The 138,406-nt window shown below is 47.0% G+C and overlaps 2 protein-coding genes, 1 long non-coding RNA gene and 1 other non-coding gene across 5 annotated transcripts; 1 reads left to right on the top strand and 3 right to left on the bottom strand.

Annotated features, from left to right (window-relative positions):
- Positions 1-24,440: 24,440 nt before the first annotated feature.
- On the bottom strand, positions 24,441-26,413 carry LOC132832759 (uncharacterized). Its single transcript, XR_009646980.1, has 2 exons — positions 26,067-26,413; positions 24,441-24,536 (listed from the first exon to the last, which is right to left on the bottom strand). It is a non-coding gene; the product is annotated as an uncharacterized LOC132832759 (long non-coding RNA).
- A 26,383-nt stretch (positions 26,414-52,796) lies between these two features.
- On the top strand, positions 52,797-117,648 carry LOC132832552 (uncharacterized). The gene is made up of 16 exons (XM_060850642.1): positions 52,797-53,316; positions 57,618-57,713; positions 59,631-59,864; positions 59,995-60,017; positions 64,556-64,668; positions 65,369-65,906; positions 72,484-72,918; positions 72,960-73,349; positions 74,170-74,465; positions 90,111-90,373; positions 98,228-98,722; positions 102,689-102,784; positions 105,352-105,582; positions 108,434-108,456; positions 110,817-110,932; positions 114,661-117,648. Exons 1-16 carry the CDS (start codon positions 52,915-52,917, stop codon positions 115,185-115,187), a joined length of 4,278 nt encoding a protein of 1,425 aa, XP_060706625.1. The 5' UTR covers positions 52,797-52,914; the 3' UTR covers positions 115,188-117,648.
- LOC132832758 (zinc finger protein RFP-like) lies at positions 78,683-90,437 on the bottom strand. Of its 2 annotated transcripts, none has more exons than XM_060850889.1 (5): positions 90,050-90,437; positions 87,534-87,731; positions 81,163-81,185; positions 80,952-81,067; positions 78,683-79,762 (listed from the first exon to the last, which is right to left on the bottom strand). In XM_060850889.1, exons 1-5 carry the CDS (start codon positions 90,389-90,391, stop codon positions 79,200-79,202), a joined length of 1,242 nt encoding a protein of 413 aa, XP_060706872.1. In that variant the 5' UTR covers positions 90,392-90,437; the 3' UTR covers positions 78,683-79,199. The 2 variants fall into 2 exon arrangements, with proteins under 2 accessions (XP_060706872.1, XP_060706873.1); XM_060850890.1 differs by having other exon boundaries at positions 90,060-90,308.
- Positions 94,969-95,050, bottom strand: trnas-cga (transfer RNA serine (anticodon CGA)). The gene has a single exon. It is a non-coding gene; the product is annotated as a tRNA-Ser (tRNA).
- Positions 117,649-138,406: the final 20,758 nt, after the last annotated feature.

Here is a 138,406-nt window from a genome sequence, read left to right as displayed (position 1 = left end):
TCTGCCACAAAATTAAATGTGTTCACGCGGATTGTGAATGTGGCATTCTAACTTTGAGTCACGTTTTAGTAGTATCAGTTCATCACAGAATCCCGACAGTGGAATGGAAGCAGGTCATTCAACTCCCACACTGATCCTGGGAAGAGCATCCCACCAACACCCAACCCTGCAGCCCAAGGTTAATCCACCCTGACCTGCACATCTTCGGACTGTGGGAGGAAACCGGAGCACCCGGAGAAGCCCATGCAGAATGTGCAAACTCCACACAGGTAGTCATCCAAGACTGGGATCGAACCCAGATCCCTGGTGTGGTGAGGCAGCAGGGCTAACCACTGAGTCACCGTGCTCCCCCAACAGGTCTTGTATTCTGAAGTTGCATTTAGTAATAGATTAACTTAGTGATGGGGGAGAGATGATGGGGGTGGGTGGGATCTGAACTTGTTCTCTTTGTAACCCAGGAAGGTAAGAGGTGTTTTAATAAATGTGTTCACTATAATCAGAGTTTTGACGCAGCAAATAACTGTGGGTGGTACAGTGGTTAGCACTGCTGCCTCGTAGCACCAGAGACTAGGGTTCAATTCCCGCCTCAGGTGACTGTCTGTGTGGAGTTTGCACATTCTCCCCGTGTCTGCGTGGGTTTCCTCCGGGTGCTCTGGTTTCCTCCCACAGTCCAAACATGTGCAGGTTAGGGTGAATTGGCCATGCTAAATTGCCCCTAGTGTTAGGTGAAGGGGTAAATGGAGGGTCAGTGTGGACTTGTTGGGCTGAAGGGCCTGTAAGTAATTAATCAAATAAGGCAAAACTGTTTCAGTTGGCCGATTACTAAAGGGCGCAGATGGAAGATAGTTGCAGATGCTTCAGGGGTAAATGCTGTTAGTTTTTTTAATGCAGTTTGTGCAACTTTGAACAGAGCACTGGGATTTGGGCGAATCATGGAAATCGTAATTACTTTCCATAAATATGATTTTGTTTGTCTTTCATGTATAAAATATAACCGCAGTTTTATATTTAAATTCTAAACTTCGTGGAGAGTTGAGCAGAGGTAAATGCTGCCGTGGGGAGCAGCTGAAGTTAACTCATTACCGAAACTAGCTTAAATAGTTTCTCCTGGGGCTGAGCTACCTCACAACATCTAAATATAGGCTTCTCCGTGTTTCCATTGAACTGTGTGTGACTTTGAACAGAGTGCTGAGAGTTGGGTGAGTAAGAGATTTACATGAAGAGGCAGAGGAGTTGATTGTTTGGTTTATCCAAATCGTTCACTTTGAAGTTTGCTCTTAGTCTATTCCAGGGGATGAGATTAGTTGTTCGATGAATATCTGGTAGGCGGATAAGATCTATTCTATTCCTGACTTCTAAGATAGTACATAAACTGGTCATTGAGTCATACAGCATGGAAACAGACCCTTAGGTCCAATCATTTCATGTCGATCACAATCTCAAACTAAACCAATCCCACCTCCCTGCGCTTGGCCCATATCCCTCCAAATATTTCTTATTCATTTACTTATCTGAATGTCCTTTAAACATTGTAACTGTAGCCACATACACCAGCACTTCTGCAAGTTCATTCCACATGGAAAAAAATTGCTTCTTGTATCTTTTTCAAATATTAAAAAATATGCCCCCAGTCTTGAAATCCCCCCACCCGAGGGGAACGATCCTTGTCATTCACTTTATGTCTGCCCTTCATGATTTTATAAACTTCTATAAAGTCTCCTGTTAACCTCCTACGCGCCGGTGAAAACATTTCCAGCCTGTCCAGCCTCCCTTTATAACTCAAACTAATCCATCCCTGGCAACATGCTGATAAAGCTCGTCCACATCCTCTCCAGTTTAATAATATTCTTTCTCGAATATTGTGACTAGAATCAGACACACTACTCCAGAAGGGGCCTCACCAATGTCCTATACAACCTCAACATAACGTCCCAGGTCCTGTTTTTAAAGGTGGTTTTAAAAAAAAACAAGAATGAATAACAAAGTACTTAATTAAAACACAGTGAGGGGGCCAGGACAGATGAAGTGTCATGGCGGCAGTATGTAGGTGCTGTCGGACACCAGTGTTATCCAGGAACGAGCAGTCTGTGTCTTGAGGAATTTCAGCTTGGAGTCATTGAGGTGCAGACACTGTGACATGTTGGGGTACGCTGAAGTGAGTAGTGGGGTGGTGCAAATGACCAGGGTATCTTGTACCCGATGAGTGGTCACTACCCTTAGAGTAAGATCTTCTGAATTGATCAGTGGTCATGGGGCAGGGGAGAGAAGCTGCAGTTAAGGCGGGGAAAGGAGTCCCAGAGGGTGGGAGTTGCAGTTCTCCCTGCAGGTTTGACATTTTCTCAGCCTCCTGTTTCCAGGAGATTGGTAGGAGGTGGTTGGATGGGGGGGGGCAGGGGGGGAATGCTGCTCATCAGGATGACCTGACTGACCATGCTATTGTGATACAGGAGGCTGTTCCACTGGGGGACACATTGGGGGGTTGCGATGGCATAGGGTAACAGTATTCTGAAGGGGATTGACATTGTTCACTGAGCACGGTGGCTCAGTTGTTAGCACTGCTGCCTCGCAGCGCCAGGGACCCGGGTTCGATTCCAGCCTCGGGCAACTGTCAGAGTGGAGTTTGCACCTTCTCCCTGTGTCCACCTGGGTTTCCTCCTGGTGCTCCGGTTTCCTCCCACAGTTCAAAGTTGGTTTGGTCATGCTAAATTGCCCCATGGTGTTCAGGGATGCGTAGGTTAGGTGCATTAGTCAGGGGTAAATGTAGGATAATAGGGTGAAGGAATAGGTCTGGGTGGGCTATTCTATGGGGAGTTGGTGTGTTCCTGTTGGGCCAAATGGCCTGTTTCCACACAGTTAGGGAGTCTATGACTCAGTAAAGAACAAGAGTCTGGTGACTGTGTTACCTGCGCAGTAACAGGTTCTAAGCTCAGGAGATGAACTTTCATTGGGGTGGTTGGGTGTTCATATAGGAACTAACAACGTAGGCAGAATATGGGATGAGGCCCTGCATAGTCAGCATCAGGAGCAATCAAATTAAGAAGCAGAAACTCAAAGGCCGTCATTGTCGGAAGAGAATTGGCATAACCTAAGTTAAGATTCGAGAAATGAATGCGTGTCTTGCAGATGCATGAAAACGTTGGTGATTCCTGCCCTTGGAGGGCACTGGAGAAAGTGTGGGCTATCCTGGGGGTCTCCACCTGAACTGTACTGGCACCAGTGTCTCAGGGAGCTGCATAACTAGGGATGGAGAAAAGGTTTGAGATCAAAACTGCGGAGGCAAGAGATCAAATTTGTGAAGAATCAAGAGTGGCAACAAGACAAGAGAGAAAGATATTAATGGAGGAAATGATAGTCTGTGGCAGGATGAGATAGAGAGAACCGAGCTAATGGCTAAATCAACAGATAAAGCTAGATGGTAGAAAAATAATAAAAGGGCAAAAGTAAAGGCTTTGTGTCTGAACGCATGTTCAGAAGAAAAGTCATATCAGACTTGAAATGTTAACTCCGTTCCTCTCCCCACACTAATAGTATCACAATGTTTAGTCCAGAGACACAGGTAATGTTCTGGGAACTTGAGTCCAAATTCTACCTTGACGGACAATGAAATTTGGAATCAATAAACTATCTCAAGTTTTGAATCTATTTGTGACTGACAGTTGTCGATTGTCGGAGAGAAAAGAAATATCTGGTTCAATAATATCCGTTTAGGGAGGGACACCGCTCTCCTCGCCTGGCCTTCATGTGACCCCAGATCCCCAGCCATTAGGTTGAGTCTTGACTTCCCTCTGGGCAATGAGAGATGGGCAATAAATGCTGACCTGGCCAACGCCGCCCACCTCCTGTGAGCACATAAAAGAACAGATGCTGTCAGGACCTGTTGCGTTTCCACGGCACTTTGCTGTATAATTTCAGATTTGCAACCTCTGCGGCGCTAATTATTAGAAATAAGCACTGTGAGCAATTATAATCATCACTTCCACCAACTCCCTCGAGCTGCTCAGGGAGAGATGGGCACCGCAGGGAGTGCAGTGATTTATTCCCCCCTCCAACTCATATTTTGACTTAATCCCTGCCCTCCCCTTCACTTTTTTTCAGCCTTGCCCTTTGATGAGAAGCAAACTGCTTGTCACTGGGCAGCTTGGCGTTTCCTTTCTTCCTGGTGGTGGGAATTGAAGAAAGATTTGAGCACCTGTTGTCTTTCACTGCGTCTACACCTGCACACACACACACAACATGGGTGCTAGGGAAAATATAAGCACTACTGCAGTTAGGCGGTCGTGTAGGACTAAGAGACAATTGACCAGGTGATCCAAGAAAAAAAGGTCAGGAGACTTAGGAACCTCTCAATTTAGGGAACTGAGACAATTTAGGGGCAGCACGGTGGCTCAGTGGTTAGCACTGCTGCCTCATGGCGCCAGGGACCTGGGTTCAATTCCCACCTCAGGCAACTGTGTGGAGTTTGCACATTCTCCCCATGTCTGCGTGGGTTTCCTTTGGGTGTTCCGGTTTCCTCCCACGGTCCAAAGATGTGCAGGTCAGGTGGATTGGCCGTGCTAAATTGTCCCATAGTGTTAGGTGCATTAGCTGAAAATGTGTTGCTGGAAAAGCGCAGCAGGTCAGGCAGCATCCAATTGACGTTTCGGGCATAAGCCCTTCTTCAGGTGCATTAGTCAGGGGCAAAATGTAGGGGAATGGGTCTGGGAGGATTGCTCTTCAGAGGGTGGGTGTGGACTTGTTGGGCCTGTTTCCACACTGTAGGGAATCTAATCTAATCTAAAAACTGACTCTGTGCTGGCTGGTTTAAAAAAAAAATATTTATAATCACTTCACAAGTGCAACACCAATGGTATCTTCCGTGTCAAGAATTGCCAGAACTAAAAATCAGGACTTTCTTCGGGAATGCTGGAAAAGACACAGCTAAATGATTCCAACTGACAACAGGAATGGGCACCCGTGTGATGGCCGCACCGAAGCATCTTCTCCGCATTATGTGCTCCAGAGCTCCTCTGACTTCCGCAATCTCAGATACACCGACATCTTGGTTGGATAATCCTTGTACCCTGTTGGAGTCAGGCAATGATTCAATTTCAAAACGCTCTGCCTTGTTTTCAAAGCCTTCCACGGCCATACCCCTTCTTACCTCTACCATTCCAGGTGTTCTACGATAACCTCCTCCAGTCACACAATCCTCTGAGCTGTCTACACATCCATTAAACTGACGCCTTGCTTAATCCTTGGGTTTGATCATTTTGCAGCAACATTTGGCCAACGTTGAGAGCTTAGGCAAGTAACGTGAGCACCACACAGATGCCAGACAGTGACCATCTCCAATAAGAAACAATCTCACAATTGCCCCTTGGCATTCAATGGCATTACCTGGGCTGAATACCCCACTATCAGCATCTTGGAGGTTACCATTGACCAGAAACTGAACTGGTCTAGCCACATAAACACAGTGGCTACAATAGCAGGTCAAGAGGCTAGGAATACTGCGAAAAGTAACTCACCTGTCTCCCAAAAGCCTGCCCTCCAACTAAGGCACAGTTCAAGAGTATGTATGCTGGTGTCTTCTCTAGTTGCCTTAATGAATGCAGCTCCAACAGCACTTAGGAAAATTAATAGCATCCAGGACAAAGCAGATCGCTTGATTGGCACCCACCTTATACTGTCTCCACTAGTCATGCACAAAATGACAGCAAAGTGTATACTTAGAAGACCCACTGCAAAAACTCACCTCGCCCCAGGCACCTTCCGCATCCAAGACCACTTCCATCTGGAAGGACAAGGGGAACACCAGCACTTGCAAGTTCCCTTCCAAATCACTCACCATCTTGATTTGGAAGCATGTCACTGTGGCTGGGTAAAGATCCCCCCCCCCCCCCCCCCCCAGCTGCATTGTGGGTCTATCCCCAGCACAGGGACTGCAGCGGTTCAAGAAGGCAGCTCAACAACGCCTTCTCACGGGCCAACCAGGGACCAGCAATAAACGCTGTCCTTGCCAACACCACCCACGCCCAGTGAATGAATAAAAGGGAACATTTCTCCCCCGTTGATGTTTCCTGTTGCCTGGGGGTGAAAACTTCCTCCTTAAACCTCTTCACCCCTCCTTGACGTCTTTCCCCCCTTTAATTCACTTCTTCAAACCTACTGATGGATTAAGCTTTCAACATCCTCATTAATATCTCCTCGTCTGACTCAGGTGCCATATAAATGCAAGTTTTGCGACTAGGAGCACAACTTAGTTTGCAATGCTGTTTACGATTATAAATAAAGGCATAAAACATAACTGGCCTCCTCAACACATCCTGAAATAGCCTAAGGTTGGAAAGCCTTATGTGGACTGAGCTGAAAATGTGTTGCTGGAAAAGCGCAGCAGGTCAGGCAGCATCCAAGGAACAGGAAATTCGACATTTCGGGCATAAGCCCTTCTTCAGGAATGCTCTGATCTCCAGCATCTGCAGACCTCACTTTCTACTTATGTGGATGGAGACCACTCTGATAGGCCTGTGTTTGGACTGCAGGTACACAATTGCCAGCATGGGTTTGTAGAACTCAAAGCTACTAATGGTTAGACCTTGTTGAATGTGCACTGAGGAAATTATTCTGCTGAATGTATCATATATATATATATGGAGGTGCCGGTGTAACATGTGTACACCAGCTTTCTGTGATATGAAGAGCAACAGCGCCCCACGGTGACTTTAATACGCCATGACTGATGGCACCTACACTTTGAATGAAGTACTTTGTCCTCATATCAAACAACCTTTACTTCAGAGCTTTTGAGTTTTATTTTCAATTGTCTTGATTATAGAGCAGAGCTTCCAAGTGCGTTAGATTGAAAAGGAAATGCACTTCTGTATGATTTTGCCTTCACATGTCCCAGACCTACCCCTTTCAATGGGGCCAGCTGGTTCCTTCTTTTGTGTTGTTCCTTCTAAAGGGATGCCATGCTCTGAAAAAGTAGCCTGATTGTTTATCCCTGTTCTTAGTGCCTCCTTTTCCTCGTGGATTTTCGCTTTCTTTCACTGAGTTCTCATCCTTGTAGAGAACTTTATTCAATATTGAAGCTAAACACCTGTTCTTGTGAATTGAATCAATTCTGTCCATTACATGGACATTAAGTGGAGAGAAACTCCAGTGCGCTTTGTTGCAGAGGGATCTGGGTGTCCTTGTGCATAATTCATAGAAAATTAGGTACTGCAGGCAATAAGGAAAGCAAGTAGAACGTTGGCACTTATCGCTAAAGGAATAGAGTCTAAACGTAGAGAAGTATTGCTACAACTGTACAAGGCATTAGCGAGACCATACCTGGAGTATTGTATATAGTTCTGGTTCCCTTACCTGAGGACAGATGTCATTATATCGGAGGCAGTTCAGAGGAGGTTCACGAGATTGATTCCTGAAGTGAGGGGTTTGTCATATGAAGAGAGATTGAGCAGTTTAGGCCCACATTCTCCGATGTGTAGAATGATGAGGGGAGATCTAATTGAGGTATAGAAGATGCCAGAGAGGATTGGCATAAGCAGACATAGAGTGAATGCTCCCTCATGTGGGGCAGTCTAGACTGAGAGATCATAGTTTAAGGCTAAAGGAGTGGCAGGGTTAAAACAGAGATGAGGAGAAACTACGTTTCTCAAAAGTATCATGAATCTGTGCAGTTCACTACCTCACAGAGCAGTGAATGCCGGGATGTTGGGTAAATTTAAGGAAGAGACAGACAGATGTTTAGTTGGTGAGGAGGTTGAGAGATTATGGAGAGCAGGCAGGAAAGTGAGTTGAGGCCGAGATGAAATCAACATGATCAAATGGTGGAGTAGGTTCACGGACTGAATTACCGACTCCTCCTCCTATTTCCATGTTTGTAAATTCTAACATCTCAGGAGGCCCATATACTGGTTTAATATCATAGTTCTGGAAAGATGAATAAGTTAATTATTAATCCCCTTCATAAAAATAAACCAAAGCACTCATGCCACTAGTTCAAACACCAAAAAAAACACAATTTTACTACATAAGAAAGAATAGAAAAGATTAACAACTTATTGTCACTTTTATTTATGAAAACAGTGAGACCTGTATAAGTCACCCCAATTTGGTGTCATTTTAATTACAGAAGTTATAAAAATAAATCACTGAGACCAAGTTAGGATAAAGTTCAGCTTTTGTCCCTTCCATGGAGTTGCTATGGTGTGCTGCTGCTGATCCCTGAGGGCACCAAAGCAAGGAACTTTGGACCAGATCCACCACACTGCCGCAGCCAAAGCTAACACCACGCTCCGCTGCCGTAGCCAGGGAGGGACAAAGCGAACCCACCAAGTCACCGAAATTGAAGCCGTCGGCGCTTCAGTCACCGCCTGAAGCCGTCACGTTGCCGCCATGAGTGGGATCCACCGTTCCGTCACTGCTGGAACAGCCAGGGGGGAACAGACCAGACCCACTGACGATGAAACGTTCGATAAAGCTGCAGCCATGATGGTCACTTGGAACAGACATCTGGATCCACGACGCAGCCACAGAACTTTGATAAGAAAGAGAAACGGAGAGACGAAAAGAAAATAAAAGAACGCAACTGGCTCAGAGAGGAGCGTACGGGCACAGAACCCAAACATTTCCTACCCTGTCAGTGCTGCCATGTTGGATTCTGTCACATTATTGGATTATATAAATGCACCTTGCTGGTATGCTTAAAAATACTGACATATTGGCACAATGACCTAACCTTTTATTTGTAGACAACCAGAGGGTAAATATGATTTTCTGCAGTGCTGTAAAATGGGGGCTGGTAAAAAGGCACCTGCTTGATATATCTCCTGGCTTTTATTTTCACCAAGTTGAATGGATTGCCAAATCAAGCCAAACCCTGACCTGGGTGGCTAGCTCAAAATTGTCCACAAACTTCATACAGTCACCCAAGCTTCAGTTTATCTCTTTTCTTTCTAAGTCCGAAAGACGTGCACTCTAGGTGGGCTGGCCATTGCTAAGTCGCCCATGGTGTCCAGGGATGTGCAGGCGAGGGATATCCGCTCGGGGGGAGATACAGGGTTACAAGGATAGGGTGGAGGGGTGGGTGTGAGCAGAATGCTGTACGGAGGGTCGGTGTAGACCCGATGGCCTTCCACAGTATGGCCTGGTGGTTGCCGCTGCAGCCTCACGGCGCCAGGGACCTGGGTTCGATTCCAACCTTGTCTGTGTGGAGTTTGCACATTCTCCCCGTGTCTGTGTGGGTCCCCTCTGGGTGCTCTGGCTTCCTCCCACAGTCCAAAGGTGTGCAGGTCAGGTAGGTTTCCTATGCTAAATTGACCTCCGCATTAATCAGAGGGAAATGGGTCTGGGTGGTTTACTCTTCAGAGGGTAGGTGTGGATGTTTTGGGGCTGAAGGGCCTGTTTCCGCACTGTAGGGAATCTAATCTAATACTGTCTGGACCAAATGAAGTATCAGAAACTGTTTTTTAGGATCGACAGCTAACGTTGGAGGTTTGTGGCTACGTTGATGGATATGAGGGCTGGCATTTTTCTCAATGATGATTCGAAGGAGCAAGTCAGAGGCTTGTAGGATCAGGTTTCGTGTTTCAGTACATAGTAGCCGTTAAGTCACCCAGTGAGTCCTGGCGTGAGTGGGTATCTGGGCAGAACCTGCAAATATGTCAGGGTAGTGTTCAACATTCACCTATCAATAATCCATCTGCAGAACAGGAATCTGGTCGAACCAGTTAGAGATGCCAGATATTCGCAGCCTTGAGATTCTTCTCTCGGGAAGTAACTTTTTTTTTATCTAAAATGAAAGAGAGTAACTAAAGCCTTCACCCCACCCCGCACCTTCTCCACTGAAGCAGTGAAACCTGCCGAATTCCTCCTGCATTTTTTCTGTTCTCTTCTGTTTCAGCCTTTGCATGTGGCGTCCACCCATTATGTTGAGCATGTCATTGAATCCAGGCTGGTGTGACACAGAAACACACACACACAGCCAGTGGTTCGGATTTGGAATGCACTGCCTGCAAGTGAGGCATAGGCAATGTCAATCGAGGGGATTTTTTTTCATAATAGAGTGTAGGGTCATGGAGTGAAGGCAAGAGATCCAGCAGTCCCTTGTAGCGCTCATTCAGAGAGCTGGAACCTGGAGGTACCGCAGTTTAGAAAGGCAAATCAGGGCAGGACTTATCCACTTAATGGTAAGAGCCTGGGGAATGTTGCATGATGGCTCAGTGGTTAGCACTGCTGTCTTACAGCACTAGGGGACCTGGGTTCGATTCCAGCCTCGGGTGACTGTCTGTGTGGAGTTTGCACATTCCCCCCGTGTCTGCATGGGTTTCCTCTGGGAATTCTGGTTTCCTCCCACAGTCCAAAGATGTGTAGGCTAGGGTAAATTGGCAGTGCTAAGTGTTAGGTGCTCTAGTCAGAGGGAAATGGGTCTGGGTGGGTTACTCTTTGGAGGGGTCAGTGTTGGGCTGAAGGGCCTGTTTCCACACTGTAGGGAATCTAATCAAACAAAGAGATCTTGGAGTACAGGTTAATAGTTCTTTGAAAGTGGAGTCACAGGTAGACAGGATGATGAAGGTGTTTGATATGTTTTTCCTTTATTAGTCAGTGCATTGAGTCTAACAATTGGGAGGTCGTGTTGTGGCTGTACAGGACATTAGTTGGGCCACTTTTGGAATAATGTGTGTTACTTCATCGTGTATTGGCTTTAATGCGATTGAAGAATCTTGGCCATTATTTGTAGAATGCAATTTTACCTTACCTGTGCTGCCTCGATCATGAGTCTGGCCTCATTGGTTTAAATAGCGCAGCTATTGTGCAACTTTCTTATAATGCAAGATCTCATGAGAATGAAACTATCGCATTATATCAGAATCGACCGGCCTCCCTGCTATGGGAAGGGTGTTGTGAAACTTGAAAAGGTTCAGAAAAGATTTACAAAGATATTGCCAGGGCTGGATTGTTTGAGCTACAGGGAGAGGCTGAACAGGCTGGGGCTGTTTTCCCTGGAGCGTCAGAGGCTGAGGGGTGACCTTATAGAGGTTTACAAAATCTTGAGGGGTATGGATAGGGTGAATAGCCAAGGTCTTTTCCATGAGGTGGGGCAGTCCAGAAGTAGAGGGCATAGGTTTAGGGTGAGAGGGGGAAGATATAAAAGGGACCGAAGGGCAATTTTTTTAAACAGAGGGTGGTGCGTGTATGGAATGAGCTGCCAGAGGAAGTGGTGGAGGCTGGTACAATTACAGCATTTAAAAGGCATCTGGGTGGGTGAATGAATAGAAAGGGTTTGGAGGGATATGGGTCAATTGCTGGCAAATGGGATTAAATATACTTAGGATATCTGGTCAGCGTGGACAGGGTTAGACGGAAAGGTCTGTTTCTGTGCTGTACATCTGTATGACTCCATGCTGCAGAAGAGACAGAAAAATGCCGTCTTTGTGTGGCGTCACAATTCTGTGGTATTGAGGGAACACTGAACCATCAGAGGTGACGGTGCCCTCTCCCAGATCAGAGAGTGTCTCCCAGGCTCTGTGTCTGGCTTCTCCAGGGCACTCGATACCTCAGAGTGGGGGAGGGGCTGATGTTTATTCCTGCTCTGAAACATCCCTGCCCATGCCATCTTGTTGCACACAAAGCTGGCAGTTGCGTTTCCAACACCACACCAGCGATCACCTTTCATCGGCCCGACAGCCTCCTCTTCCCATCGTCGATGTTTCCACATACTTTCTGTGGTCTCTAATAAATCTTAAAGAGTGCTAACCTGTTGTTCTCAGATTCACAGCAGCAAGCTCTTATTGTGTCAGTATTGGAACGAGAGTGACTCAGTGATTAGTGCCGCTGCCTCACAGCGCCAGGGACCTCGGTTCGCTTCCAGCCTCGGGTGACAGCTTGTGTGAAGTTTCCATGTTCTCTCAGTGTCTGTGTGCATTTCCAAAAATGTGCTGGCTACATGGATTGGCCACAGGAAATTCAGAGATTGGATGAGATGCTTTTTGGAGAGTTGAAATGGGCTGTTTGGCCTGCTTTCACAGGGTCTATTTCTCTAAGAGTGGACCATTTGACCCCCTCAAGTCTGCTGTACCAATCATTACACCTGACCATCTTCCTCACTTTCCTGTGCTGTCTCTGCCTTGATGTCATTAATCTCCAGAAATCTATCAATTTCTGTCTTGAACTTGGTCATAGAGATGTACAGCATGGAAACAGACCCTTCAGTCCAACCTGTTCATGCCGACCAGATGATGGATGATGTTATGCAGCTCAATGCAGCAGGGAATTCTAAAGCTTCACAAGCGTTAGCATGAAGGCAGTCTTCCTCATCTAAGGCCTAAACAGCCTGCTCCACGTATCCTGAGATTATTGTGGGCGGCACGGTGGCACAGTGGTTAGCACTGCTGCCTCACAGCGCCAGAGACCCGGTTTCAATTCCCGACTCAGTCTGTGTGGAGTCTGCACGTTCTCCCCGTGTCTGCGTGGATTTCCTCCGGGTGCTCCGGTTTCCTCCCACAGTCCAAAGATGTGCGGGTCAGGTGAATTGGCTGTGCCAAATTGCCCGTAGTGTTAGGTAAGGGGTAAATGTAGGGGAATGGGTGGCGCTTCGGCGGGTCGGTGTGGACTTGTTGGGCCGAAGGGCCTGTTTCCACACTGTAAGTAATCTAATCTAATATCCTCACCTTAAGACTCATCAGCCAAGGATTAGGGCCTGGCTACTTTGCTGAAGAACGTGCGGAGAGTAAATGAAGGGTCAATGATAATGAGACCAGAAGATTTTCCTTTCACAGTATTTTTTAAACAAGGTTTGAAGATGGACGAAAATTAACTCAGAGGTGGTAGTGAAACAGAAACAAATTCAATTTATTTATTATCACAATCACTGCATTTGAAATTAGCATCAAATCAATGTCAACCCCTAAATACCAGGCATGATTAAAAAGGTTATTAGATTTATATAGCATCAAAGGAGGCCATTAGCCCCTCCTTGTCTGTACTTGCCCTTTGAAAGAGCTACCAAATTAGTCCCACTACTCTGTTCTTTCTTGACAATTATCCCTCTTTTATTTCAGCAATTGTGTGTTTAATCACGCCAAAACAGTGCAGGAAAGAAGACGGCCCTTCAGGCTATCATACCAATGCCAGCTGTGCTATCAAAATAGTCCCACTCCCATGATATTTTCTACAGGCTTCCAAATTTTCTAATATATCGAATATATGAATGATCAACCGAGATTTATATATATATAAAAAAAAGGATGTTTCTGTGAAGGGGTCAACAATTGGTAACCCATCACAATTTCTGAGTGAGGCGTACAGAAATGCTTGGATTAACCTGGGGTCATTTTCTCCCTCACCAGGCAAGCCAACCAGCTATCGAGCAGGGCTTGGAGACAAGCTACCGTGCAAACTGCGGAGTCACTACTGCCGGCTTTCTGGCACTCTCATGGGGTACCACTGACCTGTGGGAAGGTCTGTCAAGTGGGCAAAATTGTCTTCGATGGAGGGGAGGGGAGTAGGTGAGAATACCGCCCAGAGGAATGAGTCATCCTCCCCCCACCTCCCCCACATTGAAGTTGAATGATATCGATGTAGCAGAGTGACAGATGGGTGGGGGGGCAAAACCGAATGACCACTTGATGGTCTACCATGGCAGGAACACGGCGAGTGCATGTCCCCCTGGTCACCTTCCCCACCTCCCATGGAAGGTTAGCTCCGGAGACTCCTTTCATAAACTCCAAGATTGCGAGTGAGGGAAACGTTTGCTGTGGAGGTTACTCCACGCCACACTCTCCTCTTCCTCCGCAATTATCCCTCTTAATCTCAGCAACAGTGAGTTCAATCACGCCAAAACAGTGCAGGAAAGAAGACGGCCCTTCAGCCCATCTCCCTTGCTGTGATTTCCACCGCAATTGCAATTGTCATGAGGGGCAGCCGAGCGCAGGTGGGAATCAGATCACTCTCCTTTTGCTTTAGTCCCACCGTGTGGTGGACAAGAGGGAGGCTGCTGGGAGGAAGTGTGGACCGCCAATGCTGGAGATCAGAGAGTCGAAACGTGCGGCGCAGCAGGTCAGTCAGCGTCCGAGCATCGGGAGAGTCGAGGGTTCGAGCGTGAGTTCCATCAGGAAGGTGGAGGAGGAGGACTCCTTCGAGGTAGGCATCCTTGGAAGAGGTTTCGCAGTCAGGTTACGCTCACTAGGAGAAGGTGAGGACCGCAGGAAGCCTGACCCCTACCACCTCTCACAGTTGTAAGGAGATGACTCTCAGGGGGTTGGCTTTGCAGCTGGTGCTGAAGTAAGGATACAGCTTCTCCCGGAATGTGTCCCTGAAGGTGTAGAGGTGGGACATGTCGCCTGCATCATAAAATGCCACCCAGCCCGCCTCGTAGTCCAGGTAGATTCCCACCCTCTTGGGTTTGACGGTGGGGGCCAGGTAGGTGGGGGGCGAGCTCAGCGCCTTGTAGCCATCCTGCCACCTCAGCTCCAGGGCCCACACCCCGGCCTGGGGGTCCAGCTGCAGCTTCCCGCACCGCGGGACGGACTCCCTCGCCACGCCCAGCACCCAGAAGGTGCAGCTGCCCACGTCCACCTCCCAGTAGTGGCAGCCGCTGGTGTACCCCTGTGATGCCAGGGCACAGCGTCGGTCGCTGAACCTCTGCGGGTAGGAGGGAACCATCTGTGCGGTCTCGCACCGCCTCACGCAGCTCAGGTCGTCGGAGACTCTGAGGCTCGGGTGTGCCGTCGCTGGGTCCAGAGTCACGGTCTCGGGGGCTTCGAGAAAACCAAAGAAAAACAAGAGCAAATCAACACATGAGGTAGGTGTGTGAGAGAGTGTGTGTGTATGTGTGAGTGTGTGTGCGTGTGTGTGTGTGTATGCGTGTGTGTGTGTGAGTTTGTGTGTGTGTATGTGTGTGTGTGTCTATGTGTATGTGTGCGAGTGAGTGTGTGTATGTGAGTGTATGTGAATGTGTATGTGTGAGTGTGTGTGTATTTATGTGTATATGTGTGTGAGTGTGAATGTGTGTGTGTGTGTGAAAGTGTGTGTATGTGCGTGTTTGTGTGAGAGAGTGTGTATGTGTGTGTGTGTGAGTGTGTATGTGTGTGTGAGAGAGTGTGAGAGTGTGTCTGTGTGAGAGGTTGTGTGTGATAGTGAGTATGTGAGTGAGTGTGTGTATGAGTGTGTATGTGAGTGTGAGTTAGTGTGTGTGTGAGTGTGAGTATGTGTGCATATGTGTGAGTGTGTGTGTGTATGTATGTGTTTGTGTGTGTATGTGCGTGAGTTAGTGAGTGTGAGAATGTGAGAGTGTGAGTGTATGTGTGTATGTATGAGTGTGTGTGTGTGTGAATGTATGTGTGTGAGAGTGTGTATGCGTGTGTGTGCGTGTATGTGTGCATGTATGTATGTGTGTGAGTGTGTGTGTATACATATGCGCGAGTGACTGGTTGTGGGCTGTGTGGGTGTGAGCGACAGGAATCTAGGTTCGATTCCAGCCTCGGGCGACTGTCTGTGTGGAGTTTGCACATTCTCCCCGTGCCTGTGTGGGTTTCCTCCGGGTGCTCCAGTTTCCTCCCACAGTCCAAAGATGTGCAGGTCAGGTGAACTGGACATACTAAATTGCCCATAGTGTTAGGTGCATTAGTCAGGGGTAAATGTAGGGAAATGGGTCTAGGTGGGTTACTCTTCGGAGGGTCAGTGAGGACTTGTTGGGCTGAATAGCCTGTTTCCACACTGTAGGGAATCTAATCTAAATAACATGCCAGGATAAACGGTTGCTGCTGGATGTCCTGTCGCAGCCATAAGCTGTGCGCTATCCCAGGACTGATGGAGGCCTTTGTAATGTACACGAAGCACTGGACCCTGCTTCACAGCACCAGGCTCCCATGTTCAAATCCAGCCTTGGGTGATTGTGCAAACTCCACACAGACATTCTCCCCGTGTCTGCACGGGTTTCCTCCGGGTGCTCCGGTTTCCTCCCACAGTCCAAAGATGTGCGGGTCAGGTGAATTGGCCATGTTAAGTTGCCCATAGTGTTCGGTGCATTACTCAGAGAGAGGTGGGTCTGGGTGGGTTGCTCTTCGGAGGGTCAGTGTGGACATTTGGGCGTGTTTCCACACTGTAGGGAATCTAATCTAATCCAATCACATCAGGCTGTTGCAAACACAAATTTGTGATTTTTGAGAAGATTTGTAGCTCAGGTTGTGGTTCAGGTTATGAGTTTGCTCACTGAGCTGGTAGATTTGTTCTCAGACGTTTCGTCACCATGCTCGGTAACATCATCAGTGAGTCCTGCTTTCTATTTGTGTGACTAGGTCATTTACAAAATACAATGGGAAGGACTGTAGCAAACACTACATCAGACAGACAGGCAGGAAACTAGCCACCAGGATATACAAACACCAACTAGCCACCAAAAGACCTGACCCACTATCACTAGTATCCTTACACACAGATGAACAGGGACACCAGTTTGACTGGGATAACGCATCCATCCTGGGACAGGCGCGCACGGGAATTCCTAGAGGCCTGGCATTCAAACCATCAATAAACCCATCTATTTGGACCCCATTTACCAACCACTGAGGAAAAGAACCAGAAATGATATCACCCAACACAACAGACCAAGACACACAAATAGAAAGCGGAACACTAACACCAGCGCTTCACCGGAGGCTCACTGATGACGTTAAGGAGCATGGTGGCGAAACGTCTGAAAACAAACCTTCCAGCTCAGTGAGCAAACTTACAACCTGAATGCGCCCAAATGTATGAACCTGGCTGCTGCAGAGCACAGTCACAGTTGCTTCTGTGACTGGTCAGTGTCGCACACACCCATGGTCTGTCCATACCCCGAGGTGGTGGGGAGGGTGGGGAAGGGTGCTTTGGAGAGCCACTCTGGAATATAAAGCCAGCCTCAATGACGGTTATCACTTCAAAAAAAAAATAAGACCCACCTCACCAAGTCACAGAGTCCCGACAGCGTGGGATTGGGCCACTTGGCCCATTGAGTCTGCACTAACCCTCCGAAGAGCAACTCACTCAGATCAGCGGCGCCAACCACTGAGTTGCTGTGCTGCCCTGGGGACTGATGTCCCTTCGGGGAAGATAATCTGCTGCCCTGACCTGGTCTGGCCTAATGTGACTCTAGACCGCCAACCCCTCTGCTTCACACCGTCGCAGCATCATTGTGATGCTGATGGAGGTCTTTCATTCCATCGAGCCTGTACTGGCTCTTCCAGCAAGCATCACCAGGCGGTGCCAATCTTTTGTACTTTCCTCCCCCACAGCCTTGCACACCGTTTCTATCTGAAAGTATCACCCAGTGCCTGCTCCTGGGCCGTATCCCTCCTAATCATGGACTTATCCCGATGCCTTTTGAAATGCTGTAATTGTATCTGCATCACCGCTTCCTCTGGCAGTTCATTCCTCACTCTGTGTTAAAAAAAAAGCTCCCTCTCATGTCCTTTTTAAATCTTTCTCCTCTCACCTTGAAAATATGCCCCCTGGCCAAAAGGTACCTGCCATTCATCTTACCGCTACCTCTCACGGTGTTAAAAAATAAGGTCACCCCCTCAACTTTCTATGTCCTGGTGAAAAAGGTCCCAGCCTCTCCTTATAAACTGAACCCACCATTCCTGGGAACTTCCTGCTTTATCTCTTCTGGACCCCCTCCAATTTGATAAAATCCTTCCTATAGCTCCTCACGGATTAGAATTGCTTGACACAAGTGCTAAACTAGTGGCTGTTTACAGTTCCCTATAGAGACAGCTGTGACTCCAGCACCCATTCTCAGCGATCCCATTATCAGCTCGACTCTTTACATTATTCAGTATCTGTTTTACCTTAAGCAGGCACAGAGGACGTAGCGTTACCTGGATTGATGTTCCTCAGCAAACGCCTCCACGTGATATACTGTACTGGCCCAATGAGCTCAGCCAGGTTTAGGTCGACAGAAACTCTGGTGGGTTTCTTGAAGTTATCGTCAGTCCTGTACAGGGAAGGAACCAGCTGTTTATTTCTTGCTGTTGACTATGAGCTGAGTTTTAAATCCACTGCTTACAATTGCCATTGAATGCTGGTGATTCCCACTCGCCATGCCTCCCACTTCCATTTGTAGAAACAACTTAAAATCTTGTAACAGATATATCGTCCCTCCAGGGGGCTCAGTGGTTAGCAATGCTGCCTCACGGCGCCAGGGACCCGGGTTCGATTTTACTCTTGGGAGTTTGCACATTCCTCCCTTGTCTGAGTGGGTTTCCTTTGGTCAGTCCAGTTTCCTCCCACAGTCCTAAGATGTGCACAGAGTCAGAGAGATGTACAGCACGGAAACAGACCCTTCGGTCCAACCTGTCCATGCTGACCCAGATATCCCAACCCAATCTAGTCCTACCTGCCAGCACCCGGCCCATATCCCTCCAAACCCCTTCCTATTCATATACCCATTGAAATGCCTCTTAAATGTTGCAATTGTACCAGCCTCCACCACATCCTCTGGCAGCTCATTCCATACACGTATCACTCTCTGTATGAAAAAGTTGCCCCTTAGGTCTCTTTTATATCTTTCCCCTCTCACCCTAAACCTATGCCCTCTAGTTCTGGACTCCCCTGGATGGATTGACCATGCTAAATTGTCCAGGGTTGTGCAGGCTAAGTGGATAAGCCATGTGAAATGCAGGGTTAGGGTGGGGGTGTGTATCTGGCTGGGATGCTTTTCAGAGGGTCGGTGTGGACTTGATGGGCTGAATGGCCTGCTCCCACACTGTCGGGATTCTGTATCCTGGCTGATTCTCTAACCTCGAGGTCATTTTCCTGCATTATCCCCTATTGATAGATTCTTGATGTCTCGAGGAATTAAGGGCTACGGGGAGAATGCGGGTAAGTGGAGTTGAAATGCCCATGAGCCATGATTGAATGGCGGAGTGGACTAGATGGGCCGAATGGCCTTACTTCCACTCCTATATCTTATGGTCTTATGGTCCTTTAATGCTTTAATATTGAGATAGGTGTAGAATCTTTGCTTTGAATGTATTCAGTGACTGAGTCTTGGCAGCTCTTTGGAAGGTTCCTAAGATCCACCAGCCTCTGAGTGAAGAGATTCCCTCTTCACTTCTGTCCTTAAGAGTGCCTCATTTGAAGACTTTGTCCCCTGGCTGTGGACTCCTCACCTCAGTGGTGAGGTTCCAATCAAGGAGCTGAACCCTAGTCTCCTGTATACCAAGGCATGAATCCTAATGAGACAGTAATAAGGAGCTGGTGCTCCACGTTGCTTGTATCTGTGCCATCGAGCAAAGCAAGCTATTCTAAGTAACTCCCCACTCTTCATTTTGAAGACAAGGGATAATGGTTAAAGTATTCTCACCACACGTTTTGAATCACAGTTGAGGGAAATACAAAGCAAGTACGAACCTTAAAGGACCATACGGAAAGCAACAGATTTCCTGTAAAATTGTACGTTGCTGGAGGCTGACTTAATATTTCATATCCAAATGCAAAAAAAGATCATAAGAAATATCATACCTGTCGATTATCTGTTTAGCAGTCTGCAAAAGAAGTGAAATGTAGTCAACAAAACGTGCAAATTGTTTTGTAGAAGTTTGTAGAAATCTGGTGAACGCCACATCATTGTCTTCCCATGAACCTACTGCCTGCTACCTGGTGGTGGAGGGTTGGTTTTCCGACTGGTGGCCTGTGACCAACTGTGTTTTGCAGGGATCGGTGCTGGGTCCGCTTTCGTTCGTCAGTTACATAAATGATTTGGATGAGAATTTGGGAGGCGTGGTTAGTAAGTTAGCAGAACACTTCGTGGTATAGTGCACCGTGAAGAAGGGTTATGGAAGGTTATCGAAGGTTACAAAAGAGATCTTGATCAATTGGGTCAAAGGGCTGAAAAATGGCAGAGGGAGTTCAATTTGGATATTGCATTTTGATGAAACAAACAAGGACAGGATTTGTACAATTACTGGTCGGGCCTTGGGTTGTGTTGTAGACCAGAGAGACCTAGCTGTTCAAGACTGAAGGCTGGGAGTATAGGAGGTTGAGGGGTTACCTTATAGGGGTTTATAAAATCATGAGGGGCATAGATAAGGTGAAATTTAGATGGATGTGGGCCAAATGCAGGCAAATTGGGACTAATTTAATTTGGGAAACGTGGACGAGTTGAACTGCAGGGTCTGTTTCTGTCCTGTATGACTCTATGTGTCAAGCATTTCAATGAATGTTCCCAATCATAAATACTGCCCAATGGAGTGCCATGATGTGAGACTCTGGCCATTAAATGACTCTGTATTACCTAGTATCTACCTACAAGGAATCTTTGTCAATGGGCAAAGCACTGAATGTAAATATGAGTCACTTTACTCAGTTGGCTGGATGACTGGCTCATAGTACAGAAGGATGCCAATAAAAAAAAGGGTTCAATTCCCACATTGCCTGAGCTTACAGTGACAAATATCCCCTCACCCAAAACATGGTGATCCTCAGGTTAAACCATCACCAGTCATCTCTCGCTAATGAGAGAGCAGCCCCTGGTCTGAAAGGACTGTAGCAACTTTCCCTCCACTCCTACACTGGCCTCCTCCTATATTTTCTTAATCATTAAATTTAGTGCAGAATATGATCCTGTAGTGTTATTACAAACAATGCATATATTGCAATTAAAGTTACATCTTTCTTAGACTCTACGATTCTGAACCCTGCATCGACTGCCCCAGGATTACTACAGTAGACAGAACCCCCGAAGAATCACACTGGAGAGGTTAACTCTGTTTTTCTCTCTCTGCAGATGCTACCAGACATGCTGAGTTTCTCCAGCGTGTTTGTCTCTCTGTCTTCATCAACGAATCAAATGCTTCCTGTTCTCTCTGGAGCAGTTTCATGGTTTAGCGCGGATTGTCGTTTCCCGAAGTTTTGTTCTTTGAGGGGGACTGTGGGTGTTGTTGGTGAGACCACCATTTATTTCCCACCCGTACCTTGTGAAGGAAGTTAAAAAATCACACAACACCAGGTTATAGTCCAACAGGTTTAACTGGAAACACACTAGCTTTCGGAGCGACGCTCCTTCATCAGGTGATTGTGGAGGGCTTGATCGTAACACAGAATTTATAGCAAAAATTTGCAGTGTGATGTAACTGAAATTATACATTGAAATACATAAATCGAGCCCTCCACAATTACCTGATGAAGGAGCGTCGCTTCGAAAGCTAGTGTGCTTCCAATTAAACCTGTTGGACTATAACCTGGTGTTGTGTGATTTTTAACTTTGTACACCCCAGTCCAACACCGGCACCTCCAAATTGTGAAGGAAGCAGTGAGCTGCATTTCCTGAATTGTCGCATGGTTGCAGCACAGTGGGATGGGATGACACTAACTCGCAGCTGTTTACGCTTGACTTCTGATGTTCACCTTGATCTTGCTTCCCAACCTACCCGCTCACCTTAAGTAATTCCTCCTCTTGCAGTTTCAGCACTTCTTGGATGTCTGTTATGAATTTTCGGATTGCACCGCTTTCCTCAGAGTTTCTCTTCATGTTGTCCTCTAACTGCACAATCAGCTTCTCCTTCTCTTTAAGCTTCATCATGAATCTTCGTTCTTCGTCTATTAAAAAGCCGTGCAATTTGGTAAACTCTGCCTGGATGTCTTCTCGCAAACCGCTGATTTGTTTCTGTTCAAATACATGGAAACCTTATTTAGGAAGCAGCAGAATTGCAATCTCTTTGACCGTTGGTTTGAAATTTAAATACAAGTATAGAAGGATAGAGCTGTAAAATATACAGCCTTGATCTTTGGGGATATTGAGCTGGTCCTACCCTGATATAAATTTGCCCAAAGCCAGCATGCAACAAGGTTCCTGGGTTATGTTTAGACAGGAAAAGCTTTTGTCAAGTTGCAGATCGCAGCATTTCCTGCACAATTCTCTTCTCACCCTGACCTTCACAAAGACACAAAATTGAGTGCTGACAGGGAGAGCAGCCAGCTCAACTTCCAATGGGATTTGAACCATGCCAGCCCTTGAACAGCCTTGAGATCTCCAATACAGCTGAAAAGAGTGACGTTTCTCCTTCGTTCGCACTCTTCAAAGACACAAGGAAGAAGCCTAAACATGACAGCAATTTATGTTGTGGGATATCTGGCATCTTCCATAACAACACCTCACCAATCAGAGTCAACTCCCTGACCAATCAGTCGCCTTTTCTCCTGCAGTATATGCTGTCCTGATGTTTTGGCATTCCTGCATTTGTCCTGAAGAGCTCAACATGTTGGAGTCCATTAAAATCTTACCCAGCCATTGGCAAAGGAAGAGGTGCTCTGGACATTCCGCACTCGAGTCTGTGCATTTTCACAGAATATTAGATGTTCAATCTAACTAACTGCTTACACATCATATGGACAATTGCTCCTGACACTTGTCCTTCCCTGAAATGACACTGGATAATCCTGGTAAGTTGGGAGTGCCAAGCTGCCATGTTCCCAGGTCCTAATGGGCTTCTTCCTAGGATTAGATTAGAGTAGATTCCCTACAGTGTGGAAACAGGCCCTTCGGCCCAACAAGTCCACACTGACCCGCTGAAGAGTAACCCACCCAGACCCATTTCCCTCTGACTAATGTACCTAACACAATGGACAATTTAGCACGGCCAATCCACCTGACCTGCACATCTTTGTGATGATGATCACAAAGTCACAGTCATCTTTGTGACTGAGAGAGGAAACCGGAGCACCTGGAGGAAACTCACACAGACACGGGGAGAGTGTGTAAACTCCACACAGACAGTCACCAAAGGCTGGAATCGAACCTGGAACCCTGGTGCTGTGAGGCAACAGTGATAACCACTGAACCACCCGTTAAAAGAAGTGGCTAGTGTGATAGTTGGTGCATAGTTTTCATTTTCCAAAACCGCCTGGATTCAGGGACAGTCCCATTAGATTGGGAGTGAATGTACTCTTTTATTCAAAGGAAGCAGAAAGCAGCAAACTATAGGCCAGTTAGCTCAACATCTCTCAGAGAGAAACTGTTGCAACCTATCGTTAAAGATGTTGTATCAGGGCCCTTGGATAAGTTCAAGGTAATTGGGCAGGGTCACCATGGTTTTATGAAAGGGAAATTGTGTTGGAGTCCTTTGAGAAGGTAGTACATGTTATGGATAAAGGTGAACTATTGTAGTTACTGGTATCTGATAAGATAAAACATGATTGTGGCAAGTGGTGCAGGGGTAACAAATTAACATGGATAGAAGACTGGCTGGCTAACAGGAAGAGACGACTAGGTATAAATAGCTCTTTATCAGATTAGGAAGATGTAATGAGAGGTGTGTCACAGAGATTGGTGTTGTGGCCTCTTGTTTACAATTTGTATAAATGACTCAAGAAGAGATGGAAGATATGGCTGTCATATTTGCAGACGGCACAAAGGTAGGCAGGAAGGTATTCTGTGACAAGGATACAAAGAGATTTCAAAATGTTTATTGATGTGTTCAGTGAATAGGCATAAACTGTGGCAAATGGGGTACAGTGTGGGAAAATGTGAAATTGCCCATTTTGGCAGGAAGAGTAAAAAGATGCATGTTTTCTGATGGTGAGAGGTTGCACAGCTGACACATAGAGGGATCTGGGTGGCCTAGTGCATGAATCGCAAAAAGATTAGTACACAGATCCAGGGAGCAATTCGGAATGATAACAGAACACTATCGTTTGGGATGAGGGTAATTGAAATCAGAAGTTGGGAAATTACCCTTCGGTTATAGAGGGTATCGGTGAGACCACACGTGGAGAAGTGTGCAGAGTGTTTGCCATCCTATGGAAGGAAGGATATAAATACATTGAAGAGAAGATTTACTTGGAATGGGTGGACCTTTGTTATGACAAACGATCGGACAGGGCAAGGCTCATATCTGCTGGAGTTTAAAAGTGTAATGCATGGCCTGATTGAAAACGGGTTGATCCTGATACAGGGGACACATGGAAAGGATACTTCCTCTAATGAGAGAATGTAGAACTGGGAGTTACATGCCAAAAGATAACTATTCACATTGAATTCAAGTCCACACTTTTATGTGAGAGCTTTATTACAGTTCGTCATACTCTATAAAAGTCTCACTCCATTGATTAACTCCCCCTACTAATGCAACTGGCTCCCACCCAAGTAACTCCAGATTAATAAAGATCATCAGCCCCCATTGTCTTAGGTCCCAGACAATCCTATAGACCATATTAACGGGATACTGCAAACATCAAGGGTCACCCATTTTAATAAGTACCTTTCTCTGTGAAGGTCATGAGCATTTGAAACTCTCTTCCTGGACACCCAGTCCTTGAAGGTAGATAGATTCTTGTTAAAGCAGGAAGGGTTCTCAGGGGTCAGAGGGAATGTGGATCTGAGGTTACAATCAGGCCAGCCATGACCTTATCAAACGGTGGGGCAGTCCTGAATAGCCTGCTGCTGCTTCTGATCTGAGTGTCTGTATGTAATACCTCACCTTTAGCTTCACCTGATCGGCCGTGTCTTCCCTCTGACTTTTGCAATACTCTTCCAGTTTCGATTCAAGGGATCCTTTCAGTGCCGTCAGTTCCTCCTGCAGCAAAGATGAACCAAACCACAGTGCGTAATTGCAGAGGCTGCTCTGCATCGTTCATTCCACCGCGAGTTAACGGGCTACTTACCCCCTCCCCACCACTGGAGCCCAGATCACCGAGGGCAATCCGATCCCTCTTGCCACACAGCGGTGACTCTCTCTGAAGGGATTGGTTTGGATCACCCAATCATCTGCTATAAATGGGGTGGCACTGTGGCTCAGTGGTTAGCACTGCTGCCTCACAGTGCCAGGGACCTAGGTTCGATTCCGCACTTGGATGACTGTCTGTCTGTGTGGAGTTTGCACATTCTCCCCGTGTCTGCATGGGTCTCCTCCCGCAGTCCAAGGATGTGCTGGTTAGGGTGAATTGGCTGTGCTAAATTGCCCACAGTGTTTATGGGCATTAGTCAGGTGTAAATATATGGGAGGGGAATGTGTCTGGGTGGGTTACTCTTTGGGGGGGGGGGGGTGTAAAAACAATGACTGCAGATTCTGGATTAGTGGTGCTGGAAGAGCACAGCAGCTCAGGCAGCATCCAAGGAGCAGCGAAATCGCCGTTTCGGGCAAAAGCCCTTCATCAGGAATAAAGACAGAGAGCCTGAAGCGTGGAGAGATAAGCTAGAGGAGGGTGGGGGTGGGGAGAAAGCAGCAAAGAGCACAATGGGTGAGTTCTGTCCTTGTTACGGTTGGAGGGGTGGGGTCTGAGGGCGGAGGTGCGGGATGTGGACGAAATGCGATGGAGGGCATCTTTAACCACGTGGGAAGAGAAATTGCGGTCTCTAAAGAAGGAGGCCATCTGGTGTGTTCTATGGTGGCACTGGTCCTCCTGGGAGGTAGGGTGGGAAGAGATGCACTCCTGCAAAAATGCCATCCCGTACTCCCAATTCCTCCAGCTCCACCATATCTGTTCCCAGGACGACCAGTTCCTCATTTCCCCTTCCCCCACCTCACCCTAGTTCCAAACTTCCAGCTCAGCACTGTCCCCATGACTTGTCCGGACTTGCCCTACCTGCCTAGCTCCTTTTCCACCTATTCACTCCACCCTCTCCTCCCTGACCTATCACCTTCATCCCCTCCCCCACTCACCCATTGTACTCTATGCTATTCTCTCCCCACCCCCACCCTCCTCTAGCTTATCTCTCCACGCTTCAGGCTCTCTGCCTTTATTCCTGATGAAGGGCTTTTGCCTGAAATGCTGATTTCGCTGCACTTTGGATGCTGCCTGAACTGCTGTGCTCTTCTATCACCGCTGATCCATACTCTTTGGGGGGGGGGGGGGTCAGTGTGGACTTGTTGGGCTGAAGGGCCTGTTTCCACACTGTAGGGAATTGAATGTAATCTTGACTACACCATGGGCTGATATGGAAGATGGCAACCAGGCTTCATTAGAATTTCTCTTCTGTTTGGAATGGGCTGAGGCCGTTCACCCCTTCTGGCCTAGCCTACCAAGCCATTATACCCATGTCTGACCTCTGGCTCTGCTCCACACCCCTTCCAATAACCACCTCACTCCAGTGTCCCCATCCGTACCCCTCACATTCTCCTCCAGCCCCATCCAAAGTTGTTTTCCGAAGGGCAGAAATGTACGACCGATTCCACTTGCGATGAGAGTGCTTCCTCACTCCGGCCTCCATGGCCCGAATCTTCCGATCTGGCTCAGAATCCCAATTTCCGATTCAGAGCAGATGAAAGATTGCCCCCATTACCTACAGGGCGGGGGGGGTAACACAATACCAGGCTCAGAGCCCGACTCCCAATCGAAGGAGTGCAGCCCGGTTGAGGAATCCTCGAAGCCAGCCTTGGAGTGGATCGGAACTGAAACCAGGTCCCCTATGCCTTCAGGAGGAGCCACAGAGTAGCTCACAGACAGCGGCTGAGTTACGTGCCGAGGGTAAGTGAGGGGCTAGGTTGGAAGAGTGGGTGTTAGGGTTGGAATACAGTTGAGTGAGGGGGTGGGTGGAAGTTGGGCGGGAGTGTAGACTGGGCAAAGTTATAGAGTGGTTGAAGAGGATTAGTGTGGGCGAGGGTGGAGAGTGGGTGAAGGTCCGGAGTGACAGGTGGGTGAGGGATTGATTTTATTATTGTCACACGTACAAAGATACAGTCAGTAGCATTGTTCTGTGCGCTAACCAGACAACTCACAGCTTTTATAAGCACATCAGGGTGAGAGAATAGTGTTGCAGCTACAGAGAAGGAGCATCTCTAATGGGCCGTGACTGAGCGGGGGAGGGGGGAATGGTCAGTGATTGTGAGGGGGATGGGTGGGGGAATGGTCAGTGATTGGGGGGGAGGGGTGGGGGAATGGTCAGTGATTGGGGGGGAGGGGTGGGGGAATGGTCAGTGATTGAGAGGGGAAGAGGAGAGGAGAATGGTCAGGGATTGAGTGAATGGATGGAGATGGAGTGGGGATGGGGAGAATAGTCAGTGAATGAGTGCAGGGGGCCGGGGGGAGGGAATGGTTAGAGATGGAGTGGGAGAGGGAGAATTGTTGGTGACTGAGTTGGAAAAGGAGGAATTGTCAGTGGTTGAGTGGGGAGTGGGGCAATGGGAGGAGGAGGGTCAATAGTCAGTGACTGAGTGAGGGAGGAGGGAGTGGTCAATGATTGAGTGGGGGAGGGGGAATGGTCAGTGTTGAAGGGGGGAGAATGGTCAGTGATTGAGTGGGGGAGAGGGAGGGGGAATGGTCCGTGATTGAAAGGGGGACAGGGTCAGTGATTGTGTGGAGGAGAGGGAGGGGGGAATGGAGAGTGGTTGAGTGGGTGTGGGGAGGTGGAAGAGGAATGGTCAGTGATTGAGCGGGGAGAGGGAGGGGGGAATGGTCAGTGATTGAGAGGGGGAGGGGGTTTGGTCAGTGCTTGAGTGGGGCTGGTGAGGCGGGGGAATGGTTAGAAATGGAGTGGGGGAAGAGGGAATGCTCAGTGATTGAGTGGGGAGCAGTCAGTGACTGAGATGGGGGAGTGGGAGTGGGGAGCTGAGTGACTGAGGTGGGGGAGTGGGAGTGGGGAGCTGAGTGACTGAGGTGGGGGAGTGGGAGTGGGAGTGGGGAGCTGAGTGACTGAGGTGGGGGAGTGGGAGTGGGGAGCTGAGTGACTGAGGTGGGGGAGTGGGAGTGGGAGTGGGGAGCTGAGTGACTGAGGTGGGGAGTGGGAGTGGGGAGCTGAGTGACTGAGGTGGGGAGTGGGAGTGGGAGTGGGGAGCTGAGTGACTGAGGTGGGGAGTGGGAGTGGGGAGCTGAGTGACTGAGGTGGGGAGTGGGGAGCTGAGTGACTGAGGTGGGGGAGTGGGGGTAATGGTCATTGAGTGAGCGAGGAGCCTCGGGGGAACTGGAGTGTTCCAGAGTGAGTGTCCCTGACCTCCAAGGGCAGGAGGAGGAGTGAATCCCGCAACATCCCTGCTCAGCCCCCACCCCCTCACCCCTTCCCACCCTACCCCAGACAGCCCACACACCCCCCTTCCTCAATCCTTGCGGCCAAGGCAATGGCAAGTGAGTGAGGGTCGGTGGGGGGAGAGGTGCCGTCCCTGGTTCGAGACCTGAGCCTGGGGGGTTGGGGGGATATTTTGCACAAATTTGCAAAAGTTGCAAAGATTTGGGAGGGCTGACCTTGTAGATCGCAGAGGCGTCTTCCAAGCGCAGGAAGGTGTGATCGCGGTGTTCCCGGGAGGTGCAGCAGATCACGCAGATCGCCCGGTGCTCGTCCCAGCAGAACATGCTGGCGCTCTCGCCGTGCTTGGGGCAGCGGCCGCTCGTCCCGCTGCCGCTGCTGTCCCCGCTGGCGCTCTCGCCGTGCTTGGGGCAGCGGCCGCTCGTCCCGCTGCCGCTGCTGTCCCGGCTGGCGCTCTGGCCGCAGCGGGGGCACCTGGCCCCCCCGCCCGCCCTCAGGCAGCCCCGGCACAGGTCCTGGCCGCACTGCCACGTCGCCGGGTCCCGGGAGCAGCCCCCGCAGCGCGGGCAGCTCACTTGGGACCTCACCTTCTCCTGGCCGTCCGCACTCGCCATCCCCTCTCCACACCACCCCTCCCCAGCTCCCTGCACCCAGGCACCAGCGGGAGGGAGGTGTCCCAGCTGCAAAGGGGGAGTGTCCTGGGAGTCCAACCCAGAAATGGGGCCGTTCCCTCCAGGCAACATCTGCTGGCACAGCACCTTGCAGAAGGGCAATGGCACCTGGGTCTGCAAAGCCAGAGGATCCCCCCCCCAGGACGTTCAGCTCTCCATCAGTAAGGGGGAAGGCTGAGAGATAAGTGGGAGGGGGGGGGTGGAAGGGTGTGGGGCTGGAGGGAAGGTAGCTCAGCCCCCTGCAGGTAGGGCAAAACCTGCCCCTGCACCTCCCCATCCAAGGCCCCAAAGGATCCTTCCCTTCCCCGGGCAGAGGTTGACCTGTGTCATCAGCTGAGTGCGTTGCGGTCCCCTCTGCGTCAGGGGAGACAGGGAGGCCAACCTGCGGATCGCTTGGGAGAACGTCTCCAGGATATGGGTACCCTGACCAACCCCACCGCACCATGGCCGAACACTTTAACTCTCCCCCCTCCCTCCACCAAAGACATGCAGCTGCTCCACTGCCAAACCCTAACCACCCGACACCTGGAGGAAGAACGCCTCGTCTTCCCTCTTGGGACCACCTGGGATCAACGCGGATCTCACCAGTTTCCCCATTTTCCCCCCCCACCTTATCCCAGTCCCAAACCTCCCAACTCAACCCTACCCTCTTCCTTCCCACCCAGATGCTCCGCCCTCCTCTCCGACCTATCACTTTCACCCCCACATTCATCTACCTGTTGCATTCCCAGCTCCCTTCCCCCCTAGCCTCACCCCCACCTCCCATTTACCTCTCAGCCCCATTGGTCCCACCAGCCTCATTCCTGATGAAGGGCTTATGGCCGAAACATCGATTCTCCTGCTCCTGGGATGCTGCCTGAACCTGCTGTGCTTCTCCAGCACCAAACACTTCGACCCTGATCTCCAGCATCTGCAGACCTCAGTTTTTCCTCGTTGTTTGAGACCACATCTGGAGGAGCTAGTTATCGTTTTGAGGACTAATGGGATCGAAGGGTGTGGGGAGAAAGCGAGAACAGAGTTCGATGATTAAATGGTGGGGCAGGCTCGATGAAGTTGTGGTCTATTCCTGCTTCTGTGTTTCTATAATGATTTGATTTGTCAATGTGTGGTTGGACAACTGCCGGGTATAGTCCACACACCCACTCATCCTTTTTTTATTTTGGCTACATATATTCACATATAGAAGACCCCGTTACTTGTAGATAATACGTTTATGTCCAATGAGGAAAAGTGTAATGTCGGGAGCAACACTCCTTCAGTCAGGGTTCTGCCTGGTCTGATTTTTAATCAACCAACAAAGATTGATAGCTCACGGTCCCTCTTGAATCCCCTACAGTCTCACCATAATCCCAAGCAGCACCCTGTTCTCTCGCTGCATATAAATTCCCATTATTTTCATGCAACCTAGTCCTCATGAAAATCTTTAACTCTTTTATCCTTTCAGTTTATTCACCCACTTAACAAAACCAACTAGTTGGATAATTGGGTGTGTTATTAATCATATCCCTCAGGACAGGCTGTCTGCAAGCACAATGAAGATCAATGGCTGATATTATCCAATGTAAGCGTCCGTCAATAATTTGGGAATTACTTTCAGATTTGGGCAGCTATGGCCAGTGATCACCTGCTGGGTCTCATCACTGTTCCCCGGTCAAGGGAGTGTGGGCGGAGAGTTCACGATCTTCCAATTAGAGCGAGACCATAGAGGGAGGGAATTGGGCCACGCTGATCACACAGAGCACTGAAATGTGGGAACACCCTCTGGAAGGTCATTGGTGCTTTCAACAATGTGATGGACTCGTGTTAAAAACTCTGCAAAGAAATGTGGTGTTACGATTTGAGACACCAAGCCGGCCATGACATGACTGTGTTGCAGAAGAAGATCTTGAGGCTTGTATCCCCCTGTGTTGTCAAATGTGTAAAATGAAGAATGAGAGTCTCCTCTACATTGGGGAGACTGGACGCCTCCTAGCAGAGCGCTTTAGGGAACATCTCCGGGACACCCGCACCAATCAACCGCACCGCCCCGTGGCCCAACATTTCAACTCCCCCTCCCACTCTGCCGAGGACATGGAGGTCCTGGGCCTCCTTCACCGCCGCTCCCTCACCACCAGACGCCTGGAGGAAGAACGGCACATCATCCGCCTCGGAACACTTCAACCCCAGGGCATCAATGTGGACTTCAACAGCTTCCTCATTTCCCCTTCCCCCACCTCATCCTAGTTTCAAACTTCCAGCTCAGCACTGTCCCCATGACTTGCCCGGACTGGTCCAACCTGCCTATCTTCTTTTCCACCTATCCTCTCCTCCCTGACCTATCACCTTCATCCCCTCCCCCTCTCACCCATTGTACTCTATGCTACTCTCTCCCCACCCCACCCCCCTCTAGCTTATCTCTCCATGCTTCCAGCTCACTGCCTTTATTCCTGATGAAGGGCTTTTGCCCAAAACGTCGATTTCGCTGCTCTCGGATGCTGCCTGAACTGCTGAGCTCTTCCAGCACCACTGATTCAAAATGAAGAATGAGGTGACCCGATGGGTTATGTCTCTCAGTATTCCCTCTTTTTATGGTTCAGATGCATTGAAATTGCACATACCCTTCCCCACCGACCCGAATGCACTCAGTGCTGTAACCCTTTCTGATTAAGACTCACGAAGAGGTCAGAGTATTATGAAAGATTGCTGCACGCAGTTGATTGCAGTGAGTTCACGACCTTTGATCAATGAGACCCAAGATGCTTATCTGGAATTTTCCTTGGCTTTCTTCCATTTTGTGTCTGGAAGCTTGCTCATCAGTTTATCCAGTTAAATGTTCTACGTCTCTGTTGCTGATATTGTCGCCACATTCCAGAGCAGTCAATGAGGTGGGCCTCATTCTATAACCTCCCAGTCTCTTCCTTGTCTCAGAGACACTGTCCATCATCCACATTGCCAAACTGTAGCTTATGCCATGAGTTTGGCTCAGTACAGCATGGGAATCATAGAATTCCTACAGTGTGGAAGCAGGCCACTCAGCCTATTGCATCAACACCGACCCTCCAAAAAGCATCCCATCCAACCCTTATAACTCTGCATTTCCCGTGGCTCACCTACCTAGCCTGCACATCCCGTGGACACTATGGGCAGTTTAGCATGGTGAACCCACCAATCTACACATCTCTGGGCTGTGGGAGGAAACCCACACATACAAGGGGAGAATGTGCAAACTCCACACAGAAAGCCACCCAAGGGTGGAATCGAACCCGGGGCCTTGGAACTGTGAGGCAGCAGTGCTAACCACTGAACCATGTATAGGCAAGAAAATGGGTTACCACGTTATGGGCAGCACAGTGGCACAGTGGTCAGCACTGCTGCCTCACAGCGCCTGAGACCCGGGTTCAATTCCCGACTCAGGCGACTGACTGTGTGGAGTTTGCACGTTCTCCCTGTGTCTGCGTGGGTTTCCTCCGGGTGCTCCGGTTTCCTCCCACAGTCCAAAGATGTGTAGGTCAGGTAGGTTTCCTATGCTAAATTGCCCGTAGTGTTAGGTAAGGGGTAAATGTATGGGTGGGTTGCGCTTCGGCGGGTCGGTGTGGACTTGTTGGGCTGAAGGGCCTGTTTCCACACTGTAAGTAATCTAGTCTACCACAGTCAGGGCAGGAATTGAACCTCAGACTTTTGACATTATGCTGACTGCAGGCTAGCCACTTGAAACATCCAAATCTCCTTCAATTGATTAAAAATCCTCTTTGGAAGCTTCCCCCTCTGCCAGCCAAACTGTCATTGGGATTTTTCAGTTTTGTTGGGCCACACTCTCACCTCTTAAGTCAGATCATTGTGAGGTTCACCTTCCACTTCTCAGAGTTGCATCCAAAATGCAGACTGATGTGGCAGTGCATTACTGAGGGAGTGCTGTGGTGTTGTTGGTGCCCTCTTTTAGCCGAGGTCTCAGAATGAAGTGCTGTCTACCCTCTCCGATGGAAATAAGAGACCCCCTAAGGTGGTATTTCGAGAAGAGCAAATGAGTTGGTCAGGCTGTCCTATCCTAACATTTATCCCTCAATCAACATTATCAAAAAAAAGGGTGTCTGGTCTTCACCTCATAGCTGTTTCTGCTGTTACCTACAATACACCAGTGACTACACTTCAGAGGCACCTCTATCACTGTAAAATATTTTAATGCCAGCTGGGATTGTGGGGCGTTCTACATAAATGTAAGGTTTTAATTCTACTTTATTTCTGCACCTTTGTCACAATCAAAATTCCACCAGGTGTCTTGGGACATTTGTTCATATTAATTGAGTTGATGTTACAGATGGTGCATTGTTGAGTAGAAATTGTTGCAGTTTATTCTGGTTTATTCACTTATTAAATTGCTGCAGGTGAGTGTTCAAAATACCTACTGTTATTGAAGTTTAAAAGTATACACTGGCATTTTCTGTAGGAAGTGAGGACTGCAGATGCTGGAGATCAGAGCTGAAAAATGTGTTGCTGGAAAAGCACAGCAGGTCAGGCAGCATCCAAGGAACAGGAGATTCTTCAGGAATCTTGAAGAAGGGCTTATGCCCGAAGCGTTGATTCTCCTGTTCCTTGGATGCTGCCTGACCTGCTGCGCTTTTCCAGCAACACATTTTCAGCTCATTTTCTGCAGGCGTTAACCTTGAATAGTGGATGCATCACGTCATCTGCTTGATTTGATTTTCAATTCTATCGAGTAGGACAGGGGTGTGAAAAGGTTTTTTAGTTTAAGTATGCTCGGACATTGTTTGATATGGTCGTGAAATGATGGCTCTGTGGTTAGCACTGCTACTTCACGGTAGCAGGGAGCTGGGTTGGATTCCAGCCTGAGGTAACTGTGTGGATGGATTCTGCACCTTCTACCTGCAGCTACATGGGCTTTCTCCAGGGGCTTCGGTTTGCACCCACAGTCCCAGATCTGGGGGTTAGGTGGATTGACCATGCTAAATGGTCCCATGAGGTCCAGGGATTTGCAAGCGAGGTGGGTTAGTCATGTTTAACGTGGGGTTACGGAGATAGGGTGTCAGTCTGGGTCGGATGTTCTTCAGAAGCTTGGCGCAGACGTGATGGGCCGGATGGCCTCTCTCTCTGCTCTGTAGGGATTCTATGAAATAAAGGCTGATCTGCACCCCAGATTCATTGAAGGCAGTGGAACTACACTTTGGATGGGGGGGGGGAAGAGGATTGTAACTGGTGGTCTAAAGGCTGCTGCCCATTTTGTAGGGAGGTGGTGGTAATGTCACTCGACTAGTAACCCCCAGGCTAATGTTCTGCGGACATGGGTTCAAATACCATTGTGACAAATGGTGAAATTTGAACTCAGTAAAGATCCGAAATAAAGTGCAAGGCTATTGTCATCAAAAATCCATCTGGTTTGCTAATGTCCTTTATGGAGGGATCTTTACTGGGTCTGGCCTACATGTGACCAACAGCAATGTGTTTGACTCTTAGCTTCGTTCTGGACAAATAGGGATGGGAAATAAATGCTGGCCTAACCAATGACACTCACATCCTATGAATGAACAAGAAAACCTCACACCTAGTCCATTACCTTTGCACGAATTACAGCTTTAAGGCACTGGGACATAAGTAAAACACTGCAGATGGAAAGCTGAAACAAGCACAGAGGAATACTGAAGAAACTCAGCAGGTCGGCGAAGAGAGAAACAGAGTTAATATTTTGAGTCAAGTGTGACTCTTTTTCAGAAGTGGACCAGCAATAGGACTCTGACTGATTGCAATGGAAGGTCAACTCAAAGTAGCAGTGAGAATTTTTCCAACTGAATGTTGCTGGACTTTCAGAATCACCTGAAAATTATTAGTCATCGTGTTGCCACATAGTGCAAAGTTCATTTCGCTTCATTGACAAACAAACAAGTTGCCAGCACGTAGGACATGATTTTTTTTTCTCTGAAGAGTTTAAAAACATTTTTGTGACATGATTCAGAGAGAGAGAGAGAGATGAGATTAATATCAGTCATAGAGATGTACAGCACAGAAACAGAACCTTCAGTTCAACCCGTCCATGCCAATCAGATATCCTCAATTACTCTCGTCCCATTTGCCTGCGGATGGTTACAGTTTCATGAGCAGGGAGAGAGAATAATCAAAGGTCTCCATTGGGATGTTAACTTTTGTATGTCAAAGAGTTTCTTAAAAGTGGAGTCCCAGGTAGACAGCACAGTGAAGAAGGCATTTGGTATGCTTGCCTTTATTGGTCAGTGCAAGTGTAGGAGTTGGGAGGTCATGTTGTGGCTGCACAGGACATTGGCTAGGCCACTGTTGGAATACTGTGTGCATTTCTGGTCTCCCTGTTATAGGAAGGATATTGTGAAACTTGAAAGCTTTACAAGGACATTGCTAGGGCTGAAGGGTTTAAGCTACAGGGAGAGGCTGAACAGGCTGGGGCTGTTTTCCCTGGAGCGTCGGAGGCTGAGGGGTGACCTTATAGAGGTTTATAAAATCATGAGGGGCATGGATAGGGTAAATAGGCAAGGTCTCTTCTCTGGGGTGGGGGAGTCCAGAACAAGAGGGCAATGATTTAAGGTGAGAGGGGCAAGATTTAAAGGGACCTAAGGGGCAACATTTTCACAGAGAAGGTGGTGCACATATGGAATGAGGAAGTGGCGGAGGCTGGTACAGTAACAAGATTTAAAAGACATCTAGATGGGTATATGAATCAGAATGATTTAGAGGGATATGGGCCAAATGGTGGCAATTGGGACTAGATTTATTAGGATATCAGGTTGGCATGGATGAGTTGAACCTAAGGGTCTGTTTCCATACTGTACAACTCTATGGCTATGACCAGAACACGAGAATGCAGAGTCACGCTTCAGCTATGCTGAGCTGTAGACCTGCCCACTTGGATTGATTTGTGCACCACTATGTTGGAAGATTTGTTCATCTCAGAGGGGGTATGGCTGCAAGCCATTCCTCTGGGGGAAGGTGAACAGCCAGAGAGGTGGTCCATATTAGCACCAGTGATTTGGTCTGGGGTTATGGATATACAGTCAGTATTTAGGGAGCTGGGTAAAAAGTTAGCGAGCAGTCCCCTCAAATGTAATCACCTCCAGATTCCTCCCAGTGCCACATGCAAGTGTATATAGAAATGGGAGGATGAATTGGAAGGGTTTAGAGGGATATGAGCCATGTGCTGGCAAATGGGACTAGATTGGATTGGGATATCTAGTTGGCATGGATGAGGTGGACCAAAGAGTCTGTTTCCATGCTGTACCTCTCTATGACTGTACGTATGTGTGGCTGGAAAAATGGTATAGGAGGGAGGTGGTTGGCTTCCTGGGAAATTGGAGCAGGCTTTGGCAGCTGAATGGCTTTCACCTGAACTGAACTGGGACTGAGCTCCTTGTGGGTTGCTTTGCTAGTGTTGCTGGAGGGTTTTATGGCTATGGAAAACAAGAGAAAATAATATAGGGAAATCCCAGTGTTCGCAAAATCCTTAGAGACAGGTAGCGCTACCACAGAAAATAGAAAGTCAATAGGTGAAGTCAGAGTAAGGGAGCATGTAATACAGGTGAAATCATGTGCTACCTCAGATGTGTGCACAGAGTGTGGGCAAAACGGTTGGGGAGTTACAGGCGAAGATTGGCTTCTGGAATTACAATGTTGTGGCGGTGACAAAGACTGGACTCAAGGGCTGGATGTTAAATATTCCTGGATACAAGATGGTCAGAAAAGGAAGGAAAAGGTGAGGGGTAGCTGTGTTGGTTAAGGAGGGAATTGTAGTTCTGGAGAAAGGAGGTCACAGAATTAATTCTGGTTAGATCCAAGGAACAAAATAAGGTACAATTACATTGGGCTGTATAGTCTATAGACCACTCACTAGTGATAAGGGTGTGGAGGAACAACGCTGCAGGGAAGTTACCGAGACCGTGCCAATGTTATGGAGCAATTAAAATGGGGAACTTTAATTATCCAAATACAGACTGGGACGCTGAATCATAAAGTACCTACAGTTTGGGAAGAGGCTTTTTGGCCTATCAAGTCCACACTGACCCTCCAGAGAGCATCCCGCTCAGACCCAGCCCCGACCCTATCCTTATAACCTTTGTAACTCTGCTAACCCACACATCTTTGGACTGTGGGAGGAGATCCCAGTAAAAACCCACACAGACACGGGGAGAACATACAAACTCCACCCAGGAGACAGTGAGGACTGCAGATGCTGGAGGGGTCAGAGTAAGTAAGTAAAATGTGGCGCTGGAACAAGTGCAGCAGGTCAGGCAGCATCTGAGGAGCAAGAGAGTCAATGTTTCAGGCGTGGCCCCTTCATCAGGACCGATGGTTATGGAGTGGTTATAATGGGGGACGTTAAATATCCAAATACCGACTGAGATACTGAATCAATGTGGGGAGAGGCAATTTGGCCCATAGGAAAACATTTTAAAGAAGCAAAGAGGAATTATGAGAAAAGATTGACAGCAAATATAAAAGGGTATCCCAAAGTCTTTTTAGGCATATAAATAGTAAAGGAGTGATGAAAGGAGGAGAATGGCCAATGCGGTGATTGGAATGAGGTCAGTGAGATGGACATCATGGAATATGAGTTCCCTGATTCGGGCTGTTAACCTGGTTCAATCAGGGAGTCCTGGCTGACAGATATAACCAGGAGTGTTTCCCCCTCCAACTCTATTTTGATTTAGTCCCTGCCCTCCCCTTCACTGTTTGATCACACAGCATTGCCCTTTGATGTGAAGGGCACTGCTTTGTCACAGGCCACTCGGGTGTTTTCCTATTTTTCTGGTGGTGGAAATTAAATAAAGATTTGTGCACTTTGTATCTCTCACTGTGTCTCACACCTGCACACACACTAAGAAAAAAAAAGGAAAAAATAACCAGGAGTGTCAGGGGCTCTGTTCAGTCTGGAAGCCTACTCTGGGCCAGCTGGGTCAGTGTCACGCACTATACACATTTAAATACAGGGTGACTTGGAGATGGGATACCAGCCTTTGTGGAGTTACTTCAGCCAACTTAGACCAAAACAGGGATTTACCGGGGGAGGAAGGGAATGCGGCTGTGGAATTAGCTGAATATTTTTGCAGAGGATTTCCTTTGCAGAAGAGGACACTGAGTCACTAGAATGGTTCAAAACTAATAAGGCAGTGTTGGACAGAGTGTTGATATTGACGAGGCTCTGGGCCTGGATGAGATGCTTCCAAGGATTTTGAAGGACGTGAGAAGGGAAAATGCAGGCACGTGGCTGACAAGCTTTCAGTCTCCCCCAGACTCAGGGGAGGTGCCAGAAGACTGTCAAATGGCAAATGCCGTACCCTTGTTCAAAAAATGCATTTGTAAAGAAAATACCAGCGATTACAGACCAGTTTTTAGAATGTTTTAGAGTAAGGTTAATTGTCATGTGTACTCAAATTGCAAAAGAACAGGTGTACAGTGAATAGTGTACAACACAAGGCACTATCCCAGGTACAAAATACCAAGGTACAAACCTAAGGTACAAAGATGTACAGAAAATAAAGAAAAAAAGTTACACTGCATTACAGATATACATAGCGTAAGTTGGAAAATTAAACAATAAAGCTGAAAAGATAGACAATACAGTTTCTCTATAAGGGCTTCCATGGGGTCTGACCGGACTCCACCAGTTCCTGACCAGTCGCCATCTTGACTCCACCAAGCTGGCCATTCCACTTCTCTCCAGGACCCAGCTTAACTTCAGCAGTGGGGGAAGGTTCTGGAAACACTGCTTCAGGATAGAGTTAGTCATCACACAAGAAAAAGGTGGATTGATTAGGAGGAGCCGGCGCGGATTTGTGAAGGGGGCGAACTTGCTGGAGATTTCTCAACAGGGACCGGAAAGGGTCAATGAGGAAACGTTAGCGTTGATGCGGTGTACATGGGTTGAAGTGGTTTAATGCAGTGCCACACAACACTGTGAGAAAAGTTGTTGCTCAAGGAATGAACGGTAGCTACATGGATATGAAACTGGCCGAGGGTTGGAAATGGAGAGTAATGGTCGGGTTGGAGCAAGGTTAGTCGTGGAGTTTCCTAGGGGTCGGTATTGGGATCCTTGCTCTTCCTCATATAAACTGGTTATCTAGATCTAAGTGAGCAGGGGACAATTTCAAAGTCTAGGGATGGTACAAAGACTTGTAAACTGTCAGAAGGACAGTGTGAACTGCAGAAGCTCATAGACACATAGGTCAGAGAGGAGACAGGTGAGGTTCAATGCAGGGAAGCATGAGTGATCCACTTTGGTAAGAAGAAGATTGAGAGACCACATAAAGTAGGGGGTGTAATTCTAATGGGGATGCAGGATCAGAGGGCCCTGGGTGGATGTGTGCTCAGGTCGTTGATGGTGGCAGGACAGGTGGAGAGAACAGTTCATGTGCCGTACAGAGTCCTTGGCTAGTCCTTGTTATGTATCACTGATTGTGTTGGGCAATTTGGGAAGTACCCTTAAGGGGACGGTTGATGGGAAGGGCGGGGAATTCCTGTAGAAACTGTCAGTAAAATTGGAGAAATGTTTCCACATTGCCTGGCGCCAAGTTATACGCCTCTGTGACATCCTGAATCTGACAACCTCACCTGGCTTTGCTGGACTTGGTGCCAATGGGTGGGGCTTGGTGACAATGGAAGGTTCATTTAGTAAATCACAGCTGACCCACTAACTGACATTCATGGAGGGGCGCATTGAACAGAAATACAAGCTGGAGGCTACAATTTCAAAAGGGGTGCAGGGGAGCAATGCAAACACATCGCTGGAGGTGGCAGGGCAAGTTGGGAAAGTGGTTAAAGGCTCCTGTAAATAGAATGCAAAATCAAGGAAGTAATACTGAAGACTTACTCAAAACTGGCTCAGTTACAACTTCCTTGTAATTTCTTCACGGGACACAGGTTTCACTTGCCCATCCCTAATTGTCCAGTGACGATATGACTGATACTATCCTTGCCTCCTCCCAGCACCCAATGTTTTTTTTTCTCTCTATTCAATCAGAGTCAAACTTTGTCTGCTGTTAACACCACTTCAATTTTTTTTAACGTTCTGGAAGGTAACTTCAGACGGACGGGAAATGAATCAGGAGTTCTTGGTTAGGGTGTAGAACAGTGCATGAGTAAATGAGCCACCATCTGCATTTCCCACTGGCCCCTTTGTTTTTGTAAATACCTTTCCAATTATGATAGGAATTTGTCAACTCAAATATTTCATTTATTTTTCATTTGCATGTTTCTACGGTTGAATGCTCCTCGCCGATGCTGGTCCCTGTCTGTGAGCAAGATTTTCAGGTTTAGGTTTTATTGTTATGTGTACAAAGTACAAAGTGCAGGAGTACAGTGAAAAGTAGCTAGGTACGAAACTGAACAACAAGGTAAAAAGAAATAAGTAAGAACGTTATTCTTAGTACTGAGTCCTTCTTAGTATTAAGTCAAAAGAAATAAAGAAGTAAAGTTGAAACATTTCTTCAGCACTGAGGCATGTTTGGACCTCACTTCCTACAAAGGCTCAATCTCCTCCATTTTGGTACACTTTCCCCACGCTGGCTTCTTCGCCCCTGCTCTTGTTGTCACTGCAGATGTCGGGGGAACCTCCCTCAGCATTGGGCTCACTCCCGGGATATCAGACCGCCGAGGTCCCAATCCAGGCACTGTCCAGATTGACAAAGGAGAGGTTGCTAATCTTACCTAATGGATGGGGCAGAGCAACAGGGGATTTCTAGCCTCCCAACTGTTATAGCACTTGAAATGAATTCTCCTTTGAAACCACAGTGAGCAAAATGCCTTCTGATGTACGACAGTGCTCTGTCCTGATTGAGGTATCCAGCTGCTGAGGTGGCCAAGTTCAAATTAGTCTACATTGCTGATGCGTGATTTAATTTCAGAACTGTGCAGCCCACCTTGCATCTGTTCCTGACTGGTTTTTGATGCAAGTGCATAGGTCTTGATGATAGTTAACCAGCTTTTGTCAGGCTGTTTGAAAGTGCTGTTGAAACTGCATGCCTCAGTTTTGAGAGACTTTGATCTATTTGGTACAGTCCAGGTGCTCCCAGGGCTCAGGAAACCCAGCAGCTGAAGGGAGGAGAGAGAAGTCAGATCCAGCACATATAACGCCTGATCCACGTTGGCCTTGAGAAAGTGAGGGTAAGCTGCCTTCTTGAACCACTACAGTCAATGTGTTGTAGATTGACCCACAATGCCTTTAGGGAGGTAATTCCAGGATTTTGACCCAGCGACAGTGAAGGAATGGCAATATATTTCCAAGCCAGGGTGTTGAGTGACTTGGAGGGGTTCCCATGTGTCTGCTGTCCTTCTAGATAGGAATGGTCATGCATTTGGAAGGATATTTGGTGAACTTCTGTGGTGCATTTTGTAGGTAGTACACACTGCTATTACTGAGCGCCAGTAGTGGAGGGAGTGGATGCTCATGAAGGTGGTGCCAGTTAAATGCTCTGCTTTCTCCTGGATGGTGTCAAGGCTTCTTGCGCGTTGTTGGAGTTGCACTCATCCAGGCAAGTGGGGAGTATTCCATCACACTCCTGACTTGTGCCTTGCAGATGTGGACATTCTTTGAGGAATCAGGAGGTGGGTTGCTTGCTGCAGCATTCCTAGCCTCTGACCTACCCCTTTGTAGACATTGTATTTAAAGGGCCTTTCCAAGAATGCTTGTGGGGCTGGAGTTGTAAGAGTTCAAAGCCTCAAGTCCAACACCTTCCATCTCCTTATTCTATGAAACATCCTGATTCATCCCTATCCAAGGCACAGGCACACATGCTGGTCTGTTCAATACTCTGTCCTGTTTCCTGATGAAGGGCTCTGGCCCGAAACGTCGAATTTCCTGTTCCTTGGATGCTGCCTAACCTGCTGTGCTTTAACCAACAGCACATTTTCAGCTCTGATCTCCAGCATCTGCAGACCTCACTTTTTACTCCCTGGTGTAACATCAACATAATATCCTTTTGAGTATTGGGACTCAAAAGGTGACTTGCAACAATACACTAATTTAGTCTCTGTAGGCCCAAATGAATGAATCTCCTCAGGTACCTCTTCAATCCTGTCCAGCCATCCCGAGATAATGATCCTTTGCAAACCTTGTGGTCACTTCTCTTGGGCAGTTGCTGATGGGCTCTGGTCAAAAGAAAATAGATCAAATTTGAGAACGTCTTCTTCGAATCAAGGAAAGAAATCTGCCATCCTTACCTGGTCTGGCCCAGTTGACTCTCCACTGTCCTCTGGGCCAATTAGAGATGGGTAATAAATGCTGGTCTACCCAGTGATGCTCACAACCCATGAGGTCAATGGAATAGATTTTAATAACTGATTCGATTTTATCACATTTCATGACCTGGACCCTAACCCATCACACAGTGTATGTGGTTTGTCTCTGATGAATTGTGACTATAATAAAGCCTGTGCTTACCGCTAGTCCTGCAACCTGGCACCATTGGAGTGTGACGTGTCAAAGATTTTGAAAGACCAATATTGTTTTTCTCGGCACTGCGGTGTGATTCTGTCTGTGCGTGAGTTTGGTGATCCGTTATACACAGTGAGATGGTCACCTGTTGGCTGTGCTACAGTGTGCCACTTGCTGTGGTACATGTCTTTCAGAATGGCTAGTGCTAAGATGGTGACACTAATTCCTGTACCCATTTTCGCTGTGAGTGTACTTGTTCTGCCTCATCAGGGCATGTGTCACGTCAATTTTCGTAAAAGGACGATAGGATGTAGGAGCAGAATTAGGCCGTTCGGCCCTTCAAGTTGGCTCCACCATTCAATCATGGCTGATATGTCTCTCAACTCCATTCTCCTGCCTTCTCCCCGTAACCTTTGATCCCCAACAAATCAATAACCTTTTTACTTCTGTCTGAAATACACTTGATGTCCTGGCCTCCACAGCCCTCTGCATCAATGAGTTCCACAGATTCGCCACCTTCTGGCTGAAGAAATACCTCCTCATCTCAATTCTAAAGGGTCGTCCTTTCACTCTGAGGCTGTGCCCTCAGGTCCCAGCCTCTCCTACATCTTCTGCTCATCCACTCTCTCCAGGCCTCTCAGTACTCTGTTTGTTTTCAATGAGATTATCCGCATCCTTCTAAACTCCATTGAATACAGACCCAGACTCCTCAACTGCTCCTCATATGATAAGCTCTTCATCCCTGGGATCATTCTTGTAAACCTTCTCTGGATTCCCTGCAAGGTCAGCTCACCCTTCCTTAGATACTAGACTGAAAGCTGCTCACAATATTCTGACCACAGCCTTGTATAGCATCAGCTGGCAACATTTTTGAACCCTTTCAAGTTTCACAACATCTTTCCCACAGGAAGGAGACCAGAATTGCATGCAATATTCCAATAGTGGCCTAACCAATGTCCTGTACTCAATACTCTGACCAATGAAGGAAAGCATACCAAACGCCTTCTTCACTATCCTATCTACCTGCGACTCCGCTTTCAAGGAGCTATGAATCTGCATTCCAAGGTCTCTTTGTTCAGCAACGCTCCCTAGGACCTTACCATTAAGTGTATAGGTCCTGCTAAGATTTACTTTCCCAAAATACAGCACCTCACATTTATCTGAATTAAACTCCATCTGCCACTTCTCAGCCCATTGGCCCATCTGGTCCCGCTCTTGTATTCTTATTCTCTTGAAATGAATGCTGAGATTGCATTGCCTTCCTAACTGCCAACTGAATGTTAACCTTCAGAGAATCCTGAGCTAGGACTCATAAAGTCCCTTTGTGCTTTAGATTTTGGAAGCCTTTCCCCAGTTAGAAAATACAAAGCTTCTGATCATATTGTACCATCGACTTGGTGTGCGGAGTTAACAATACCGGAAGATTGGTCACCTTCTGAGATTTGCCTTTCACTTGTTTGGGTTGTGGCCCTCATTGACATGTTTGTGTATGGTCTGGGCACTCTCTGTTCTCAGCACTGTGGTGCTGTGCCACTTTCCTGCTCCCCTGTGTTTCATTCCAAGGCCTGACTTAGTCTTTGGAGCCTGACTTCCGACATGCGTGCACATGTCCAATGTTCCTTGGTGCCACATACTGCGCAGATATGAACAAAAGCTGGCACACACGTTTGGGGGAGGTGAGACAAACTGCAACGATTTCCGACTTTAAATCCATGAGTCATAGAGTCATAGAGATGTACAGCATGGAAACAGACCCTTCCGTCCAACCTGTCCATGCTGACCAGATATCCCAACCCAATCTAGTCCTGCCTGCCAGCACCTGGCCCATATCCCTCCAAACCCTTCCTATTCATATACCCATCTAAATGCCTCTTAAATGTTGCAATTGTACCAGCCTCCACCATATCGTCTGGCAGCTCATTCCATACACGTACCACCCTCTGTGTGAAAATGTTGCACCTTTGGCCTGTTTTATATCTTTCCCCTCTCACCCTAAACCTATGCCCTCTAGTTCTGGACTCCCCGACCCCAGAAAAAAGACTTTGCCTATTTACCCTATCCATGCCCCTTATAATTTTGTAAACCTCTATAAGATTACCTCTCAGTCTCTGATGCTCCAGGGAAAACAGCCCCAGCCTGTTCAGCCTCTCCCTGTAGCTCAAATCCTCCAACCCTGGCAACATCCTTGTAAATCTTTTCTGAACCCTTTCAAGTTTCACAACATCTTTCTAATAGGAAGGAGACCAGATGGCCTAACCAATGTCCTGTACAGCTGCAACATGACCTCCAAACTCCTGTACTCAATACTCTGACCAATAAAGGAAAGCATACCAAACGCCTTCTTCACTATCCTATCTACCTGCGACTCCACTTTCAAGGAGCTATGAACCTGCACTCCAAGGTCTCTTCATTCAGCAACTCTCCCTAGGACCTTACCATTAAGTGTATAAGTCCTACGAAGATTTGCTTTCCCAAAATGCAGCACCTCGCATTTATCTGAATTAAACTGCCACTTCTCAGCCCATTGGGCCATCTGGTTCAGATCCTGTTGTAATCTGAGGTAACCCTCTTCGCTGTCCACTACACCTCCAATTTTGGTGTCATCTGCAAACTTACTAACTGTACCTCTTATGCTCGCATCCAAATCATTTATGTAAATGATAAAAAGTAGAAGGCCCAGCACCGATCCTTGTGGCACTCCACTGGTCACAGGCCTCCAGTCTGAAAAACAACCCTCCACCATCACCCTCTGTCTACTCCCTTTGAGCCAGTTCTGTATCCAAATGGCTAGTTCTCCCTGTATTCCACAGTTAGCAAATTTTGACAACAGAAATTTTCTACAATAAAAGAAGAATGAACTTGCATTTAGGTAGCAACCATGAGATATCACAAAGCACGGCACACCCAATGAAGTTCATTTTCAGGAAGTTAAAACTTTCAGAATTAGAAATGAAAAGTGTGTGTGCGTGCGCTGCATGTGTATCTGTGTAAATAACCAAACTTTCAACTTTTCCTGCAACCATTTCCCTTTGACATTACCATTTTGTGTGTGTGTGTGTGTGTGTGTGTGTGTGTGTCTGAGTAAATAATGAAACCTTCAACTTTGCCTGCAACCATTTCCCTATGACATGGTAGGTGCAGAGTTGCTGATAACAATTTTACTGGAGCTGTAAACTGCTGGACTGACTCCATGCAAACTACAACATAAAGTCAAGAACTGCTCTGTGAGATAACAAATCCAGACCTCACTTTTAATGCAACATATTTCTTCCATTTCTTTTCAGGACAGCACTCACTTGAGGGCAGGAAAAAACTTTCCAAAGAAAATACTGTGATCTTTGAAGTTAAATTGCAAAGAGTGTACAGCACAGAAGAAAAAAGCCACTTCACCCAGCAACTCTGTGTTGGTCTTTATCCTTCACTTCAGCTTCACCTTTCTGACCAAGCCTACCATCAGCTTATTATTCCATTCTCTCTCATAAACTCAGCTAATGCCCTTTCAATTTATCTCTGCACTTCCAATTGCACGCTCAATGTGGAAATGATTTTCCCCATTCTGGGGGGATTCTCTGAGCAAGAGCTTACATAGAAATTAGATTAGATTACTTACAGTGTGGAAACAGACCCTTCGGCCCAACAAGTCCACACCGACCCGCCGAAGCGCAACCCACCCAGACCCCTACATTTACCCCTAGCACTACGGGCAATTTAGCATGGCCAATTCACCTGACCTGCACATCTTTGGACTGTGGGAGGAAACCGGAGCACCCGGAGGAAACCCACGCAGACACATGGAGAATGTGCAAACTCCACACAGTCAGTCGCCTGAGGCGGGAATTGAACCCGGGTCTCTGGCGCTGTGAGGCTGCAGTGCTAACCACTGTGCCACCGTGCCACCCACAAATGTACAGCGCAGAACAGGCCCTTCGGCCCACGATCTTGTGCCGAGAATTATTCCTAATCTAAAATAAAATAACCTAACCTATGCACCCCTCAAATCACTGCTATCCATGTGCTTGTCCAGCAGTCACTTAAAGGTCCCTAATGATTCTGCATCCACCACCACCGCTGGTAACACATTCCATGCATTCACAACTCTCTGTGTAAAGAACGTACCTCTGATGTCCCCTCTACACCTTCCTCCTAATATCTTAAAACGATGACCCCTTGTGCCAGTCAATCCTACCCTGGGGGAAGTCTCTGGCCATTGACTCTATCCATGCCTCTCATGACCTTGTACACCTCGATCAGGTCACCTCGCTTCCTCCTTCTCTCCAGAAAGAAAAGTCCGAGCTTAGTCACCCTCTTTTCAAAAGACAAGCTAGACCCTTTCTTCGATCTGATATGAGAACACCTCAGTCTTCTGCAATTTGTAACAAAGTGAAGCGGATTTAAGATGACTGGCCCTGTCTGTGGAGTGTAGGGGCCCAGTGATATTCTCACTAGACTATTAATCTAGACACTAGGAGTAAGTGAGGACTCTCCTGCTCCTCAGATGCTGTCTGACCTGCTGTGCTTTTCCAGCGCCACACTGCTCGACTATTAATCCAGAGACCCAGGTCATATTCTAGGGGGAGGTCTCCTGTTCGAATCCTGTCAGGGTAGATGATGGAATTTGCATTCAGTGAAAATCTGGAATTAAGGGTCTAATGATGATTGTGAAATTGTTGTAAAAACCCACCTGTTTCCTTTAGGGAATGAAATCTGCCGTCCTGACCCGGTCTGGTTGACATGTGACTCCAGACTGCACAGTGATGTGGTTTAGTCTGAACTGCTGCCTGGGTAGTAGGTGGTGGCCTAGACAGTGACATGCACATCGAATGATTATTCCTACTCTCTTACTGGAAGAGTTTCAGTAATCTGGAGTATTGTGTGCAGTTTTGGTCGCCATACTATAGGAAGGATGTGGAGGCACTGGAACGGGTGCAGAGGAGGTTTACCAGGATGTTGCCTGGTATGGTAGGAAGATCATATGAGGAAAGGCTGAGGCACTTGGGGCTGTTTTCATTGGAGAAAAGAAGGTTTAGGGGTGACTTGATAGAGGTGTACAAGATGACTAGGGGTTTAGATAGGGTTGACCATGAAAACCTTTTTCCACGTATGGAGTCAGCTATTACGAGGGGGCATAGCTTTAAATTAAGGGGTGGTAGGTATAGGACAGATGTTAGGGGTAGATTCTTTACTCAGCGAGTCGTGAGTTCATGGAATGCCCTGCCAGTAGCAGTGGTGGCCTCTCCCTCTTTATGGGCATTTAAACGGGCATTGGATAGGCATATGGAGGAAAGTGGGCTGGCGTAGGTTAGGTGGGCTTGGATCGGCGCAACATCGAGGGCCAAAGGGCCTGTACTGCGCTGTATTTTTCTATATTCTATGTTCTATTGCAGATGTAAGGAAGCCCAAGGCTTGTCCAATATTAATCTCAATTCTCCATGTTGACCAACAGCAGCTGATAGCTGTCCCAGAAGACCAATGTGGATTAAGTGTGATGCCTGAAGTGAGGCCTTGTTGGGAGGGATCTCGATTGGCCCTTTGAGGTATGCTGGCCAGATAGTACCACAATGGCTCAGTGGTTAGCACCACTGCCTCACAGTGCCAGAGACCCAGGTTTCATTCCAGCCTCTAGTGACTGTCTGTGTGGAGTTTACATTCTCTTCATGGGTTTTGCCAGGTACTGCTGCAGTCCACAGATGTGCAGGTTAGGTGGATAGGCCGTACTAAATGCGAGGTTATGGGATAAGGTTGGGCTGGGTCAGGGTGAGATACTGTTCAGAGAGTCGGTGTGGACTCAATGGGCTGAATGGCCTCTTTCTGCACTGCAGGGATTCGATGAAGAAACAGCAGCAAAGGTTTCCATCGGTTCGGTTCTGAGGAATTTCTGAGACAGGCAACTATGGGCAACCTCTCTTGAACTTACTATGGACAAATGAATAACAGCAAACTGAATATGACCACAGGATGAATTCCAGGTGCTTTGCAAATGTGGGGAGACTGCTCTGGAACTTTGTTTATTAAAATTGATGGGTTGGATTAAGGGGAAAACAACTTGTTTCTCTGGTCAGGTTATCCAGACAAAGGGGCATGATATTCATGTTGGAATCAGGATTTTCATCACTTTTGTCAGGAAAGAATGTTCAAACGAAAGGAAGGTGGAAATCTGGATTTATTTCCCACTAAAAGCTGCAATTAAATATATTAAGAATGAGATTAATGTTTTTATTTTCATTTGTTTAGCGTCCGTAAGCATAACCCTAGGATTTTGTTCACCTGTCACTTTCCTTCGCCACTCCACTTTCACACTGACCTCTCAGTCCTTCACCCACTACGCTATCCCAGTGAAGCACACTGAGTTGGTGGAAGAGCTCACTTTTCCATCCATCCAGGTGTGACATCAAGCTCAGCATTTTCAAATGATGGCTGTGGCCTCCAATTTTTTCTGTCGCAGCAAAATTCTTTGCGATGATTCTGGTATCAATTTACACCTCACCCGAACACATTTTCACCACATTCTCTTCCTCAACCCTGATCTCCTGTCCCCTGACACCATCAGCTGTGTAGTCCTTCAACTGCTCCTGCTTTCCACACTACCACAGAATCTTGAAGTGAGAGATGGCACGGGACAGGGTGACACTAGGCATACTAAGATGGCCGCTGAGCCATAAGTTGATCACTTGACACATAAAATGGCTGCCAGCTATAAGTAGGCCACTTGACACACAATATGGAGAGACAGCAGAGCCGACACAGACACTGCCTGGGGCCACTAGAATGTCAGCACAATGCACTCACAACTTAGTTAAATAGTTTAAGACAGGTGGGGGAAGAGAATACACATGAGTAGCGTATACTGCCCGCCGAAATGTCTGGGTCCAGCCAACACCTTTGATAGAAATGCTAACAGTTTGATATGGGCTGAATGCAAAGTGCTAATAACCAGGGCTGTAGTAATCATCCCTTTCAGGAAGGGCGATTAACGCCCATTACTGCAGTCATGGACTTCTGCGCAGACATTGAAACTGACAATGACCGCGCTGAAATTAGCAAAGGCAGTGCTGTAACTGACAATGACTGAACCAAAACTATTAACGATTCTGTAATGTTTACAATAAACAAACTATGCTACCGAGACAAACACCTCATCACTGACCTATTATATCACAACATGTATAAAAGTATCTTGACATGTGCTCCGGGTCGAGAGAAGACCCGCAGCTGACCACTGTGCTGATGGTGCCTTTCTCTCCCTGGAGCTCTGGTATTTCCTTCTACAATAAACTCTGTCATTGAACCCCAACTCTGACTCTGAGCCTGGTGATTTTCCCCACAACAACCTCTAATTTGATCTTTCCAACTACTTCTCCCATTTCTTGAAGCTTGTCACATTACTAACCATTTCTAGTCCTGATGTAGGCACCATGAGTTGGATTGGTAATCCCACCTTTGGACTTTTCAGTTTACGTCAAATGAAAACATGATTAAAAAGGTCCTAAAGTTGAGACAATTTGAGAATAATTCTAATTCTGCTTCTGTGTGAGTCTCAATATGTGAATCTGAATACACAATGCGTGATTGGTAGTACACTCTAGTGTATTGCTGGAAAATGACACATTTTGTCAGAGTTTTTCATAGGAACAAGAGGAGACCATTCAGTCCACTGAGCCTACCCCACCATTCAATTCAATTGAATCCCTCAGTATCTATTATTCAACCTATCTCCTTTATGGTGCTGGTAATCAGAAAGCTATCAATCTCTTTCTTAAACACACTCAAAAACTAATCATCCACTGCCCTCTGAGGTAGGGAATTTCTAAGGTTCACAATCCTCTCAGTAAAACAAAACTTCTCATCTCTACCTAAGTGGCATCCCCCTTATTTTTAGATTGTGGCCCCAAGTTCTGGACTCCCCAACATGGTACCTGCATCTACCCTGTTTCTTGCTTAAAATATTTTATGGATGTCAATGAGATCACCGTTCCTTCTTCTGGAGAATACAGGCTCGGTTTATCCAATCTCCCTTCATAGGACAGGCCCACCACTCCAGGATGTACCTTTGTTGCACTCCCTATATGGCAATAATATTCTTCAGAGATAGAGACCAAAACTGCACGCAGTACTCCAAGTGTGGTGTGATTGATATCTTATATAATTCAAGCAAGACTTTACTCCTCCTGTGCTCAAATCATCTTGCATTAAAGATGATGATGCCATCTGCATTCCTAAATGCTTGCTGGACCCTCATACTAACCTGTCAAAGCTCTGGTTAGGCCCCATTTGGAGTACTGTGTCCAGTTTTGGTCCCCACACCTCAGGAAGGACATACTGGCACTGGAACGTGTCCGGCGGAGATTCACACGGATGATCCCTGGAATGGTTAGTCTAACATATGAGGAACGGCTGAGGATCCTGGGATTGTATTCATTGGAGTTTAGAAGATTAAGGGGAGACTTAATAGAGACGTACAAGATAATGCATGGCTTGGAAAGTGTGGACGTTAGGAAATTGTTTCCGTTAGGCGAGGAGACTAGGACCCATGGACACAACCTTAGAATTAGAGGGGGTCAATTCAGAACAGAAATGCGGAGACATTTCTTCAGCCAGAGAGTGGTGGGCCTGTGGAATTCATTCATTGCTGCAGAGTGCAGTGGAGGCCAGGACGCTAAATGTCTTCAAGGCAGAGATTGATAGATTCTTGTTGTCTCGAGGAATTAAGGGCTACGGGGAGAATGCGGGTAAGTGGAGTTGAAATGCCCATCAGCCATGATTGAATGGCGTAGTAGACTCAATGGGCCAAATGGCCTTAATTCCACTCCTATGTCTTATGGACCCCTTGGTCCTTTTATACATCTGCAATTTCCAACCTCTCACCATTTGTGAAATACTCCTTGCATTTGTTCTCATTGCTGAAATGGATAAATTCACATGTTTCCACACCATATTGTGTCTGCCATGGTATTGCATGGTGGCTCAGTGGTTAGCACTGCTGCCTGGCTTCAGTTCCACCATTGGGTGGTGTCTGTGTGGAGTTTGCACATTCTCTCTGTGTGTTTCCTCCCATAGGATGAAGGTGTGCAAGCCATGCTAAATTACCCGTAGTGTGCAGGCAAAGTGGGTTAGCCATGGGAAATATAGGGGTTCATAGAATCACCACAGTGTGGAAACAGGCCATTTGGCCCAACAAGTCCATACTGACTCTCCAGAGTAATCCACCCAGACCCATGCCCCCACCCTATTCCTCGACATTTCCCCTGATTAATGCCCCTAACCAACACATCCCTGAACACTATGGACAATCAGAACACCTGGGTGAAACCCACATAGAGACAAGGAGAATGCACAAACTCCACACAGACAATCTCCCAAGGCTGGAATTGAACCTGGGACCCTGGTGCTATGAGGCAGCAGTGCTGACCACGCAGGCTCCCTGCTCTTGGAGGAGGGATCTGGGTGGAGTGCTCTTCAGAGTGTGTGGTCCATTGGGCTGAATGGCCTGTTTCCACACTGTTGGGATTTTGTTTTTATATACTTACCCTATCCAAATCCTCTTGAACACACTTTACATCTTCCTCCCAAGACTCAGCATGAGTACTCAGTGTGGGAGCATAGTACGAATATAGGGGTTGCCCCTGAATTGGCATTCTTGTGGACAGTCCTGATGCATACAAGCTGCAAACCTTCGACAAAACGCGTCTTTCTTTCACCGTGCATGGTGTATTGATATTAGCTGTCCACATCACTTCATAAAATAGACAATAGACAATAGGTGCAGGAGTAGGCCATTCTGCCCTTCGAGCCTGCACCACCATTCAATATGATCATGGCTGATCATTCCTAATCAGTATCCTGTTCCTGCCTTATCTCGATAACCCTTGATTCCACGATCCTTGAGAGCTCTATCCAACTCTTTCTTAAATGAATCCAGAGACTGGGCCTCCGCTGCCCTCTGGGGCAGAGCATTCCACACAGCCACCACTCTCTGGGTGAAGAAGTTTCTCCTCATCTCTGTCCTAAATGCTCTACCCCGTATTTTTAAGCTGTGTCCTCTGGTTCGGCACTCACCCATCAGCGGAAACATGTTTCCTGCCTCCAGAGTGTCCAATCCTTTCATAATCTTATATGTCTCAATCAGATCCCCTCTCAGTCTTCTAAACTCAAGGGTATACAAGGCCAGTCGCTCCAGTCTTTCAGTGTAAGGTAATCCCTCCATTCCAGAAATTGACCTCGTGAACCTACGCTGCACTCCCTCAATAGCCAGAATGTCTTTCCTCAAATTTGGAGACCAGAACTGCACACAGTACTCCAGGTGTGGTCTCACCAGTGCCCTGTACAGCTGCAGAAGCACCTCTTTGCTTCTATACTCAATCCCTCTTGTTATGAAGGCCAGCATGCTATTAGCCTTCTTCACTACCTGCTGTACCTGCATGCTTGCCTTCATTGACTGGTGTACAAGAACACCCAGATCTCTCTGTACTGCCCCTTTACCTAAATTAATTCCATTTAGGTAGTAATCTGTCTTCCTGTTCTTGCCACCGAAGTGGATAACCATACATTTATCAACATTAAACTACATCTGACCACTCACCTAACTTGTCCAGGTCACCCTGCAATCTCCTAACATCCTCCTCACATTTCACCCTGCCCCCCAGCTTTGTATCATCAGCAAATTTGCTAATGTTATTGCTGATACCATCTTCTATATCATTAACATCTTCTATATCATTAAAATGAGCCGCTGAAAACCACATTTTTTAATAAAAGAAAACACAGCGTCCCAAAAGCTCAAAGGTGAGGCTTCGGAAAACACACACATCTCACTTTAACATTTACGACCTTGAGTTTACTGAGTCCAGGAAGGCGCCTTGTCGGGGATAATCCTTCTGAGGAAACCGGAAGAAAGGCATCAGTCTCCAATTGCCTCCAAAAGGCGTGGACGGTCCGGGAGCAAGGGAATGGCTGCCAATTTGGAGGTAGATTTGTCCTGCCCGGTTTGCCTGGAGGTCTACCGAGAGCCGGTGCTGCTGAGGTGCGGCCACAACTTCTGTAAAGGCTGCATCGAGAGGTGCACCCGGGAGAGTGAGGGGTCTCTGGTCTGTCCCCTCTGCCGAGCGGAGTTCGACCGGGACTCGTTCTACTGCAACCGGCAACTGGCCAACGTGATAGCCGGAGTGCTGGACCTGCGGGGCAGCAGCGGGGAGGGGCAGGAGGGCAGCCCGCAGTGCCAGGAACACGGCAGAGCCCTGGAGCTCTTCTGCCGGGACGACGGGCGGCTGGTCTGCCTGGTCTGTGCACTCTCCCAGGGCCACAAGGGCCACGACTGCGTGCTGAAAGACCAGGCGTACAAGGAGTGCAAGGTAACACCAGTCTGGGTACACCAGCATGGTAAACACCAGCTTGTTCCTAAACCCCCCTGGTGGGGTGGGGTGGGGATGCCTGTTTAGTGTGTGTGTGTGTGAGTGAGTGTGAGTGTCTGGGGAGGCTGGAGAACTTGGGACCATCTCCTTCTCCCAGTTTTGTCATTAACCTTCAGTCCCTTGTCCACTTGCCCTTGGCTGGGTCACATTTATTGCCCTGTCCCCAGTTGCCCCTGGAGAAAGTAGTGGCGAGCAGCCCTTCTTGGGCTGTAGGCACTACACCCCGCTTCCCTTTAGGGAGGGAATTCCCAAGGTTTTGACCCTGGAAGGGCGATTATGTTTCCAAGTCAGGATGGCGGGACCTGGCTTGGCGTGGGACCTGGTTCATGCCTTGTGTGAAGGAGAAGGGGGGTAGGTGAGTGGAGTGGGGCAAGGCCTTGTCTGTGTCTGTGCACTGACTAGGGCTGGTTGGCTTGATGCAGTGACTCGGAACGCGGGAGGTTCAGTTCCCACACCAGCTGGGATTACAATGAAAGGCCTACCTTCTCAGACACCCCTGAGTTGTGGTGCCTGTCAGGTGAAACCACCAGCAGCCATCTCTCTCACTCTAATGAAAGAGCATTCTCTGGGACTATGAATGGTCATTTTTGAATTGATTAAATCTGTGTCCTCTTCAATCTTGACCTTTGCTCCCCCCCCCCCTCAATAGGGAACACCTTCCCTCGATCTGATCTCACTGCGTCCCTCGTTTGCCTTGCTTGGGGAGCGATGTAGTTGAATCACTGGGTTGATTCTCGAGATGCGGGGTTTGTCGTATAAAGGGAGATTGAGCAGTTTAGGCCCATACTCTCTGGAGTTTAGAAGGATGAGGGGAGATCTAATTGAGGCAGTTAGAGTCATAGGGCAATCGAAATGTACAGCATGGAAACAGACTCTACAGTCCAACCCGTCCATGCCAACCAGATATCGAACCGAGTTGAGAGTGTTTGCTGGAAAAGCACAGCAGGTCAGGCAGCATCCGAGGAGCAGGAAAATCGATGTTTCCAGCCGGAGCCCTTCATCAGGAGTGAGGCTGGGAGCCTCGGGGGGTGGAGAGATAAATGAAAGGGGAGGGGGTGGTGGTGTTGGGGAGAAGGTAGCTGAGAGTACAATAGGTGAATGGAGGTGGGGGTAAATGTGATAGGTCAGAGGGGAGGGCGGAGTTTAGATCTCCCCTCATCCTTCTAAACTCCGGAGAGTATGGGCCTAAACTGCTCGATCTCGCTTTATACGACAAACCCCGCATCTCGAGAATTAACCCAGTGATTCAACTACATCGCTCCTCAAGCAAGAAAACCAAGGGACGCAGTGAGATCAGATCAAGGGAAGGTGTTCCCAATAGTGGGGGGGGGGTGGGGGTGAGCACGGGAAGGTGCCAGGAGGGGAGGGTGGGTTTTCGGGGGGGGGGCGTGGACCTGACCAGGTAGTCACGGAGGGAACGGTCTTTGAGGAAAGCGGAAAAGGGTGGGGAGGGAAATATATCCCTGGTGGTGGGGTCCGTTTGTAGGTGGCGGAAATGTCAGCGGATGGTGCGGTTTATGCGGAGGTTGGTGGGGTGGAAGGTGAGGACCAGGGGTGTTCTGTCCTTGTTGTGGTTGGAGGGGTGGGGTGCGAGGGCAGAGGTGTAGGATGCGGATGAGATGCGTTGGAAGGCATATTCAACCACGTGGGAGGGGAAATTTTGGTCTTCAGAGAAGGAGGCCATCTGGTGTGTCCTGTGGTGGTACTGGTCCTCCTGGGAGCAGATGCAGTGGAGGCAGAGGATTTGGGAATAAGGGATGGCATTTTTGCATTTTAGAGTGGGAGGAGGTGTAATCCAGGCTGTGGGTGTCGATGGGTTTGTAAAAAATGTCAGTGTTGAGTCAGTTCTCGTGGATGGAGGTGGAGAAGTCTAGGAAAGGGAGGGAGGTGTCAGAGATGGTCCAGGTGAATTTAAGGTCGGGCTGGAATGTGTTGGTGAAGTTGATGAGCTGTTTGACTTCCTTGTGGGGGCACGAGGTGGCACCGACGCAGTCATCAGTGTAGCAGAGGAAGACTTAGGGAGTGGTGCCGGTATAACTGCAGAAGATGGCCTGTGCTACGTAGCCGACAAAGAGACAGGCATAGCTGGGGCCCATAGGGTGCCCATGGCTAGCCCTTTTGTCTGGAGGAAGTGGGAGGATTGTAAGGAGAAATTTTTGAGGGCAATGACTAGTTCAGCCAAACAAATAAGAGTGTCAGTGGAAGGGTACTGGTGGGATGTCGGGAGAGGAAGAAACGGAGGGCTTGGAGGCCCTGGTCATGGCGGATGGAGGTGTAGAGGGACTTCACCTTCACTGCTGGAATTGCATAACCTACACCAACACCTCCCTCCTTACCTCTGTCCAAGGCTCCATAGGAGCCTTCTACATCCATCAAAGTTTCACCTGCACATCCACACACGTAACTTATTGTATCTGTTGCTCCCAATGTGGGCTCGTCTACACTGGGGAGACTGAACGCCTCCTCACACAGCGCTTCAGAGAACATCTCTGGGACACCCGCACCAATCAACCCCACTGCCCCGTGGCCCAACATTTCAAACCCCCGTCCAACTTTGCCAAGGACATGCAGGTCCTGGGCCTCCTCCATGGCTACTCCCTCACCACCTGATGCCGGAGGAATAACACATTATCTTCCGCCTTGGGACCCTTCAACCCCAGGCGCATCAATGTGGACTTCATTAGTTTCCTCATTTCCCCTCACCCCACCTTACTCCAGTTCCAACCTTCCAGCTCAGCACCACCTTCATGACCTGACCCACCTGTCAGTCGTCCTTCCCACCTATTCATTCCACTCTGCTCTCTGACCTATCACCTTTACCTGCACCTCCATCCACCTATTGCACTCTCAGCTACCATCCCCTGAGCCCCACCCCCTCCCATTTATCTCTTCACCCCCAAGGCTCCCAGCCTCATTCCTGATGAAGGGCTCCAGCCCGAAATGTCGATTTTTCTGCTCCTTGGATACTGTGCTTTTCCAGCAGCACACTCTCAACTCTGATCTTCAGCATCTGCAGACCTCACTGTAGATATCCAGCTATCCTAACCTAATCTAGTTCCATTTCCCAGCACTTGGCCCATATCCCTTCCTACTCATGTCCCCATCCAGATGCCTTTTAAATGGTGCTAAATGTGGTTGACAATTAAGTGGAGAGAAACTGCAGAGTGCTTCGGTGCAGATGGATCTGAGTGTCCTTGTGCATAATCAGTAGAAAACTAGTACGCAGGTACCGCCAGTAATAAGGAAGATAAATAGAATGTTGACAGCTATTGCTAAAGGAATGGAGTATAAAAGTAGGGAGGTATTGCAACAACTGTAGAAGCATTAGCGAGACCGCAGCTGGAGTATTGTGTATAACTTTGGTCCTGGTACCTGAGGAGAGATGTCAATGTATTGGAGGCAGTTCAGAGGAGGTTTACTCGATTAGAGGTTCCTGAGATGGGAGGTTCATCATACGAAGAGAGATTGAGCAGTTTAGGCCTATACTCGCTGGTGTTTAGGATGCTGAGGGGAGATCTAATGAGGTCCAGGTGATTTGCAAAGTCGACGTAGAGAGTATGTCTCCCCGTACGGGGCAATCTCGCATGAGACGTGATGGTTTTAGGATCCTGGGTAGCAGGTCTAAAACAGAGATGAGGAGAAAATTACTTCTCTAAAAGGTTTGTGAATCTGTGCAATTCACTACCCAAGAATGCGGTGGAGTCCAGGGCATAGCGTAAATTTCAGGAGGAGGTAGACAGATTTTTAATTAGAGCTGAAAATGTGTTGCTGGTTAAAGTGCAGCAGGTCAGGCAGCATCCAGGGAGTAGGAAATTCGACGTTTCGGGCATAAGCCCTTCATCAGGAATCCTGAAATCAGGAATTTTGTGCCCGAAACGTCGAATTTCCTGCTCCTTGGATGCTGCCTGACCTGCTGCGCTTTAACCAGCAACACATTTTCAGCTCTGATCTCCAGCATCTGCAGACCTCACTTTTTACTCGAAGATTTTTAATTAGTCATGGGTTGAAAGATTATAAAGAGCAAATAGGAAACAGGCAGTGACATTGAGATGAGGTCAGCCACGATAGTATTAAATGGCAGAGCCCGCACAATGGGCTGAATGGCCTACTCCTGCTTCTAGTTCCTATGTTTGTGATTGAATCCCCCAGCAACGTTCCATATCTATGAATGTTGCCCAATTGCCAACTTGTGAATAGGAAGAGATCTTTTGACTATTTGTTCTGACTTGTGTATTTTAAAGGATACACTGGAATGTGAAATTGCATCACTGGAAGAGATGATTAATAACAATACCACAATGCAAACGTCACAGGGGCAAGACATCACAGAACTATTGGTGAGTTTCTGAACAGTGCATTTGAATGTTGTGCCTTGCAAGTTATTTCCCATTGTGCCTTGTGACTGTTTTCTGGCACTTCTTTGACATGGGGAGGATAACGAAAAGTGGAAATTGATGCGGGGCAGAGGTTTAAGTTGGGACTTATTGCTATGCCCCTCGCCAAGTATTCAGTTCCATCTAAAGTCAATGGAATGGACTATTGGACTGCAGAATGGTGAGGAGGATGAATGGGAGGTTGAGGATGGTGTAAGTGAGACAGCTTTAATACTGTCTGAACATTTCAGCTCCAGTCTCTGGAAGTAAAATTCAACTTTGGGTGTGGGGCTAAGCGACAGGGACTAATGATTGAGACATTAACTATAGCTTTAAGTTTAGGGCAAATGAAGGGGATTATGTGGCCTGTTTTGCAACTCTGTATTTTTCGAGACATAAAGTGTGACGATACTATGGCTTAAAGAGGTATATTTTGTTCTGGGACTTCATATGAAGAAAGGTTGAAACAGAAGTGCCAATGGTCTGCTTCAAAGCCCATAAAGTAGACAACTTGTGAGACCTTTTTTTATAAGGTTGAAACAATAGAAGCAGCCTGACTGGGTGGGGATCAAGCTCCCATAGAACTAGCACTTTTAGTTCTAGTTTTTCAGTAGCAGTTGTTGCTAGGGTCCTTGAAGCTGGGTTTGGAATCTGTAATACATCTTTCCCTGCTACTCTGTCTCTCTGAGAGTTTTCTCTTGATGGTTGTTCTCCTGGACTGGTGACTTGCATGTGAGACAGTCTATTTCACTGAATTTGCCAAGAGTGTGTTTGTGGGATGTTACTATTTTGCAACAGTCAATTGGGGTAATAGTTAATATACCGATTAGTTTGTTAAGCATTTCAGTAGGGTTGTAGTTAAGCCAATACTTTTTATTTTTATCTTGTCTGTATTTTAACTGTAGTGTAAAAATAACGTGGAGTAGTTTGACCAATCGAATTGCAACATTTTACACTTACCTTTAAAATAAGGAAAAGCTAGGATCAGGACTATCTTCTGAATATATTTTGAGGGGTTTGGTCAGGTCCATAGATTGTTTTGTGGGGAAGGTATAAAGTATTTAATGAGATATTTGGAGGCAATGGCACCAGTCTCTACATTTCCAATGGATTCTGTGTCTCTTCAACCACCCAGATGCTATTATAGTTTGAGTTGAAGACAAAGGTGGTGTACGTTGTCTACCTAGTTCTAAGATGGAAGGGAGTTGGAAAAAAGGACTGCTGACTATAAGTTCTACCTGGATGTGTTTTGTGTTGCCAAGGATGGAGAGATCAGGCCAAACAATGAATATCACAGACAAACAGCAGAAATTCAGCATAGTAGAGAGAAAAGACTGTGTGACTTTGTACAATATCACTGCTGGCTATGTGTAAGGGGTTCAGTCATCAGTTGTCGAGATGTACCCAGTAGCCACCTCAGGAGATTTGACTTAGCATTGCTGGCAGAAGAGAAGTCATTGAAACAGGTTTTCCTGTTGGTAATGGGATTTGAGAAATTCTCCAAAAACCAGTGAAAGTGCCTGTGGCTGATCACTCAAAATTGGCACTCGGTAAAATAGGGATACAGGAACATATTAGAAACTGTCAATTATTTGCCACAAGGACTGTGATTCAGTGCAGAGTGCAACAGATGAGAAATATAAAATACGAACACCTTTTTCTATCTTTAAAGTACCTCACTTACAAAAAAAAAGGGGTTTAGCCAATAGTATATTTTAATCATTTGTTACAGTAAAAGTTTTAAAATGTGAAGCCTTGGTGGGTCATTCCTGGACCTAATGATTGGAAGTTGAAATCTCTTTTTTAAAAATGATCAGTTACGTATGGACATCATAACAGAATCCATGAAAATGTTGATGCGTTCTTACCAACTCTCTGTAGGACATGACAGAAAGGCTAAGAGACGATATTGCAGTGAAATTTGAAACCTTGCATGAGTTTCTGAATATGAAGGAACGTGCAATCACACAGAACCTCACAGAAAAAGAAGAATGTATTCTGAAACAGCTGGAGGGCAATGTCTTGATACTTTCAAGAGAGCGTGACAACGTGGAAGCAATAATACAAGATATGTCAGCCATGGTAAATTCAGAAGACAGCAACCAGTTACTGAAGGTGCGTTAGTCTTCAGAGTCTGCAACAGAAACAATTTAGCTTTACAGTCCAGGACTTGTCTTCCACTGTTGTGCAGTGGCTGACAAAAAGACGATGCTGTAAAATAACAGTCTTTATTTTTCATTCTCAGGAATTTGCCAGTCTTAAGGAAAGGTATGTACACTATATACTTTTGTGTTGAATACATTGTGTCAGAACTGCTATATTTACATTTCCAGCTATCTCCTGCCTTAACGGCACACGGAGGATCTCAGAAATGATGTAATTAACTAAATGAGCTAAACGTGCATGTTATCCACCTTCTAATTGATGTTGCACTGACAGGTAGGAGGAAACACTCAGTTAAAGTACGATTCAATTTCTTTAACTTGTGTTCAATTGAAATTGGACCTCATATCCTACCTGAGGCTAAACCAAAGATCTATAAAGATTCATCACAACATCATGGCTTTTGTACTTCATGTAGTATAAGATGATCAATGCTTTATTCCAGTGTTTCACAACCTGCTCCAACACCTTCAATCATTTTTGCACTTTTGACAGGGGCTCATCCTTTTAAGTTGTACTCTGTAGTTTAGATTGGCTCACCTCATTCTTCTGACCAAAGGGAGCCACCTGTGCATTAAACTTTACCCTCTCTTACCTGCCCATTCCACCAGCTTACCTACGTGTATCTTCCTGAATTTGATCACTATCCTTCACTTATGTTCACATTGACTGATCTTCTGCAGAAACTCCAGTTTCAGCTGCTGCCTGTCAGCCCCTGGATTGGTTTTGGAGTTGCCTGAGGCATGGTGACCTTCAGGTCAGGTTTGTCTTTAACGGGAGAGTGGGGACCACGGTGACTTTACTCAACAGTTTGGCAATGCAGACTTGAAGGACTGTTTGATTCTACTAGGGTTTTTGGATGGGGAGTATTCAAAAATTGACAACCATCGGTTTGCTGTATCCTGAGACCATGCTCACTGGTCCTAGACTGTCTAGGCAGCAGAAGCAACCTCTTAGCATCTGATTTATCAATGCCTTGTTTGCTGTCCTATGTATTGTACATAAAGCTGAATGTGGCCTTGTATTCCACAAGCATTCAATGATGTAATGACATATCATGTAATTAAATATATACAATTATATAATATCTCCTTGAATCCAATAATAGGCACCAGTACAACTCACTGCTTTGCGGGAGTGTATTGATGCAGAGTACCTATCTCTTTCACGATTATCATTCATTATCCTAAAGCGTTCAGTCAGGGACCTTGTTATTATCAATCACCTGTGACTGATCAGGACTTCTGTTCTTTGTTTTTGAGAAGTACATTTTTATTAGCATTTTGACCTGTTTAATTGGTGAGTTTGTGAAACTATTTGTTCTCTGAATTTGTTTGTTTTGAATGATCAGAATTTATCAACGTCTTTCAGCATCAGCTGGTTCTCCGTGACCAGGCGTATTTTAATATTTCCCTCTGAGAAAAAGAACAGGAAGTGACATCACCAACCCATGGAAACCTGAGCACATGAATCGAAAGTGGGACATAACACCAGCGCTTCACCAGAGGCTCACTGATGATGTTACCTCTGGAAACGAACCTTCCAGCTCCGGGAACAAACTTACACCCAGAACCTTGTATTTTAATATAACTTGCAAATAATTCTTAATTTTTTCTGCCTGTAAAGACCTTGGAGTGCAGGTTCGTAGCTCCTTGAAAGTGGAATCGCAGATAGATAGGCGTTTGGTATGCTTTCTTTTATTGGTATGCTTTCTTTTAGGAGTTGGGAGGTAATGTTGTGGCTGTACAGGACATTGGTTAGGCCACTGCTGGAATATTGTATGCAGTTCTGGTTTCCTTCCTATCGGAAAGATGTTGTGAAACTTGAAAGGGTTCAGAAAAGATTTACAAGGATGTTGTCAGGGTTGGAGGATTTGAGCTACAGGGAGAGGCTGAACAGTCTGGGGCTGTTTTCCCTGGAGCATCAGAGACTGACAGGTGATCTTATAGAGGTTACAAAATTATGAGGGGCATGGATAGGATAAATAGGTAAGTTCTTTTCCCTGGGGTTGGGGAGTCCAGAACTAAAGGGCATAGGTTTAGGATGAGAGGGGAAAGATATAAAAGAAACCTAAGGGACATTTTCACGCAGAGGGTGGAATGAGCTGCCAGAGGATGTGGTGGAGGCTGGTAAAATTACAACATTTAAGAGGCATCTGGATGGGTATATGAATAGGAAGGGTTTGGAGGGATATGGGCTGGGCGCTGGCAGGTGGGACTAGATCGAGTTGGGATATCTGGTCGGCACGGACGGGTTGGGCCGAAGGGTCTGTTTCTGTGCTGTACATCTCTATGACTCTATGAACTGACAGGGGATGCAAGATGCCTTGTTTCGAAATGTTTTGCCTCCTGCCAAGGCCCCATTGATACCAAAGGGCTTGGTGTGTTGCCTTTCAGGACAAGATCCACAGCTGTAGCTGATTGACAGCATTTACACCTGTGGACTTTGAAGTCAATGGCGGAGAAAATGGGCTGAGATGCAGAATCATCCATTCTCCACTAGCATCCAAAGTTAGTTTCATCCCTCAGACTGCTCGTGTGCCAGAAGCATCCCCTGACTTTGTGCTCTCGCCAACTCTTTTGCTCCCATATTTTTGGAAGGCTCGGCTACCCAATTTGCCTGAATTCAGTTGCTTGCTGTACGTCGACGGAGAAATTTGGAACATGTATGAAACGGGGTGGTGAATTTCTTCTCTCCCTTTGTCCTATTCTCCAAATTTCCGTTCCATGTTAATTTCCTGCAGGGACCCGAATCGAGAAGTCTGATTATTCAGTATTTGCTGTCCTGTTTAACAGATCAAAATGCATCTGTTATATTAAGGCAGCAAGTGACTTGTAAGGCTTTTATCGTAAGTCAGCAGTTTAGCACAAACACCAGTTTCCATCTCTCCCTTCCTGGGAAAGAACCATTCTCTTTTTTGTCTTAATTTTGTGAAACCTACCAAATGTAACAATAAAATAAGAATTGGGGGAAAAAGAGAGGGAGCTGAGTCAAAATAACATTGGTGGGGGGAAGAATAATGCTGCAGCTTCACCGGTGCCCACCTCCCTCTAAAGGCTTCAAGAATACTGATGGGCAATGCAATGAAGAATCCAAGTCTTTTCTTTAATTAACATGATATTGCACACCTCTGGAGCTGATGGGATTTGAACCCAGCCCTCCTGGCTCAGATGTAAGGACGCTACAACTGTGCCCACAAAAGAGCCCCAGGACCCAACTCCTAAATACACGTCCAATGAGCGTTACCAAATCTCAATCACTATTCTGCTTGTCCTTTCAAGGGACCCACATTTCTAACACTGATAGAGTAGTGTTGTAGAACAGAGAAGCCTAGGGGTTCAAGTACATAATTCTTTGAAGTTTGCATCACAAATAGACAGGGCGGTTATGAAGGCGTTTAGCACGTTTGCCTTCATTGCTCAGAGCTTTGAGTATAGGAGTTGGGACGTCATGTTGAGGTTGGTGAGACCTCTTCTGGTGAACTGTGTGTGGTTCTGGTTGCCTGCTATGGAAGGGTATTATTAAACTGAAGAGGGTTCAGAAAAGATTTACGAGGACATTGCCAGGAATGGAGTGTTTGAGATGTCAAAAAACAGACTGGAAAGACTGCATTTTTTTTTCACCAGAGCATAGGAAGTTGAGGGCTGATGTTATTGAGGTTTAGATAATAATGAGGGGTATAGATAAAGTGGGTCATTTCCATAGGGTAGGGAAGTTCAAAACTAGGGGGCATATTCAAAGTTTGTGAGAAGATTTGTAGCTTGGGTGCTCGTTGTTGTGGTTCTGTTCGCCGAGCTGGGAGTTTTTGTTGCAAACGTTTCATCCCCTTCCTAGGTGACATCTTCAGTGCTTGGGAGCCTCCTGTGAAGCACTTCTGTGCTGATTCCTCCGGCATTTATAGTGGTTTGAATCTGCCACTTCCGGTTGTCAGTTGCTGTCCGCTGCAGTGGCCGGTATATAGGGTCTAGGTCGATGTGTCTGTTGATAGAATTTGTGGATGAGTGCCATGCCTCTAGGAATTCCCTGGTTGTTCTCTGTTTGGCCTGCCCTATAATAGTGATGTTGTCCCAATCGAATTCCCAATAGGGGGCATATTTTTAAGGTGAGAGGAGAAAGATTTGACAATAACATTTTTACACAGAGTGTGGTTTGTGTGTGGAATGAAGAGCCAGAGAAAGTGGTGGATGCAGGTACAGTTGCAACATTTAAAAGACATTTGGATGAGTACATGAAGAGGTAAGGTCTGGAGGAATGTGGGCCAAGTGCAGGCTGTTGGGATTAGTTTAGTTTGGGAACACGGTTGGTGTGAAGCGAAGAGTCTGTTTCCCTTCTATATGATAGCTGCAGGGTACTAAAGCTAATTAAAATCCGAATCACTTGAGTTCAGCTCCTGTCTGGGCAGGGTGGAGAATACAGTCAATCACAGTATCTTTGAGAGACTGTCAATGAATCCAGTTCCACATTCCCCTCAATTATTTAATTCTTCGTGCCGTTTTGTTAAGGAGATGAAAACCTGGGATGGTTAGATCCCAACGTACATAACCACTTTGGCATCCCCTTTTCCCAAATTATTCCACAAACACAATAACACAAGAAAGTATACTTTTTTGAAGAAATCAACTCATTATGTTTGCATGTTACAGGTCTGAATCAATTTACAGTTCGGTACTGAACAGACCAGACATCAAATTGGATGAATTTTATGGTCCTCTACTCTATGGAGTGTGGAAACAGATGAAGAACGTCATTAAAATAGGTTAATTTAACATTAACATTTTTCTTTGTATTTGATTATGGTGCTTCTTATGTTTGGAATGTGATTCACAATTTAACTTGGAACTTTCTTAGTTCAGAACATAACAGGAGCAGGAGTAAAGCCTGTGTAAACAGTCTCTGACCATCTATTCCAACAATCTGTTTGATAATTTATAACCTGCTTTGAACCTCTTCTTAACTTCCTCTGATCTGATCTAAGGAGAACTATGCCAGCTTTTCTGGTTTCTGTGCTCAATCCTTGGTACCAAGGAAGCAACCAGCGGCACAGTGGCCTCACAGCGCCAGAGACCTGGGTTCAATTCCCGCCTCGGGCAACTGTCTGTGTGGAGTTTGCACATTCTCCCCGTGTCTGCTGGGTTTCCTCCGGGTGCTCCGGTTTCCTCCCACAGTCCAAATATGTGCAGGTTAGGTGAATTGGCCATGCTAAATTGCCCGTAGTGTTAGGTGCAAGGATAAATGTTGGGGAATGGGTCTAGGTGGGTTGCTCTTTGGAGGGTCGGTGTGGACTTGTTGGGCCGAAGGGCCTGTTTCTGCACTGTAAGTAATCTAATTGCATCCAAAACATGTATAATGAACACTGATAGGCATGAGAACAAAGTTTTTTTCCTCTCTCTATTCCATGTTTGCTACAGTGAACTAAAGAGAAGTTAACGGGCTGCTTATATCTAATTCCCTTCCAGTTCCGAGTCCACTTCGGTTTGACCCCAAGACAGCCAATCCCCGCCTTCGCATATCAAATCTTGGACGTAAACTGATTTACTGCGAGATACAATCAGAGCCGCCAGAAACTCCTGAGAGATTTACGAACCACCTGAGTGTTATTGCTTCGACCGGTTTATCCTCCGGAACTCATTACTGGGAGGTGAATGTCAGCGATGGCTCTGACTGGTTTCTCGGAGTGGCCGCAGCATCCGTCAACAGGAAGGTGTGCGTTGGAACCAAGCCCGAGAACGGCTATTGGACCATCGCCCGTGGATGTGGGGTAAATTACTTTGCTTACGGCAAAGAAAGAGTGATCATCAATCCTGACGTTAATCTAGAAACGGTCGGCGTTCACCTTGATTACGAGAGGGGGAAGCTATCGTTCTATGACGCCGAGGACATGTCCCATATCTATACGTTCAGTGACACGTTCACAGAGGAACTTTACCCCTATTTTAGCATCAATTGTAATGAGCAATCTGTAGCGCCAACGTTAGAACTGTTTCATCTGGAGCTGTGATCACCTCCTTTGATTAGGAGCTTCTCACACAGTAATATATTTACAAGTCGTGGTAATGGTCACCAAAAAAAATGCTGCTAAATTTAACATTTTCCAACATCATCCTCGCTCTTAATCATCCGGTGTGGTTTGCTTGGATAGCCAGGGGCCTTTTTAAAAATACATAGTTACATGGTCATTAACACTGAGACAAGGTTTATATCCCAACTCCATTAATTGTGTTTAAATTCCACTCATGGATGTAGCAGGGCTTGAACCCAGATCAAGGGCGATTAAGCTGGTTTAGAAGCCGAGTAACATTATCATTAAACAGTGCCTACTCATTGACCTCTGCTTCACACGGCTTTGGTACATGCTATGGTTCATTTAATGTATATCGTTCCTGGGCCATGGGCGAAGCTATTGGTACGTATTATTTAAGATGTTCTAGAAAGGACACAAATTAAGAAGAGTTCAGTAAACAAGCTGCCAGTTTAAACAATGTTGTGTTCCAAACAAAGTTTAATTGATACCATTCCATTATATTTCATCAGCCCACTACAATAAAGGCAGATTTGAATGATTGACAGAACTCTTTGTTGTTCCCATCAGACACGAATATTTTTTTTGGCAGCACACATAAAATATCATTTGATTCTTGAAATATAACATGGACGCTGCATTCAATACCACAAATTTTAACCAAGTGATGTACGAGTTTAGCTGCATTCCAACTCAAAGCAGAAATGAGTTTAAAAGTGATGAGAATTCATGCGGCAGCAACCGAGACAGTTTCCTTTCTTATGTTCTTCGTTGCATTCTTACATTAGCAGTGACCCTTGAACCGACTGTTACCTGGGAGAACAGGTATAGACCACTCTGTCCTGCTGGCCAGTTTTGAACCGCCAGCCTCCTCAACATGGTTCCTCAATTAGGTCAGTGCACTGGGGTTGTCGGTCACATGCCCACAGCTCTCCGCGCAGACGGAGACCAGAATCAGCACCGTTACAGATGGTGCGGCAGAATTGAGAGGAGAGGCGAGCTCTGTGCAGGCTCTGTGCTGAAAGTTACATCGGGACTGAGGGCAACTGAGCTGTGCCCGGGAGGTGGGAATGGGAAGGTGGGGGGTGATCTGGATTTACAGGCCGGACGGGTGACCTGAAGTGAGCCAGGTCCAGTTTCCAAGCTGGATACTTTGCCAATGCTGTTGGGGAAGATTAAGACAAAGTTGGCATGGGTGTAGGAACCCAGAGACAACATTACAGAGAATGGCTGAGGTGCAGAGAGGATTGGCAGAGCCAGTTGCTTCTAATAGTAAGCCCACGGGAATCAGGTAAGCTGATATTGAGACCAGATAACTGAGCACAGGATATGAATCAATATCAGAATCTCTGGTCTGTTGCTTGCTTCACCAGTTGTTACAAAGCACTGAGCTCTATAATTATAAAACTCATAGAGGTCTATGGCACAGAGAAAGGCCATTCAGCCAATCACACCTCTACCAGAGACAACCCCCTAACTGTCCCGACCCCATTTTTCAACAATTGGCCTACAGCTTTGTATGACTTGACATCATCCAGTGTACGTCAAAGCACTTTCGAAATGCCATGAGGATTTTGTCAATTCCAGCATAGGAATTGTTCAGGAAAGGTGGGGAAGAAATGAAAGGAAGGGAAGACAGGGTGGCACAGTGTGATGAAGAAAATTGCTCTTTTCCTAGACAGAAAGGAAGAGAGAGAGAGAGAGAAAATGTTTCAGAGGGTCAAGAACAGAATCTATTTGACCCAAGCTTAAAAACAACATCGCATTGCTCGGTGGAGCCTTACCACCCTCTTCTTAACTTCCTGATCTCTTCCCTTGCCTGAGGCATGGTAACTCTTAGGTTTAACCACCATCAGTCATCTCCCTCTACCTCATGAGAAAGCGGCCCCATGTGCCTGTAGGACGATGGCGAATCTACCTTTGCCCTATGGCTACTGATGAGTGGGAAAGATGTGGACCAATAGATTTGCAAGAAACCTCCAAAGAGGTGGGAGAGAATTTATAATGGGGAGAGAGATTGGGATGGCAATAAGCTAAGAGGGGCAGGAATTCATCCAGTCTGTTTCTACTGGAGGTTCTTCCACAATGGAGAAGTATCACTGGGACCGACATTTGGGGAACTGTGGTGAGTCATGGAGTGTCAAACAAAAACAGAAATCACTGGAGAAACTCAACAAGTCTGGCAGCATCTATGGAGAGAGAGAGAAGAATTGATGTCTCGAGCCAGGTGAAACATCTTCAGAAAAGACCGGAGCTTGGAAAAGGTGGTATGCAAGCTGAAGGCGGAGTGGCTGGGGGTGGGTGGGAATTAAGCAGAAAGGTGGAGCCTAACAAAATGAGAGTTAAGGAGATAAAGGGATGGATGATGGTAAGCCAGGGAGAAGGAAAAACTGCTTAGTGGGAAATGGGTTGACTAAATCAAGGGTCAGGAAGATTCAGGGGGCGGTCTGCCACTGTATCTTACAATTTAGATTGGCCACGAAAATTGTTAAGGAGCAATTTGCCTTACAGCGCCAGGGACTTGAGTTTGATTCCACCCTCGGGTGACTTGTCTGTGTGGAGTTTGCAAGTTCTCCCCGTGTCTGCGTGGGGTTTCCTCCGGGTGCTCCAATTTCCTCCCACAATCCAAAGATGTGCAGGTTAGGTGGATTGGCCATGCTAAGTTTCCCATAATGTCCAGGGGCGTGCAGGCTGGGTGGGTTAGCCAAATGAAATAGGGTTGGCTACAGAGATGGGGTTTGGTCTTAGTGGAAACCTCTCTGGAGGGTTGGTGTAGACTCGATGGGCTGAATAGCCTCTCCCTGCATGGTAGGGATTCATTGATTCCATGAACTCAGGGAAAGAATAATGAATTGGGAGAGGAAAGACCATATGGACAGACAAATGGGCTGCCTTTAAGAGGGAATACCTTGGAACCCATTGATTATTCGCTCATTTTCTGACGTCAGGCAGCAACACCCCTCTCCCATTTGCTTCTTTGCCTCACCTCTCACCTCCAGCATCCATCTCTTTCCGACCTACGATCTCTCCTGCCTTGCTCCAGGTCTTTCACACCTCTTTAACCTTTCCCCAATTCTGATGGAGGGTAATGGGCCTGAAACCTGGAACTCTCTCTCTCTTGCTCTCTCTCACACTCTGAAGAAAGAGAAGTGATTTACTTGAAATGTACAAAAATGCCAAAAGAGATAGCCAGAGTAGATGCAGGTAAGATGTTTCCCCAAGTTCAGGATTCTAGAGTCAGGGCCCTCGATTTAAAAAATAAGGGGTAATACCGCTTAGGTACAAGATAAGGAGAACCTTTTATTACTCAGAAAGTTGTGAAAATATGGAATTATCTACCACAAAGGGGATATGGAGGTTGAGTCTTTGAGTATGCTTGAACCAGCTTGCTAGCAGTGGACAGGGTTGTAGGCATGGATTGAGTGAAGGCATTAAGGTCCTCGATCAGCCAGACTCTAACTGACTGGCCTACCCCTGTTCCAAAGTGCCTATAGTTTGTGGCAAAATTAGTGAGGGGAACAGTGTAGAAGTTCAAAAAGAATGAAGATGGGTGAATGATGTGCCCCTGTCCAAAAAAGGGAATAGGGATAATCCCGGGAATTACAGGCCAGTTAGTCTTACTTCGGTGGTAGGCAAAGTAATGGAAAGGGTACTGAGGGATAGGATTTATGAGTATCCAGAAAGACACTGCTTGATTAGGGACAGCCAGCACGGATTTGTGAGGGGTAGGTCTTGCCTTACAAGTCTTATTGAATTCTTTGAGGAGGTGACCAAGCAGGTGGATGAGGGTAGAGCAGTGGATGTAGTGTACATGGATTTTAGTAAGGCATTTCATAAGGTTTCCCCATGGTAGGCTTATGCGGAAAGTCAGGAGGCATGGGATAGTGGGAAATTTGGCCAGTTGGATAGAGAACTGGCTAACCGGTCGAAGTCAGAGAGTGGTGGTAGGTGATAAATATTCAGCTTGGAGCCCAGTTACAAGTGGAGTTCTGCAGGGATCAGTTCTGGGTCCTCTGCTGTTTGTAATTTTTATTAATGACTTGGAAGAGGGGGTCGAAGGGTGGGTCAGTAAATTTGTAGATGACACGAAGATTGGTGGAGTTGTGGATAGTGAGGAGGGTTGTCGGCTGCAAAGGGACTTAGATATGATGCAGAACTGGGCTGAGGAGTGGCAGATGGAGTTCAACCCTGTCAAGTGTGAGGTTGTCCATTTTAGGAAGGACAAACAAGAATGCGGAATACAGGGTTAATGGTAGGGTTCTTAGTAAGGTGGAGGAGCAGAGGAATCTTGGGGTCTATGTTCATCGCTCTTTGAAAGTTTCCACTCAGGTGGATAGAGCTTGTAAGAAGGCCTATGGTGTATTAGCGTTCATTAGCAGAGGGATTGAATTCAAGAGTCATGAGGTGATATTGCAGCTGTACAGGACCTTGGTAAGGCCACATTTGGAGTACTGTGTGCAGTTCTGGTCGCCTCACTTTAGGAAAGATGTGGAAGCTTTGGAGAGGATGCAGAGGAGATTTACCAGGATGTTGCCTGGAATGGAGAATAGGTCGTACGAGGATAGGTTGAGAGTGCTAGGCCTTTTCTCATTGGAACGGCGAAGGATGAGGGGTGACTTGATCGAGATTTATAAGATGATCAGGGGAATAGCTAGAGTAGACAGTCAGAGACTTTTTCCCCGGGTACAACAGAGTGTTACAAGGGTTCATAAATTTAAGGTGAAGGGTGGAAGGTATAGGGGGGATGTCAGGGGTAGGTTCTTTACCCAGAGAGTGGTGGGGGCATGGAATGCGCTGCCTGTGGGAGTGGCAGAGTCAGAATCATTGGTGACCTTTAAGCGGCAATTGGATAGGTACATGGATAGGTGCTTCAGCTAGGACAAATGTTCAGCACAACATCGTGGGCCGAAGGGCCTGTTCTGTGCTGTATTGTTCTATGTTCTAAGATATTGACAAGTTGATGGAGTGGCAGATGATGCCAAAACATCAGTACAAAGCAAAGGGTCCTATTCTAAAGGGAGTACAGAGGCAAAGAAAATTGGGTATATGTATACAAAAGTCATTAAAGAGAGAACTGTTATTAAAGCATACAATATTCTGGACGTCCTTTATGGGGACATCAAGTACAAGAGCAGAGAGGTCATGCAGAATTTATGCAGGACACCGGTGGGTCCACAGCTGTTGGATAATATAGTTCTGAGCACTACATTTTAGGAAGAATGTGAAAGTATTGGATAGAGTGCAGATGAGGCTTATGAGTATGGCTCCAAAGACGAGAAACATCAGTGAGAAGGACAGATTGGAGAAGTTAGGACTGTATTCCTTCGACAAAAGAAAGCCAAGCGGAGATTTGGTAGAAGTTTCCAAAATTATGAGTAATCTGAACAGAGTTGATGAAGAGGAACTGGTCTAACAGAGTGTGCCCAGCCGGGTGGACTTGAGTAGACTCAGCAATATGGACTCAAGTGGGCCCATTAGCGTGCACTCCAGTGGACCCAGCAATGTGGACTAGAGTAGGCCCAGCAATGTGGACTTGGGTAGGCTCAGCAGTGTGGACTGAGTGGAACCAGCAATGTGTACTTGAGTGGGCCTAGCAGCATGGAGTCAGGTGGGCCCAGCAACATAGACTCAAGTGGGCCCAGCAACATGGGCACGATTGGGCCCAGCAACATGGACACGAGTGGGCCCAGCAACATGGAGTCAGGTGGGACCAGCAGCCTGGAACAGGTGGGACCAGCAACGTGGACTGAGTGGGCCCAGTAATGTGCACTCGAGTTGGCCCAGCAACGTGGGCACGAGTGGCCCACCAACATGGACTCAAGTGGGGCCAGCAATGTGGACTTGAATGGGCCCAGCAACGTGGACACGAGTGGGCCCAGCAACATGGAGTCAGGTGGGACCAGCAGGCTGGAACGGGTGGGCCCAGCAACGTGGACTGAGTGGGACCAGCAGTGTGGACACGAGTGTGGCCAGCAACGTGAACTCAAGTAGGGTCAGCAGTGTGGACATGAGTGGGGCCAGCAGTGTGGACTCGAGTGGCCCAGCAGTGTGGACACGAGTGGGCCCATCAGTGTGGACTCGAGTGGGGCATGCATTGTGGACTCGGGTGGGGCCAGCAGTGTGGACTCGAGTGGGCCCAGCAGTGTGGACATGAGTGGGGCCAGCAGTGTGGACTTGAGTGGGCCCAGCAGTGTGGACATGAGTGGGGCCAGCAGTGTGGAGTCGAGTGGGCCCAGCAGTGTGGACATGAGTGGTGCCAGCAGTGTGGAGTCGAGTGGGCCCAGCAGTGCAGACACGAGGGAGCCCAGCAGTGTGGACTCGAATGTGGCCAGCATTATGGATTCGAGTGGGCCCAGCAGTGTGGACCCGAGTGGGCCCAGCAGTGTGGACATGAGTGGGGCCAGCAGTGTGGAGTCGAGTCGGCCCAGCAGTGTGGACATGAGTGGGGCCAGCAGTGTGGAGTCGAGTGGGCCCAGCAGTGTGGACCCGAGTGGGCCCAGCAGTGTGGACACGAGTGGGCCCAGCAGTGTGGACTCGAGTGGGGCGCAACAGTGTGGACCCGAGTGGGGCCAGCAGTGTGGACTCCAGTGGGGCCAGCAGTGTGGACACGGGTGGGCCCAGCAGTGTGGACGCGAGTGTGGACCCGAATGGGCCCAGCAGTGTGGACTCAAGTGGGCCCAGCGGTGTGGACCCGTGTGGGCCCAGCAGTGTGGACACGAGTGGGCCCAGCAGTGTGGACCCGAATAGGCCCACCAGTGTGGACACGAGTGGGACCAGCATTGTGGACTCCAGTGGGGCCAGCGGTGTGGACTCGAGTGTGGACCCGAATGGGCACAGTAGTGTGGACACGAGTGTGGACCCGAATGGGCACAGCAGTGTGGACACGAGTGGGGCCAGCAGTGTGGACGCAAGTGTGGACCCGAATGGGCACAGCAGTGTGGACGCGAGTGTGGACCCGAATGGGCACAGCAGTGTGGACACGGGTGGGCCAGCAGTGTGGACGCAAGTGTGGACCCGAATGGGCACAGCAGTGTGGACGCGAGTGTGGACCCGAATGGGCACAGCAGTGTGGACTCCAGTGGGGCCAGCAGTGTGGACACGAGTGGGGCCAGCAGTGTGGACACGGGTGGGGCCAGCAGTGTGGACGCGAGTGTGGACCCGAATGGGCCCAGCAGTGTGGACGCAAGTGTGGACCCGAATGGGCCCAGCAGTGTGGACACGAGTGGGGCCAGCAGTGTGGACACGGGTGGGGCCAGCAGTGTGGACACGGGTGGGGCCAGCAGTGTGGACGCGAGTGTGGACCCGAATGGGCCCAGCAGTGTGGACGCAAGTGTGGACACGAGTGGGCCCAGCAGTGTGGACGCAAGTGTGGACCTGAATGGGCCCAGCAGTGTGGACGCGAGTGTGGACCCGAATAGGCCCAGCAGTGTGGACTCAAGTGGGCCCAGCAGTGTGGACCCGAGTGGGCCCAACAGTGTGGACCCGAGTGGGACCAGCAATGTGGACACGAGTGGGACCAGCAACGTGGACTTGAGTGGGCTCAGCAGTGTGGACTCGAGTGGGCCCAGCAGTGTGAACACGAGTGGGGCCAGCAGTGTGGACTCGAGTGGGCCCAGCAGTGTGGACACGAGTGGGCCCAGCAGTGTGGACTAGATTGGGGCCAGCAGTGTGGATTTGAGTGAGCCCAGCAGTGTGGACACGAGTGGGCCCAGCAGTGTGGACTCGAGTGGGGCCCAGCAGTGTGGACTCGAGTGGCCCAGCAGTGTGGACACGAGTGCGCCCAGCAGTGTGGACTCGAGAGTGGGGCTGGCAGTGTGGACCCGAATAGGCCCAGCAGTGTGGACCCGAGTGGGACCAGCAATGTGGACACGAGTGGGACCAGCAACGTGGACTCGAGTGGGCCCAGCAGTGTGGACTCGAGTGGGCCCAGCAGTGTGAACACGAGTGGGGCCAGCAGTGTGGACTCGAGTGGGCCCAGCAGTGTGGACACGAGTGGGCCCAGCAGTGTGGACTAGATTGGGGCCAGCAGTGTGGATTTGAGTGAGCCCAGCAGTGTGGACACGAGTGGGCCCAGCAGTGTGGACTCGAGTGGGGCCCAGCAGTGTGGACTCGAGTGTCCCAGCAGTGTGGACACGAGTGGGACCAGCATTGTGGACTCGAGTGGGCCCAGCAGTGTGGACACGAGTGGGCCCAGCAGTGTGGACTCGAGAGTGGGGCTGGCAGTGTGGACCCGAATAGGCCCAGCAGTGTGGACACGAGTGGGACCAGCATTGTGGACTCCAGTGGGGCCAGCAGTGTCGACACGAGTGGGGCCAGCAGTGTGGACGTGAGTGGGGCCAGCAGTGTGGACACGGGTGGGCCCAGCAGTGTGGACGCGAGTGTGGACCCGAATGGGCCCAGCAGTGTGGATGCGAGTGTGGACCCGAATGGGCCCAGCAGTGTGGACACGAGTGTGAACCCGAGTGGGGCCAGCAGTGTGGACTCAAGTGGGCCCAGCAGTGTGGACACGAGTGGGGCCAGCAGTGTGGACCCGAGTGGGCCCAGCAGTGTGGACACGAGTGGGCCCAGCAGTGTGGCCACGAGTGGGCCCAGCAGTGTGGACACGAGTGGGCCCAGCAGTTTGGACTAGATTGGGGTCAGCAGTGTGGATTTGAGTGGGCCCAGCAGTGTGGACTCGAGTGGGCCCAGCAGTGTGTTCACGAGTTGGGCCAGCAGTCTGGACACGAGTGGGCCCAGCAGTGTGGATTAGAGTGGGCCCAGCAGTGTGGACACGAGTGGGGCCAGCAGTCTGGACACGAGTGGGCCCAGCAGTGTGTTCACGAGTGGGGCCAGCAGTCTGGACACGAGTGGGGCCAGCAGTGTGGACACGAGTGGGGCCAGCAGTGTGGACACGAGTGGGGCCAGCAGTGTGGACTCACGTGGGCCCAACTGTGTGTGGACTCAAGTGGGACCAGCAAGGCAGACTTGAGTAGGCCCAGCAGCGCATATTCATGGTGACAGAGGTAAGTGTGAGCCCTTGGTCTCTGTGGGGACTCAGTAGCAAGGGCGTTAGTGGAAGCAAGATGTCGACAAAGAGTGGGCGACGTTTGTTCCAGCAGCAGTGCAGTGATGGGGGCCTGTTCCTGGCCACCAGGCCCATGGCAGAGCACTTCACAAGAAGAACTAGAACGTTTGACCCTTGCTATTTCTACGTTTTTCTCCCATCATTTTCTATGCTTGGTTTATCGATTTCACGTTTTAAGATGGCGCTGGAGACTGGCGACACTGTGCAACCTTTTCAAGTGGCAATAAATAAATAAATCACTGCCAAACAATTTGCCACACTGCAGTGAAGTTATTGCAAACTATTATGGATGTTGGAAATCTAAAATAAAGTCAGAAAACTCTGGGCAACTTAAGTGAGAAAAAGCGTGTTAACACCTCAGGTCCATGACCTTTCACTAGAACTTGCTGGAATCCTGAGACGAATATTTAATAGCTGAATCAGCGTCATGAACTTATCTGCTCATGATCACAATACAGTGTATGGGAGCTGGCTCTATGTAAATTAGCTGTGAATTGGTGAGGTAACAGAGTGACTACAAAACTGTGGTTTGTAATACTGCAATTGTTTGTAACGAGTCTCAGGACAGCCCAAGGTTGTGAAAGTCACTATAGAATTATGAGTCTTCCTTTATTTTTACCTTCCTTCTTATTTCTCATGCCGTCTGTCTTCTGTCTAAAAACATTTTATGATCACTATTGACTCCCAGTAATCTGTTGTTATATCGTTATGTTTTAAGCCTTCTTGCTGAGCCATTGCAGTAATGAAATAAAAGCTCTGGATTTTCTATTTCTTCCAATTATTTACAAATATGTCCACTAGAAGGTGAACTTTTAAATATTCCTCTCAGTGGCCAGTTCTTTCAGTAACTTACTTGTTAATCTTTGCCCATTGTAACATATAGGACAGTCAGTAATATAATATAAATGATAGTCACTAGGTATAAATGAGAAACACCAGCCAAAGGGTCATGGAGATGGACAGCACGGAAACAGACATTTCAGTCCAACTTGTCCATGCCGACCAGATATCCTAACCTAATCTAGTCCCATTTGCCAGCACTTGGCCCATATCCATCTCAACCCTTCCTATTCATATACCCATCCAGATGCCTTTTAAATGCTATAATTGTAGCAGCCTCCACCACTTTCTCTGGCAGCTCATTCCATATACGCACCATCCTCTGTGTGAAAACGTTGCCCCTTTTATATTTCCCTTCTCACTCTAAACCCGTGCCTTCTAGTTCTGGACTCTCCACCCCAAGGAAAAAGACCTGTCTATTTATCATATCCATGCCTCTCATAATTTTATAAACCTCTATAAGGTCACCCCTCAGCCTCTGACGCTCCAGAGAAAATAACTCCAGCCTGTTCAGCCACTCCCTGTAGCTCAAAACCTCCAACCTTGGGCACATCCTTGTAAATCTTTTCTGAACCCTTTCAAGTTTCACAACATCTTTCCGATAGGAGGGAGACCAGAACTGTATGCAATATTCCAAAAGTGGCCTAACCAATTTAACCAATTAGCTGTAAAACCACACCATGATCTCCCAACTCCTGTAATCAATGCTCTGATCAGGAAAGGAAAGCATACCAAACGCCTTCTTCACTATCCTATCTACCTGCGACTCCACTTTCAAGGTACTATGAACCTGCACTCCAAGGTCTCTTTGTTCAGCAACACTCCCCAGGACCTTACCATTAAGTGTATAAGTCCTGCTAAAATTTGATCTTTCAAAATGCAGCACCTCCCATTTATCTAAATTAAACTCCATCTGCCACTTCTCAGCCCATTGGCCCATCTGATCAAGATCCTGTTGTAATCTGAGGAAACCTTCTTCGCTGTCCACTACACCTCCAATTTTGGTGTCATCACCAAATTTACTAACTATACCTTCTATGTTCACATCCAAATCATTTATATAAATGATGAAAAGTAGTAGACACAGTACCCAGCACATAGACTGTAATGTGTCTGATAAGGAATTCATTACTCAATCAGTGTTTAGGATGTGGAGCTCATTACTCAAAATAGTGACTCAGACAAATAGCAGTTAACAAACAACCATATCAATATATGCTGACAGGTTTAGACAAAGTGGGTCGAAAAGGGGACAGTGTGGTGTATAACATCGTAACACTCTCTCATTAGAGAGAGAGAGATGATTGGTAGCAAGTTTAACCTGAGAGTCAACATGCTTTAAGCGAGGAGTGAGATTGAGAAGGCCAGTCCTTAGCTAGGTGTGGGAATTGAACCTGTGTTATTAACTTTATTCTACATTACAAGCCAGTCATTCAGCCAACAGAGCTAACCAACTCCCAACTATGATGCATATAATAACATTTGAAATTGCTGGAAAAAATTCAGAAGGGCCTTAGGAATCAGAAATGTTAACTCTGTCTTCTCTCCACAGATGCTGCCTAACCTGCTGAGATTTTCCAGCAATTTTAGGTTTTGTTTCTGATTTTCAGCATCCAAAGTTCCTTGGGTTTTTTAAAAATGTGTACATAAGCCTCATAACTGGTTTCTACATTGTAAGTTCTGTACATATCACCTGCTGACATGTATACCACCTTTAAATAGTTTTGCATTGTTGAATTTACCCAGACTATTCCCCTGTTGACAGAGTGTTCAATGTACGTCAATGACCACTGGCACTGGAAACATTGCGGAACAGCACTTGTAACAAACTAAAAATTTGGTATGTGAATAGGAAGGGATTAGAGGGATATGGGCAAAATCCTGGCAAATGGGAGTAGATTGATTTAGGATATCTGGTCAGCATGGATGAGTTGGACTGAAGAGTCTGTTTCCATGCTTCACATCTCTATGACTATTTATATGGTGGATAACTGAGAGAATAGTTAATCATTTTTGTCAGGTCCAGCATCTGGATCTGATCTAGACTTGTAGAGTTCACAAACCTTCTGGAATATACGATCTGGAAACAAATGTTGAAGTGCAAACACCCAGGTAAAGATGCTGGAGGAACTGGATTGCTGATTTTAAGTTGAAATCAGAGGGATTACATGGGCCATTCATGATAACCCCTGTCTGCAATCCACCTTCAATCAGGTCTGTGAGGCTGGAGATGGGGTGTAGTGTAAGCTCATGACCCATGGCATATCTCTGTTCTGTGATACTGCCTGAGGTCAACCTCTGTGCACAGCATCTTTAGTGAGCAGATGACGACTTTGTGGAATCGAATAGATTAAAAATGATATCTAGTTTCGATACATACAGACAAAGAAGGACTTTGACTGGGACAACACAGACATCCTTGGACAGGCAAAACAAAGGCACACACGAGAATTCTTAGAGTCATGGCAATCTAACCAGAACTCCATCAATAAAGACATCGATTTAGATCCTATCTACCTTCCCTTGAAAAAAAAAGAACTAGAAATGACATCACCCACCTTAAGAAACCAACACCTAAAAATAGAGAGGTGCAACATACCACCAGTGCTTTACTGGAGACTCTCATTGATGATGTTACCTAGTCATGGTGACGAAACGTCTGAAAACAAACCTTCTAGTTCAGCGTACAGACTTATTATCAACCTGAGCTATAAACCTTCTCAAAGATCCTATCTATGTCAGAATTCAGGTTAGACACAGAGCAGTGGTCAAAACATTCAAGGAGCAGTAGTGATAATACCACTCGACCTACTAACCATGATGTGTTTTGTTTTTATTATTGTCACATGTGCCAAGAAACAGTGAAAAATATTGTTTTGCACGCTAGCCAGGCAAATCATACCCGACATAAGTACATCAGGGTAATAGAACAGATGCAGCATATAATGTTACAGCTACAGACCAGGTGTGTAGAGAGATCAACTTTAAAATATGAGAGGCCCATTGAAAAGTCTGGGAAGAAGCTGTTCTTGAATCTGTTGCTGCATGTTTTCAGACTTTCGTATCTTCTGACCGATGGAAGAGGGTGGAAGAGAGTACATCCAAGTTGGGGGAGGGTCTTTGATTATGCTGGATGCTTTCCTGAGGCACCACGAATTACAAGCGGCAGAGTCAGTGGAATAAAGGTTGGTCGTCATGATGGACATGTCATCCCTTCGAGCAGCAGCAGAGGAATGGTCATCGTGGTTCGTGATGCTTTTTTTTAAGAAGAGATGTAGGATGCGACTGGCAGAATGAGAACAGTTTCTGTTCTGTGTTTGTCTGAGGTGACTACCGCCGTGGTGAAGCCCAGGACAAGCTGGATTTATAGGGAGAGCTGGAGGAGCGACATTTGATTGTTCGAGGCCGTCCCGGGTGAGAAGAATGGAAACAGTTTGCCGATCATTGCCCAGCTGTGGGTGTACAAGTGAGACATGTCCTCGGCGTTGTAAAATGAGACCTGCCCTCCCTCATAGTCCAGATAAACACCAACCCTCTTCGGATTCACCTCGAGTGTGAGGTGGTCAGGCTGTGGTGAGGTCCTTTCCTTCTGTGAAATGGTGTCCACCAGCCACTGCAGCCAGTTGGTCGTGTGCGGACTTATGACCCAGTAGCCGTTGGGCGTGGTCATATCATCGAGCTCTTTTCGGCGAACTGACCCTCGCACGACCCCGAGGATCCATTTGGCCCCTTGGTGCACCTCGACCTCCCAGTAGTGTCTGCCCGACGTAAATCCTCTCGATCCCAGCACGCAGATACGACGTAGGAATCTCTTCGAATTGTCCGTGTGGCGCTGTTGCACGTAACCAACATTTACTCGGGTCATGTTTTCAGACAAGAAGAGACTGGGGTGAGCGGACTGAGGGCACAGAGTCAAACTGGCCAATGCTGAAAAGAAACAAACACATTAGCGCTGATAGAGCTACAGAGTCATAGAGATGTACAGCACATAAGCAGTTCCTTCTGTCCAACCCATCCATGCCGACCAGATATCCTAACCTAATCTCGTCCCATTTGCCAGCACTTGGCCGATGTCCCTCCAAACCCTTCCTACTCATATACCCATCCAAATGCCTTTCAAATGCTGTAATTGTACCAGCCTCCACCACTTCCTCTGGCAGCTCATTCAAAACACACACCACTCACTGCATGGAAAGGTTTCCCCTTAGGTCCCTTTTATATCTTTCCCTTCTCAACCTAAACCTATGCTCTTCAGTATTAGATGCCCCCACCCCAGGGAAAAATATCTTGTCTACTTAACCTATTCATGCACCCCATGATTTTATAAACCTCTGTAAGGTCACCCCTCAGCCTCTGATGCTCCAGGGAAAAAGTCCTGTCCTACTGATGCTGCAACTTACGAAAGCCTGTGGTACATTGAATTTGGAGTACACTGACATCTAAATATCATGTTTTACTCACATTTCACTCCTACTTCCTCAACAGATGAACAATAAATCAGCCATTCAAAGCATTTCAACCTGTCTCAACCTTGGTCATTTACACAGTTTGACTTAAACGTGGTTTCATCGGCACTTAAAGGATCCCGGCTCTCTCTAAGTGTGACTGCGGTGTGTCAGCCTGATTGCCTTAATACCTTATCTTAACAAATCAATGCATCTCCCAATTCTGGCAGGCCCCCTTGAATTTTGGCTGGTTTTAACTTAACTCGCCGTGTCGGAATCCCACGGGATTTGATGCGATATTAGAGTTATACCCGTCCCAAGACTGGAGTGTGCAAAACCAAGCATTTCAGTTCCCAGATGTGGGTGGACATAAATTAAATTGCCCCCACGTAGGATTAAATGTTTTACCATTTCTGATCCAAAAAGCCAATTTGTAAGGTATCCATATCAAAGATCATGACAGAATTCCCCACCTAATTCAATCATGGTAGAGGAATGTCACATTCCAAAGTACATTTGTGCTTCTTGCGAGCTGAGAGCGTTCCTAAATTTGTTCTGAACTAAATTAATAATATTTTAATGTGGCCATCCAAGATTTTAAAATCCTGTGGTCCAGAGTACTCTCTAAATTGAAATCAGTAGGAAGATGTGCAGACTGTGATCAGGTCTACCTGGTTTGATGGATTTTCTCATCTGCTTCCACATGGTATACTGAACGGGGCCTCCAAATTCACCCTTCAGCATATTGACAGGAACTTGGTCATCCTGTCTGACATCTTCACTGGGTCTTCAAAAACAATGAGAAACCGTATTGACAATTGGGAGTTCAACACCGCACAGCCGTTACTGCATGAAATGCAAGTCAAATAACAAATAACTTACCCACTAAGAACTGTTTTCAAGTCCTGAAATAAAAGAAGCAAGAATTAGGATTTTATGGAGTCAATATTACAAACATCAAAGGGTAACCTGTTCAGTTAAGTGTGGTTCACTATTTTGATACTTCACTAATTTCATACTCAACCACTGAACATGGTCTTGGAGTTTTGTTTCCCTATTATAACCCCCAACAAGAAATATTTCACTTGGCCTGGGGATATATTTTCACTCCACCCTGATTGATAACACAAATGAGGCATTTCCTCTCTTGGTTTGGAGACACCTCCCCTTCTCACACATTGAGTTGAGTGAAGCCATTACGAATTGAATTGTGAGATAAAGTGCGCAACGCAGACTAAGGCTGGATTCTAAATTGCGATTACGAGAAAACTCTAACCTGAATTAACAAAGTTACCAACAACAATGCTCTGCCACATCAACATACTTGTCGAGAACTAGATTGGAGCAACTTAATTTGCTTAGTTTCAGCTTGTAAAGAGAGGCAAACCTTTAGTCTGAGGTTAAATTCAGTGAAGTCCTTTAAATAGTTCCCTCAGATGCCTCATACAATGGGAGTTAATTTTTCCCTTGGCCAATATAGAATAAGCTGAAAATGTGTTGCTGGAAAAGCGCAGCAGGCCAGGCAGCATCCAAGGAGCAGGAGAATCGACGTTTCGGGCATGAGCCCTTCCTCAGGAATTCATTAGTCGATTCTCCTCATTCCTGATGAAGGGCTCATGCCCGAAACGTCGATTCTCCTGTTCCTCGGTTGCTGCTGCGCTTTTCCAGCAACACATTTTCAGCTCTGATCTCCAGCATCTGCAGCCCTCACTTTCTCCTCCAATATAAAATAAGGAGAAAGGTATACTTTATATGGACTAGCCACATAGACACTGTGGCAACAAAAGCAGGTCTGTGCAGCTGACTGACCTCCTGTCTCCATATGCATCAGCTAGAAGGTACAAGTCAGGAACGAAAGTGTGGTACTGGAAAAGCACAGCAGGTCAGGCAGCATCCGAGGAGCAGGAGAATCGATGTTTCGAGCATAAACCCTCCATCAGGAATTCATCAGTTGATGCTTCCTGATGAAGGGCTTATGCCCAAAATGTTGATTCTCCTGCTCCTCAGATGCTGCTTGACTTGCTGTGCTTTTCCAGCACCACACACTCGACTCTGATCTCCAGCATTTGCAGGCCTCACTTGCTACAAGTCAGGAATGTGGCGGGACACTCCCCACTTGCCTGGACGAGTGCAGCTCCAGTAACACTCAAGAAGCTCAAAGCAGCTCGCTTTACTGGCACCCTGCTCTCAGCAGTGTGTCACATGTACAAGATTGACAGCAGAAACTTACCAAGCCTCCTTACTTAGACAGCACCTTCCAAACCAACAACCACCACTGTCTAGAAGGACAAGGGCAGCAGATCCATGGGAACACTAGCTCCTGCACGTTCCCTTCCAAGGCACTCACATCCTGACTTGGAAATATATCGTAGTTACTTCATCAAAGGTGGATCAACATTCTGGAATTCCCTTCCTGATGGCACTGCGAATATACCTACGCCTGACTAATTGCCCTGCTTCAAGACAAGGGGTCATCACTACCTTCTCAAGGGTCATTAGGGATGTCATATTCCATGGAAAGATAAACAAAAAGCATTGATTGGTTGCAATATCACCCACTTTATGTTCCATTCAGTGACGAGGGAAAAGAACAGGAAGTGTTTATAATGGATGGTCCTATTCAGTATTAGCCGGGGACACCATTTTTTATTTACGTGTTATTATTAGTTATTATCTACCAAATAGCTAACGGAAACGTAGTTCCATGGTGAAAACTCCGTAGTGACTAAATAAGTTAAAGCCCCACTCCTGGCAGACCTGACTAAACATCACAACCATCAAACAAAGCAGGGCAAAGCTACAACCTGGACACACATCATGTACTAATACATCACGTACAAGTGCGTTTACAGTGTCATAGAGCTGTGCAGCATGGAAATAGACCCTTCGCTCCGACTAGTCCATGCTGACCAGTGATCCTGAATTAATGTAGTCTCATTTCCCGGCACTGGGCACATATCTCTCTAAACCTTTCCTATTCATGTAGCCATCCAGATGCCTTTTAAATGCTGTAATTGTACCAGCCTCCACCACTTCCTCTGACAGCTCATTCCATACACGCACCACCCTCTGTGGGAAAAAGTTGCCCCTTAGGTCCCTTATAAATCTTTCCCCTCTCACCTTAAACCTATATCCTCTTGTTTAGGACTCCCCTACCCTGAGAAAAAGACTTTAGCTCTTGACCCTATCCATGCCCCTCACGATTTTATAAACCTCTGTAAGGTCACTCCTCACCCTCCAATGCTCCAGGGAAAACAGCCTCAGCCTATAGCTCAAACCCTCCAACTCTGGCCACATCCTTGTAAGTCTTTTCTGAACCCTTTCAAGTTTCACAACATCCGTCCTATAGCAGAGAGACCAGAACTGAATGCAATTTTTCAAAGACGGCCTAACCAATGTCCTGTTCAGCCACAACATAATGTCCCAGCTACCAGTTGCCTGTCACTCTGACACACCACCTCGCCAACATCTCCGTCTCAGGCTTGCGGCAGTGCTCCAGTGGAGCTTAGTGCAAGCTGCAACAACAGCATCTCATTTGCCAGTTGGGGACCCTGCAGCCTTCAGGTCTTAATCTTGAGTTCAATAACTTTAGGACCTGAATACCTTCTTCCATATCCTTACCCCACCTCCACACCCCAGGCCCTGTCGTGACATGGGCTGTTTTCAGCACAGCCAGTCCATTATCACCCCCTTATGATCCCCATTATCAGCTTTATCCCTCTGTGGGTTGCTATCAACTACTCCATTGTCTGCCTGAATATCATTTTTTTTCTCTCTCTCTCTCTCTCTGCACTCTATCTCTGCCTATCCCCTCACTCTCTTCCCCTCCCTCCACTGTCTTTAGCAGATCTATCACCTTGCATCAGCTGCTGTCAGTTCTGAAGAAGGGTCACTGGACTCAAAATTTAAGTCTGCTTTCTCTCTCCACAGATCTGCTTTTGCTCTCTCTTCAGCAAGAACAGAGGAGATGGTAAAAGAGGCAGGGGTGTGGCATTGTTAATCAAGGTTAGTGGTACGGCAGCTGAGATAACGTTTGAGGACTCATTCACTGAGGTAGCTTGGGCTGAGGTTAGAAACAGGGAAGGAGAGGTCACCCTGTTGGAAGTTTCTATAGACCTCCAAATTGTTCTGGGAATGTAGAGGAAAGGATAGCAAAGATAATTCTCGATAGGAGTGAGAGTAACAGGGTAGTTGTTATGGGGAACTATAACTTCCCCAATATTGACTGGGAATTCTATAGTTCAAATAGTTTAGATGGGTCAGTCTTGTTCAATGTGTGCAGGAGGGTTTTCTGACACAGTATGTAGACAGGCCAACAAGGGGCGAGGCCACATTGGATTTGGTACTGGGGAATGAACCCAGCCAGGTGTTAGATTTGGAGGTAGGTGAGCACTGTGGCGATAGTGACCATATTTCGGTTATGTTTACAATAGCAATGAGTAGGGATAGGTATATACCGCAGGGAAAGAGGTATAACTGGGGGAAAGGCAGTTATGATGCGATAGGCAAGATTTAGGATGCATAGGATGGAGAAGGAAACTGCAGAGGATAGACACTTTCGAAATGTGGAGTTTATTCAAGGAACAGCTACTGCGGGTCCTTGATAAGTATATACCTATCAGGCAGGGAGGTAGTTGTTGAGAGAGAGAGAGCCACGGTTTACTAAAGATGGTGAAGCTCCTGTCAAGAGGAAGCATATGAGGCGTCAGCGCTCAGTTAGGGGGCTTGAGAGTTATCGGTTAGCCAGAAAAAACCTAAAGAGAGAGCTAAGAAGAGCCAAGAGGGGAAATGAGAAGTTGTTGGCGGATAGAATCAAGGAAAACCCTAAGGCCTTCTATAGGTATATCAGGAATAAAAGACTGACTAGAGTAAGATTAGGAGCAATTAAAGACAGTCATGGAAAGTTGTGTGTGGAATCTGAGGATGTAGGGGAAGTGCTTAATGAATACTTCAGTATTCACATTGGACAAGGACAATGTCAGTGAGAATACAGAGATACAGGATACAAGATTACAAGAGGAGGTTTTAGCAATTTTGGAAGATCTGGAAATATATAAGATCCCGTGGCTGGATGGGATTTATCCTCAGATTCTCTGGAAAATCTGGAAGGAGATTGCAGAGTGTTTGGCTTCGATCTTGATGTCATTATTGTCGACAGGAGTGGTGCCAGAAGATTGGAGGATAGCAAATTTGTTTAAGAAGGGGAGTCAGGACAACTCTGGTAATTATAGGCCAGTGAGCCTTACTTCGGTTGTGTGTAATGTGTTGGAACAGGTTATAAGAGATAGGATTTATAATCATCTGGAATTGAATAAATTGATCATGGATAATCAACACAGTTTTGTGAAGGGTAGATCATGCCACACTAACCTTACTGAGTTCTTCGAGAAGGTAACAAAACAGGTGGATGAAGGTAAGGCGGTTGATGTGTATATGGACTTCAGTAAGGCGTTTGATAAGGTTCCCCACGGTAGGCTATTGCACAAAATAAGGAGTTTCGGGATTGAAGGTGATTTAACGGTTTGGATCAGAAATTGGCTAGCTGAGAGAAGACAGAAGATGGTGTTTGATGGGAAATGTTCATCCTGGAGCTCAGTTACCAGTGGTGTGCTGCAACGATCTGTTTTGGGGACACTGCTGTTTGTCATTTTTATAAATGATCTGCAGGTGGGCGTAGAAGGATGGGTTAGTAAATTTGCAGATGACATTAAGATAGGCAGAGTTGTGGACAGTGCTGAAGGATGTTGTGGGTTACAGAGAGACATACATAAGATGCAGAGCTGGGCTGAGAGGTGGCAAATGGAGTTTAATGCGAAAAGTGTGAGGTAGTTCACTTTGGAAGAAGTAACAGGAATGCAGAGTATTGAGCTAATGGTAAAATTTTTGACAGTGTAGATGAACAGAGATCTTGGTATCCAGGTGCATAAATTCCTGAAAGTTGGCACCCAGGTTGATAGGGTTGTTAAGAAGGCATGTGGTGTGTTGGTGTTTATTGGAAGGGGAATTGCATTTCAGAGCCACGAGGTCATGCTTTAGCTGTACAGGACACTGGTAAGGCCCCACCTGGAGTATTGCATGCAGTTCTGGCATTATAGGAAGAATGTGGAAGCTTTGGAAATGGTGCAGAGGAGATTTACTAGGATATTGCCTAGTATGGAAGGAAGGTCTAACGAGGAAAGGCTGAGGGAACTGAGGCTGTTTTCGTTGGAGAGAAGAAAGTTAAGAGGTGACTTAATCAAGATGAATAAGATAATCAGAGGGTTAGATAGGGTGGACAGTAAGAGCCGTTTTCCTCGGATGATGATGGCTAACAGGAGGGGACATAGCTTTAAATTGAAGGATGATAGATTTAGGACAGATATCGGGGGTGGTTTCTTTACTCAGAGAGTAGTAGGGGCATGGAATGGCCTGCCTGCAACAGTAGTAGACTCGCCGACGTTAAGGGCATTTGAATGGGTATTGGACATACATATGGATAATAATGGAACGATGTAGATTAGATGGTCATCAGATTAATTTTACAGGTAGGTGCAGAGGGCTGAAGGGCCTGTAGTGTGCTGAAGTGTTCTGTAGTGTACTGTAGTGTGCTGTAGTGTTAAGTAGTTTGCTGTAGTGTGCTGTAGTGTGCTGTAGTGTACTGTAGTGTGCTGTAGTGTTAAGTAGTTTGCTGTAGTGTGCTGTAGTGTGCTGTAGTGTTCTGTAGTGTGCTGTAGTGTGCTGTAGTGTGCTGTGTTCTATGATGCTGCCATACTTGCTGAGTTTCTCCATCAATTTTGTTTTACTGAATAACATAATTGCTGCATATCAGACACAACATAATTCCAAAGCTAACTCAGTGGCCATCACTGGATCAAAACAGTTACCGGATTAAAAACTTGTAAAGCAAGGTCACTCTTTCTCCCTCTGTACATGTCTCCTTTGTCTAAAATTGTTTTGATGCCTTACATCCTCACTTTGTCCCACTCTATGCTATCGACCTCTAATTATGTGAAAATCACCTTGTTCTGAATAAAACACCCAGCTCCACTGGGAATTAAACAAACATTTCTTCAGCGTTACTGACGTTAAACTGAAGTCAAAAAGCACACATGTCTTTCTAAAGTCTTTATTTTCAAATTTTCCAAGGCTCGGACAAGATTGGCTTCTTAAAAAAAATGAACTAAATCTCCATTTTCTACATATTTCTGTTTCACTGCCTTGTCCAGTAAGAGTGTTACCCGCATGATGCTTTAAGCAAATGGTTATGCAAGTACCTGCAGAAAATGCCACATCACTTGTAGGAAGGAAGGATTCACTTGAGCCATTGCTCTGCTGTCGCTTCCAGTCCTGTGCAATACTTCCTGCTGTCTCTGCTGGAGTTGTCTTTTCACCTCCTGCTCTTCCCGGTGGAGAATTTTGTGCAGCTCAGCAAATTCAGCTTCCAGATGTTTTGTAAGCCCCTTCACCTTGCCCTGCAACAATAACAATGAGGCATTAAACTTATCTTCAGTAAGGGGTAGCATCTAAAGCAGACGACTCACTCCAATTATGAAGGGGATTGAGTGCAGCAAAAAACAGCTCTTAATTTCCCACCTCGAAGTATTGAGGCAGAGTGCCTTAGAGTTAAACAAAGCATATTCGAGAATACAATTGACCAATTCGTTTTATTCATTCATTGAATCTGACCGTTGCTAGAAAGCTGAGCATTTGCTGTCTGTTCCTAATTGCCCTTGCAAATGGGGTGATGAGCTGCCTCCTTGAACCACAGCAGTCCATCTAGTGTAGGTGCACCTGCAGTCCTGTTGAGAAGGGAGTTACTGAATTTTGATGTTGTGATGGTGAAGAAACAGCAACATAGCTCCTCTTGTGACATGTTCTGGATGGGGATAATCTGTCTCTGAGGTCTCGTCAGCTGAATTACAGAATCATCGGTAACACGTTGTTTTAGGGTTTATTATATTGCTGCAAATCAGGTTGACAGAACTAGCTTAGATTGAAATCCATGCTCGAAGCCCTTCCTTTTGATCTCTGACCTGGTCACACATTCTTACAAACATTAACTCTTTCAGAATCGTATATGCCTCTCCCCAAGTCTTTGGCGCAGTTGTTATGTTGTTATGTCTATTCTTTTTATTTATATTTACACTCTACCCTGTCCCTCCCTGAGTCTCTGACTTCCCCAGATGTAGCCTGCTTGGGGGCTCCCCTGGACATCTATACCGTGTTCTTATCTGACCTGGAAGAATGGCTGCCTCTCATACTTGATTCTTACCTTAATGACTTGACAGTTTTTGTAAAGCTCTGAGGTTTTTTTTGTTCATCTCAGATTTCAGACTCAACACCTTATTTATCCAAATATGTGACTGATTGATTGGTTTCTGTTTATTGGGGTAAGACTCATCCCCTTTTCTCCTACAGTATTTATTTTCCCTGAGGTAGGGGAGTCCAGAACTAGAGGACATAGGTTTAGGGTGAGAGAGGAAAGATATAAAAGAGACCGAAGGAGTAACTTTTTCATGCAGAGGGTGGTACGTGTATGGAATGAGCTGCCAGAGGAAGTGGTGGAGGCTGGTACAATTGCAACATTTAAGAGGCATTTGGATGGGTATATGAATAGGAAGGGTTTGGAGGGATACGGGCTGGCTGTTGGCAGGTGGGACTAGATTGGGTTGGGATATCTGGTCGGCATGGACAAGTTGGACCCCTCGTATAAGATCACCCCTCTGTCTCCAACGCTCCAGGGAAAACAGCCCCAGCCTGTTCAACCTCTCCCTATAGCTCAAATCCTCCAACCCTGGCAACATCCTTGTAAATCTTTTCTGAACCCTTTCAAGTTTCACAACATCTTTCCGATAGGAAGGAGACCAGAATTGCACGCAATATTCCAACAGTGGCCTAACCAATGTCCTGTACAGCCGCAACATGACCTCCCAACTCCTGTACACAGTACTCTGACCAATAAAGGATAGCATACCAAACGCCTTCTTCACTATCCCATCTACCTGCAACTCCACTTTCAAGGAGCTATGAACCTGCACTCCAAGGTCTCTTCGTTTAGCAACACTCCCTAGGACCTTACCATTAAGTCCTGCTAAAATTTGATTTTCCAAAATGCAGCACCTCCCACTTATTTAAATTAAACTCCATCTGCAACACCTCAGCCCATTGGCCCATCTGGTCCAGATCCTGTTGTAATCTGACAGAACTCTTTTCTGAATGAATGCATATTTTATCTGTGTTTGACCATGTTCAGGATGTATAAATAAACCAGTCTCTGACAACCATCTGGCTGTTCTCAAACTTCCTTACTGTGAGAACACTCTGTTTTGACAGTAGGATGTTAAGTTCCTAGACCTATGAGATTCTCTTTTGGTGGGACATCAATCGTAGGGACTTGTACTTGACCTTTTCCCTCCCAATGTCCAGGGAATGAATCCGTAAGAAATGGTGATCACTGGAATTTGGAGGGTGGGTAATGCCGTGGGGAGATGGTTAGATTCTCTTTTCCTGATGATGGTAAAAAAACTAACAGCCTGGTGTTCTGGAATAATTTATGTCTCAGACAGATTTGTTCAAAGTCTGTTATTGGAACCATACTGTTTCAAGCTTTTTTTTAAAGTATATAAAATGTTGGTGTGCCCCATGATAGAGGTAAAGGCTGACTGCCCCATTCCCAGGAATATGATATAGAAAGAAGAGTCATCCCCTAGCTCAGCTAATTCTTTGGCGTTTACAGAAACTGTCACATTAAAAGAAAAATCAACAATCCCTCCCTCCCCTCCGAACCCACCTCGGCGTGCCCAGCTCTGGGGTTCAAGTGCTGAGGTTCTTCCGGGCTGGTCCTGCACCAGGAGCCGAGTCCCTGACACTGCCCTCCATCGCCCAGGGCAGCCGCCAGAGAGCGGACAGTGCCCACGATGTTGGCCATCCGTCTGTCCGGTCTGAGTGCCCTCCCCGGCAGCCGGCGTCGGCATTCAGGGCAGGAAGGGTGCCCGACCTTCCAGAAGACCACAATGCAGCCCCTGCAGAAAACGTGCCCACAATCCAGGGAGACCGGCTCTTCAAAATATTCCAGGCAGATGGAGCAGGAAACGTCTTTTCTCAAGTCTTCCAGGTGCTTTCTCGCCTCCATTGCTAAGATTTGTTTTCTCTCTCTCTCTCTCTGAACAATACTTTCGCTTTCCCGAGGAAGAAAGGGTGTGGGGGGGAAGAGGCGGTCTCATGGTTGGAGATGCAAAACAAATTTAAAGTCCTAGATACTCAGAGAGGCTGCTCAGCACTTAGCCAGTTTTGAGAAGCACTTATTTGGCACTTGTCTGATTTAGTTGTGCGTCTGTGTCTATTGATGGGTTTTATGCTGAGACTCCCAGATGCAGTGTCGTCCCGGGGTTCACCCCCAATTATAACTCCGTGGTATCAACACATTTCGAGTTCCGTACGAGCAACCCCCAGGGGGGCTGGGCATATTCATTAGGCAAAAAGTGAGGACTGCAGATCAGAGTGGTGCTGGAAAAGCACAGCAGGTCAGGCAGCATCCGAGGAGCAGGAGATTCGATGTTTCAGGCAAAAGCACTTCATCAGATTCATTGCACAGAGTATCATGGTCTGGAGGTGATGGCTGAGTAGCCCATCTTTCAGGCAGTGTAATGTTATAGGGAGGCGAGTTCGAACCCTAGGGTGTTTTTTTTCAAATTCAAAGGAATAAAGCCTGCACTGAAAGTAAGCCATCGTCTTCATTATCCATTGTCATGACAAAACAAAATAATTCCCATTTTGATCTGAAGAATTCATATTGGACTCTGTTTCTGCCTCTCGCCAGAAGGATGACTCAGTATCACTACAACTGACTGATATGGTTAATGTAATTTCTGCAGTTTCACACACACACACACATATTTCTTTATTCACACATATATACACACACACACACACACACACCCAATTCACGCGCATACACACACACAGATACACACTAGACCCACACACACATACAAAGACACACACACATATACACACTAGACCCACACTACCTTCACACACACACACATATACATTCACACACCACACACACATATTACACACACACACACCCAATTCACTCACTTACACACACACACTCTCTTGGTATGAGTGGGGTAATTTCTGTACTAAAACTGAGGTTTAATGAATAGAAGCTAAATTATGAAACTAATGATTGACTAGGCCATAATGAAGCATGAACTAGAAGTTACCTCTGTAAAGCCAGGAACATGGTAACCTTGGGCAAGAAACCAAGGAATGCTTCGATTAGACACAGAGGGCAAAATACAATGAAAGCTCTTTTCATGACATACACAAAAATCAACAAATGTTATAACTAATAGAACATGAAGATACCAAATAGCAGAAATTGTAAAATAATATAACATCTTAATTAAAGAAATTGGCAGAGAAAAGCGTGAAATGCTTTAACCAATGGAATTGTCATTAATGATTTTTAATGTAAGAAAAATCCATAGCGTGAGATGTTTAAACCAATGAAATTATCACCAATGTATTTGAATGGAAAAATAATGTATAAGTATTAGTGCTGTAAAATCTCCCGTTGCGATTTCCGAAGTCCTTTTTGGAACTCGCCCAATCTTCGAAGATTGAATAAACATCTGTTGCTCCGTCTGTGTGTGTCTCGCAGTATTTCGATTTGCCACGGGAGAAGTGATAGCCGGTGGGGATAAGGGCTGATACCAGTCAACTTGGAGTTCGCCTTTTTGAACTTAACCTTGCGGACAGTCTCCCTTGATACAAGGGTCAAAGGACAGTCCGCGGTTGGCAGAGTTCGGAGGCAGGACCCGGTTGTTCTGAATCAGATCCCTAGAGTTAGAATAGTTAGCCAAGTGTCAGGAACTATTCTCCGGAGATTCAGAAAGCCTAGACAGAAATCACTTATAACACTGACCAAATTACCTCAGAGCTAAAGGGTACAGTGGTAGGGATTGAGGGTTAAAGTCAATACTGCAGATATTCCAACAACTCACCATGGGAGGAGACTCGTTCCTCAATGGTACTACTGGCTAGACATGTGGATGGCACTGTGGTTAGCTCGACTACCCCACAGCATTAGGGGGTGGGTTTGATTCCAGCCTTGGGTAACTAACTGTTCTTCCTGTGCCATAGTGAGTTTCTCCTACATGTTCTATTTTCCTTTCACAGCCCCCAAAAAAGTGCAGATTAGATGGATTTGCCATGCTGAATTACCCATCGTGTCCTGGGATGTGCATGCTGGGTGGATTAGCTATAGGGAGTTGGGTCAATGTGGACTTGATGTGCTGAATAAACCGTAGAATCCTGACACTGTGGGAACAGGCCCTTCAGCCAATCAAGTCCACAGTGACCCTGCGAAGAGTAACCGTTCAGACCCATTTCCCCTACCTTACATTCACCCCTGACTATTGCACCTAACCTTCACATCCCTACACACTATGGGCAACTTAGCACAGCCAATTCACCCTAACCTGCACATCGACAATGTGCAGACTCCACAAGACAGTCGCCCAGGGCCAGAACTGAACCTGGGTCCCTGGCACTGTGAGGAAGCAGTGCTGACCACTGAGCCACCGTGCCACCCACAAAATAGAACACATAGCAGAAAAAGGGAGAACATATAAACTACACACATGATTTGGAGATGCCGGTGTTGGACTGGGGTGTACAAAGTTAAAAATCACACAACACCAGGTTATAGTCCAACAGGTTTAATTGGAAGCACTAGCTTTTGGAGCAACTTGATTTATATATTTCAATGTATAATTTCAGTTACATTACACTGTAAATTTTTGCTATAAATTCTGTGTTACGATCGAGCCCTCCACAATCACCTGATGAAGGAGCGTCTCTCCGATAGCTAGTGTGCTTCCAATTAAACCTGTTGGACTATAACCTGGTGTTGTGTGATTTTTTAACTTTGTAAACTCCACACAGTTAGTCACCCAAGGCTAGAATTTAACCCACACCCCTGACACTGTGAGGCAGTAGTGCTAACCATAGTGTCATCCACATGTTTCATGTGAGGCAGTTTGGGTCAGTGTGCTGGGTCTCTTTCTGCACTGTGGGGACTCTATCCTATGATTGGCACAAAAACCGAGGCTGAACAATTTGCAGCCACCTTTAGTCAGGTGAACCAATGAGTGATCCATTTGGCCTTGTTCTGAGTACAACAGCATTACAGGTACCAGTCTTCTGCCAATTTGATTCACTCCACTTGATGTCCAGAAATAGGTGAAGGTACTGGATGCTGCAAAGACTGTGGGCCATGATGACATTGGGGCCATAACATTGAAGGCTTTGGTCCAGAACTTTCCAGTCCCCTAGCTGGGCTGTTCCAGTACAGTTACAACACTAACAACTGCCTTGCAATGTGAAAACTCCCTAGGTATATTCTGTAAACAAGTTAAGATTACTTACAGCGTGGAAACAGGCCCTTCGGCCCAACAAGTCCACACCGACTCTCCAAAGAGCAACCCACCCAGACACTTTCACCTAACACTATGGGAATTTAGCATGGCCAATTCGCCTAACCTGCACATTTTTGGACTGTGGGAGGAAACCGGATCACCCAGAGGAAACCCACGCAGACACGGGGAGAAACTCCACACAGACAGTCGCCTGAGGTGGGAATTGAACCCGGGTCTCTGGCGCTGTGAGGCAGCAGTACTCACTGCCCACAATGCCAGGTAATGGTCCAACAATTTTACTTGGAAATATTAGCTTTCAGGGTGCTGCTCCTTCATCAGATAACTAGTGAGGCAGGATCATATGACACAGAATTTATAGTAAAAGATCACAGTATCATGCAATTAAAACAATATATTCAACTAGTCTAGACTGTTGTTAAGTCTTTCATCTTCTAGACTGGGTTACAGGTTTTGGTTCATTAATATGTAAATCCCAGAACTTATTTTACTCAAGACAACTTAAGGTTTCATGAAAAGAGATGACATCTCAGCTCAGATAATGTATTAAAAATGTGAGGCTAGATTCTGTCTGTATCCCCGTCCTGAGTCAGACTGGTTCTATTTCCAAAGTAGGAATTTATAAAATGTGATATGGATTGACTGCCTGCAGATTGTGTGCCTTTTGAGCAAAAAATAGAATGTATCTGCAAATAAAATTCTGTTATATATACATATATGCATGTGTGTGTGAGACGGAGAGTGTCAGTGTGCGTGAGGGAGTGTGTTTGGTAGAATGTGTGCATGAGTGTGATGGAGTATAAGCCTGTGAGAGGATGTGTGCAAAGGTGTGAGTGTGGGGTGTGTAAGTGTGTGTGTCTAAGAGAGAGGGTCTATGTGAGTGTGTGAGTATGTAAGAGTGTGTGTGTGTGTGTGTCCAATGTATTGGAGTCACCTGTAGTGTGACATGGGCCCAAGGTCCCAGTTGAGGCCATCCCCATCTGTACCAAACTTGGTTATCAGCCTCTGCTTGGCCACTCTGCATTGCCGCATATCCCAGAGTCTGCCTTGGAGGATGGTCACCCGAAGATCGAGACCGAATGTCCCTGACTGCTGAAGTGTTCCCCGACTGGGAGGGAAAATCCCTGTCTGGCAATTTTTAATTCCATGACACTGTGATCTTTTGCTATAAATTCTGTGTCTTATGATCTTAAGACGTAGGAGTGGAAGTAAGGCCATTCGGCCCACTCTGAAAATTCAAAGCATGAAGCAGAGACTATATCGCTGTGAGCAGGATTCTAACCTGTGCAGGGTACCCCTATTGGATTTCGAATCCAACGCCTTAACCTCTCGGCCATCACAGTTGCACATCTTGTCCCATTAGTTACCTGATGAAGGTGTAAGTGCTCTGAAAGCTAGTACTTCCAAATAAGTCTGTTGGTCTATAGCCTGGTGTTGCAGGATTCTTAACTTTGTCCACCCCAATCCAACACCGACATCTCCACATCCCGTAAACAAAATACAGGACAAATCCAAGCTGGTCAATTACCACCTCATCAGACTCCCTTCGATTATCGGTGAAGTGATGGAGGGAGTCACCAACAGCAGCTATTAAGTGTCACCTGTGTGGCAATAACCTGCTCAGTTTAGGTTCTATCAGGGCCACTCCTCCATTTGAACCACATGGTCCTGAGGTGACCATTGTCCAGAAACTCAATCAGATTTGCCATATGAATACAGTGACTAGGAAGACTGCTGCATGTAACTCAACCCCGACTCTCAAACCTGGTACACCACAGACAAGGCACAAGTCAGAAGTGTGATGGAAAACTCCCCATTTTCCTGGATGAGTGCAGCTTCAACAACACTCAAGAAGCTTGACACCATCTGGGACAAAGTAGCCAACTTGATTTGCATCCACTCCCTCCACCCCCTGATGCTCAGTAGCAGTAATGCACCAAAGATCCTGAGACAGGTCCTTCAAAACCCACAACCTATACTATCTAGAAGGACAAGGGCAACAGATACATGGGAACACCACCACCTACAAGTTTCCTTCCAAGCCACTCACCCTCCTGACTAGGAAATATATCACTGTTCCTTCAGTGTTACTGGGTCAAAATCTTCCCTTCTGGCAGTGGGTGACATGATGCCAATGGGTGACATGATGCCAATGGGTGACATGATGCCAATGGGTGACATTACGCCAATGGGTGACATTATGCCAATGGGTGACAGCAGTTCAAGAAGGCAGATCACTACCACTGTCTTCACCTCGGCTAGGGACAGGTAATAAATGCTGACCCAGCCATTGGACACATAACAGTGAAAACAAAAACACAATTGACTATGATTCAAAATAAGTTTTCCCTGGCCTGCAATACTCAGTAACATTTTAGAAGAATACCTCCAACCTTTTAATAGTATTTTGACACACACTTGCAGTGCCAAGCCTTAGAAAGCTGAGTGAAAATAAGTTTGAAAAACAGGAGTGGTTGAGTTGCATGGTTCTTTTTGACAGACTCAGACTGGGTGAGCCCAATGGGTAAAAAATGAGGTCTGCAGATGCTGGAGATCACAGTTGAAAATGTGTTGCTGGTTAAAGCACAGCAGGTCAGGCAGCATCCAAGGAATAGGAAATTCGACATTTCGGGCATAAGCCCTTCATCAGGAATGGGTGAGCCCAATGCCCATTTCTATTTTTTTTCTAATTTCCTGGATTTATTTTTCTTTTTTGTTATTTTACTAGTGCTTATGTTTCCCCAGCACCATGTTGTGTGTGTACAGGTGTGAGACACAGTGAAAGACAACAGGCGCACAAATTTTTATTCATTTTCCATCACCAGGAAGAAAGGAAATCCAGAGTGCTGGGGGGAACGAGACTGTCACACACCTCCTTCTGGAATGTGCCTATGCAGAGGAAGTCTGGAGAGGAATGCAGTGGTATTTGTCGAGGTTCGTCCCGAGCAGCGCTGTGACGCGGGATTCCGTGCTCTACGGCCTGTTCCCCGGGATGCACACCGAGACGGACATCAACTGCGCCTGGAGGATCATCAACTCGGTGAAGGACGCTCTCTGGGCGGTCCGAAACCTGTTGATCTTCCAGCTGAAGGAGTTGACCCTGACTGAGTGTTGCAGACTGGCACATTCCAAGGTCGAGGACTACGTGCTGAGGGACGCGCTGAAGCTTGGGGCAGCTGCCGCCAAGGCGCGGTGGGGAAAGACCACCGTGTTACATCTGCCTGCCTAAAGAAGAACAGGGGGCCCATGCAGTCGTTTGGGCTCTGCTGACACCTCAGCTCAACATATGGGCATATGAGTGAGAAATGCACAGACCTGTATATAACAATGATAAATTCTGAGCTGTGCATGTAAATGTTGACATGTTTAGATTAGATTACTTACAGTGTGGAAACAGGCCCTTCGGCCCAACAAGTCCACACCGACCCGCCGAAGCGTAACCCACCCATACCCCTACATTTACCCCCTGCCTAACACTACGGACAATTTAGCATGGCCAATTCACCTGACCCGCACATCTTTGGAATGTGGGAGGAAACCGGAGCACCCGGAGGAAACCCACGCAGACACGGGGAGAACGTGCAAACTCCACACAGTCAGTCGCCTGAGGCGGGAATTGAACCCGGATCTCTGGCGCTGTGAGGCAGCAGTGCTAACCACTGTGCCACCGTGCCGCCCAAATGTGTATGGCATTACCTAATGTACAGTCCATCAAATTATTTTATGATTATTTTACGAATAAAGTATATTTTTGAAATAAAAAAAATCCAGAGTGGCCAGTGACAAGCATCATAGGGCAATGCTGCAGTGATCAAAAAACATGGAGGGGAGGGCAGGGATTAAGTCAAAATAGAGTTGGAGGGGGAAATAAAACGCTTCACTCCCTGGGGTGCCCACCTCTCCCTGAACAGCTCAAGGGTGTTGGTAGACAGCATGTGCTCCATCTCCAGAGACACCCTGGGCTCTGATGTAACCGCGGGAGAGGGGCAGGCAGTCGGCCCTATCGACCCCCCTCACCACTGCCCGCTGCCTGGACCTGTTTATGGCCAGTTCGGCCAGGCCCAGGAGCGGTTCTTTTTTGCTACGCAATGGATAGCTCTGACTCCGGGTAACACACAATGACTCGGAGTCTGGACTGGAGTGGTGCGGCAGGGGGGGGGAAAAGAAAAAACAACACTCCTGACTCCGGGACCGAGTGAGTTCGCAGAAGGCGCTAGGGCAACGCAGCTACTCATTTTCCGGATGGTACGCCCCCTTTTTTTACTGAATGCACTCGTTACGTTTGCAAACGAAAGTGTGGCGAGGTTCAGAAGAAATCCAGGCGTGGGCAGGGATTGCATTTTGTGAGCGGGGGGTATTTTTTGGGGGGGGGGATAAAAAAGGGAGAGACAACGTTGTTGCTTTTTTTTCCTCTCTCTCTCTCTCTCTCCTCTCCCTTTGCGAGTGTGAGCCAGCTCAGGGCACAACCTCTGGTCTGTTCCTGCCCAGTGATGTTTGCAATTCAATACCCAACCAAACAGAGGCGGGTTCCTCACACACACCCCCCCCCCCACCCTCACTCCAACCCCGCAGTGACTTCCTGGTCTGCTGTGAAACTGAAAGTTGCGATGGCGTCCTCACAAGTGCTGGAGAGTATGAGGGGCGAGGCGGTCTGCTCGATCTGCCTGGACTTCTACCAGGACCCGGTGACCATCGACTGCGGCCACAACTTCTGCCGGGAGTGCATCCAGGGCTACTGGGCGCCGGTGCGGGGCAAGGTGGCGTGCCCGGAGTGCCGCAGCCAGTTCGCCCAGAGGAACCTCCGGCCCAACTACTTCGTCTCCAACATGGTGGAGGGGGTGAGGATGCTGAGCCTGGGCCACGGGGAGCCGGCCTCCCGGTGCCCCGAGCACGACGAGAGCCTCAAGATGTTCTGCCGGGCGGAGCAGCGGCCGATCTGCGTGGTGTGCTCGGTCTCCCGGGAACACCAGGGCCACCCCGTCTGCCCCATCGCCGAGGCGGCGGAACTCTACAAGGTAAACACAGAGAGAGAGAGAGAGAGCAGAGGTGCATCCAGGAGCCAGGGAGTTTCCCCATAGGGGAGTTCACAGGGGGTTCTGGGTGGTCTCAGTCTCTCATAGTGCAGGGCTAGAGCTACCTAGGGATGAGACCAGGAGCAATGTCTTCACTAAGAGTTAACAACAACAACAAAACCATCACACCACACCGGGTTCTGGTCCACACCGGGTTATGGTCCAACAGGTTTATTTGGAAGTTGTGGTCTCAAGACTCTCAATCATGTTCACCAAGAGTCTTAGAGATATGCAGCAAAGATACAGACCCTACTGTCCAACCTGTCCATAGAATCTTAGAGATATACAGCACGGATACAGACCCTTTGGTCCAACCTAGAGATATACAGCACGGATACAGACCCTTTGGTCCAACCTAGAGATATACAGCACGGATACAGACCCTTTGGTCCAACCTAGAGATATACAGCACGGATACAGACCCTTTGGTCCAACCTAGAGATATACAGCACGGATACAGACCCTTCAGTCCAACCTGTCCATAGAGTTATAGAGATATGCAGCATGGATACGGACCACACCGGGTTATGGTCCAACAGGTTGTGGGATATTAATGGTAAATTAATGTTACTTCTGCAATTCTCAATTATTAGCTAAAAGTTGAAAATGTGTTGCTGGTTAAAGCGCAGCAGGTCAGGCAGCATCCAAGGAGCAGGAGAATCGACGTTTTGCGCATAAGCCCTTCATCAGGAATGAGGGAAGTGTGTCCAGCAGGCTAAGATAAAAGGTAGGGAGGAGGGGCGATGGAGATGTGATAGGTGGAAGGAGGTCAAGGTGAGGGTGATAGGCCGGAGTGGGGGTGGGGGCGGAGAGGTCAGGAAGAAGATTGCAGGTTAGGAAGGCGGTGCTGAGTTCAAGGGATTTGACTGAGACAAGGTGGGGGGAGGGGAAATGAGGAAACTGGAGAAATCTGAGTTCATCCCTTGTGGTTGGAGGGTTCCTAGGTGGAAGATGAGGCGCTCTTCCTCCAGGCGTCATGTTGTTATGGTCTGGCATGGAGGAGTCCAAGGACCTGCATGTCCTTGGTGGAGTGGGAGTGGGAGGGGGAGTTGAAGTGTTGAGCCACGGGGTGATTGGGTTGGTTGGTCCGGGCGTCCCAGAGGTGTTCTCTGAAACGTTCTGCAAGTAGGCGGCCTGTCTCCCCAATATAGAGGAGGCCACATCGGGTGCAGCGGATGCAATAGATGATGTGTGTGGAGGTGCAGGTGAATTTGTGGCGGATATGGAAGGATCCCTTGGGGCCTTGGAGAGAAGTAAGGGAGGAGGTGTGGGCGCAAGTTTTGCATTTCTTGCTGTTGCAGGGGAAGGTGCCGGGAGTGGAGGTTGGGTCGGTGGGGGGTGTGGACCTGACGAGGGAGTCACGGAGAGAGTGGTCTTTTCGGAATGCTGATAGCGTCCTATTAGCTAAAAAGTGTATGCAAGAAAGAAATGGGACTGTAAGACAGACATTTGAACTCAATATGCCTGTATAAACAGGAGGTCTAAACATCTGCTTCCCACTTTTACAGAAACACAGGAACAAACCCCAATTAAAAGGGCTTAGTGATAAGATGCTGTGAAAAGGCAAGGATGTGCCCACAGCAGGATGAGGGCAAATAGCCTTGAGAACAGAAATGAGCATTTTGTTCCACAGACAAAGCCGGATAAGACACGAGATAAGCAGGAGTACTGGTCTTAGGGAAGTGGAGGGTGTAAACAGGGGAGGGAAACAATGAAATAAGAAAAAAACATATAGGAACCAAATTATATAAATATCGAGTATTTGTTGAATTCAGTGTGTTTTGTCCCTGCCTTGTGGACATCACACCCACTTGCAAGTGTGAAATAAAGGGCACTACTGATTCAGATCTTGTCTCGGACTGAAATTATTAAAGTGATGGGGCTTTGTTTCTCACAAGGTTTATTTGGAAGTACCAGCTTTTGGAGCTTCACCAGGTGGTTGTGGAGTATGGGAAGTTGCAAGACTCTAAATCATGTTCACCAAGAGTCATAGAGATATAGAACATAGAACATAGAAAAATACAGCGCAGTACAGGCCCTTCGGCCCTCAATGTTGCGCCGACCGAATCCTACCTAACCTACACTAGCCCAATAACTTCCAAATGCCTATCCAATGCCCGCTTAAATGACGATAAAGAGGGAGAGTTCACCACTGCTACTGGCAGGGCATTCCATGAACTCACAACCCGCTGTGTAAAGAATCTACCCCTAACATCTGTCCTATACCTTCCACCCCTTAATTTAAAGCTGTGTCCCCTTGTAACAGCTGACTCCATTAGCGGTAAAAGGTTCTCAGTGTCTACCCTATCTAAACCCCTAATCATCTTGTACACCTCTATCAAATCTCCCCTAAACCTTCTTTTCTCCAATGAGAACAGCCCCAAGTGCCTCAGTCTTTCCTCATACGATTTTCCTACCATACCAGGCAACATCCTGGTAAACCTCCTCTGCACTCGTTCCAATGCCTCCACATCCTTCCTATAGTATGGCGACCAAAACTGCACACAATACTGCAGATGAGGCCGCACCAGAGTCTTATACAACTGCAACATGACCTCAGGACTCCGGAACTCAATTCCTCTGCCAATAAAGCCCAGTACACCATATGCCTTCCTCACAGCACTATTTACCTGGGTGGCATGGATACAGACTCTTCGGTCCAACCTGTCCGTAGAGTCATAGAGATGTACAGCACGGAGACAGACCCTTCGGTCCAACTTGTCCATGCCGGCCAGATACCCCAACCTAATCTAGTCCCACTTGGCCCATATCCCTCCCAACCCTTCCTATTCACATACCCACTAACCAAATATCCTACATTAATCTAGAGTTGGTGAGTTTGGGGAATTTTGCACCACAGTTGAGGCCACAATGTCTTCAAGGAGGAGGAGTCGAGAAAGGATGTGGGGAGGATGTTCGCCTGGTTAATTCCAGGGTTGAGAGGGTTGGCTGACGAGGAGAGATTGAGTGGCCTGGGACTATATTCATTGGAGTTTAGAAGAATGAATGGGGGAGGTCTTACAGATACACATAAAATGATGGATGGAATTGATAAGATGGAAGCAGGGAGGTTGTTTCCACTGTTGGGTTAACATAGGGGATATAGGGTTAAAATAAGATCAAGATTCAAACTTCAATTCCCCGAATATTGTCCAAGTCTCTGGATTAACAGTCCAGTAAAAATATCACTAGGTCATCACCTCACTTGTACTCCTGTGCTCACCTCCATATGTGCCAAATTCAGCATAGGAAAGAAACAAAACAATTATTGAAGATATACCACATAACTAGCTGTAATAGAGTCAGGCAGTAAATCTGACAGAACTGCGGATGCTGTAAATCAGAAACAAAAACAGAAGTTGCTGGAAAAGCTCAGCAGGTCTGGCAGCATCTGTGAAGAGAAATCTGAGAGTCAACGTTTCAGAACTGTACTGAGAAAGTGTCGTTGGAGCCGAGACATTAACTCTGATTTCTCTTCACAGACGCTAAAGTTTCAGGTCCAGTGATCCTTTCTCAGAACAGTTCTGAAACATAGCCTCTGAGAAAACAAATCAGAGTCAGCTGAGATTTTCCAGTGAGTTTTGTTCTTGTGACTGTAATAACATTGCTTCCTCTTTCCAGATAAAACAGTGCAGCTGTCGGGGGAGGGAATAAAAAAGAAACCAAAGACCCAATTCTGTCCCCTGCAGACTTGCACCTTCCTTTCCTTCAGTGATATACCCCTTTCCTTGGAAAGATGGCAAAGACATGGAGCTTAAATGTGCTGTTGACGAAGCATCCCATCCTGTAAGATGGCACTTAACAGACTGTTTTTTAGCCACAAATTATTCTTTTCTGCACATACTATGATCCGTCCGGAAAATGTACTTCCCGACTACTGAAAGCTAATTGTTCCTTCCTTTGTTCCAGGGCATGCTGCAGAAAAAACTGGATTCGCTGCAGAAGCAGCTGGCAGAGATCAGCACGAGCCAGAAGGCGGAAGAGGCTAATATAAACACCGTGAAGGTAGATCTTTTCCTAATCAACCTGCTCAGCAATGTTATTGCGCACCTCTGGGACCTGAACCAGGCCCCTTGTCTGGCTCAGGGACGCCACCATTGCCCCACAGATGCCAAAGTAAGCCAGTGCTGTATTGATATCAGGAGGAAGTGAGGACTGGAGATACTGGAGATCAGAGTCGAGAGTGTAGTGCTGGAAAAGCGCAGCAGGTCAGGCAGCACTGCACTCTGAATTGATATCAGGCTGAGAGGTCAGCCAAGGAAATGAGCTGCCAGAGAGAGTGGTGGAGGCTAGCACAATTGCAACATTTAAAAGGCATCTGGGTAAGTATACAAACAGGAAGGGTTTAGAGAGGTATGGGCCAAATGCTGGCAAATGGGACTGTATCAGATTGAGATGTCTGGTTGGTGCAGTTAGTTAATCTAAATGGTCTGTTCCTGTGCTGTATGACTATGAGTCTATAAGTGACAAAGATGATTGATGAGGCCAGCACAGTAAATGTTGTCAAAATGGACTTTAGCAAGGCCTCTGACAAAGTCCCTCATAGTAGGCTGATACAAAAATGAAGTCAGATGGGAATCACGTTGAGCTGATTAAAATATACAGACCTGACTTGGTATTAGAAAACAGAGAGTCATGTTGGAAGGGTGTTGGAGGAGAGTGTAGGTGATTAGTAAGTTTGACACAAAGATTGTGTGGTGCTGTGAATAGTAAGGAGGATTGTCAGAGGATAAAGCAGGATATAAGTGGGCTGGAGACCTGGGTAGAGAAGTGGCAGATGCAACGTAATCATGACAAATGCATGTTGGTGCAGTGAAAGGTTTATTACGGGAGGGAAGTATACAGTAAACGGTAGATGCATTTGTATTCAGAGAGATTCAAGCATACAGGTCCACGTTCCCCTGAAAGCAACAACAAGTGGATAAGGTGATCAAACAGACATACTGTATGCTTTCCTTCATTGGCTGGGGTATTGTATATAAAAATTGACAAGTCATGTTGCAACTAGATAGAACTTCAGTTCAGCCATGTTTGGGATACTGTGTGCAGTTCTGGTCACCACACTACTACAAGGACGTGGAGATTTTGGAGAGGCCGCATAAATGTTTGAGCAGGATTTTACCTGGTTTGGAGGGTATTCACTGTGAGGAGAGATTGGGAAAACTTGCTTTTATTGGCACCTGAACATCAGAGCCTGAAGGGTGATCCAGCAGAGGTTTACACAGTTATAGAAGGCCATGGATAAAATGGATAGTCGGGGTCTTTTTTTCTCAGGGTGGAAATGTCAATTCCCAGGGAACGTAGGTTTAAGGTAGAACATAGAAACATAGAACATAGAAAAAATACAGTGCAGTACAGGCCCTTCGGCACTCGATGTTGCACCGATCCAAGCCCACCTAACCTGCACTAGCCCACTATCCTCCATATGCCTATCCAATGCCCGTTTAAATGCCCATAAAGAGGGAGAGTCCACCACTGTTACTGGCAGGGCATTCCATGAACTCCCGACTCGCTGAGTGAAGAATCCACCCCTAACATCTGTCCTATACCTACCACCCCTTAATTGAAAGCTATGCCCCCTTGTAATATCTGACTCCATACGTGGAAAAAGGTTCTCATGGTCAACCCTATCTAAACCCCTAATCATCTTGTACACCTCTATCAAGTCACCCCTAAACCTTTTTTTCTCCAATGAAAACAGCCCCAAGTGCCTCAGCCTTTCCTCATACGATCTTCCTACCATACCAGGCAACATCCTGGTAAACCTCCTCTGCACCCATTCCAGTGCCTCCACATCCTTCCTATAGTATGGCGATCAAAACTGCACACAGTACTCCAGATGCGGCCGCACCAGGTAAATGGACCTAAGTTTAAAGGAGATGTGGGTGCAAATTTTTTTTTAAGACGGTGGGTCGTAAATGCTTGGAATGTGCTGTCAGAGGAGGTGGTGGAGGCAGATTCAACAGTAATGTTTAAGACACATCTTGACAGATATATGAATAGGTGAGGAATAGAGGGAAAAGGACACGTAGTGGAAATAGGTTTTATTAGTTTCGAAAGGCATCATGTGTTGGCGCAGGCTTGGTGGGCCGAATGGCCTGATACTGTGCTGTCCTGTTCTTTGAGAGTTCAGTTGAGAGCTGGGCAATTGATGCAAATCCGTCAGTGGGGACTGAAAGCCTGAAGACACGGCTTGACTTTAGAGAGAGGGAGAGAGAGAGAGGGGAGGGGCTGTGGCATCCAGAGGGTTATGAGGAGATTTTTCTTTTCCAAAACACATGCAGGGTCCACTATCCTTACTGCTGCAGGAGACAGACTGAGTGGGTTTAAAATGAAATGCAAGGGACTTAAGCTATCACGGAGGGTTTGAGATTAGATTGCCCTCCAACTTTGGGCGATCTTACATTACGCAGGGGAACTTCACCCCAGTATCTGGACTCGCCGTCCTCACGTCGCCCCCCCCCCCCCCCCCACAATCTGCCTTGGCAATAGATGTCATGCAGTAGCTACACACGTAGGTAGCCTTTGCTTCCAGAGTTTTGTGAACTTGTGTTGCTGTTTTCCTTCAACAGCAGCAGGCTGGCAATCTGCAGAACAACATTGCGGCGAAGTTTGACCAGCTGCACCAGTTACTGCACCAGCAGGAGCAGAGCCTTCGGACAAAGCTGCAGCAAAAGGAGGCGGACACCCTGCAGAAGCTGGAACAGAACCTGGACAAGATCTCCGAACAGCGGCTCGCTGTCGAACGGACGGTGGAAGAAATACAGAAGAGGCTGACTCTGCAGGAGGCTGACTTCCTGAAGGTAAGAGCGGACAAACATTTGGAACAAACGGAGCGAGGAGCACGCCACTGAGCCCTTCCACCCAATCTGATCATGGCTGATCGTCCAACTCTGATCTGTCCCCAGTTCCCGTTTTGTCCCCACTGCCTTTTGATTAGTCCCTAAGGACTGAAGGGCAGTGCAGTGGTTAGCACTGCTGCCTCACAGCATCTAGGATTAAGGTGCAATTCCACCCTCAGGGCGACTGTCTGTTTGTGTTTGCAAATTCTCCTCCTGTCTGCGTGGGTTTCCTCCAGGTGTTCTGGCTTCCTCCCACAGCCCGAAGATGTGCAGGTCAGGTGAGTTGACCGTGCTATACCGTCCACAGTGTACAGGGATGTGCTGGCTAGGTGGATTACCATGGGAAATGCAAGGTGTAGGGTAGGGGGGGTTGGATTTTGGAGGGTTGGTATGGATTTGATGAACTGATTGGCCTGCCTCACGCTGTGGAGATTCTATATCCAACACGGTCTTGAAAACCATTCAGCGTTTTGCGGTCAAATCCATTTCTGTAGCAGAGAGTTACACAGGCTCACTGCTTGTTCTCTCTTCATATGTTGCCTTTGCTACCTGGTGAATGATCAGCTGGTTAAAAAAGCAAGCAGTTTCTAGTATCAATCAATCGAGAAGAAGATCAAATTGCTATAACGTTTTGCCTGATGTTATTGCTGAGTGTGTGAGTGAGTGACTTTGAATGGAATGAAGCCAGGTACTGCCAAATTTTAAGTTCATTCATTCAACTGTGTGGATTTGATCCTCGTAAGTTTCCCTTTCCATTAAAAACCAATGTAGGGAATGAAATCCATATCATCCTACATTGCAAATCTAAACAACTGGCTTCTTTCAAACAGGCCAGACCCCCTCAAAATGTTTTAAGAAGGTAGCCTGGACCCTAACGTTTTCTTACTTTAAAGGCGGGTGTGAAGTGGCTATTCCAGGTGTGATGCAGCTGGCCAATCCACTCGGCTTTAAGCAAAACAGAATTTATTTAAACACTACAGTTGAAGCATGAGCAAAAGAAAGCAGAATTTAGAATAAGTTAACTATCGGAAAACATAAACAACCCGATATAGTAACTATTACTAATTAGCTGCTCCAATACCATAACATCCCACAAACACACCCCTTGGCAAAATGGTAAATTCAATCACAGATTCTTACAGGCAGGAGGGAGCAACATCCAGAGAGAGATTTCAGAAGAAGGTCAGAGGAGTTCTTTACTGAAGCTTGCAACTTCCCTGGACTCTCGCATCTTATGACTGCTACAGCTAAAAACAAACTATGAAAAGCCCTGAACAGGGAGAACCGACCACTCTCCTTCCATTGTTAAACAAGACACTTCCTAGACTCTTCTAAATTTACAGCTTCTCTTTTTAAAAACAAACGAAGTATAAAATCACCTTGTTAAAGTGACAGCTTTGTCACGCATGTCCAAGCTGTGTCCTCTGTCCACTAGCCCACTAATACCAGAACTTGCTTGACTTTCACTTACACGATCAAAATCCTCCTAATTATCTAGTTGTCTTATACCTGTCCAACTATCTTCTGCCTTCTCCATTGTAAGGTCAGAAATGGGAGTGTTCGTAACTCCTCAAGCACTGAAGCAGTCACACCAATGTGCAGCAAGTAAATGGTGTATTGGCTATTGAGTGGCAAGTTGCAATCACACCATGATCCCTCAAGATACTGTTGGTCTTCACGAAAAAGGAATCTAACAATATTCCAACATTCAAAGGTTGAATGTTAAATCCTGCACCTTGAACCCTGACGATTACTGTTGACCAGACACTGAACTGGACCAACTGTATTACAATCCTGAGGCAAAATCTCTTGTGGTGTAATGGTAGTATCAATACCTGTGGACCAGGAGGCCTGAGTTCAAATCCTACTCCTACTCATGTCTGAACAGATTGATTAAAAATGTCTGTAACGCTGAAGCTACAAGACCAGGTCAGAGGCTAGGAATACTGTAGTGAGTAATGCACTTCCTGACTCCCCAACATTCATCGACAAGGCACAAGTGAGGAGTGTGATAGAGTGCTCCCCATTGGCCTGGATGGGTGCAGCTCCGAAAGCACTCAGGAAGCTCCACACCATCCAGGACAAAGCAACCCACTCAATTGGGACCACATCCAGTCCCTCCACCACCAGCCATCTGCAAGGTGCAGTGCATCAACATGCCAGCGTTTCTTGGACAGCCTCAAAGCCTCTAGCACCTAGGAGGTCAGCAGACCTGCCCGTGCATGTTCATTCCCAGTCACTAAGCATCCTGAAATAGAAGAGATTGCCCTCACTGTCGAAATGTAGGAGCCACTCCTCCACAGCTCTGTGTGAAGTTTAAGAAGGGGCTTCTCACCATCTTCTCCAGGATAATTAGCCAAAAGCAATGAATGCTGGCAAATAGAGCTGTCAAGGTTCAGGACAGTGTATGGGTCTGAAATGTGCCAGATAAGAAAACCGAAGGTCCTGTATCAGAACTGGGAGGTTGCAGAATTCATACTGTATTTATTTTTGTTTACAAAACGCATTCACCAGAGGTGGGTGTGACTGGTTAGGCCAGCATTTAATACCCGTCCCTGGGATATGAAGGTGGTCAGATGAAAAAGCTACAGCTTGAATTCGTGCGCTGTGTACAGAGTCAGAATGGATTCAGCGTTCATTGGGAAATCCCACACATGCAGCAACCTGACCTGATGCCAATAAGGAGTTACTTTTTGTCCAGACACTAATTAAATCTTAATTTAAGGACACTTAATAGAATTGATTGCTAAAGATGGTTTTTACCCTCTCTCTTGAAAAGCCTGAGATAAACTTATCTTTCCTTTTTCTTTAGGATGTCATTGATGTTCTCGACAGGTATGTGTTCTGTTCGTGTATATGTTCGGGTAGCGCTTGTGGGTGAAGGTGCCCGGTCTCTGGTGGTGTCCCATTGACATTGCAAGTTGCTGCAGTCCCATTGGGCTGCCGTCTCATTAGAGCGAGGGGGAGAAATGGCTGACGGTGGTTTAAGTTGCGGCTCATTGTGCTTCAGGTGAGGGGTGAGGTTGAGAGTCCTGCATGGTAATCTCAGCCGGTGCAGGAACCGAAACCGCAGCTGTGACATAAGACCAACTAAGTGACACTCTCTCTCTGCCGCCGCCGCCACCCCCCCCCCCGCCCCGTTGTGTGTCTGACCATCTTGGTTAGTTCTGGCCTCCCCTTACAGGCTAGAGCAGGGGTGGGGAACCTGCAGCCTTAAGGCCATCGTGTGTGGCCTTTTGAACGAATCCAAATTTCACAGAACAAATCTTTTATATTTTGTTAATATGTCTTTTTCCGTCCTTTATTATTTTTATTTTAATCTTAAAATGAATGTATTTAAAATACCAGAGAGTAAAAGAAAATTCAATGAAATAATCCTCACAGACTGACCACCACAATTAAAAGATTGGTAAGTCATAAGGACTAAAACTGCAATCAAATATTCAAATGTTTTCCTACAAGAAGCAGTCACAACAAAGTCATTAAATGTTAGTTAACTTTAGAATTAACATTTTTTTTTCAGTTAGTACATAGTAATTAGATTTTTTACAAAATTTTGAAGAATATCATATTGAAGTTTGTAGTGGTTCTGTTCGCCGAGCTGGAAGTTTTTGTTGCAAACGTTTCGTCCCCTGGCTAGGAGACATCATCAGTGCTGTGGAGCCTCCTGCGAAGCGCTTCTTTGATGTTTCTTCCGGCATTTATAGTGGTCTGTCCTTGCCGCTTCCGGGTGTCAGTTTCAGCTGTCCGCTGTAGTGATTGGTATATTGGGTCCAGGTCGATGTGTCTGTTGATGGAATTTGTGGATGAATGCCATGCCTCTAGGAATTCCCTGGCTGTTCTCTGTCTGGCTTGCCCTATGATAGTAGTGTTTTCCCAGTCGAATTCATGTTGCTTGTTGTCTGAGTGTGTGGCTACTAGGGATAGCTGGTCGTGTCGTTTCGTAGCTAGTTGGTGTTCATGTATGCGGATTGTTAGCTGTCTTCCTGTTTGTCCTATATAGTGTTTTGTGCAGTCCTTGCATGGTATTTTATAAACTACATTAGTTTTGCTCATGTTGAGTATTGGCTCCTTTGTTCTAGTAAGTTGTTGTCTGAGCATGGCTGTTGGTTTGTGTGCTGTTATGAGTCCTAGGGGTCGCAGTAGTCTGGCTGTCAGTTCTGAAACGCTCCTGATGTATGGTAGTGTGGCTAGTCCTTTTGGTTGTGGCATGTCCTCGTTCCGTGGTCTATCTCTTAGGCATCTGTTGATAAAGTTGCGCGGGTATCCGTTTTTGGCGAATACCTTGTATAGGTGTTCCTCTTCCTCTTTTCGCAGTTCTGGTGTACTGCAGTGTGTTGTAGCTCTTTTGAATATTCTCCTAGCCAGGGGACGAAACGTTTGCAACAAAAACTTCCAGCTCGGCGAACAGAACCACTACAACAAGCACCCGAGCTACAAATCTTCGCACGAACTTTGAATATTGAAGTTTCTTGAATGCGGCCTTATTAGATTCCAACTAACATAATGCGGCCTTCCAACATGAAAGGATTCCCCACCTCTGGGTTAGAGCATGCAGGCACTGCAGGAAGTGTGCACAAAGTTTGTCGCCTAGAAGGGCATGTGTTTCAGTGCAGCGTGTGCCATGTTGCTAGAGGGGTTGTCTTTCACACACAATCATTCATCACCTATTACCTCTCAGGTGGCCATTAACAATCCCAAGGAGAGCAGGAGAGTTCTCCTCTTGCCATATAAATCCCCGAACCAAGATCAATTTTGAAGAACTGATCTAGTTGCTATCCAAATGCACACTGATGTGTGCTATGTTTCCACAGCAGTGTATGTGCTCTCACGGTGGGTGCTTGTATCCCTACCTCTAAACCAGGAGGTTCAAAACCTGCCTGTTCTAGAAGAGCACCATAATATCTCTGAAAAGATGGATAAGGTAAATATTCACGAGTACTTAGTAGGACGTAAAACACTCTGAGCTGCCCTGAAGTTGCAAAAGCCATCATATTAAGTGGGAGATTTGATGTCTGCCTTCCCCCACAGACAGCCCACCTGAGAGCACAGTCTCTGAGCATCATCACCAAGTGCCTGGGAAAGGGCACCGGTGTCATTTTATTTGATCGTCGGGTGACCTTTTAGCTTCCAGATTTGGGGATTGTCATCTCCACTGTCACCGCTGTTTCGTTTTTCTTTGTCAATCTCACCAGGCCTGCCATGCTGTCTGAGAAGCCTACGAAAGTGCCAGCTGATCTCGGCTTTGGTGAATTTTCAGGCCCCCTGCAGTACATGGCTTGGAAGCAGATTGTGAAGCTGATTAATCCAGGTAAGGTTGTTTTCTTCAGAGTAGGGGGGGATGATGGTGGGAGATGGTAACATCACTTTACTAATAATCTGGAACCCCCTGTTGGAGAGATCAGTGACTGCAGGGCATGGATTTAAGGCAAGGGGTTTAGAAGAGATGTGAGGAAAAATGTTTTTACCCAGGGGATCGTGGAACATGGAATTCATTGTCTGCCAGGGTGGTAGAAGCAGAAAACATCATAACATTGAAGTATTTAGATGATGAGCTGAACATGTGTTGCTGGAAAAGCGCAGCAGGTCAGGCAGCATCCAAGGAACAGGAAATTCGACGTTTCGGGCATAAGCCCTTCATCAGGATTTAGATGATGCCAAGGCATACAAGGTCAAGTGTGGAAAATGGGATGGGAGTGGTTAATAAGTTATTTTTGACTGGAGCAGATTCAATGGGCCAAAGGGTCATTTTCTATGCTGTAGACCTCAATGACAGGCTAATATTCTGAGGACTTGGGTTTGAATTTCACCAGGCCAAATGGTAAAATTTGAATTCAGTTTAAAAAAAAAACAAATTGTTCTAAAAACCCATCTGGCTCTGTAATGCCCAACGGGGGAAGAAATCTGCCAACCTTACCTGGTCAGGCCTACATGTGACTCCAGAGTCCATAGCAATGTGGAGAGAGCGAGGACTGCAGATGTTGGAGATCAGATTGAAGGGCTTTTTGCCCAAAACTTCAATTCCCCTGCTCCTCAAATGCTGCCTGACCTGCTGTGCTTTTCCAGCACCACAATGTGGTTGACTCTTAATAGTTGACTCTTAACTGGGATTAAAGACGGGTGATAACTGCTGGCCCACCTACATCTTTTGTGCAAATAAAACACAAGGTACTGCAGAACTCCCGGTTTGCTGTAAAATTGTCAGTTTGTAAATTGAAGCAATGCATTTTCAAAAAAGATGGTATTCAGTGGTGTGTTCCAAATATGGAGTAAAAGCAGGGTTCAGTTGACCTAGGTTGGATGCTGTCTGTCCTTCGTCCCATTACTAATCAACTTTGCCCCTCTGCTGAGGTGTGGTAAACTCACCACCAGTTGTTCGTCTCTCTCTCTGCCTGCCTCTGATGAGAGAAGAGCTGTTATGACCCTATGACCATATGTTCATTAATGGAGACATCACCGTCTCATAATCAAGTTGTAATGATACTCCCCTCCAGGTGATGGCACTGCAGCAACACAGTGAATCTGTCAGCCAACGCATTCTTCTATGTCAGCTTGGACCATCTTATATTCAGGTTCTTAATATTAAAATGTCAAGATTCAAACCTTAATATTTAAACCTCACAACCTTTAAGAAGTACTTCCATGAACACTAGAAGTGTCACAACCATTCAAGGATGTGGACCTTGTGAAACCAGGGTAGTCTACTTTTGGCAGTATAGACTTGAATGGCCTCTTCCGTACGGTAGAACTGCATGGTTTGATCTTATGCCGTAGTAAATGGTTTCTTTGCACTTTGGGGGGGAATGTGGAGTGACGAGGGAATGAGATCTTGCGTTGATATTTTCCTCGCGAGTGGAGAATGTTAAGGGAGAATCAAATAAAGGTGACCAAATTTAGCAGGATGAATAAAGGTTTTGGGGGGTGGGGACAGCAGACTGAGATTTCTGGTCGATTGCCAAAGGCAGATTCAATGGTAACTCTCTCAGATAAAATTGGACCATCATTTGAAGGGGAGAGAGTTACCTAAAGGGGTTGTTTTCTTTGGAGAAGAGGAACTGAAAGGGGCCAGGATTGAGATGAGTAAAATGTGAGGTAGGGCCAGCAGGCAGGAAGCAACCTTTCTCCTTGGTGGAGGGGATCAGTGACCGGGGAGATAGATTAAAGGTAAGGGGCAGGAGGTATACAAAGGATGTGAGGGGAAAAAAGTGTTTTCGACCAGAGGGTGGTGGGAATCTGCAACTTCCTACCTGTAAAGTGGGGTAGAAGCAGCAACCCTAATAACAAAATTTGGATGTGCAATGTGAAGGCACAGGAGGGTAAGTGGCAAGTGTTAGAAAAGGGGATTAGAATTGTAAGGCATTTGAGCAGCACGGTCTCTATGGACCGAAGAGTCCTTTTCTGTGTTGGAGACCTCTAGGATTCCAACTACCAGGCCACGGGAAAGGGCAGCAGAAGAGTATACCAATCAGCAAGTGCTTTCGAAGGGCTAGCACTGAAGTGATTGGCTGAATGGTCAACAATCCCATTAGATTGCATTATTATATTCATAAGCTTTGACAGTGTATCTCAGGCCTCATAGGCTTTTGGTTGCAAACAGGATGTCGGTAAGTACAAAATTATTCCCATTAATTGAGTTGTCTTCCTATTGGTTCTGTGCTTAAGTCATATAAAAGACCTGACCCCTCTCTCATCTATCGCAGTCATGTCAGTAAATGCTGAAACATGCAGCGTGCCATGACTCCTGTGGGCAGAGAGAAACAGTGGTCATTTTTAAATTTAACCCGAGAATGGGTAGAATGCTGGACTTACATCCAGTTTAATGTTAATCTTCATTGCAATTGATGGAGAGTAATATTAATCAGAATATAGAGTTCGAGACCCATCCAAACAGAGGTTGCTGCCTCACTGACATTGGTCACTAATCCGAAACATTGATCCATTCATTGGAATTGGGGCATTCTGGGCGAGGTATGGGGGGAGGTGTGGACATCAGTGGCAAGGTCAGCAATTTTTGCTCATCCCTAAAAGCTCCTTGAGAGGACCGAGCTTGCCCATTCCTGTCAGAGTGTCGGTCAGAGTCAGCCACACTACCGTGGGGTCTGCAAGGGAGTCAACTTGAGAGTGGTCTTATTAAACGATAGAACAGGCTAGATGGGTTGAATGACCAACTCATGCTCCTAATTGATACGAAGGCTGGGTAAGGCCATAAAATATCCCTGTTCCCAATGAGTGACTGTTTGTCAGTGACACTTGTTCTGGGCAGTGACTAGTTTCTGAGTTGAATTTCACTGACTCCCACGATGGGATTTGAGCCCAGGTCTCTGGAGGATTAGCCGGGTCTCTCGGTTGTGAGCTCGGTGGCATTGTCACTACGCCACCATCTCCCCTAATCTGGCTGCATTTTTGCTTTTGATTCCGGGGGTGCGAGTATCATTGGCTGGGCCGGCATTTCTTGCCAGTGCCGAATTACCCAGTGGGCAGCTAAGAGCCAGCCACATTTGCTCTGGGTCTGGAGTCACGTGTAGGTCAGGCCAGGTGGCAGCGGCAGTTTCCTGTCAAATTCCCAATGTATAAGGAGGGAAGGAGTGGCCGAGAAAGGTTTTGTGTCACAGTGACAGGCAGGAGCGGTTTGGTTATGGTGGCGGAAGTCTCGGGTCAAACGCTGCAGTTGATAATTGTCCCTCGCCAAGCATTGGTTTCTGTTCCCTCCCACCTCGGAAAAGAGAGCATTCAGTCTCAGGGGAGTTAAGTGCAGCAAACAACTTCCTCTCTTTTACTTTAACCTTCTTTTTCCCCATAATCAACCTGTTCAGAGATGCTATTACACTACCTCTGGAGCAGGTGGACCCTGAACCTAGGCCTTCCCGGTACAGCAGTGTGCCATAAGAGGGCCCTCAACTTGGTTTTTTTAACCTATTTTTCAAACCAACCTGTTCAGAGAGATGAACAGGAGGGACTTGAACCTCAGTCCAGGGGCAGGGACGTTGCTACTGCACCACAAGACGACCCCTGACTCTGCTGACGTTGCCCTTTCTTCAGTTCCAGCCGCTCTGCATCTGGACCCGAGCACAGCGCACCCCCGGCTGGTGGTGTCAGACGGCAAGACCAGCGTGATGTTCGGCGACAGCAAGCAGCAGGTCCCTGACCAGCCCACGAGGTTCACGAACTGGCACATCGTGCTGGCGCGTGAGGGTTTCAAATCGGGCCAGCACTACTGGGAGGTGGAGGTGGGCAACAACAGCACCTGGGCGGTGGGGCTGGCGAGAGGGTCCGTGCCACGCAAGAAGGATTTCTCGCCGGAGCCGAGTGCCGGTGTCTGGGCCTTGTGGCGGCTGAAGGACGAGTACACCACCCTGGCCATGCCTCGGACCGCCCTTCCCGTCCGCCCTGGCCTTCGGACCCTGGGAGTCTACCTCGACTATGAAGCGGGTCAGGTGTCACTGTACGACGCGGTCAACCTGTCTCATCTCTGCACCTTCACCGATAAATTCACTGAGAAAGTCCACCCCTTATTCCTAACAGGCTGTGCCCTTGACCCGTTGAAACTCGTCCGCTTTCAGATATAAAACGCAAGATCTCGGTGTGAGACAAGGCCATTCAGCCCATTGAGTCTCTGCCATCCATTGCTGATCTCATCATCCTCAACTCCATTTCACTGCCTCGTCCCCATTCCATCACTGATTAAAACTCTCGCTAACTCAGCGTTGAATAGACATCATCATCGGGTCTCCTCAATTTCAGCTATCTGAAGTCTCGTTAACTGTTCCATTTCAAAGAATATTTCATTAATGGCAAAGCAGGGACCGTATTCGTGAGAATTGCTAATTTTTCATTCACAGGAATAAAAATGTACTCCATTATTCCTTCAGATATTTTGAGCTAAACCTCTAGAGGTCCATCCCAAAGTCTCACTCACCTTTCTGCCACCTACCCCACCTTCAAAATGCTCCTGAAAAGCCACAGGGTTTGGTTAAGGAACCATTAATGGATCTTGACCTTCTCTGTCAATCTGAACAGTAAGTGATTACCACGTTTCAGAAATCAGTGATTGTCATCGGAATGGAACTGTTCATCTTCCTGAAATTATCGCACATCATTTTTGAAGTGGTGTGGTGAACTGAAGAGTTGTGATGCATTTAATATTTCTGGCCTTGGCAACCATAAATATAGTTATAATTATCAAGATCATAAGGAGTCCAGACATGATTTTAATCAATGCCCTGTACACAACCTTCAACATTCACTCCCTTCACCAATGACGTTCAGTGGCAGCAGTGTGTACCATCTACAAGATGCACTACAGAAATTCAACTAAGATCCTTAGACAGCACCTTGTAAACCACGACCACAGGACAAGGGCAGCTGCTATATGGGAACACTGTTGCCTGCAAGTTCCCCTCCAAGCCCGTTACCATCCTGACATGGAAATATATCGCAGTTCCTCCAAAGCCACTGGTCAAAATCTTGGAATTCCCTCCCCAAGGACATGGGCTTCATCAGTTCAAGAAGGCAGCTCGCCACTGCTTTTTCAAGGGCAACTGGGAAAGACTGGCCCAGCCAGTGACACTCACAGCCTAAGAACAAAAGACATAAGGTAAATAAAGCAACTTTCATGTCCTTTGATATCTAATGGACAAAGAAATGTGAGATGGTGGAACATTTAGTTAATGCTGTTTTATCCTTTGACTTTCATCTCACTGGACGACACACTGATTCAAATGTTGTGACTCTGGTGGAGGAGTGGATCGATAACCAACTCCCTGACGGATGATTTGCAAATGAGCTTTCAGGTTTGAATGGGAAATGGTGAGGAACCAGTGTTACAACTTTATCAGGCTTCACAAGTAGTTCGAGAGGGAAAGAGAGAGCTGTTGTTTTGCTTTAGTGATTTTCTCTTATTGACTCAGCGAGCTGCTTCCTGCTGTCGGTTTATTTAACAACTCACAGCTCGGATCGATAGGAACATGCAGAAACTTCAAGACAGAGACTGTTGCTAGGCAGTGAACAGCTCATCCATGACTTCCGCATATCTGCTTGTCCTGCAATCAAACAATAAAATCCATCTCTTAGTGCTTCTTAAAAGTTTTCCTTAGATTCTTTGTCTGAAAATTGCTCGCTTTCCAAGTGAACAGCAGATATTCTACGCTTGTATATTCACCCCTTGTTTTCAAGAAATGACATGATAAAATGTCTTCTCCAAAGAAATATTCCATGTTCCTGTTTGTCATAGCCCATTACCATATATGTATCCTCAACAGTAACATTGCCAGAATATTTACATAACAATCAAAATATTTGTTAATATTTTGAATGAATGGAATTTGTGAACAGTCGGATGATGATGGGACAAAATACAAGGAGAAACACACTGAAGTAATTGGACTGCTCCATCCTTGGGCAGTGATATCAGTATTCTGGTGGAATCAGGTTAAAACTGACCAGGTTCCTGTGCTGATTAAGGAAAACAAAAATTTTGTTTTAATTCTTAATATTTAAATTATAATCACAAGGAAGTAGCTGTGAACAACAACGTGGCTCTGTTCATTAAAACAATGTTCCTTTTTCTAACCTCTACATACACATAAGGATGCCCATGTGCAAGCACACGCACATGCGCGCGCGCACACACAGTCAAAAAAAAACACAGTTGTTGTGTGGATGGAGCAAAATAAACTGAGGAACACAATTCAATCGCACCAGTCCACAAATGTAATGTCTAATTGGGTTTGTATTACTCAAATACATCAATACTTATTCATGCTAAGTGTTGGGACAAATCTGGTTACCTTTTCTGTCCCTGTTTCTTACAAAATACTTGAGATTTGATGGACAATTAATTAATCTGTTAATATTGACAGGTCACATTTATCAGTACATGCAATTCAACTTGAAATGTTTTGTTTGGGTTTTTTCGTTCGTTCAATTCATTTGCTTCTGTAATTGTTTTTCTTACTTGACAATTCCAGGTTACTAATTTAGTTATCAATTTAAAATATGTATTTCAATGTATACATTTCAACATCTTTGGTTCTGATGAATTGATTGCTACAAATATTCTGTCAATAAATAAAAGTAGTCATAATGTAACCTTGACTATATGGTTTCCAGAAACACACCCTAAAGAATCCAAAGGCTTCTAAGAAACCACTTCAGAAAGTTACTTAGCATATTTTTTCTCTCCTTTCAGCATTAACATTTTCATCTTGAGGAATTACTACTCAAATGCGTCAGTTGTGAAAGTGGACTGAGCTTGGTACTCCTGAAGTCACCACAAAGCTGAATGATTAATTAAAGTATACAAAGTCCTCAATGTTCCTGTTCAGTGGCATTAGGTTAACAGAAACCACTGATCACATTCATGTAGTTAATAAGAACTACTCTCCCACCCAGTAAGTAAATTACAACCACAAGAAAACAGCTCTCAACCATAGACATATATCTCTATTTGTTAGAACATTGAGCCCTTGGTTGTGATTGGAGGGGAAATAAAGACTGGGAAAAACAGTTGGTCATACATAAATTTGCTCAAATAATCATTTGCTGAAAATGTGTTGCTGGAAAAGCGCAGCATCCAAAGAGCAGGAGAATTGACGTTTCGGGCATGGGCCCTTCTTCAGGAATGAGGAGAGTGTGCCAGGCAGGCTAAGATAAAAGGTAGGGAGGAGGGACTTGGGGGAGGGGCGATGGAGATGTGATAGGTGGAAGGAGGTCAAGGTGAGGGTGATAGGCCGGAGTGGGGGTGGGGCGGAGAGGTCAGGAAGAAGATTGCAGGTTAGAAAGGTGGTGCTGAGTTCGAGGGATTTGACTGAAACAAGGTGGGGGGAGGTAAAATGAGGAAACTGGAGAAATCAGAGTTCCTCCCGTGTGGTTGGAGGGTTCCTCGGCAGAAGATGAGGCGCTCTTCCTCCAGCCGTCGTGTTGCTATGGTCTGGCGATGGAGGAGTCCAAGGACCTGCATGTCCTTGGTGGAGTGGGAGGGGGAGTTGAAGTGATGAGCCACGGGGTGGTTGGGTTGGTTGGTCCGGGTGTCCCAGAGGCGTTCTCTGAAACGTTCCGCAAGTAGGTGGCAAATATTCATTTGCTTCCCTAACACCTTCTATCCTTCAATCCCCTTTCTCTCAGTAGTTTCTGTTCACAGGGAGGCAGAGGTGATTGTTAGAATATTTACAGAGTTTGTTAGTGCCTGGTTAAAGACAATAACTTAAGAAACTGGTCGGGGATAAGAACTGGTCTTCATGGGATGTTTTTACAACAGAAAAACTGATGCACAGAACATGCTCTTCCAGCAGTCCATAGGTCTCCCTGTTTGTAACACATCTGGCGCTGTATTGTTCATTCATGCTCAAATTGTTCACACACCCAGAACCCTATTGTCCTCAGACTAATGACAGTAAGTATCTATAACTGGTCACAGTTATACAGACCAATCAGCTGCCTATAGCCAGTTGAATCTTAATCTGCCCACACCCCCTGGTGTTAATGAGATTAGATTCCCTACAGTGAAACAGGCCCTTCGGCCCAAAAGTCCACATTGACCCTCCGAAGAGTAACCCACCCAGACCCATTCTTGTACATTTACCCCTGACTAATGTGTCTAGCACTACGGGCAATTTAGCACGGCCAATTCTCACCTGACCTGCACGTCTTTGGATTGTGGGAGGAAACCCACACAGAGTTGGGGAGAATGTGCTAACTCCACACAGACAGGAATCGAATCCTGGTCCCTGGCGCTATAAGGCAGCAGAGCTAACCACTGAGTTACTATGCTGCCCAAATTATGGTGTCTTAGCTCTCCTGCTCCACTCCTTATAAATGAAAACATAATTAGTTATGGGGTAAAAAAACATGCAGAACCCTATCCACAGCTTTTGGTTTTTAAATAATCTGGTTTAGGCATGGAAACATTTCAACCAGGTATTTTAAAAAAATGAAGCAAATAAAACTTCAACAAGCATGCAGCAATTAGACAGAAAAGGTTTAGACTGTACAAAGACAACATCCTAAACTTAATGTGAGGCAAATATAGGAGAGATAATAATGGTTGAATATAGCACAGAAACGCAACAATAGCAAATACAATCAAACAAGTCCCACAATTTCTCAACAACTATCTGAGCTTTTAGTGACTCTGAGGGTCATCAAATCCAATGCAGATTTCACAGTGGATTAAGATTCTTTACTTTTGATGGGCTGGTCTTGAAATTCCCATAAAAAACTACTCCATTATGGGCTGCATCTATGACTGCTCATTTTTTGATATTTCGGTTTCTTTTCTTGGGACTGGCTCACCTGGATTCTTGGAAACTGGCCTTCTGCACTCCCTCGCAGGTACAACTCCTAACATTTCAGGCATTGCAATCTTCACAAATCCAGCACTGCCCTTGGATTTGTTTTCTCTAATGACAACAGCAGTGAACCCTTCTGCTAATTAAAACAAACAGCAGGAAATCTCAATTGAGGCTACCTGGATGACATCTCCGCTCACCCTACCTACTGCAAAATTGCTCTTCCGTCTTCCCAATTCCTCTGCCTCCATCGCATCTGCTCCCAGGAGGACCAGTTCCACCACAGAAGACACCAGATGGCGCCTCCTTTAAAAACCTCAACTTCCCCTCCCTTGTGGTTGAAGATGCCCTCCAACTCATCCACATCCCGCACCTCCACCCTCAAACCTCACCGCTCCAACCACAGCAAGGACAGAACGCCCCTGGTCCTTACCTTGCACACCACCAACCTCATCACCTGCTGACATTTCTGCCACCTCCAAACGGACCCCACCACCAGGGATATATTTCCCTCCCCATGCCTATCTGCTTTCCACAAAGACCGTTCCCACTGCAACTACCTGGTCAGGTCCACACCTCCCAAATAACCCATCCTCCCTCCCGGCACTTGCCCCTGCCATCGCTGGAATTGCAAAGCCTGCTCCCACACCTCCATCCAGGGCCCCAAAGGAGCCTTCCACATACATCAAAGTTTCACCGGCACTTCCACACGTCATTTATCGTACCCGTTGCTCCCGATGCTGTCTCTCCTCTACATTGGGGAGCCTGGATGCCTTCTTGCAGATCACTTCAGAGAACATCTCCTGTACACCCTCACCAATCAACCCTACCGCCTCGTGGCCAAACATTTCAACTCCTCTTCCCACCTACTGAGGACATGCAGGTTCTGGGCCTCCTCCACCGCCATACCCTCACTACCCGATGCCTGGGAGGAAGAACGCCTCATCTTCAGTGCCCTTCAACCACTTGGAATCATAGAACATAGAAAAATACAGCGCAGTACAGGCCCTTCGGCCCTCGATGTTGCGCTGATCCAAGCCCACCTAACCTACACTAGTCCACTATCCTCCATATGCCTATCCAATGCCCGTTTAAATGCCCATAAAGAGGGAGAGTCCACCACTGTTACTGGCAGGGCATTCCATGAACTCACGACTCGCTGAATAAAGACTCGCTCAGTGTGGACTTCATCAGGTTCCACATTTCCCCTCCCCCCATCTTACACCAATTCCAAACTTCCAGCTCAGCACTATCCTCATGACCTGTCCCATCTGTCAATCTTCCTTCCCATCTATCTGCTCCACCCTATCACCTTCACCCCCACCTCCATCCATCTGTTGCATTCTCAGCTACCTTCTCCCCAGTCCCAACCCCTCCCATTTATCTCTCCACCCTTGAGGCTCTCAGCCTTATTCCTGATGAAGGGCTTTTGCCCAAAACGTTGATTTTTTTTCTGCTTCTTCGATGCTGCCTGACCTGCTGTGCTTTTCCAGCACCACTCTAATTTTGACCCAGGAAATCTCACCTTGCCTTGTAACCTGTTAAAGTATGAGTGACCAAGAATTCCCAAATTCCACTATTTAAAAGAAAAAAATCAATTTGTTCTGTAACTGTAATAGTGAACATTAAACAACAATTATTTACAACTCAAAGCTTCATTTATTTAAATGTTTGTTAATTGCCTCTCACTCTATAACAATATATGGTTCCCATAAAGCCCATATGAAAATTGCATCAACTTAATTTTCAAAACCCTACAGTAGCTGTCATCTCTGGTGTCTTCCTTCCTCTGTAGATCTCCCTGGGTCATCTTCCATCCTTTGCTGCAATGATGTTTCATAGGTTAAAAAGGTACCTTTGATAGTGTTTTTCTGGCAGTCACTCTGACAATAGCAGTTGGTCTCACTCCAGGTAACTGTCAAAACGCTGGCTTCTTTATTTTTTCTTCTTTATTTTTCTTTTCTTTTTTTTACACAGTGAAAGACACAAAGTGTACAAATCTTTATTCAATTTCCACCACCAGGAAGATAGAAAAAACATCCGAGTGGCCTGTGACAATCAGTGCCCTTCACATCAAAGGGCAATGCTGTGTGATCAAATAGTGAAGGGGAGGGCAGGGACTAAATCAAAATAGAGTTGGAGGGGGAAATGATGCACTCCACTCCCTGCGGCGCCCACCTCTCCCTGAACAACTCCAGGGTGTTGGTGGACACCGCGTGCTCCTTCTCCAAGGACACCCGGCTCTAACGTAACCGTGGAAGAGGGGCAGGCAGTCGGCCCTAATGACCCCCACCCCCTGTTTATGGCCAGTTTGGCCAGGCCCAGGCGCAGACCCACGAGGAGGTCTTCAGACCTGCCCTCCCTCCTCCGGGTGCCCGAAGATCAGGAGCGTGGGACTGAAGTGCAACCAAAAACAGAGGAGAAGGTTTTTCAGAAAATCAAAGAGGGAGTGCAAACGCCCACACCCAACATACACATGGTCCACGGACTCCACAGCACCACAGAACAAGCAGTTGGGCTGGGAGTCCGTGAACCACCGCAATCTGCGGTTGCAGGGGACTGCTACGTGCAGCACCCTCCACCCCAGATCCCTGAGAGAAAGGGGGAGGACTCCTGCATAGAGGGCCCTCCACTGGGGATCCCCACCGCCCGGTGGCAAATGGGCACGCCAAGGCGTGTCCGGGCGGTGGATGAGGGAGAAGAGGTGGACGGTGTGCAGCAGCAGTCTGTACAGGGCACGCCTTTTTACGTCCTTGAAAGGAACAAAATTAAAATTTCGGAGGAGGCTCAGGTTGTGGGGCACAGACTCCCGCGGGAAGTACGGGAGCTTGGGGCCAATGTGAAATTCCGTCCGGGCAGGGGTGAGCGCAGACGGGATCCCACCGCACACCTGAGCGTCCTCCAGCTGGTGCACTACGTCGGGTCTGAGCACCGGATGGCAGTGGCCACGTACCGGACGTCTACCGCTGACGCTGGCTTCGTTTTTTCTTTTCTTTTTTTTAAAGCAATGCTGTGTGAACATTCCTCTTTATTTTATTTTTTTTTTCACACTACCGCCTAACTGTGGTAGTGCTTATTTTTCCCCAGCACCCATGTTGTGTGTGTGCAGGTGTGAGACACAGTGAGAGACACAAAGTGCACGAATCTTTATTCAATTTCCACCACCAGGAAGATAGGAAAACACCCGGGTGGCCAGTGACAAGCAGTGCCCTTCACATCAAAGGGGAAGTGCACAGCTTCGAAGCCAAGGAAGAGCAGAGAACACAGTGCCCCTGGGTGGGCTCGAACCACCAACCTTTCGGCGAACAGCGGAACGGTTAATTGCGCCACAGAAACAGGCGACAGCTGGCTTCTTTATTTTTTTTTCTTTTTTTTAGTGAGAGACAAAGTGTACAAATCTTTATTCAATTCACACCACCAGGAAAAGTAGGAAAACACCCGAGTGGCCTGTGACAAGCAGTGCCCTTCACATCAAAGGGCAATGCTGTGTGATCAAAACAGTGAAGGAGAGGGCAGGGACTAAATCAAAATAGAGTTGGAGGGGGAAATGATGCACTCCACTCCCTGCGGCACCCACCTCTCCCTGAACAACTCCAGGGTGTTGGTGGACACCGCGTGCTCCTTCTCCAAGGACACCCGGGCCCTAACGTACCGGCGGAAGAGGGGCAGGCAGTCGGCCCTAACGACCCCCTCCACGGCCCGCTGCCTGGACCTGTTTATGGCCAGTTTGGCCAGGCCCAGGAGCAGACCCACGAGGAGGTCTTCAGACCTGCCCTCCCTCCTCCGCACCGGGTGCCCGAAGATCAGGAGCGTGGGACTGAAGTGCAAACAAAAGCAGAGGAGGAGGTTTTTAAGAAAATCAAAAAGGGAGTGCAAACGCCCACACCCAATATACACTTGGTCCACGGACTCCACAGCGCCACAGAACAAGCAGTTGGGCTGGGAGTCCGTGAACCACCGCAATCTGCGGTTGCAGGGGACTGCTGCGTGCAACACCCTCCACCCCAGATCCCCGAGAGAAAGGGGGAGGACTCCTGCGTAGAGGGCCCTCCACTGGGGATCCCCACCGCCCGGTGGCAAATGGGCACGCCAGGGCGTGTCCGGGCGGTGGATGAGGGAGAAGAGGTGGACGGTGTGCAGCAGCAGTCTGTACAGGACCCGCCTTTTAATGTCCTTGAACGGGACAAAACTAAAATTACGGAGGCGGCTCAGGTTGTGGGGCACAGGCTCCCGCGGGAAGTACGGGACCTTGGGGCCGATGTGAAATTCCGTCCGGGCAGGGGTGAGCGCGGACGGGATCCCACTGCACACCTGAGCGTCCTCCAGCTGGTGCACTACGTTGGGTCTGAGCACCGGATGGCAGTGGCCACGTACCGGACGTCTACCGCTGACGCTGGCTTCTTTTTTTCTTTTCTTTTTTTTTAAAGCAATGCTGTGTGAACATTCCTTTTTATTTTCTTTTTTTTCCACACTACCGCCTAACTGCGGTAGTGCTTATTTTTTCCCCAGCACCCATGTTGTGTGTGTGCAGGTGTGAGACACAGTGAGAGGCACAAAGTGCACGAATCTTTATTCAATTTCCACCACCAGGAAGATAGGAAAACACCCGGGTGGCCAGTGACAAGCAGTGCCCTTCACATCAAAGGGGAAGTGCACAGCTTCGAAGCCAAGGAAGAGCAGAGAACACAGTGCCCCTGGGTGGGCTCGAACCACCAACCTTTCGGTGAACAGTGGAACGTTAATTGCGCCACAGAAACAGGCGACAGCTGGCTTCTTTATTTTTTTCTTTTTTTTTTTTTTTTTTCTTTTTTTTTCTTTTTAACCCCCACACTACCGCCTAACTGCGGTAGTGCTTATTATTTTTAACCCCAGCACCCATGGTGTGTGTGTGCAGCTGTGAGACACAGTGAGAGACATAAAGTGCACAAATCTTTATTTAATTTCCACCACCAGGAAAAGTAGGAAAACACCCGAGTGGCCTGTGACGAGCAGTGCCCTTCACATCAAAGGGCAATGCTGTGTGATCAAAACAGTGAAGGGGAGGGCAGGGACTAAATCAAAATAGAGTTGGAGGGGGAAATGATGCACTCCACTCCCTGCGGCGCCCACCTCTCCCTGAACAACTCCAGGGTGTTGGTGGACACCGCGTGCTCCTTCTCCAAGGACACCCGGGCCCTAACGTAACCGCGGAAGAGGGGCAGGCAGTCGGCCCTAACGACCCCCTCCACGGCCCGCTGCCTGGACCTGTTTATGGCCAGTTTGGCCAGGCCCAGGAGCAGACCCACGAGGAGGTCTTCAGACCTGCCCTCCCTCCTCCGCACTGGGTGCCCGAAGATCAGGAGCGTGGGACTGAAGTGCAACCAAAAGCAGAGGAGAAGGTTTTTCAGAAAATCAAAAAGGGAGTGCAAACGCCCACACCCAACATACACATGGTCCACGGACTCCACAGCGCCACAGAACAAGCAGTTGGGCTGGGAGTCCGTGAACCACCGCAATCTGCGGTTGCAGGGGACTGCTGCGTGCAACACCCTCCACCCCAGATCCCCGAGAGAAAGGGGGAGGACTCCTGCGTAGAGGGCCCTCCACTGGGGATCCCCACCGCCCGGTGGCAAATGGGCACGCCAGGGCGTGTCCGGGCGGTGGATGAGGGAGAAGAGGTGGACGGTGTGCAGCAGCAGTCGATATAGGACACACCTTTTAACGTCCTTGAACGGGACAAAGTTAAAATTACGGAGGCGGCTCAGGTTGTGGGGCACAGGCTCCCGCGGGAAGTACGGGAGCTTGGGGCCGATGTGAAATTCCGTCCGGGCAGGGGTGAGCGCGGACGGGATCCCACTGCACACCTGAGCGTCCTCCAGCTGGTGCACTACATTGGGTCTGAGCACCGGATGGCAGTGGCCACGTACCGGACGTCTACCGCTGACGCTGGCTTCTTTTTTTCTTTTCTTTTTTTTTAAAGCAATGCTGTGTGAACATTCCTTTTTATTTTCTTTTTTTTCCACACTACCGCCTAACTGCGGTAGTGCTTATTTTTTCCCCAGCACCCATGTTGTGTGTGTGCAGGTGTGAGACACAGTGAGAGACACAAAGTGCACGAATCTTTATTCAATTTCCACCACCAGGAAGATAGGAAAACACCCGGGTGGCCAGTGACAAGCAGTGCCCTTCACATCAAAGGGGAAGTGCACAGCTTCGAAGCCAAGGAAGAGCAGAGAACACAGTGCCCCTGGGTGGGCTCGAACCACCAACCTTTCGGTGAACAGTGGAACGTTAATTGCGCCACAGAAACAGGCGACAGCTGGCTTCTTTATACCCAAACATTAGATTGTCTGATTGGTTCAAGATTGACAAAAACAATAAATTCAAATTCTATTGGGTTTTAGTATCCTGGGACATATTTTACACTGATGGGTTAAATTCAAACAAAAACTCAGGTATTTGTTTCGCAGCCAGATGTTAAATATTTGTCAGTACACTCAGAGACTGCTAGTCAGTCATGTGACAGGTACCTGCAAGCTCTTAGTGCAAAACAGCTTTCACTCTCTCCTAAAGGTACAGTACACACCTTCAACTTCATAGTATCCCTGACCTAAAACTGATTCAGCTGCATGCAGAGAGCTACTGCCTGCAAATGTTTGAACACCACAGTCTGCTGCACTGATCCATTTCCCATTACACAGAGCTATTACATACTCTAGGACATCTCTACCCCAATATGCAGAACTATTCAAATACTCCAGGGTGCCTTGGGACCCCATTACACAGAGTTATTCAACTACTCATTTGCTTCATCTTATCAGTGGCAGTTATCGAGTCACAGAGATGTACAGCATGGAAGCAGACCCTTCGGTCCAACCTGTCCATGCTGACCCAGATATCCCAACCCAATTTAGTCCCACCTGCCAGCACCCGGCCCATATCCCTCCAAACCCTTCCGATTCATATACCCATCCAAATGCCTCTTAAATGTTGTTATTGTACCAGCCTCCACCACATCCTCTGGCAGCTCATTCCATACACGTACCACCCTCTGTGTGAAAAAGCTGCCCCTTAGGTCACTTTTATATCTTTCCCCTCTCACCCTAAACGTATGCCCTCTAGTTCTGGACTCCCCAACCCCAGGGAGAAGATTTTGCATATTTTTTCCTATCCATGTCCCCCATAATTTTGTAAACCTCTAAATGGTCACCTCCTCAGCCTCTGACACTCCAGAGAAAACAGCCCCAGCCTGTTCAGCCTCTCCCTGTAGCTCAGATCCTCCAACCTTGGCAACATCCTTGTAAATCTTTTCTGAACCCTTTCAAGTTTCACAACATCTTTCCGATAGGAAGGAGACCAGAATTGCATGCAATATTCCAACAGTGGCCCAACCAATGTCCTGTACAGCCACAACATGACCTCCCAACCCCCATAGTCAATACTCTGACCAATGAAGGAAAGTATACAAAACGCCTTCTTCACTATCCTATCTACCTGTGACTCCACTTTCAAGGAGCTATGAACCTGCACTGCAAGGTCTCTTTGTTCAGCAACACTCCCTAGGACCTTATCATTAAGTGTATAAGTCCTGCTAAGATTTGCTTTCCCAAAATGCAGCACCTCACATTTATCTGAATTAAACTCCATCTGCCACTTCTCAGCCCATTGGCCCATCTGGTCAAGATCCTGTTGTAATCCGAGGTAACCCTCTTTGCTGTCCACTACATCTCCAATTTTGGTGTCATCTACAAACTTACTAACTGTACTTCTTATGCTCACATCCAAATCATTTATGTAAATGACAAAAAGTAGAGGACCCAGCACCGATCCTTGTGGTGCTCCACTGGTCACAGGCCTCCAGTCTGAAAAACAACCCTCGACCACCACCCTCTGTCTTCTATCTTTGAGCGAGTTCTGTATCCAAACGGTTAGTTCTCACTGTTGTCCGTGAGATCTAACCTTACTAATCAGTCTCCCATGGGGAACCTTGTCAAACGCCTTACTGAAATCCATGTAGATCACATCTGCCACTCTGCCCTCATCAATCGTCTTTGTTACTTCCTCAGAAAACTCAATCAAGTTTGTGAGACATGATTTCCTACACACAAAGCCATGTTGACTATCCCTAATCAGTCCTTGCCTTTGCAAATATATGTACATCCTGTTCCTCAGGATTTCCTCCAACAACTTGCCCCCCACTGACGTCAGGCTCACTGGTCTATAGTTCCCTGGCTTGTCCTTACCACCCTTCTTAAACAGTGGCACCACGTTAGCCAATCTCTAGTCTTCCGGCACCTCACCTGTGACTATCGATGATACAAATATCAAAGCAAGAGGCCCAGCAATCACTTCTCTAGCTTCCCACAGATTTCTTGGGTACACCTGATCAGGTCCTGGGGATTTGTCCAACTTTACCCGTTTCAAATACTTCCTCCTCTGTAATCTGGACATTTGCAAGATGTCACCAACTATTTCCCTACAGTCTATATCTTCCATATCCTTTTGCACAGTAAATACTGATGCAAAATACTCATTTAGTATCTCCCCCATTTTCTGCGGCTCCACAGCCGTGCTGATCTTTGAGGGGCCCTATTCTCTCCCTAGTTACCCTCTTGTCCTTAATGTATTTGTAAAAACTCTTTGTATTCTCCTTAATTCTATTTGCCAAAGCTATCTCATGTCCCTTTTTGCCCTCCTGATTTCACTCAATTATGCTCCTACTGCCCTTATACTCTTCTAAGGATTCACTCGATCTATGCTGTCTATACCTTACATATGCTTCCTTCTTTTTCTTAACCAAACCCTCAATTTCTTTAGTCATCCAGCATTCCCTATACCTATCAGCCTTTCCTTTCACCCTGACAGGAATATACTTTCTCTGGATTCTCATTATCTCATTCCTGAAGGCTTCCATTTTCCAGCCGTCCCTTTACCTGCGAACATCTGCCCCCAATCAGCTTTCGAAAGTTTTTGCCTAATACCATCACAATTGGCCTTTCTCCAATTTAGATTAGAGTGGTGCTGGAAAAGCAAAGCAGTTCACGCAGCATCCGAGGAGCAGGAAAATCGACGTTTTGGGTAAAAGCCCTTCATCAGGAATACAGGCAGAGTGCCTGAAGGGTGGAGAGATAAGTGAGAGGAGGGTTGGGGTGGGGAGAAACTAGCATAGAGTACAATAGGTGAGTGGGGGAGGGGATGAAAGTGGTAGGTCGGGGGGTGGGAGGGTGGAATGGATAGGTGGAAAAGAGGATAGGCAGGTAGGACAAGTCATGGGGACAGTGCTGAGCTGGAAGTTTGGAATGGGAAATGAGCAAACTGTTAAAGTCCACATTGATGCCCTGGGGTTGAAGTGTTCCGAGGCGGAAGATGAGGCGTTCTTCCTCCAGGCGTCTGGTGGTGAGGGAGCGGCGGTGAAGGAGGCCCAGGACCTCCATTTCCTCGGCAGAGTGGGAAGGGGAGTTGAAATTTTGGGCCACGGGGCAGTGTGGTTGATTGGTGAGAGTATCTCGGAGATGTTCCCTAAAACGCTCTGATAGCAGGAGTCCAGTCTCCCCAATGTAGAGGAGACCGCATCGGGAGCAACGGATACAATAAATGATATTAGTGGATGTGCAGGTAAAATTTTGATGGATGTTGAAGGCTCCTTTATGGCCTTGGATGGAGGTGAGGGAGGAGGTGTGGGCACAGGTTTTGCAATTCCTGCTGTGGCAGGGGAAGGTGCCAGGATGGGAGGGTGGGTTGTAGTGGGGCTTGGACCTGACCAAGTAGTCACGGAAGGAACGGTCTTTGCGGAAGGTGGAAAGAGGTGAGGAGGGAAATGTATCCCTGGTGGTGGGGTCTTTTTGGAGTTGGTGGAAATGTTGGATGATTTGGTTTATGCGAAGGTTGGTAGGGTGAAAGATGAGCACCAGGGGCTTTCTGTCCTTGTTACAGTTGGCGGGTTGGGGTCTGAGGGCGGAGGGGTGGGATGTGGACGAGATGTGTTGGAGGGCATCTTTAACCATGTGGGAAGGGAAATTGCGGTCTCTAAAGAAGGAGGCCATCTGGTGTGTTCTGTGGTGGAACTAATCCTCCTGGGAGCAGATACGGTGTAGGCGGAGGAATTGAGAATACGGGATGGCAGTTTTGCAGGAGGTAGGGTGGGAAGAGGTGTAATCCAGGTAGCTGTGGGAGTCGGGTTTATAAAAAATGTCAGTGTCAAGTCGGTCGTCATTAATGGAGATGAAGAGGTCCAGGAAGGGGAGGGAGGTGTCAGAGATGGTCCAGGTAAATTTAAGGTCAGGGTGGAATGTGTTGGTGAAGTTGATGAATTGCTCAACCTCCTCGCGGGAGCACGAGGTAGCGCCAATGCAGACATCAATGTAACGGAGGAAGAGGTGGGGAGTCGTGCCGGTGTAATTACGGAAGATCAACTGTTCTACGTAGCCAACAAAGAGACAGGCATAGCTGGGGCCCATACGTGTGCCCATGGCTACCCCTTTGGTCTGGAGGAAGTGGGAGGATTCGAAGGAGAAATTGTTAGGGGCAAGGATCAGTTCAGCCAAACGAATGAGAGTGTCGGTGTAAGGGTACTGTTGGGAGAGGAAGAAACGGATGTCTTGGAGGCCCTGGTCATGGCAGATGGAGGTGTAGAGGGATTGGATATCCATAGTGAAGATGAGGCATTGGGGGCCGGGTAAACGGAAGTCTTGGAGGAGGTGGGTGGTGTCTCGAATGTATGTGGGGAGTTCCTGGACTAGGGGGGTATAGGACAGTGTTGAGGTAGGTAGAAATGAGATCAGTGGGGCAGAAGCGTGCTGAGACAATGGGTCGACCAGGGTGGTCAGGCTTGTGAATCTTGGGAAGGAAGTAGAACCGGGCAGTGTGGGGTTCCTGGATTATGAGGTTGGAAGTTGTGGGTGGGAGGTCTCCTGAGGTGATGAGGTTCTGTATGGTCTGGGAGATGATGGTTTGATGATGGGGGGTGGTCATGGTCGAGGGGGCATCTGCAGTCATTGTTTTTACCTTTCTCCAATACAGAACTTCAACTTTTAGATCTGGTCTATCCTTTTCCATCACTATTTTAAAATGAATAGAATTATGGTCACTGGCCCAAAAGTGCTCCCCCACTGACACCTCAGTCACCTGCCCTGCCTTATTTCCCAAGAGTAGGTCAAGTTTTGCACCTTCCCTATTAGGTACATTCACATACTGAATCGGAAAATTGTCTTGTACACACTTAACAAATTCCTCTCCATCTAAACCCTTAACACTATGGCAGTCCCAGTCTATGTTTGGAAAGTTAAAATCCCCTACCATAACCACCCTATTATTCTTACAGATAGCTGAGACCTCCTTACAAGTTTGTTTCTCAATTTCCCTCTGACTGTTAGGGGGATCTATAATACAATCCCAATAAGGTTATCATCCCTTTCTTATTTCTCAGTTCCACCCAAATAACTTCCTAGATGTATTTCCGGGAATATTCTCCTTCAGCACAGCTGTAATGCTATCCCTTATCAAAAATGCCACTCCCCCTCCTCTCTTGCTTCCCTCTCTATCCTTCCTGTAGCATTTGTATCCTGGAACATTAAGCTGCCAGTCCTGCCCATCCCTGACCATGTTTCTGTAATTGCTATGATATCCCAGTCCCATGTTCCTAACCATGCCCTGAGTTCATCTGCCTTCACTGTTAGGCCCCTTGCATTGAAATAAATGTGGTTTAATTTATTAGTCCGACCTTATAGTGGGACGAGTGACAGTGAGGAACAGAGGCACGATGGGAAGGTAGGAGTGAAGTTTAAAAACTTACCTCATGTAAAGGCAGTGTGCATGCTGAGCAGGAGTGGACACGGGACTGCTGGGTGAGTGAGGTTATAAATTGTTGGTGGTTGCTTTACCCGAAACACTACTCGAGTAGTGTCTCCCACCCATCCTTCTCCTCTTAGCAAAAAAAGAAAAGTTCTGTGTGCCAGATTGATAAGGTGACTAGTCTGTTTTCCCTCTCTTTTAGTTTTCAGTCAGGTCATTGGGAATTTATAATAGTGCGGATGGAGGTTCGGGCAGTTAAATGTTCCTCCTGTTAAATGTTAAATGTTCCTCCAAATGGGGATGGGAGCGAATGGGACTGCTCATACCAACTGTGCGACTACTAGGCCTGGTAACTCAGCCGAATTAGGACCAGCGGTTCTGCCGACCTTCTGGCTTTCTGGGGTGGAGTGTCCTCCAGGTTCTGGCTGAGTTTCGGCCATTTCCAATCGTGGGGGGTGCTCCAAATAGGAATGGGAGTGGCAGTGTTCCTGCATCTGTAGGAAGTGCACCCAAGTTCAGCTCCTCAAAAACTGCCTTGGGGAACTGGAACTGGAGCTGGATGAACTTCAGATCATTTGGGAGGTGGAGGTGGTTATTGAGAGGACTTACAGGAAAGTGGTCACACCTCAGGTACAAGAAAAAAGGCAGATCGGTTATAGTCGGGGGCGGAAAGGGAACCGGAGGGCAGTGAAGGGATCCCCTGTGGCCGTTCCCCTCAATAACAAGTCTACCGTTTTGGATACTGTTGGGGAAGGGGAGGGGCGACTTACCAGGGGTAGGCAATGGGGCACAGGTCTCTGGCACAAAGTCTGCCCCTGTTGCTCAGAAGGGAAGGGGGAGATGAGCAGAGCATTAGCCATTGGGAACTCCGTGGTTCAGGGGACAGACAGCAGGCTCTGTGGGAATGACAGACTCACGGTTGGTGTGTTGCCTCCCAGGTGCCAGGGTTCATGATGTCTCTGATCGTGTTTTCAGGATCCTTGAAGGGGGAGGGGGAGCAGCCCCAAGTCATGGCCCACATAGGCACCAACGACATAGGTAGGAAGAGAGATGGGGATTTAAGGCAGAAATTCAGGGAGCGAGGGTGGAAGATTAGAGCTAGAACAAACAGAGTTGTTATCTCTGGTTTTGTTATTCATGTTATGTACTAGCGAGGTGAGGAATAGGGAGAGAGAGAAGTTGAACTCGTGGCTACAGAGATGGTGCAGGAGGGAGGGTTTTGGATTCTTGGATAATTAGGGGTCTTTCTGAGGTAGGTGGGACCTCTACAAACAGGATGGTTTTCACCTGAACCAGAGGGGTACCAATATCCTGGAGGTAGGAGGGGGGTGGGGGTGGGGGGGGCATTGGAGGGAGTTGTGCGATATTTATCAATGCTCTTAGGGTGGGTTTAAACTAATTTAGCAGGAGGATGGAAACCTAAATTGTAGTTCAAGTATAGAGGAGGTCGAGAGTGAGGAGGTCTGAAGTGTGGTATCAGGGTTGCAAAAGAGCACTGGCAAGTAAGAAGTTAGTTTGAAGTATATCTATTTCAATGCCAGAATAAGGTGGGTGAACTTGCAGCATGGGTCAGTACCTGGGGTTTTGATGTTGTGGCCATTTCAGAGACATGAAACAGGGACAGGAATGGTTGTTGCAGGTTCCGGGATTTAGGTATTTCAGTAAGAACAGAGAAAATGGTAAAAGAGATGGGGGTGTGGCATTGTTAGTCAAGGACTGTATTATGGCTACAGAAGGATGTTTGAGGACTCGTCAACTGAGGTAGTATGGGCTGAGATTAGCAACAGGAAAGGAGAGATCACCCTCCTGGGAGTTTTCTATAGGTCTCCGAATAGTCCCAGAGATTTGGAGGAAAGAATAGCAAAGGTGATTCTCGGTAGGAGTGAGAGTGACAGGGTAGTTATTATGGGCACTTCAACTTCCCAAATATTGACTGATAATATGATAGTTCAAGTACTTTAGATAGGTCAGTTTTTATCCATTGTGTGCAGGAGAGTTTTCTGACACAATATGTGTACAGGCCAACAATGGACGAGGACACATTAGATTTGGTACTGGGTAATGAATCGGGCCAGGTGTTAGATTTGGAGGTAGGTGAACACTTCGGTGATAGTGACCACAATTCAGTTAAATTTTCTTTAGCGATGGAAAGGGATAGGTATACATCAGAGGGCAAGAGCTACAGCTGGGGGAAAGGCAATTACAATTCAATTAGACAAGATTTAGGATGGGGAATGAAACTGAAGGGGATGGGCACAATAGAAATGTGGAGTTTATTCAAGGAATGGCTACTGTTTGTCCTTGATAAAGTATGTACCTGTCAGACAGGGAGGAAGTTGTTAAGCACAGAAGCCATGGTTTACTAAAGAAGTTGAATCTCTTGTCAAGAGGAAGAAGAAGACTTATGTTAGGATGAGACGTGAAGGTTCAGTTAGGGTGATTGAGAGTTACAAGGTAGCCAGGAACAACCTGAAGAGAGAGATAAGGCGAGTGAGAAGGGGACATAAGAAGTTGTTGGCGGATAGGATCAGGGAAAACCCTAATGGTTTGTACAGGTATATAACGGATAAAAGAATGACAAGAGTAAAAATAGGGCCAATCAAGAACAGGAGTGGATGGAGTCAGAGGAGATTGGGGAAGCACTAAATAAATATTTTTCAACAGTATTCACACTGGAAAAAGACAATGTTATCGAGGAGAATACTGAGAAACAGGTTACTAGACTAGATAGGGATTGAGGTTCAAGGAGGAGGTGTTAGAAATTCTGGGAAGTGTGAAATTAGACAAGTCCCCTGGGCCGGATGGGATTTATTTAAGGATTCTTTGTGAAGCCAGGGAGGAGATTGCTGAGCCTTTGGCTTTGATCTTTATGTCATCATTGTCTACAGGAAGAGTACCAGAAAACTGAAGGATAGCAAACGTTGTTCCCTTGTTCAAGAAGGGGACGAGAGACAACCCAATTAATTATAGACCAGTGAGCCTTACTTTGGTTGTGGGTAAAGTGTTGGAAAAGGTTATAAGAAATGGGATTTATAATCAGCTAGAGAGGAATAAGTTGGTTAGGGCTAGTCAACACAGTTTTGTGAAGGGTAGGTCAGGCCTCACAAACCTTATTGAGTTTTTTGAGAAGGTGACCAAACAGGTGGATGAGGGTAACACTGTTTAGCTGGTGTATATGAATTTCAGTAAAACATTTGTTAAAGCATTGTGTTAGACTACTGCACAAAATATGGAGGCATGGGATTGAGGGCAATTTAATGGTTTGAATCAGAAATTGGCGAGCTGAAAGAAGACAGAGGGTGGTGGTTGATGGGAATTGTTCATCCTGGATTTAAATTACTAGTGGTGTATGGCAAGGATCAGCTTTAGGTCCACTGCTGTTTGTCATTTTTATAATTAACCTGGATGAGGGCATAGAGGGATAGGTCCATACATTTGTGAATTACATTAAGGTTGGTACAGTTGTGGATAGTGCCAAAGGATGTCGTAGGTTACAGAGGGGCATAGATAAGCTGCAAAGCTGGGCTGAGAGGTGGCAAATGAAGTTTAATGCATGGAAGAGTGAGGTGATTCATTTTAGTCAGAGTAACTAAAATGCAGAGTACTAGCAGAGGGATCTTGGTGTTCATGCACATAGATCCCTCAAAATTGCCACCCAGGTTGATCGGGCTGTCAAGAATGCATATGGTGGATTAGCTTTTATTAGTAGAGGGATCAAGTTTCGGAACCATAAGGTCATGCTGCAGCTGTACAAAACTGTGGTGCGGACACACCTAGTGTATTGTGTGCAGTTGTGGTCACCACATTATAGAAAGGATGTGGAAGCTTTGGAAAGGGTTCAGAGGAGATTTACTCGGCTTTTGCCTATGGATAGTATGGGGGGAAATCTTACGGGGAAAGGTAGAAGGACTTGAGGCTGTTTTCGTTAGAGAAGAAGATTGAGAGGTGACTTAATTGAAACATATAAGATAATCAGAGGGTTAGATGAGGTGGACAGTGAGAGCCTTTTTCCTCAGATGGTGATGGCTAGCACGAGGGGGGCATAGCTTCAAATTATGGGGTGGTAGACATAGGACAGATGTCAGAGAGTAGAAGAGGCCTGGAACGCACTACCTGCAGCAGTTGTAGACCCGCCAAACTTGTGGACATTAAAATGGTCATTGGATAGGCATGTGAATGAGAATGGAATAGTATAGATTAGATGGACTTCAGATTGGTTTCTCAGGTCAGTGCAGCATCAAAGGCCGAAGGGCCTGTACTGCGTTGTCAGGTTCTATGTTTTAGATTACATTACTTCCAATAGTGGAAACAGGCCCTTCGGCCCAACAAGTCCACACCGAGCTGCAACCCACCCATACCCCTACATTTACTCCTTATCTAACAATTTAGCATGGCCAATTCACCTGACCCGCACATCTTCGGACCATGGGAGGAAACCGGAGCACCCGGAGGAAACCCACGCAGACACGGGGAGAATGTGCAAACTCCACACAGTCATTGAACCCGGGTCTCTGGCGCTGTGAGGCAGCAGTGCTAACCACTGTGCCACCGTGCCGCCCACTATGTCTATGTACTCCAGGATATCTCTGGACCCCATTACACCGAGTTATTCAATACTCCAGGACGCCTCTGGACCCCATTATGCAGAGCTATTTAACTCCTTTGACATGAAGATTGGTGGAGTATCAGAAAGCAGATGGGACTGTCAGAGAATACAGGAGGATATAGATAGACTGGAGAGCTGGGCAGAAAAGTGGCAGATGGTTTTCAATCCAGACAAATGTGAGGTGATACATTTAGGCAAGTCTAATTCTAGAGCGAATTACACAATGAACAGAAGAGCCTTGGGAAAAGTTGATGGGAGTGCGGGTTCATTGTACCCTGAAGTTTGCTGCACAGGTGAATAGAGTGGTCACGGAGGCATATAGTATGCTTGCCTTCATTGGACGGGGTATTGAGTATACGAGCTGGCAGGTCATGTTAAAAGTGTACAAGACATTAGTTTGGCCACATTTAGAATACTGTGTACAGTTCTGGTCGCCACATTACCAAAAGGATGTGGACATTTCGGAGAGGGTGCAGAGAAGGTTTACGAGGATGTTGCCTAATATGGATGGTGCTATCTATGAAGAAAGGTTGAGTAGGTTACGTTTGTTTTCATTAGAAAAAAGGAGATTGAGGGGGGACCTGATTGAGGTTTACAAAATCATGAAGGGTATAGACAGGGTGGATAGAGACAAGCTTTTTCCCAGGGTGAAGATTCAATAACAAGAGGTCACGCTTTCAAGGTGAGAGGTGGAAAGGGGATACATGCGGCAAGTACTTCACACAGAGGGTGGTGGGCATTTGGAACGCGTTGCCAGCAGAGGTGGTAGAGGCAGGCATGGTAGATTCATTTAAGATGCATCTGGACAGATGCATGAGTAGGTGGGGGCAGAGGGATACAGATGCATAGGAATTGGGCAACAAGTTTAGACAGTACATTTGGATAGGCTCCGGCTTGGAGGACCGAAGGGCCTGTTCCTGGACTGTAAATTTTCTTTGTTCTTTTTTCTTTCTTTGTACTCCAGGACATTTTGGACCCCATTACACGGAGATATTCAGCTACTGCTGGATGTCTCTGGACGCCAATTGCACATAACCCATGTAGTTCAACTACCTAATGATTACGAGCAAGCTTCTTTCAACCCTTTCACAGCCTGTAGGGCCTTCCTAGCCCTCCCTGAGGCAGTCATTCTTGCACCATTGACCTAATACCTCACTACATGAAAAATAGCAGAGAACAAATCTCTCTTAAAGGCACAGTCACTTTACACCTCGCTCCTTAAAAGATGAACTATAAATATACAAAGACAGCTTCATTATCAAAACTTTTAGTTTCATATAACATTAAACATAAGCATGCAAACATTCAATTCCACAGTCCATCTCAGTCCATTCCTGCCATCCCCAAACACCTCCCTCCTCCTTCATTAATGTCATGACAATGTGACAGCAATTACATACTCTCATCCCGCTAAGTGTGTAGCTTTCAAATTGAGTGGCTATAATAATTAACTCCATCTAAACAGTTTGGTATTTTTATCATTAATTTTTCCAAAACCTTTAAGGGGTTATGATCAGAATTTACAATTGTCTCAGATACATTACTGGGAATATATGTTGCAATGCCAAAACCTATGCTATTTTAAGTTGACTCTCACTTTTCAGCGCCAACTTCCAAAGTTCAAAATCTCTCTCTTTTCCCCATTCTTCTGCTTGAGCTATTCCTGTCACGTGGTCAAACAGCATGGAAACAAACCCTTTGCTTCACCTCACCCATGTAAACTATTTTTTCCAAACTAAACCAATACCATTTGCTTTGAATTAGCCTATTTTCTTCTAAAACTTTTCTATTTATATCGCTGTTCAATTTTTAAAGAAATGTTGCAACAGTACCTGCATCTACCACTTCCTCTGGCACTTCATTTAACATACAAACCACCCTTTTACATAGAACATAGAACACAGAAATATGCAGTGCAGTACAGGCCCTTTGGCCCTCGATATTGCACTGATCCAGCCCACCTAACCTACACTAGCCCACTATCCTCCATATGTCTATCCAATGCCCGTTTAAATGCCCATAAAGAAGGAGAGTCCACCACTGCTACTGGCAGGGCATTCCATGAACTCACGACTCGCTGAGTAAAGAATCTACCCCTAACATCTGTCCTATACCTACCTCCTCT

The sequence above is a fragment of the Hemiscyllium ocellatum genome, chromosome 35, assembly GCF_020745735.1.
Source record: "Hemiscyllium ocellatum isolate sHemOce1 chromosome 35, sHemOce1.pat.X.cur, whole genome shotgun sequence".
In the NCBI taxonomy this organism is placed as follows: Eukaryota; Metazoa; Chordata; class Chondrichthyes; order Orectolobiformes; family Hemiscylliidae; genus Hemiscyllium; species Hemiscyllium ocellatum.
The sequence above is the reverse complement of the archived record's forward strand: the minus strand, read 5'-3'. Positions and strand labels throughout refer to the sequence as shown.

Excerpts from the sequence above, each read along its gene's own strand:
- LOC132832552 (XM_060850642.1), top strand. The coding sequence starts at position 52,915 with ATGGCTGCCAATTTGGAGGTAGATTTGTCCTGCCCGGTTTGCCTGGAG. Across the intron at positions 74,466-90,110 it reads GGCCAGCAGTGTGGACCCGA|GAGCCGAGTCCCTGACACTG; the intron begins GTGGGCCCAGCA and ends GTCCTGCACCAG. Across the intron at positions 110,933-114,660 it reads TGTGAAGCTGATTAATCCAG|TTCCAGCCGCTCTGCATCTG; the intron begins GTAAGGTTGTTT and ends CCCTTTCTTCAG.
- LOC132832758 (XM_060850889.1), bottom strand. The coding sequence starts at position 90,391 with ATGGAGGCGAGAAAGCACCTGGAAGACTTGAGAAAAGACGTTTCCTGC. Across the intron at positions 81,186-87,533 it reads TGATGTGGCATTTTCTGCAG|GACTTGAAAACAGTTCTTAG; the intron begins GTACTTGCATAA and ends CTTTTATTTCAG. Across the intron at positions 79,763-80,951 it reads GAGAAAATCCATCAAACCAG|CATTGGCCAGTTTGACTCTG; the intron begins GTAGACCTGATC and ends GTTTCTTTTCAG.